The sequence below is a fragment of the Podarcis bocagei genome (assembly GCF_964188305.1).
Source record: "Podarcis bocagei genome assembly, chromosome: 4".
Lineage (NCBI taxonomy): Eukaryota > Metazoa > Chordata > Lepidosauria > Squamata > Lacertidae > Podarcis > Podarcis bocagei.
In genome coordinates, this window is record NC_138128.1 from 1083889 (window position 1) to 1189500 (window position 105612).

The window sequence follows — 105612 nt, forward strand, 5'->3', positions numbered from 1 at the left end:
TGCGTGTTTGGCCAGCTCCAGGTGGCGCCTCAGCTGATCGTGGACTTCCTGCAGCTCCGACGCAAACGCATCTGCCGTCTGCGGCTCCCCCTCCCCCATTCTTTCCAGTCCCGGGAAGGTTCTGGGGTGCCTCCCGTTGTTGGCGAAGAACGGCGTGACCCCCGTGGACACGTGCTTCGTGTTGTTGTAGGCGAACTCGGCAAGCGGCAGGTAATCCACCCACGTCGCAGGCTGTTGATTCGCATAGCATCTCAGGTACTGCTGCATGATGGCATTGACCCGCTCCGCTTGCCCGTTGGTCTGCGGGTGTCTCGCCGACGCCAGGTTGATCTTGACGTTCAGGAAGCCCATCAGCTTCTGCCAGAAATTCGAGATGAACTGCCGCCCGCGGTCGGACAGAATAGACCGTGGCAGACCGTGAACCTTGAACACGTGGTCTATGAACAGTTTGGCGGTTTGCTCCGCCGTGGCCACCTTAGCACACGGAATGAAATGGGCCATCTTGGAAAACAGGTCCACCACCACCAGCACTGCCGTCTTGCCCCTCGAGCTGGGCAGATCTGTGACAAAGTCCAGAGCCACCCTTTCCCAAGGTTCGACCGGAGTTTGCAGCGGTTCCAACAGTCCGGCCGGCGGTCTGTGCACTGGTTTGGCCCTCTGGCAGGTGTCACACCTCGCCACGTAGTCTGCGACCTCCCCTCTCATTCCAGGCCACCAGAAATCCCTGGCTACTAATTCCACCGTCTTCTCCTTGCCAAAGTGCCCGGCCGTGGGCGCGTCGTGCAGCTGCTGCAGCACCTTGGCGCGAAGGTCGTCTCCCGGCACGTAGATGGCCCCTTTATGGATGAGCAATCCATCTCGTAGCTGGAAACCGTCGGCCACAGCCTTGCCCCTTTGCACCTCTGCCATCTTTGCTTGCGCGAAGGAGTCATCCTGCAACGCTCGTCGCACCGCCTCCAGGTCCACGGTGGCCGCGGCGCACGCACATACTGTTGGTGCGAAGATGTGCATGGCTGCCGCTGGCGTTGCGTCCTCCAGATACTGTGGCTTACGGGAGAGGGCGTCCGCCATGATGTTAGTGTCCCCCGGGACATACTCTATGCGGAAGTCGAAGTTCGCAAAAAACTCAGCCCAGCGTATCTGCCTCTGGTTTAGGAACTGTGCCGTGCGCCAGTGCTCCAGATTCTTGTGGTCCGTGCAAACCTGCACCGTGTGCTTGGCGCCGATCAGGAAGTGCCGCCACGCTTTGAACGCTGCATGAATGGCCAGCAACTCCCTGTCCCAGATGGTGTAGTTCTGCTCGGACTTGCTGAGCTTCCTGGAGTAAAACGCTCCCGGTCGCCACACCCCCTGCTGGTCCTTTTGCAGCAGGACCGCCCCCACGGCTCTGTCCGAGGCGTCTGTCTCCACCCTCATCGGCCTGCTGGGGTTGACGTGAAGCAGCTGCTCTTCCGACGTGAAGAGACGCTTGAGTGCCTGAAAGGACTGCTCCGCCTCCTCCGTCCAAACGAACTTCTTTTTCTTGGAGCTAAGCGTGTCTGTGATGGCCGCTGTCTGCATAGCGAAGCCCTTGATAAACTTGCGATAGAAGTTTGCAAAGCCGACAAACCTTTGGACCTCTTTCCGGTTGCGTGGGCTCTTCCAGTCCAATACCGCTCGAACCTTGGCGCTGTCCATGGCGAGCCCCTTGTCAGACAACTTGTAGCCCAGAAAATCCACCTCCGTCACGTCGAATTGGCACTTCTCCAGCTTGGCGTAGAGCCTATGTTGCTTTAGTCTGGTCAGCACTTCCTTGACGTGCCTGTCATGCTCCTGCTGCGATTCCGAAAAGATCAGGATGTCATCTAAGAAACAGACGCACGTCTTGTAGAGAAGTCCCGCCAACACGTGATGCATGAAAGCTTGAAAAACGTGGGAGCCATTTTGCAGTCCAAAAGGCATAACTCTGTATTCGTAGGTACCCAGTGGCGTGAACATGGCCGTCTTCCACTCATCCCCCTCCCGCATGCGAATGAGGTTGTACGCCCCTCGCAGGTCTAATTTGGTGAACACTTTTCCCTTCCGCACCTTCGCCAGGAGGTCGTCGATTCGGGGCATGGGGAAGTCCGACGGCTTGGTCACACTGTTTAAAATGCGATAGTCCACGACCAGTCTTTTTTGGGGCGTGTCTCGCTTTTTAACAAAGAATACAGGACTGCCCCCCGCTGCCTTGGACTCTCGGATGAAACCGCGCTCCAAATTATGATCGATGAACTCTTTGAGTTCCTGCAGCTCGTCCTCCGACATGGAATACAGTTTCCCTTTAGGCAGCGCCGCCCCCGGCAGCAGGTCAATTTTGCAGTCATATGGTCTGTGAGGGGGTAGCCTGTCCGCCTCCTTCTCGCAGAAAACTTCCAAAAATTCTGCGTACTTGTGGGGAATCGCTTGCAGCGTGCCTAGCAGCAGCTGTGACTCCTCTTCCTCTCCTTCCTGCCGGTGCACGATGCAGTGTTCAGCACAAAAGGAAGAGCCGAAGACCAGCTGCCTCTGGTACCAAGCCAGCGTTGGGCTGTGCTTGTCCAGCCAACTCATTCCCAATACAATGGGCGTATCCGATAGTTGAGTGACATTGAAGCTGATGATTTCTTTGTGATTCCCAAGTCGCATCGCCATTGGCGGTGTCTGCTTCACCACTTGCCCCCCTAGCAACTCCCTGCCATCCACCGTGACGACCTGCAGGGGCAGTGTGGCCGGCAGCAACTGTATAGCGTGCTTGTCGACAAAGTCCTGCCCTATAAAGTCCGCGTTGCTGCCCGAGTCCACTGTGATGGGCACGTCCATGGTGATTCCATTGGGCAGCTGGAGAGATGCGGTGAGCCTCACCACTGGTTTGGGCGGGAGGGGGTTCACGGGCTGTAAAATCTCTGGGGACTGCGGCACTAACACGTCTGGCTGGGCCCCAGGGCCTCTTCCTCCAGTCAGACTGCTTCGTTTCCCTGCTGTGTTCCTCCTTGCTGCGTTGCTGCAGTCACCATTGCCGAGGCTGCAGTGAGCTTGTGGAGCCTCTGGGGACACTCTTTCGCCATATGCCCTGGCTCCTCACAGACGTAACACTTCCTGTTCCCTCTAGGAGGCTTCGCTTTCACTGCTGCCGGTGCTAGGGCTCTGGTTGCTGACTGAGCCCTTGCACCTCCAACCTCCATAGGTTCGGCTCCTCCTCCTGGCGGAGGCGTGGATTGCGCCCGCGCTGCTTCTCTGGGAAGGAAGGAGGGGCCCCTGGCTGGTTCGCGCCCTCCACGCCCTTCGTCCCTGCTCCACGGGCGTTCTTCCAGCCTCACCCCCACTGCCAGTGCCCTCTGAACGACCTCCTGGGTGGTTCGGGGTCTCTCCCCCCTCGCGATCTCATCTTTAATCGAGCTGTGCAACCCCTCCCAAAAGAGGTCTCTTACAGGGGCCGAATCTCTGTCCCATTCCAGGGCACTGACCAAGGCGAAAAAGCGGGCATGGTACTGCCTGACGCTGGCCCTCCCTTGTCTTAGCCCATGCACCTCCTTCCGGGCAAGATCCACGTCAATGCTTGGTAAAAAACACCCATCCATCGCTTTAATAAAGGCATCTGCATTCTGGAGCGCCGGATCCTTATCTCTCCATAAATTGCGTAGCCATGCTTTAGCATCCCCATGCAAATGAGACATGATGAATCCCACTCTCTCTTGCTCATCTCTAAAGTCTTTATGCAGCAGTTGCAGTGCGCACAGTACGTCTGCTCTAAAGTTGGGATACTGTTGCAGGTTCCCATCGAAGTGAGAGACCAGCCCGCCTGTGCGTCTCGCCAACCCAATTCCCTCCTGCCGGGGTGTCTGCTTTGTCAGCACATCTAACCTGACCTGGAGATCCCTGCAGGCGGCAGCTGCCTCCTCCTCTCTCTTCCTGGATGCGAGAGCCTCGGCATTCAGTTGTGCCACTGCTTTTCTGAGTTCCTCTATCTGCTGCTCCGCCGTCATGTCGTCTGCCGTTCGTGAGCTCGCTGGTAGGCACCTGCTTCTCTCCCCTCCTCGAGGTTGTAGATGCCCACAATTGAGTGAGACGGAGCTTACTGTCAGAGCTGCTTGAAGATCCTAGCTCACAGAGGATCACGCTAGCCAGCGATCATTAAGTAAAAGTCTTTATTGAATTGCAGTTTCCATTCTCACGCTGCTGCGCGCAACTCTACGTCTAGTAGCTAGATCGGCGAAGCTCCGTCTGAGTCTCCGCCCCTTGTGCACCAACTTAATATCCTAGCCCTGCTCCACCTTTTCCGCCTGACTGTCCTCCTCTGGGTCCCTCTACCCCCCGGGGTTTCTTCCTTCCTGGATTCTTCTGACGCTGACCCGGACCCTCCTGCCTCCTTGCGCCGGGCTTTAGGACCTGTTTCCCTTTCCGGGCTGCTTACTGCGCCGCCTTCCTCTGCATTTGAACTTGGCGCGCGCGCCCAACCTTCCACTTTCCTCTTAACCGTTTCTTCGCTCCCCGATGGAGGTGTGGCCACTCCTGACTCATGCCCTCCCTCCTGTGGTGAGCTGCCAGCGCTTGCCCCCTGGCTCCCTTCTTCTTCCCTGCTCCCTGGCGGTGACGCTGGTCCCGATTTCCAACTGCTCTCCCCTGAGTCCCCTCTGGCTCTATCTTCCTGGGGTCCCCCCCTAGACTCCCCCCTTGCCCTGGCCACTGGTGCTCCTTTCTGTGAATCCTCTGATTCACTGGAAAGACTAGGAGATCTCGGGTCGTCGTCATCACTCATCTTTTCTTCTGCCTCCTCCCCTTCGCTCTCTGTTTCCTCCCTTGGCCTTGCCTCTGCTCCTAAATCCCTGACAGCCATGTTCAAATATATAAAAGGATGTCACATAGAGGAGGGAGAAAGGTTGTTTTCTGCTGCTCCAGAGAAGCGGACACGGAGCAATGGATCCAAACTACAAGAAAGAAGATTCCACCTAAACATTAGGAAGAACTTCCTGACAGTAAGAGCTGTTTGACAGTGGAATTTGCTGCCAAGGAGTGTGGTGGAGTCTCCTACTTTGGAGGTCTTTAAGCAGAGGCTTGACAACCATATGTCAGGAGTGCTCTGATGGGGTTTCCTGCTTGGCAGGGGGTTGGACTCGATGGCCCTTGTAGTCTCTTCCAACTCTATGATTCTATGATTCTATGATTCTAGGTTAAGAACAGACCTCCGGAACGAATTAAGTACTTAACCCGAGGTACCACTGTATTGCATGCACTGACTGCCAGCAATGGCTCTCCGGGCTTTCAGACACAGAGTCTCTCCCTACCTGCGTATGCCATTGGGGATGGAACCTGGGACCTTCTACCTGCAAAGCAAATGCTCTACCAATGAGCTACGGCCTGACACCAAACCACTATTGGTTGGAGAGACTGCAGAGTCTATGAAGTCTGGGTAGGGCAGCCCTCAAGGTAATCTTACCATTAAATTGAGAGGGGACATGTTAGCAAAGCAACCAGCTTGGCATTCACAGCCGTAACCAAGAGAGGGCAGCAGTGGACACCCCACGCCAGCCACGGAAGACTAAAAAATAGGGCTGGAAGACGTGAGGAAGAGACCTGAATCACTTGCAGCAGGTGGAAAGGTCTTGCAGGGAGCCCCATCTTGTCCACACAAATCCTCCATTTTTTGCCTTTGAGTCCAGTGTTAAATCCATCACAGTCTTTTTTAAAATTATAAATATTTTATTCATTTTCTTTTATTATAATAAATTGCAAATAACAATGATCCAATTTTACGTTTTCCAATCCACCCCCCTCCCCGGTGACTTCCCTCATCTTCCCTTTCTGATTTGTTACATTGATTGTGGTCTTCTGCATATTAATATACTTTAGATGTTACGACATTGTCTTCCTTCATATTTTACTTGAATAAAGTTGTGAATGATTATTCAAAACCCGCCAATGAGTCCATTTCTTTTTGTTGTTTCTGTAGGTAAGTTGTAAAAGGTTCCCATTCTTTTTTAAAAGTCTCTGTTGTCCTTTTCATGTAGTTTATCTGTAGAATTCTGAATAATTCACCCATTTTTCTTGCCATTGTTCCTTCGTTGGTACTTCTTCAATCTTCCAAACTTGAGTCTTATGCAACTCCACTTGTTTGGACGACACGGGTTCTGCCCACCTATGTATTCTGACAAATTCTGGCTGCCCCCTTGCCCTTCAAAGAGAGCTCTCGTAAAGGCTGGAATCATACGCACACTTAGAATTATAGACTTGTAGTGTTGGAAGGGACCTCCAGGGCTCATCTAGTCTGACCCCCTGCAATGCAGGAATCAGGGCTGAAGAATCCCCAGCCAATGTCCTCCAAGGAAGGGAGTCCATTCCACTGTCAAACAGCTGCCAAAGTTACTGGGAGGAAGTCCCACTGAGCCCCATGCGGTTTACTTCTGAGCACTGCAGAGGGGTTATTTTGTACTTGTTGGTGCAGCACTTTGGTTTTTTGGGTGCTGAGCGATAGGCCAAGCTTTTTGTAAGCTTCTGCGAAGATATTTAGGATGGTTTGGAGGTCATCCTCTGAGCGTGTGCACACTACGTTGTCATCAGCATACTGAAGCTCTATGACGGAAGTTACAGTAACCTTACTCTTTGCTTTCAGCCTGCTCAGATTGAAGAGCTTTCCATATGATTTCTACTCTGGTGGGGAGTTTTCCTTTGACAAAGTGTAGGATCATGCAGTGGCGTAGCGTGGGGGGCGCAGGGGGGGCTGGCCGCACCGGGCGCAACATCTGGGGGTTAGGGTTAGGGGGCGCAAATCCATGGGTTAGGGGGCGCAAATTACTTGCCTTTGCCCCGGGTGCTGACAATCCACGCTACGCCACTGGGATCATGGCAATGAAAATAATGAATAGAGTTGGGGCAATAACACAACCCTGTTTAACACCTGATCTCACTGTGAATGGTTCACTTAGAGAGCCATTGTTATCTGCGATTGTTGCTGTCATATTATCATGGAGGAGCCAAAGAATGTTCACAAATTTATCTGGGCAGCCAATTTTCAGAAGGACAGTCCACAGGCCATTATGATTTAAAGATTGTCTTCCATAAACACTGTTTTAACAGAGTCCATAAGTGACTGTGGAGGCCAATTCTGGATCCACACGTCCTTCCACAGTGGGGACACTGGTTTCTGGGCGGGAGTTGATCACGGTGAGGGTTTGCCAATCCCACCTTCCTCTTAGCACCTTTCTCCCTTGCGTCCTGAGTTCGAGTGTCTTCAAAGCCCAGGACACCTTTGGTCAAGGCTGTTCTCCAACTGGAGCACTCGCAGGCCAGTGTTTCCCAGTTGTTGGTGTTTATGCTACATTTTTAAAGATTTGCCTTGAGACAATCTTTAAACCTCTTTTGTTGACCACCAGCATTACACTTTCCATTTTTAAGTTCGGAATAGAGTAGTTGCTTTGGAAGACGAGGAGGGTGTCAGCTACACAGAACACTGCTATCCACACTTGACCAGGCCAAAGAGTTCTGTGTAGCTTTTCAGATTTCTCTGCCAATAAAACAAAACATATCAATTAATTTCGTTGATGAAGCAGAGGTGTATGGGACTTAATGGGAAAAGATGCATAAAATCCAGCACCAAAGGAACATTTTTGCAGTGGCCAGTGGAAGACTTGGTTGGCGGCCAAACTGTTGCCTCCGAATAAATCATGTTCATTTCAGAGCTACAGGCCAGAGTGTGTCCCGTTGGCCTTAAAGTGCACCCAGCCGCGATGAGAAGCAAATCAAAGTCGGCGCGAACCGAAACAGGCCCACCGGCGTGGCAGCTGCCTCCGGGGTCAACAGAGACCCTGAGCCACCTGAGCAGATGCCTCTTCCTCAAGGCAGAGGCGCGCCTGGACTCCCTTGCGCCCTCGCCAGAGCCGGGGAGCGCGAGTGTTGCGCCCCCCTCGGGCTGCGCCTTTGGCGGGGTCCAACCTGGCCGGCCCCTCCGTGCGCCCCGGCCTCCAGGCTTCTTCTGCGGCGGAACGGATCCTGCGCCGCCCCCAAAGCTCCTGACAACCTCTCTCCCCCCGGCGGTGGCGAGGGGTCCTGCCCCGCGGCGAGGCTTCCCGGGTGCGCTCGGGCGCGCGGCGTCGAAGCGCTCTGCGTGGCTCGGCCGCCGGCCGCCTGTGCCGAGGCTGCCCGGGCGCGCGGGGCGGCGCCGGTTGGAGCTGCCGGCGTTTCCGCGCGCGGTGTGGGCGGCGGCGGCGGCGGGGCCGGGCCCGGGAGCGTGCAAAGCAGCCTTGGCAGCGCGGCCACTGGGAGCGCCGTTGCTGGGATTCCCGGTCGGGCGTCCCGGCGGCGCTGCAGCCGCGCTCGCTCGCGCGCTCCCGGGCGCCGGGATCCGGGGCGGAGGAGGAGGAGGAGGAGGAGAAGGAGGAGCCGCCGCGGGGCGGGCAGCCGGCGAGCGCCAGGCCCGGCCCGCCTGCCTGGCTGGCTGCTGCTGCTGCTGCCTGGGCGCTGGCGGCGGCGGCGGCGACTGCTCCCGGTTGCGCGGCGCCTGGTGTCCGGCTGGCGGTCCGGGCGGCGGGCGCGGCTGCTGGGTGCGCTGCGGCTGCTGCTGCTCCTCCTGGCCGGCGCGAAGATGGCCGCTCCGCCGCTGGCCGCCAAGGCCGGCTCGGGCGCCGCGCCTGGCCCGGGCCGGGCTCCCTCCTCGGCGTCGTCGGGCGGCTCGTCGCTGTCCGCCGCGGCCGCCGCCGCCGCCTTCCCGGAGCTGGACTTCCGCTCGGGCGCCCGCGTCGAGGAGCTCAACCGGCTCATCCAGGAGTTCACGCGCCACGACCAGCGCGAGTACGACGACCAGCGCGCGCTCGAGATCCACACCGCCAAGGACTTCATCTTCTCCATGCTGGGTAAGGAGGAGAAGCAGGAGGCGGCGGCGCGCTCCCCTTCCCCGGCTGCCGGGACCAGTTGCTGCGCGCCGCTTCCCGGAGGCTCCCGCGGGCGGAGGGGCGGCCGAGCCCCCAGACGGGCGCGGCTTCGGGGGCGCCGGGCTGCCCTTCTTCGCCTGGAAGCGTCGGGGAGGTGGCGAGGGTCCTTCGGAGCCCCGATTCGGGTTAATGGGAATAGGGTGGAGGGAGAGGAAAAGGGTCAGGACCCCGACTTGGGGGGGGGGGAGTTCTGGGCGTGATCCTGCCCCCCTCCGTATGAGGCTAGGCCTGGCGGCTTGCAGGGAGTCTGGCACCTGTCGCACTGGCGGCTCTTGCCTGCAGCCCCTGAATCGGAATTACGCCCCCCACGTTTCCAATAGAGCATGCTCCCAGAAGCCAGGATGCCACCCTGCTCACCAGTCCTCCTCCCTCCCTCCCAAAGCCGTGGGTAGCTTGGCAGAAATGCCCGGGGGGGGGGAGAGAGACACTGTTGGGCAAAGCCTCGTGCGCCTCCCGGCTCCTGGTCCAGCTGCGGAGGAAGGCAGGCCGGGGGACGGAGCCGGGGGTCCCTCTTTGCCACGGGAGAGGAAGCAGGAGCGAGCGGGGAAAGCAGCCTCCCTCCCACGGCAGCCCCACTTTCCCTGCGCTGATTATTTCTGAGAACCCGCCACGTTCACCTCGGCAGCGAGGCCAGGGCTGTGGCTCCCCCCCCCCGCCCCCAGCTCGTCAGCTGAGACAAAGGGCAGAGAGGGAGAGGGGGGGCGCCTCACTCCCGCCGGTGCGCAAGAACAGCGCTCCCACCCTGGGCAAACGGGGAGCCTTCAGGCCATGGGTGCTTTCCACCCAGCTCAGCTGGCGGGATTGTGTGGGGAAGGGAGGGAGGGGGAGGGGGAGAGCCCCACCTCCCTTCGTAATTATGAAGTCTGAAATGTATTGGAATGGACATAAATCACTGCTGGAGCGTGTTGCAGGCCGAGCAGTGAGTCAAGGCGAGTCCCCTGGGATCGCCCTCCTCTCCCTGTTAGCGTGAAACTGTAAGATTTAATCCTGGCTGGAGCAAAAGACCACTTCTTTGGTTTTGCTTTTGAAGAGGGCTTTGCAAAGCCGGGTAACTAAGCCCTGCTCCTCTGGCCTAAGGTGGCTGTTGCGTTGCACAGGCCTCAATGCTGGCGGCGTTTGGTCCTAGCTCTCAGCTGTGGTTCAGCAGGTGCCCCCTTTCCCCTCCTCTGGCCTACCTGTGAGGAGGAGGTTGGAAGCTTTCCTTTCTGTCCCTGTTCTTCATTAACTGCCCTCTAGCATGCCGTCCAAACTACACAAACTTCAGGTTATTCAAAGGAACAAAGGTCACAGTGAGGCTCCGTTCCTCCACGCAAACATCCATTTCTCACTCTGCAAATGTGGAAGGATATATTCAGCAACTTTGGGAAACACACAAGGTTTAACCCCCCCTTTTTTTTTGAGGGGGTGGTCTTCCCTTTCAAACAAAATGACCACGGTTGGGCCAGTCTTTATTTTCAGCCAGTAAATAAGGCTAACCACCCTTTTCCTCCAGAAATGTTCCTGAGAGTGGAGCTAAGCTTCTGGTCACCTTGTGGCTGTGCCAGAGGAGTGTCGTGGGTGGGGGTCAGTGGGCACAGGCTAAAATGGACAGGGGGAAAGTCTGAGGCTCAGGCACGTCACGCTGAACCGTAGTTTAGTATAGCCCCTGGACCCAGCCTTTTGAGCCACAGAGTCCCAGAACAGCCACGAGCTTTGCAGTCCCAGGGAAGCCTAGTGTGGTCTGCTATGGGGCCTTTGTGAAGACTTGATAGGATTAGTGATCTCTTGGTGATGATCCTGTTGCTAAAGTGCTCATAGGATGCTTGTTTGCTGCTTCCTGTCTTTATGTAATTTTTTTTAATAATAATTTTTATTGAGTTTTCCATATTTAATTACATTTCATTACACAGATCTATAACATAAAGCATTGCTCCAACAAGAGCATTGACTTCCCTCCCTCTTTCAGACATCCCAACATCTTTTAGCAATGCTTCCTGTCTTTCTGGCCTTGCTAGGCTCCAAGTTACAGGTGCCAAGCAGTTAAAGGTAAAGGGACCCCTGACCATTAGGTCCAGTCGTGACCAACTCTGGGGTTGTGGCGCTCATCTCGCTTTATTGACCGAGGGAGCCAGCCTACAGCTTCCAGTCATGTGGCCAGCAGGACTAAGCCGCTTCTGACGAACCAGAGCAGCGCACGGAAACGCCGTTTACCTTCCCGCCGGAGCGGTACCTATTTATCTACTTGCACTTTGACGTGCTTTCAAACTGCTAGGTTGGCAGGAGCTGGGACCGAGCAACGGGAGCTCACCCCGTCGTGGGGATTCGAACCGCCGACCTTCTGATCAGCAAGTCCTAGGCCCTGTGGTTTAACCCACAGCGCCACCCGTTCCCTGTTAATTTCTGGTGTGGAGGCCCCAGACCGCTTCCCTTCTGTCACTGATCTCATTCCTGCCCTGGCTTGGCTCCTGCTGCCAGTACTGGGGGAGGGCCTTTGATCGGGAAGCAGATGCGCCTGGCCGCAGAGGGTACTTCCTGCCACCCTCACTCCGACTTGGCACACTCCCTGGCGCTCAGCCTGCAAACCAAACCACATCTCAGCTCCTGACGATGACCCCTTTCGCTCCAGCTTGGCTGTAACCGGCTGGCGGGGCAGTGAGCTGGTAGCCTGTCTGCAAGGCTGCGCCAAAGGGTTTCTGTCGCTCTGGGGTGGGAGTGCTTGAATTCCTCCCCAAGCCTTAGAAGCCAATCAAACCTTGGGGATGTTTTTGGAGCCCCGGCTGCCTCCCCCTGGCCCTTAGCAGATTCAGTGAAGGACCAGGCAGCCACACTAAATCCAGGGTTGTGGGGCAGACCCCCAAGTGCTGCTCCTTTCAGCACTGCTTGATAACATGAGAAGCCCCTGAGCAGGCAGAAGGAGTGGCCCACATTTTCATGATTTAATCAGAAACACTTATATACTGCTTAGTATTAAAAAAAGTTAATCTCCTAAGTCGTGACTTCTTATAACACTTTGGCCTGTGTCTGGGTGAACCGGGGGCAGCAGGGACCAGTCAGAAATGGCTTCTGTAGGGAAGGTTGCCGTGTTTAACTGTGACTTTCTGTGAGGAGTGGCTACCTTAGCGAAGTGGTTCCCAGGTGAGGACTTTGTCGGCTTCATTGGTAAGCTGGTAAAACTGGGAGCCCCTCTCCAGGGGTGTCCGTGTGATGTGCCGAGGAGAGACCATCTGGCTCTAAGGTCCACGAGCTTCATTGCTTGTTTGCCAGCATGTGAGAAGCAAGAGGCCTGAGAGCTAGTTTAGGGCAGGGTCTCACGCCCCTTCAAGGTGTCTCAGGTTTGGGGGTGCCTCTGGGTATTCTGCTGCTCCCTAGATGCCCAGATGGCTGTGGGGGCCTGAGGCTCCTTCTCTCACTTCAGCAGCTCTCCTGGTGCAGGATCGGCCCTTTGCCACTCATGCAATATCTGCATAACCTGTCTCCTGCAACAGGACTGCCTTTGGAAATGCTTTTGGGACAGGCATGTGGTCCAGAATGCAACCGCAAGAGATGTGCTCAGCACGCGAAGCATTACCACTCTGATATCCGATCAACTTGGCTCCAGTTTCGGGACTGGTTCAAAGGGTTGTTACTTAAAGCCTGAAATATCTGAAGGGTGGTAGGAAGCTATGCAAGGCGGGGCCTTCTCAGTAGTGGCACCGAGATGGCACAGCTTCTTACCAAGGGACATCCATCTGTCTTCCTGGCTGATGGGCTTGAGCCAACAAGTTAAAATGTTTCCATTGGGTCTTTGAGGAGGTGGACAGATAGAAATGAAAGGACTGGAAGCTGTTTTAAGATGCAGCTGTCTCTGCACAGCTTGGCTAAAGGTCATTTCCTGTGGCAGTTGTAGCAAATGGAACTTCCAACCCTGCTCAGGTGAACTTGCCTGTCATTCAGTAGCTAAGAACGTGCCCTGCGGGGGCACAAATTTTCTAGCAACAGTAGACGGGCTGGATGTTTCTGCCACACCTTCGCTGTTTGCAAAGGCTGGGCGTGTTCCCCGTAATCTTTACGTGACTCTTCTTGTCCTGGCTAGACTTGCTCCAGGAGGAAACCGCCATGGGTTGCTGGAGAAGCCTATGTTAGCAACTCTCTTCTTTAAAGGAAGACTCGCTCCCGCTTGATAGAGAACTTCGCTGGCGAGTGCCCGCAGGATTAGAACCTTATTGGGGCAACTGAACTGGCTCGCTCAGAGGAACCCCTAGATTGCAGCAGTTCAAATAGGAACCCCTTCGAAAATAAAACCCTAAGGGAGCAACCCCTCCCCCAAAGGACCCACCTGAACTGAGCATGCTCAATGGCTGCAGAACGCTGAGCTTCTGTTTGGGAGGGGGAGAGAAGCATGAGGGAAACAGAAGGGAGTAAGAGAACAGCAAATCTTCTGAATGCTGGTTGCTGGAATCTGCAAGAGGGGAAAGTGTTGTTGCGCTTACTGTGTCCTGCTTACTGGTTTCTGGCTGTAAGACAAGGGGTCCTGGCCTAGATGGGCCCCCTCTGGCCTGATCCTGCAGGCAGACTCTTGTAATGTTCTTAGGATGCCTGGCCAGTCGGCTCCAGTTCCCCCTAAACAGGAGCTCTCCGTTGGCCCACTTTCCCACTTGAAATCTAATATTCCCCAAATCATGCCTTTACAGAAAGGTCTAGGCATGTGCTTGGCAATGGCACATAATTATATATCTACAAATGGTAACTAGGATACCGTTCATGGTGGTTCTCTGTCTCTCTCCCTCTCCTCCCCACCCCCACCCCGCCCTGCGGAAAAGCCTGATAGGATTCTGCATGAGCTCACACTAGAAAGGAAGAGCCACCGTACAGCAGGCACAGTGTTCATGAACTTGAAGCACTTCCTTTTGGCAATCCAGCTGTGCATCTTTCTCATCACCGGCTTCCTCCTCCTCTCTCTCTAAATGCTGGAGCCCAGAAAAGGCAGGGAAAGTTCCACAAGGAAGGGTAACAGTTATTAGAAGCCGCCTTGTAAGATGAATGACCAAAGCCGCGTCCTGGCCCCCCGGCTGCCCGAAGGAGATTTCGGAGAGACTCCCAAGGGATTCCTAGGAGGGTCCCTTATGTCTCTTGGGAACCCACCCCCCTCTGGCCTCTCCTTTCATCAGCGACCCCAAAGGTGTCTCCCTTTCTGGTTGGTGGTACAGTGGGGTGTGCGCTTTGCGGGGGCTCTCGTCAGAGGTGGCGGCGGCTGGATGAGCCTGGAGGAAAGAGCTTATGGAAGTGACCTAGTTATTGTGTTATCTTATCGCAGATAATCTCTCTCCGCCCCCCCCCCCCGCCATGGTTTCTCTGCTCTGCCTTCGCAATTGGAGGCAGAAGCGCTCCCAAGTACCAGTTGCTGGAAATCGCAGGAAAGGAGAGTTGCTTTTCTGCTTGAATTCTGTTTGCTTGTTTCCCATCGGGGGCATCTGGGTGGCCCCTGGGAGACGGGCCGTGGGTCAGATCCAGCAGGTGGTTCTTGTTATGCCATGGAAGACAAGGCTGTTATTCGTGGAAGAGAAGGCCGCCAATGGCCTTGGCTCTGCTCTGCTGGAGGCAACAAGGCTTCTCCTGAGTGCCACTCGCTGGAAGACGCAGGAGGGCAAAGTTTGGGTCCTGCTTGCAGGTTTTCCATAATAAGCACCTGTGGGAGCAGGATGCTGGGTTGGTCCAGCTGGATTGGCCTGATCCAGCAGCGCTCTTCTGGTTTTCTTAGAGAGCATATGGATTGCCGAACAGTGGCGACGGGGGAGAAGCGATCTGGCTGCTTCCCATAGTTCCAAAGTCAGGATTTTCACCGGGAAATCCTTCCCGGATCAAATGCTCACCCTTTGTGTCTGATCCAGAGTCCTCTTTAAAAGGAGTAAGTGTCAAGTGGTCCAGTAGCGATATTGTTCTTCGTTCTGTGTTGGGGACCAGAAACTCCGCTCCACAGAGATGCTAGCTAGGGGGTTGCAATGAGCTTTGCGCTGCAACAGTTTTCTGACCTGTGGAACATCCGGCTGCAGATAAGAGTGTTTGTGCTGCTTGTAGTGGGGCTTATTGCTCGATAGCTGGCTGAGAGTGAGCAAACCATATCAAGGACACTCTCTCTCTCTCTCTCTCTCTCTCTCTCTCTCTCTCACACACACACACACACACACACACACACACACTCTCTCTCTTTCCAGTCAAGCAGGGTATAACTTCCATGAAATAATTTTTCGCTCTATAAGACGCACCAGACCACAAGATGCACCTAGTTTTTGGAGGAGGAAAACAAAAAAATATATATTCTGAATCTCAGAAGTCAGAACAACAAGAGGGATCACTGCACAGTGAAAGCAGCGATCCCTCTTGCTGTTCTGGCTTCTGGGATAGCTGCGCAGCCTGCATTCGCTCCATAAGACACACACACATTTCCCCTTACTTTTTAGGAGGGAAAAAGTGAGTCTTATAGAGTAAAAAATACAGTAATTAAAATAAAATCTATGAAGCATTTCCCTATTGCTGTCACTTCTGCAGCTGCTCATCAATTCATAGTTTTATTTATTTAAATGTTTGTAAGCACATAAGAGGAGCTGGCTGGATCAGGCCAATGTTCCTGGAGAGCCAGGAGCTCACAGCTCTTTAGATATACCCTGGTCTCTCCCAGGCCCCCATCCCCAATTCCACACTGGTGCACAGGGAGGAAGGGGGCAATTCAGGTACGGGCTACACCTATGATTTGCGGTTTGTGTTTAGGTTACTCTGCAAAATCTGAAAACTTCCCCACGAGCCTGAAATGAGTCGAAAGGGTCTCTAGCGCACAACAGAGACCCTGGGATTCCGATGTGCTTTGCCTCTGAGTAAGGGATTGTGGAATTTGGGACGCGGGTGGCACTGTGGGTTAAACCACAGAGCCTAGGACTTGCCAATCAGAAGGTCGGTGGTTCGAATCCCCATGACGGGGTGAGCTCCGATGGCTCAGTCCCAGCTCCTGCCAACCTAGCAGTTCCAAAGCACGTCAAAGTGCAAGTAGATAAATAGGTACCGCTCCAGCGGGAAGGTAAACGGTGTTTCTGTGCTCTGCTCTGGTTTGCCAGAAGCGGCTTAGTCATGCTGGCCACATGACCCAGAAGCTGTGCGCCGGCTCCCTTGGCCAATAAAGCGAAATGAGGGCCACGACCCCAGATTCGGCCACGACTGGACCTAATGGTCAGGGGTCCCTTTACCTTTAAGGGATTGTGGAAACATGGACGGCAAGTCACTTGCGTGCACGATGGAGTTCCCCCGTGCACCATGGTGAGGAAAACACCTTGCCAGATGCTTCTGAATCTCGCCGTGTGTCAATGAGCCTTTGGTCTCGTACCTCGATTGTTACGGCAGACTCTGTCGCTTGTCTGGCCTGTCTACTGGTTAAGTCATGATTTTAATCCTTTGCGACGTGCTGCTTCTGGGTGTCACAGCGCATCACTCTAATCTCCATCAGTGTGACAGGGACCCGAGCCATGGGGGAGTGTCCTGGGGGGGTCTGGCACCCGGAGACGGATGGTTTGGTACTTATTTGGACAGTCGCTACTGCCCCCTGATGAATGGAGCTGCGCAGCTCAGCCTGGCGCACTGCTGGGTCTTGTGCTCTTTCCAGCAGGCAAAGGTGGCAGGAGGGAGCTATGTGCCAGCCAGACAATAAATCAAAGTTTTGCTGGGGGGGGGGGCGGCGCCTGTTCCCACAGGTTTCCCTGGGGATTATGCAGCGCTTGAGCAAGTAGACTAGAAACTGAGCAATTGCCGCATCTTTCGCCGTGATTCCTGCATGCCCGGGGGTTGGGCTGGATGACCCCTGGGGTCCCTTAGGATGTTGCAGTGCAGTTCTGTGGATCTAGGCCTTGTGCACTGAGTCCCCCCCTCTGTGCTCATCGCATGGCAAGCGGCGCATGTAAGCTCTTGCAGGTAAGATCGCACTTCCGGTGCTTCTCAAAAGGAGGTGTGCATTTCAGCTCTACCTCTCCTTTAAATCCTGTGTGAGTGTCTGGAGGCGGTTGGAGGATGGATGGCGGCTAACAGATTGAGGTTGAATCCTGACAAGACAGAAGTACTGTTTTGGGGGAACAGGGGTCAGGCGGGTGTGGGGGACTCCCTGGTCCTGAATGGGGTAACTGTGCCCCTGAAGGACCAGGTGCGCAGCCTGGGAGTAATTTTGGACTCACGGCTGTCCATGGAGGCGCAGGTCAGTTCTGTGTCCAGGGCAACTGTCTACCAGCTCCATCTGGTGTGCTGGATGAGACCCTGCCTGCCCGCAGACTGTCTCGCCAGAGTGGTGCATGCTCTGGTTATCTCCCGCTTGGACTACTGCAATGTGCTCTACGTGGGGCTACCTTTGAAGGTGACCCGGAAACTGCAATTAATCCAGAATGCGGCAGCTAGACTGGTGACTGGGAGCGGCCGCTGAGACCACATCACACCAGTCTTGAAAGACCTACATTGGCTCCCAGTACGTTTCCGAGCACAATTCAAAGTGTTGGTGCTGAGCTTGAAAGCCCTAAACGGCCTCGGTCCAGTATACCTGAAGGAGCGTCTCCACCCCCATCGTTCAGCCCAGACACTGAGGTCCAGCGCCAAGGGCCTTCTGGCGGTTCCCTCAGTGCGAGAAGCGAGGTTACAGGGAACCAGGCAGAGGGCCGCCTTTGTGGTGGCGCCTGCCTTCTGGGATGCCCTCCTGTCAGATGTCAAGGAAATAAGCAGCTATCCTATCTTTAAAAGACATCTGAAGGCAGCCCTGTTCAGGGAAGTTTTTAATTTTTAATGCTGTATTGTTTTTAACACTTGATTGAGAGCTGCCCAGAGTGGCTGGGGAAACTCAGCCAGATGGGCGGCGTATAAATAAAAAATACTATTATAATTATTATTGTGTGGTGTAGCAGTGCGCTTGAACGTGTGCAGTGGCCCTCTGAGAAAATAATAGAGTTGCTGAGTTGGGAGGGACCCCTGAAGGACATCTAGCTCAACCCCCTGCAAGGCAGGCGTCACAGCGAAAGAATCCCTGACAGGTGGCCTCTGCTTTGAAGCCTCCAATGCAGGGGAGAGTCCACTGCCTTCTGAGGGTGTCTAAGTGAGACCAGAGGAGGTTTATGGGACCCTTGCATGGATTCACCCTATGCCTCCAGCAGAATTCTCTCCCTCACTCCTTCTTCCTTTGGACCCAGGTCCACTGGGGAGGTGCTGGCCCTGGTAAAATCTCCAGGGCCACCTTGCCTGGGTTCCAGAAAGGCACATTTTGGTTCTCAGCAACTTAAATATTTTCCCTGTTCTGCGCTTAAACAATCCTGGCTTTTTAAAGTGTTTTTGTGTGTGTGTCTGTACGTGCCCACAGGGATTGGGAGGGAGAATGCTGTGATTTTTCTCTTCTCCAAAGGAGCCCGGGGTACAGTCCCTGTTTGTCTCCCCAGGGCTTTTGTTGGGAGTGTGCTGAGACAGTACAAGGCTGTCCTTGGCAGTTAGCAAACGTTCTTTGCTCGCTAGCCTTGTCTATCCACGTGGCAGCGTCTGGCTGATTGACGGGGATTTATCCCCCCCCCCCGACTGGAGGCCAAGAATCTCTTGCACAGAGCTGACTGTTTCTTAAACTTGGGCCTGAAGGTGCTGCACATGGATAGCTCTTGGGTCTTCGGTTAAAGCCCCATTTCTTCCCGTTCTATGGATGGGTAAGTTGAGGCACAGACAACTCTTCTTCCTGTAAAACCCACTTATGGTGGCCACCTAACTGGGAACTAAGGTTGGAATTTGCAGCACTGGGTTCAGTGTTAGGAGTTTTTTATTTGGGTAGGGCGGCGATTTTGGTGTACTTTGGTCGGTAGAAGCTTAGTAACCAGTTCAGCCGTGGCGCATCTGGAAACACGTAAATGATTATTCAAAGTGCAATGCTAGTTTGCGTATGCCATGACACAATGTCAGGGTGCAGCGATGCCTTGGTGCAAGGTGACACAACGTTCTAGTCAGATAAGGTTACCGCACATGCAGGAGAATTGAGCATAGGCCAGTGGTGTGGACTGGGGCGGGTGGAGAGGAATTCAAGGAAACCATGGTAGATTATTATTTTCTAATATGATTCAGAACCTTATAAGCTCCAGATTAAGAACCCCTGCATGATCTGACATGCCAGAGTCTCGCCTTTAAGCTGTGATACAGAGGTTTTGCAGCTCTCTGCGTTGTCTGAAACTCTGCAAACTGCTGAAGAACCCCTTACAGAAGTGTCTTTCTCCATGGTGAACGCTCTTCAGTCTCAGGGTGAGCAAGGCGTTTACTGGCCATTTCAGAGACTGGAGTTCCTTTGCCACTTTGACGTTGACATTCGTGGAAGAGGGCCTACAGAGGACTACTAGACCACGATGGCTGCGCTCGGCCTCCAGTCGGAGGCAGCAACCCTTCATTAATTTATAGAGCTGTGCAATTGGAAGGGACCCTGAGGGTCATCTAGTCCAACCCCCTGCAATGCTGGACTCTCAGCGGAAGCATCCAAGACAGATGGCCAACTGACCTCTTCTTAAAAGTCTTCAAGGAAGGAGAGTCTGCCACCTTCTAAGGAAGCCCGCTCCACTCTTGAACTGCTCTTGCTGTTAGAAAGTTCTTCCTGATGTTTAGTCGGAATCTCCTTTTTGTAAGTTGAAGCCATGAGTTCGAGTCCTACCCTCCGGAGCAGGAGAAAACAAGCTTGCTCCCTCTTCCATGTGACAGCTCTTGAGATATTTGGCTCTCATATCTCCTCTCAATTGTGTCTTCTTCAGGCTAAACATACCCACCTCCTTCAAGTGCTCCTCGTAAGGTTTAGTTTCCAGACCCTTGATCCTCTTGGTTGCCCGCCTCTGCACATCTTCCAGCTTGTCAACATCCTTCTTAAATTGTGGCGCCCAGAACTGGCAGAATAGTGCTTCAGAGTACGAGTTGCTGGAAGCCACAGGAGGGGAGAGGGCTCTTGGGCCCGGATCCTGCACAATGGTTTCCCATTGGGGCATCTGCTTGGCCACTGTGAGACCAGGATAGTGGACTAGCAGGCTCTCCTGATGGCTTTACGTTCTCTGTCTGGCACAGGAATGTTGCTAATCTAATCTCTCCTCCACCAAGACCTGCATAGTTCCTGAACAGTCTGTAATTTGCAGATGTGGCATGATGCATTTGGGGTGTGGCCAGCGAGTACACCCCAATATCAGGGTTTGGGGAGCTTCTCTTGTTTTTAGGAGGTTTTGTTTTAGTCCAGGGGGGCAGGCAGACCCCCTTGGTGTGTGGTTCGGTCTGGTCTGCCAGGCTGGGTCTTCCAGCTGTGTCCTGTTCCGTCCTTCCCGACAGCACTCTAATCTCTGACAAAGTGGCGAACAGATTAAGCCCTGGAGACACTTGAGTTCAAGGGCCTCTGGGTTGGCAGTTTGGGGGTGGCTGGAGCCGGCGGGGAGGAGGGGGCTGGAGTGGAGCAAGCCTTTTCTGTAACTGAGCTGCAGTCGCAGAGTAAACACGACCTGCATTTCCATTCAGGATTTTGTTCTCTCTCACATATGGAAGGAAAGGTGGCCAACTCAGCTCAGCGACTCTTTCTCGGTTTGGCAGGGGGAAAGACCAGGCGTGCCAGGCTGAGAAGGGAGCAGGCGCCGCTGAGCCGCAAGGGGAGAGATGACAGCTCCGTAGGAGGGTCGACTGTCTGGCTCCTGTCTCTGCTCCAGAGATGATGGAGAAGCATCCCCAGGAAGGACCATGGCTGGACATCCAGGAGGGCCATGGCTCAGAAGTAGAAATTGTGCCTGGTTGATCGCTGCTCTGATTTTGTGAGCATACAGGGTGGAAAGTTGCCCTCCACTCTGGCTTTAAGAACAAAAGGACTGCGGTTTGTGAAGGGGGATGAGAATTGCAGCTCTGTGAGTGGTGAACTCCTCCTCACAGGATTTCTTGTGGGGATCCGTGACTAGATGATCCTTGAGGTCCCTTTCAACTCTGCCAGGGACTCTTGTCTCATGTTCTCATGTCTATTATCAGGCTTGTTTTCTTTGCTCCACTGATAATAATAATAATAAATTTTTATTTATACCTCGCAGCCTACAAGAGCCCCCTCCTCCTCCACGATTTCGTCTCGTTGCCTTTCTAAGTCCCCTGCCTCCAGTGGGAGTGAGTTCCATAGGTTTTAACTCACACGTTCCACCAAGATTGAGGCAGTTCCAGATGGAAATGCCCAAAGAGAAGGGCGTCTGTGATGGATGGGAGTGTCTTAAAAGTGAGATCTTGGAGGCACAACCTCAAACAGTAGGAGGCCTCTGAAGAAGCCAACAATTGTCACCCAGCCATGCTTGCAGCTGCTGCCTGCTCCCTCGGGGTCCCATCCAGCCCTCCATTTCTATGACTTTTCCCCACAACCCGGCACCTATAACCGGGAGCGAGGATAATGTGTGCATGGAGGGTTTTGTCCATTACATCTCTGTCCCTTCCCTCTCCTTTTTGTGTGACTGAGGCAGATCTGGGCTGAGGCAGACCCACACATCTGCTTTCCCCACTGTAGATGTAGATTGCGTCTGTGAAATTGTCCCCCCCTTCCTCTCATTATCACCCACTGGAACACTGTGGATCAAACCGCAGCTCTCCTTGGCATCAAGGGACCAGCTTGAGCTGACGAAGCTGAAGCCTTGCTCTTTGGCTTCTGTAAAGGTAAAGGGACCCCTGACCATTAGGTCCAGTCGTGGCCGACTCTGGGGTTGCGGCGCTCATCTCGCTTTATTGGCCGAGGGAGCTGGCATACAGCTTCCAGGTCATGTGGCCAGCATGACTAAGCCGCTTCTGGCGAACCAGAGCAGCGCACGGAAACGCCGTTTACCTTCCTGCCAGAGTGGTACCTATTTATCTACTTGCACTTTGACATGCTTTCAAACTGCTAGGTTGGCAGGAGCAGGGACCGAGCAACGGGAGCTCACCCTGTCATGGGGATTTGAACCGCCGACCTTCTGATCAGCAAGCCCTAGGCTCTGTGGTTTAACCCACAGCACCACTTGGGATCAAAGTCTCTTTCTGGGCAAGGGGGCCGGGAAACTCTCTTTCTGGGCAAGGGGGCCGGGAAACTACTTTTCCTAAGAGGTTTGCTGCTTGTGGGCGGATCTCCTCCTTTCTCCCTGGCTCAGGTGGTATGGCGCTTTGGAGATACCCTTTGTGATACCCTCTCAAGTGAATTTTTCAAGGGTGGGGGTTGCGTTCTTCCTCCCCTGTCATCTGCCTCTGATGATGAAATGGCTCTTCTTAGGAAACGGCCTCTGGGAAGGATAACCTCAGAGGGGGAGTCCCTGTGGCTGCTTCTTCCTCTTAACTTGAGACCTCAGGCAGCCGCACTGGCTTCCCTTTCCTCTCTGCAAATCTCCTTCTGCGCTCCCCCCTCCCTCTGCTGCCCTGCTGTGGTATTTTGGGAATGTGACCTTCGCCAAGTCACAGCGCCCTTTTCTTTTCCCAGAGAAAGAGGCGGGAGTGGCACATTAGGGCTTCTGTGGGCCAGTTCCTTCGCCCACCGCAGAGAAGAGCCATTGTGCCCTCTTTGCGGTGTTATTTAATTAAAGATTTATTTGCCTGGTGAAAGCCCCATTAGAGCAGCAGGAGGTGGCAGCATCAGAGCATCACTTCAGGGGCCGAGTCCTGTCAGCTCCTCCCCCTCCCCCTCCTGCCTCAACCATTTTTTGTTTCGTTTTTAGTTTTATAAAGGATTTTAGGTCTTTGAGAGAGAGAGAGATTTATTGCATTTCTGTGCTGCTTTCCTTTCAAACGAATCCCGAAGCTTCTTAGAACAACAATTGGCAATAGTGTACAAGTGTCACAGGTCTTCTTTGGCGATCCCTCGTAGCCGAATAAGATTGTCTTCCATCAGCACGGTCTTAACAATGAGTACATAAGTGACTGTGGAGGCCAATTCTGGATCCACACGTCCTTCCACAATGGGGACGTTGGTTTCTGGGTGGGAGTTGATCCTGGTGAGGGTTTGCCAAGCGTGCCTTCCTCTTAGCACATTTCTCCCTTGTGTCCTGAGTTCAAGTGTCTTCAAAGCCCATGACACCTTTGGTCAAGGCTGATCTCCAACTGGAGCGCTCGCAGGCCAGTGTTTCCCAGTTGTCGGTGTTTATACTACATTTTTAAAGATTTGCCTTGAGAGAGTCTTTCAACCTCTTTTGTTGACCACCAGCATTACGCTTTCCATTTCTAAAATCATAGAGTAGAGAATCATAGAGTCATAGAGTTGGAAGAGACCACAAGGGCCATCGAGTCCAACCCCCTGCCAAGCAGGAAACACCATCAGAGCACTCCTGACATAAAATCATAAAAGAGTAGTTGCTTTGGAAGACGATCATCAGGCATCCGCACAACATGACCAGTCCAACGAAGTTGAAGAAACTTTGCTTCAATACTGGTGATCTTTGCTTCTTCCGGGACACTGGTATTCGTTCGCCTGTGTTCCCAAGTGATGTGTAAAAAGTTTTTGGAGACACTGTTGATGGAATCTTTCGAGGAGTTGGAGATAGCGTTTATAAGTGGTCCACATTTCACAAGCAGACAGTAAAGTTGGTAGTACAATAGCTTTGTAAACAAGCATTTTGGTTTCCCCTTTGAATGTCCCGGTCCTCAAACACTCTGCACTTCAATTGGGAGAAAGCCGCACGTGCAGAGCTCAGGCGATGCTGGATTTCAGCATCAATGTTGGCCCTTGTGGAAATATAACTGCCCAGGTAGTAGAAGTGTTTAACATTTTCCAATGTTACACCAGTGTAACAGGTACAGCTCAAGCCGTATTATATAATTAACAAAACACCAGCAAGACACTTAATGATCTGTAAAGCACAGTAAACAAACCCACAAAAAAGTAAAAAGCTGAGCATCACAGTTACAACGTAAGTTAGATGATTAACTGATCATCAATAAAACATTTATAACAGGCATAGGCAAACTTGGCCCTCCAGATGTTTTGGGACTACAATTCCCATCATACCTGACCACTGGTCCTGTTAGCTAGGGCTCCTGGGAGTTGTAGTCCCAAAACATCTGGGGGGGGGGGCGAGTTCAGGGATGCCTGATTTATAATCTATAAAACAATGTTGAAAGGCAGTGATTGAAAAAGTTAGCTGAGGGCACATTCCTCTTGCAGTGGAGGCAGACGTCTCCTTGCCCCTCTGCCGGGCCAATCCTGCCTCGGTGCTCTGTGACCCTCCTTGAACATCACCCCACAATGCCCTAGTGCCAGTTCTCCACGTCCACTGCTCGTGAGAGTTGGATGAAGGTGGCTACATTAATAATAATAATTAATAATAATAATGGAGGGGAGCTGTTCATGTGCAGTGTAAGCATTTGATTCTTTCTCTTTCCCTTCCTCCCGGGTTGCTTTTGCAATGGGCTGCACTGGGAAGGGAATAAACATGGTGTAGCAGCTGAGCAGAGCTGCCTCTTGCACCCGTCTTTCCCCCGTCATCTCAACCCCATGTGTGCCCACTCGGCAGCTTCGGTTGGCGGATCTGGCACTGCGTAATCAAACAATTAAACCCCTGTGTTGTAAACAGTTACCAGTAATATCCAAGACAACACGATGACCAAGTACAACAATGCGATATCAATATAAACTCTCTATATAATCTATACGGAACATTGAATAATATGAAATATGCACTCTCTGCAAAACCAAATAAACAGAAATCTTATAAATCTCTGAAAGTCACAAAATGTGCACTCTTGATGGATTCTCTTGAAAACATAGAACCAAATAAACATAAGTCTCTGAAAGTCTTTGTAGACTATGCAAGTCTCTGAAAGAAGCAAGGGGTCAGATTCTTATCTGGTGAAAACAAGCTTTGTTTTATGATGTCCAATGCTGCCAAAGTGGTCCACAAACAGACGTCGTGGACAGTGATTCCGGATATACCCACCGTTTTGTAGAATTCTTCTTCAGCATAGCAGAAGGATACAGAAATGCTTCATAAACTGCACATCAATTATTGAAACGATGACCTGCAGGTGCCACACGATGCCCGTTCCGCGTTGGCAAGAACTCTGTTGTTTAGTGTGGCAGCAACTACACTTTGGAACTCCCTGCCTATTGATACCAAGCAGACACAAAACCCAGATGCCTAGAAATGCTGATGTGAAGTTCAGTCTGTTTTAGTCTTTTAACTTTTTGTATGTTTTAAAGCATTGTGCATTCCTCTTGAGTTTACTTTTTTATAAACCACTTTGAGGGTTTGTTTTTTCTACAGTCAAGCGGTGGATAAATTTTTCGAAACAAACAAACAAACGAGAGATGAAACGGTAATATTTGAAGGTCAGCTGCTCTGCTGCCTAATATTACTGTTCCTGCTCAGTTTTTCCTGGGGCTTATTGGTTTTCCTTCCTTCCTTGCAGCCGGCCAGCCTTCTGCCGTCTGCTCTGTGCCACACACACAAACGGGAGGCGGATTAGAGAGGGAGGAAAGCAGATTTGCTGGATTCATGTTCTGCTGCTGCTTAGGAGAAGGGGGACTCTCTCTCTCCCTCTCTCTCTCTCTCTCTCTCTCTCTCTCTCTTTCTCCCTCTCTCATAACGAGTTTCAGGGAAAGCGCATAGCAGTTGCGCCCAAGGATTCTTGAGAGAGGATATGTAGCAACGGAGGCTAAGTTTTATTTGAGCAGTGAGGGGTAAGTGGGCAGGGAGAATAAAAACTAGTATAGTGGTGCCTCAGGTTACATACGCTTCAGGTTACATACGCTTCAGATTACAGACTCCGCTAACCCAGAAATAGTGCCTCAGGTTAAGAACTTTGCTTCAGGATGAGAACAGAAATTGTGCTCTGGCGGTGCGGCAGCAGGAGGCCCCATTAGCTAAGGTTCAGGTTAAGAACAGTTTCAGGTTAAGTATGGACCTCAGGAACAAATTAAGTACTTAACCAGAGGTACCACTGTATTGTGCTTTGCCTGGAAAACAACTACAGTGGTACCTTGGTTTAAGAACACCTTCATTTATGAATAACGCTGCAAACCCGGAAGTAGGTGTTTTGGTTTGTGAACTTTGCCTTGGAAGCAGAACATGTTGAATGTGTTCCATTTGTAAATTGAGTCCCTCACCGCTATGAGAAAGCACGCCTTGGTTTAAGAACGCTTTGGTTTAAGAACGGATTTACGGAACGGATTAAGTTCGTAAACCAAGGTACTACTGTACTTGAGCTTTAACTGCTTTGCCAGGGCCTGAAGAAAGCAGGGAGGGGTGTGTTTTTTGGGGGGGGGGTCCAGAATTTTCTATGTTGGGCTTTGGAATAAGAAGAATAGTAATGTGCAAATCCAAGTTCTGTGTTGAAATGAGCAGCTTTCCATTCAGGTCTTAGAACCCTAGACTTGTTGGGCGGTTCCCCAAGGGTCATCTAGTCCAGCCCCCAGCAATGAAGGAATCTCGGCTCAAGCATCCCTGACAGGTGACCACCCAGTCTCTGCTTTCAAACCTCCAAGCAAGGAGAGTCGTCCACTTTCCCAAGGAATTTCTTCCACTGCTGAGCAGCTCTTCCTGACCCAAAGCTCTTCCTGATGCTTAGTCGGAATCTTGTAACCTGAAGCCATGGGTTCGAGTCCTACCCAGCCACAGCTGACTCTCTGGGCAAGGCCACTTTGTCTGACTGGGGACTGGGCTGTTCACCTGTCAAATGGCTCTCTCCGTCAGAAAGTTCTTTCTGTTGGGTCCCTACCCTTTTATTTAACAAAACGCATATACAGTGGTACCTCGGGTTAAGTACTTAATTCGCTCCGGAGGTCCGTTCTTAACCTGAAAATGTTCTTAACTTGAAGCACCACTTTAGCTAATGGGGCCTCCAGCTGCCGCTGCGTAATTACTGTTCTCATACTGAAGCAAAGTTCTTAACCTGAGGTACTATTTCTGGGTTAGCGGAGTCTGTAACCTGAAGCGTCTGTAACCTGAAGCGTCTGTAACCCAAGGTACCACTGTACCACTAGATCAGGGGTCTGCAACCTTTAAGACAAAAAGAGCCACTTGGACCCGTTTCCGAAGAAAAAAAAAACTGGGAGCCGCAAAACTTCTCATTATAAAAACAACTTTTTTGTCACTTTTTTATTATTTCTTTGTTTGACCCCTCAGAATTACTCCTCATAGAAATAAACGTTAAATTAACAAGTTACCTTTTGTGTGTGTGTGTGTGTGTTCTTCACTCCCCTTCAAAACAGTGACCAGCGTACATGCCCCTTACAATGTAGCAGGCGGGCGGGCAGGAAGGTGACGTCGGGACGGTGCATGACTAACGCACGCACCGCCCCATGCGACGTCACAGCCAGTACAGCGCCCGCCACAGTGGGGAGTTTCGGGGCGCACAATGCGCCTCCTCCCCTCGCTAGTATCCGCCCCAGAGCTGCGGCAAAGGTGTAAAAGAGCCACATGCGGCTCCGGAGCCACGGGTTGCAGACCCCTGCACTAGATCAAGCTCATCAGTTTTGTTGAATTAATTAAGCCACATAGTTTTAATTGGATTTTGAATAGAAGTGTGCTGTTCATTGTTACCGTTTTGAATTTTTCTGTACTGCTGCCTTCCTTTAGTGGGTTGGGCAAACTGCTGTTCTGAAAAATGCTTTTTATAGAGCAGGGGTCTCTGGGGTTGAGTTTATGGAACCAAGAGGGGCAGGGTGGCCCGGAAAAGTTTGGGGGCCAAGCAGGTTTCTGGGCGTAGTGCCCCCTCTATAGTCCTGCTGTTAACATGGGTGATTGACACAACCAGACTTTAAAGCAGTGGCACCAGATGCGCTATTACGGGATAGAGAAATATGCAGGAGAGTGTTTTTCCTCAAAGTGTGTCTGTGGAGCTTTCACAGGGCTGGTCATGTATGTTCTTTATTTTTTTAAAATAATTTTTATTAGGTTTTCCATTTAACAATCCAATCATGTCACATTAATTAATCCAAATTATACCAATACATATAATAAAATCCAAATATTTTGTCGAATTTTTTTTAAAAAAATTGTTGGGGCTACCCATGCTTCGAGCTCAGTAAGGGTCCAATCATCTCATATTTCTGCTGCTTTGATGTTCACAAGTCCCATCTTCCAATCTTCTTGTTGTTATCGTTTTTCTTCTTAATAACCTTTGAGTTGTTTCCACAAGCGAGTTGTAGCAAACATTATTATATTCCTGTGTGGATTTTCACGCCGATCCAAAAGTCCTATTCGGGCGGCAGGCGCCATTTCGGCAGTTCCCATGAAATACAGTCTAAGCGCCTGCTCATTAATTTTCCCAGACCAGTTGCTCCATAAATCAGCCTTTCCAGGGGAGTTCTTGCCAGATCAGACGTAGAATTCAAACATGATGGTCATGTATGTTCTTGCTGCCTGTGAGGCTTCGCACTGGGCTTCTTGAGGTCTCTGCTGAAAGAGCAGGTTCCGAGTTCAAATTCGGACTCATTTGTCTTATCTTGGCATTTCCCCCCATCCTCTCTAATCCACTGCCAAGCCCAGCACAGCGCAAATGTGGTCTTGGGAAATGGTGACGAAACTTAGTGACAGGAAACCAGCCTTGCATGCAGAAGGCCCCAGCTTCATTCCCCAGTGGCAGCAGCATCTCCTTGTCTGAAACCCCGGAGAACTGCTGCTGCCAGCCAGTGCAGGCAGTATATAGTCAGACAGGTTCAGTACCAGGCAGATTCCTGTTTTCCTGTGTGCTTTGCCCACAAGTGCATTTTGATGCTCTGACATTCGGACGAAGGCGACTGTGCCGCTGCCTGTGCTGGCTGGGGGGCTGGCGGGAGCTGAACTCCAAATCCCCAGAGGGCGGCAGGTTGGAGACTGCCGGGCTGCAGCCGCTTCTGTCTGCTCTGGGGACTTTCCAGCTTCTTCCCTGCAGGAGTCTTTGCTGAGCTGCAAAACTTTGCGCCATCCTGAGTAAGGCAGATGCCCACCTGGCAGCATTCTCCCTCCCCCCCCCCATGCCATCTGTTGCGGGAGAAAATCAGTAAATAAAGATTCTTATCTTGTCCTGTTTCAGTAGATGCTTCTAGCCCAAACCAGGCCTGCTCTGAGTGACCCCCCCTCCTGCCAGGAGAGCGTCTTGTTCCGATTGAGCACCGTAAGGGGTTTCCAGTTTTTTTTTTTGGGGGGGGGGCTTCCCTAGTACTACCAGTCGTTCTGCTGCTGTAAGCTGCAAATGGACGAGGGTGCAAATTGCCCCCTCCTCAACTGACAGATCAAACATTTGATGGGCTGGCAGGGAGCATTTTGTTAACTTTGCATTCTGCAGTTGACCTCCTATTTAGTTTTTTTTTTTAATGTTTAGGATAATATTCTACTTTCCTGTTAATTATGTTTGAATGGATGCTAATTGTCTTTAAAGGTATATACTTTGTCTTTAACTTTCTTCAGTAATGTTTTATTCTGGATTTCTTTTTTTTAATGTTTTAATGTAGGTTGTAATGTGCTTTGAGATCCCTCCCCATTAAAAATATAAAGCAGTATAGAAAATCAACAGCAACAACAACAAGAGGTTTTTCCTCTTGCGCCATTCTTTCTGCTGCAAACGGCTTTTCAATTTGTCCTGCTGTTTTCCCCAGGAAAACCTGCTCTTTACTGCTGAATTGGAGCAAACAGCAAAACCAGGTAGACGTTTGCTCCAATTCAGCAGCAAAGAGCAGGAAAACAGTGGGACTGGTGGGAATGGGGGTGAGCCCTTGGTGAAAGCAGGATCTCCCAGTGGGGGTCTTTACTAGCAAATGGCTTCTGGTGGGAGCCGACAACTGCCAGTCTCTCCAGCCAGATGGAATCTGCCAGATGGAATATGCCCCCTGTGGATGTTTCCACCCTCGCCACGTATTTTCCTTTGCCGCTTCTCTCAACCACCTGACACCCCCCCCCCCGGTCTTAATGCTGTAGAAAGCAGCCCTCTGGAATAGGCTGCTTTCTATATGCTGTTTGATGTGAAAAGAACCCCCCTCAGAGCTATTTACAAAGAAGGTAGCAAAATTATCAGTAAGTGAAGTTAACAACAATAACTCAAAGCTTTCAAGAAGTTAAAGTAACAATAGAAAACAGATTAAAACCTCGCACCAACTTTCAGTGGAATCTCGGTTGTGGAATGTAATCCGTTTGACTTCCGAGATGTTCGACAACCAAGGCGCAATTGCCGGTTGGCAAATTCCTTTTTGAAAATGGAGAAATGCGCCTCAGAAGCCGTTCGACTTCCCAGGCACGTTCGAAAACAGAAGCATTCCCTTCCAGGTTGTCGGCCTTCGGGTTCCCAATTGTTTGGCTTCCAAAGCATCCGACAACCCGAGGTTCCACTGTATTTGCATGGGCTTGTCTGAACGAGAAGGTGCCTGCTTGGCATCTATAGGCAGGGAGTTCCAAAGGGTAGGTTTGGAATTGATTTCTGGCAAATATGGAACAGATATCATGTGGCCCCTGTAACAGGGCCAGTTCTGCCAACTGAAGCAGTCAAGGCATAGAAGGGGGTTAGGCGATCTCATGTGTCCCAAGTTGTTAAGGGCTTTATACAGTGGATGCTCGGGTTGCGAATGTGATCTGTGCGGGAGGCACATTTGCAACCTGCAGTGCCACGTCTGTGAACGTGCGGGTTGCGATTCGGTGCTTCTCCACATACGCAAAGCATGATTTAGTGCTTCTGTGCATGTGCAATCGCCGGAACCCGGAGGTAACCCATTCCGGTTCTTTTGGGTTTTGGCGGATCTGTAACTTGGAAAAAAGGGACGTAGGTGGCGCTGTGGGTTAAACCACAGAGCCTAGGACTTGCCGATCAGAAGGTCGGTGGTTCGAATCCCCGCGACGGGGTGAGCTCCCGTTGCTCTGTCCCTGCTCCTGCCAACCTAGCAGTTCGAAAGCACGTCAAAGTGCAAGTAGATAAATAGGTACTGCTCTGGCGGGAAGGTAAACAGCGTTTCCGTGCACTGCTCTGGTTCGCCAGAAGCGGCTTAGTCATGCTGGCCACATGACCCGGAAGCTGTACGCTGGCTCCCTTGGCCAATAAAGCGAGATGAGCGCCACAACCCTAGAGTCGGCCACGACTGGACCTAATGGTCAGGGGTCCCTTTACTTTTACCTTTAACCTGAAAAAAACGCAACCTGAAGCATCTGTAACCCGAGGTATGACTGTATAGTGATAGTGCCACCTTGAGCTTTGCCCTGCGGCAAATCAGCAACCAGGCACAGCTGTTTGGTGATGACAAGGCCTTATTTACACCTGTAACCCAGCCTTCCTCTGGCAGGGGAGCTGTGGGCGCCCAACGGCCAACTCTTTCCAAAATGGTCTGACCTTTTTGTGTCTCACCACAACCGTCCAGTTTCTCTTCCCACGCTGGCTTCTGTTGGCACAGGACTCTCCTTCCAGGTTGGTGGCCATCCATCGACGCCTCCTGCAGGAGGGAGTTCCAGGGTTTAACTCTGCACAGAGAATGACTTTCTTTTTGCCTGGCCCGAATCTTCCAGCATTCAGCCTCCTGGGATGCCCATGAGTTCTAGTCTTATGAGAGAGGGAGGGGGAAGAAAACAATCTCTACCCAATTTCCCCCTGCTATAATAATAAATAATAAAAATATATTTATATCCCGCCCTCCCCAGCCGAAGCCGGGCTCAGAGCGGCTAATAACAATAAAAGTAACACAGCATTCTAAAATCAATTCATTTTAAAATCAGTTCAAAATCAAATTAATGGCAACCATGGGCTAGAGTTCTGTGAGGATTACCAAAGGATGGGGTCAGACTGTGCCCTGGCCAAAGGCCTGGCAGAACAGCTCTGTCTTGCAGGCCCTGCGGAAAGATGGCAAGTCCCGCAGGGCCCTAGTCTCTTGTGACAGAGCGTTCCACCAGATCGGGGCCACAGCCGAAAAAGCCCTGGCTCTGGTTGAGGCCAGACTAACCTCTCTGTGGCCCGGGACCTCCAAGATGTTTTTGTTTGAAGATCGTAAGTTCTTCCGTGGGACATACCAGGAGAGGCGGTCCTGTAGGTACGAGGGTCCTAGGCCATATAGGGCTTTAAAGGTTAAAACCAGCACCTTAAACATGATCCTGTACTCCACCGGGAGCCAGTGCAGCTGGTATAGCACCGGGTGAATGTGATCCCATGGCGAGGACCCCGTAAGGAGTCTCGCTGCGGCATTCTGCACCCGCTGGAGTTTCTGGGTCAGTCTCAGGGGCAGCCCCACGTAGAGCGAGTTACAATAATCCAGTCTGGAGGTGACCGTCGCGTGGATCACAGTGGCTAGTTCAGGGCGAGAGAGGTAAGGAGCCAACTGCTTAGCTTGGCGGAGATGAAAAAATGCCGCCTTTGTTATAGCTGCAATCTGCGCCTCCATGGAAAGGGAGGCGTCAAAGATTACACCCAAAATCACAATTTTATAAACATCTCTTTGCTGCCTGAAAAGTCCCAAATGCTGCAACCTTTTTCCGAGCCGGCCAGCTGTTGGACTTCAGTGGGGCTGGCCGCAGCCGTGGGGTAAGAGGCTGTGCCCCAGAAGACGTTTGGGTGCCTGTCATGTGACTCCTCCAGAGCCCTGACCTTTGGTGCCCCCGGCCCCCTCCCCCTTTGCAGCTCCAGATAATTAAATCACTTTCACCCTTTGCCACTCAGGCGACTGCCGGCCTTTGCGGTGCCTTTTCCATTTGTTGCTTCGGCCACCGCAGAATTAGCCTGTGGTTTTTCAGGAAACAAAGCTCTCTCTTCCTTTATTCTTCCTTTCCTCTCCCCTTCGGTTGCCTCGAAAATAAATGTTGACCTCCTCTGTCGGGCAGCATGCAGAGACTGTTGCTGCCGCTTCTGTGTCAACCCCCCCCGCCTCCTCTTGTGCAATTGCTGTGCAAAAGATGCTTTTCCAGGTCATGAGGCTGCAGCAGATGTGCTTCTATTATACCGGATGAGTCAGCCAAATCTGGCACAGCGTCGCATCCCAGAATATCTGTCAAGTGCTCAGAAGGAAGCGGCTTGCAGAAACCGCGGCCAGCCATCTCCGATGCGTTTGGGCCACACAGCGGCAGCTGCAAATGCCCTCCAGATGTTTTGGACAAGCAGCATGGCTGAGCTGGCTGGGGCGCCCGGGAGTTGTAGTTCATGGTGCAGACAGCCATACTTATTTTTTTAAAAAAATAATATTTATTGAGATTTTACAAACATTAAAAAGTTTCAAAATTTAGGCTTAACGAATAAGAACAAAAAATAACCCTAAAAGAAGAGAAAAGAGCTACAAAAATACAAAAACAAAACACATGAAAAATACAAAATAGAAAACAGTTAACAAAAAAGAAAAGAAAAGAAAAAGATCGATAATTTCATATCTTATACTTCATTTACTAGTTTCCTGACCTCCTCACACCTCCCTTTTTGTATTCCAGTTCAGATATTTAATTCAGCAAATCCCTACCCTCTAACATTTATCTTTACTCAGTATCTTAACCTATTATAACCATGTGCTTGTAACCATTATCAATCCATATTTACATATTCTTGATATTCTTTTTACCAATACCACTTATTTTCCATCCGACATCATTCTAACATTCTTTAATTTTACAGTATTTCTGCAGATAGTCTTTAAATTTCTTCCAATCTTCTTCCACCGACACTTCTCCCTGGTCTCGGATTCTGCCAGGCATTTCCGCCAATTCCATGTAGTCCATCAGCTTCATCTGCCATTCTTCCCGGGTGGGTAAATCTTGTGTCTTCCAATACTTTGCAATAAGTATTCTTGCTGCTGTTGTTGCATACATAAAAAAGGTTCTATCCTTCTTTGGCACCAATTGGCCGACTATGCCCCGGAGACGGCCATACTTAGACGCGATGGAAGTTTATAAAATGAGGCGTGGCGAGGAGAAAGTTGGTAGAGAAACGTTTTCCTCCCTCTCTAGTAACACTGCAACCCACAGACATCCAGGGCAGTGGCGTAGCGTGGGTTGTCAGCACCCGGGGCAAGGCAAGTAATTTGCGCCCCCTAACCCGTGGATTTGCACCCCCTAACCCGTGGATTTGCGCCCCCTAACCCTAACCCCCAGATGTTGCACCCGGTGCGGCCGGCCCCCCCTGCACCCCCCACGCTACGCCACTGAACCAGGGGAGCCGAGTGTTGGAAGATTCAAGGCACACACAAAAAGGAAGCCCTTCTTCATGCAGCACAGAGTTACCGTATTTTTCGCCCTATAGGACGCAGCGGCCCATAGGACGCACCTATTTTTTGAGGGGGGAAATCAAAGGAAAAAATTTGATTTCCCCCCAGGTTTGCGCAGCCATCCCCAAGCTAGAAGAGGGAGACGGAGCACTTCGTCTCCCTCTTCTGCCTTCAGGGACAGCCTCCCAAGCCTCTGTGGGGCAGCGCACTGCGCTGCCCTGCAGAGGCTTTGCGCAACCATCCCAAGCTAGAAGAGGGAGATGGAGTGCTCCGTCTCCCTCTTCTGCCTTCAGGGACAGCTTGGCCCGCTATCCCCCGAGCTTGTGGGGCTGGCGGGGGGAGAAGCAGGCTTGCTTCTCCGCCCGCCAGGCTCCAGATCAGGTCAGGGAATAGCGGGATGGCGGAGCGCTGCCATCCCGCTATTCCCCGACCTGATCTGGAGGTTGTGGGGATGGTGGGGGGGAGAAGCAGGCTTGCTTCTCCCACCCCCAGCCTCCAGATCAGGTCGGGGAATAGCGGGATGGCTCTGCGCCTCCCCGCTGTCCCCAGCTTTTGGGTGCAGGCTGCTGCCCGCAAGCCTTGCGAGCCCGCGGGACATCCCGCCGGGCTTGCAAGACTTGGGATAGCTTCCTGAAGCCTGGAGAGCGAGAGGGGTCGGTGCGCACGGACCCCCCTCGCTCTCCAGGCTTCATCGAAAGCCTGCATTCGCACCATAGGACGCACCCAGATTTCCCCTTCATTTTTGGAGGGGAAAAAGTGCGTCTTATAGGGCGAAAAATACGGTAAGCCATGGAACTCTCTGCCACAGGAGGCAATGATGGCATCTGACCTGGGTGGCTTTAAAAGAAGATTGGACACATGGAGGAGGAGAAGGCTTTTGATAGCTACTTGACAGGATAATAATACAGTGGACCCTTCAGTTACGTACCGATCTGGTTACATAATAATAATTTATAATAATAATTTATTATTTATACCCCGCCCATCTGGCTGAGTTTCCCCAGCCCCTCTGGGTGGCTCCCAATCGAGTGTTAAAAACAATACAGCATTAAATATTAAAAACTTCCCTAAACAGGGCTGCCTTCAGATGTCTTTTAAAAAGAAGATAGCTGCTTATTTCCTTCACATCTGCTGAGAGGGTGTTCCACAGGGCAGGTGCCACCACCGAGAAGGCCCTATGCCTGGTTCCCTGTAGCCTCACTTCTCGCAATGAGGGAACCACCAGAAGGCCCTCGGCGCTGGACGTTCAGTGTCCGGGCAGAACGCTGGGGGTGGAGATGCTCCTTCAGGTATACTGGACCGAGGCCGTTTAGGGCTTTAAAGGTCAGCACCAACACTTTGAATTGTGCTCAGAAACGTACTGGGAGCCATCAGGACCGGTGTGATGTGGTCCTGGCGGCCACTCCCAGTCACCAGTCTAGCTGCCACATTCTGGATTAATTGCAGTTTCTGGGTCACCTTCAAAGGTAGCCCCACGTACAGCGCATACATAACCTTCAGGTTACGAATGTGGCAAACCCAGAAGTGTATTCTTTCGGGTTTCGTTGCGTGTGCATGTGCAGAAGTGCTCTGTGCGCGTGCGCAGAAGCAGACCTCTGGTTACAGATTTTTCAGGGTGTGCACGGACCCCCAGAACAAATTAAGTCTGTAACCAGAGGGTACACTGTAATAATAATAATAATAATAATAATAATAATAATAATAATAATAATAATAATAATAACAACAGTATCCCACCCATTTGAATGGGTTGCCCCAGCCATTCTGGGTGGCTTCCAACAAATATAAAAGCATAATAAAATGTTACAAACGTCCCTGTTTAGGGCTGCCCCTGTCAAGGATGTCTCCGCAGTGGGAGGGAGCAATTTTTCTGAATACCAGCGGCTGGAGAGCGCAGGAGGTTTTCTTGCACACGATCCAAGAGCTCTTTTGGTTTTTAAAGGTTAAAAGCAAGCCTTTGCAGGGTGTTCAGACTGCCGTGTCTCTGCCAACGGAGGGGTCCTGAACCAGCTGAATTTCCCAGTCAGCGTTGGGTGGCAGCTCCCTGTGGAGCCGGGCGCAGTAGTCTAGCTGGCAAGAGATGCTCCTGGCATTCTGTCTGTCCGTCTCTCCCCAACCCCCTTTTAAATACATAGTCCTTTTCAATTTAATAAATAATATTAATAAATAAATAATCAATAGACATAACAAAAAAGAAAATAAACAACAACACAATAGAAAGGTGAAAAAGAAGAAGAAAAAATAACAAACTTAAAATACCTAAACAGAAAAAAGAAACTCAATTAATTAATTAAAATGCATTTTCATAAACATTTTGATTGACTTCCTCTAATCGCCTCCATCTGAATCTCCTCTTAATTTGAATGTAGCAGTTTCCAATATCATTATTTCATAAAACAATATTACAGTCGTATTCCAATTTCTTTACCTTTCTTATAATACATTTTCTTATTTATATATTTAAGTCTAATTTAATCCTAGGCCTGATTGGTTCTTTCAAGTGATTACATATCTTTAATATTAGAGTACAGTGGTGCCTCACAAGGCGAAAAGAATCCGTTCTGTGATTCTCTTCGTCTAGTGGTTTTTTCGTCTTGCAAAGCAAGCCCATTGACGGATTAGCGGATTAGCGCTATTAGCGGCTTTTAGCGGCTTATCTGCTGATCGGATCAGCTGATAAATGGCTTAGCGGCTTAGAAAAAGGGGGGGGGAGGAAAAAAACCCAGCAGGAACTCACAATACATTTTCGTCTTGCAAAGCAAGCCCATAGGAAATTCGTTTTGCGAAGCACCTCCAAAACGGAAAACTCTTTCGTCTAGCGAGTTTTCTGTCTTGCGAGGCATTCGTCTTGCGGGGCACCACTGTATTAGTTCAAATAGTCTTTAAATTTCTTCCAATCTTCTTGGTAGTCCTCTTCTTTCTGGTCGCGGATTCTCCCGGTGAGATCAGCCAGCTCCATAAATTCCATCAATATATCGTCCTTTTCAAGGCCTGAGTTTCTCTCTGGGGCTGAATGGGGACGGGACGTGTCACAGTTTAACTGGGGACTCTCCTTGCCAGCCCTGCTCTCCCTCCCCTCTCAAGGCAGCCGTGTTTCCTTTTAGCTTCTGCTCGTAAGAACTTGATTAGTGAACTCCTTTTCTTTTAATCAAATTGGAAATCTTCCAGGGGCATCTTGAATGAGCTGCTCTTAGCCTCAGTTGGGCTCTTCTGGCTGGGAGAGTGGAGGCAAGTGTGTGAATTGTGTGTGTGTGTGTGTGTGTGTGTGTGTGTGTGAGAGAGAGAGAGAGAGAGAGAGAGAGAGAGAGAGAGAGAGAGAGAGATATGAATAAGTCCACAAGAGTGGACTTTCTCCTTGGACTTAAAGGCTGCGATTGCAACTGGAGGGAACTTTCAGCCCCAGGTGAACATTTACTGGTGCCTGATCAGCCGTCCTGCATCTCTGCTTGCAGGAAGCAAGCCTGAAAGAGGCGGACAGAGGCTGTGAAAGCTCCTTTCTCTCTTGCAGATCCCTTTTCAGTGCCACAAGGCAGCTCAAAATCCAAAGGAATAATAATTAATAATATGATAATATAATAATAGTAATTTATTATTCATACGCCACCCATCTGGCCGGGCCTCCCCAGCCACTCTGGGCGGCCTCCAACACAACATTAAAATAGAGTAATGCCACAAACATTAAAAGCTTCCCTAAACAGGGCTGCCTTCAGATGTCATCTAAAAGTCTGGTAGTTGTTGTTCTCTTTGACATCTGGTGGGAGGGCGTTCCACAGGGCGGGTGCCACCACCAAGAAGGCCCTGTAACAGGTTCCCTGTAACTTGGCGTCTCGCAGGGAGGGAACCGCCAGAAGGCCCTCGGCACTGGACCTCAGTGTCTGGGTAGAACGATGGGGATGGAGACGTTCCTTCAGATATCCTGGACCGAGGCCATTTAGGGCTTTCAAGGTCAGCACCAACACTTTGAATTGTGCTCAGAAACGTACTGGGAGCCAATGTAGGTCTTTCAAGACCAGTGTTATGTGGTCCCGGCGGCCGCTCCCAGTCACCAGTCTAGCTGCCGCATTCTGGATTAGTTGTAGTTTCTGGGGCACCTTCAAGGTAGCCCCACGTAGAGCGCATTGCAGTAGTCCAAGTGGGAGATAACCAGAGCATGCACCACTCTGGCCAGACGGTCCGTGGGCAGGGAGGGTCTCATCCTGTGTACCAGATGGAGTTGGTAGACAGCTGCCCTGGATACAGAATTGACCTGCGCCTCCATGGACAGCTGTGAGTCCAAAATGAGCCCCAGGCTGCGCACCTGGTCCTTCAGGGCCACAGTTACCCCATTCAGGGTCAGGGAATCCCCCACACCCGCCCGCCCCCTGTCCCCCCAAAACGGTACTTCTGTCTTGTCTGGATTCAACCTCAATCTGTTAGCCGCCATCCATCCTCCAACCGCACATGCTTTCTTCACTACAGAAGAGAGAGAGAAACAGTGTGGGGCAGTGGTTAGAGCAGGGTTGGCCAACCTTTTTATACCCTCAGCCCACTAATGCATCTTTTTTGATGGTAAAATTTCCTTACCGCCCACCAGAGCTCGATGGGAGGAGGATTCAGCTTGTGCCGTTGAACCCCCTACTGCCCACCTAGAATCCTGAAATGCCCACTAGTGGGCGGTAGGGACCAGGATGACAACCCCTGGGTTAGAGTGTCGGACTAGGACTGGGGAGAGACAAGGGTTCGAATTCCCCACTAGGCCATGAAGCTCCCTGGGGTGACCTCGGGGGGCCACGCAAGGCCTCTCAGCCTGACCGGCCTCACAGGGTTGTTGGGGGAAAGATTAAATGAGGACCCTGTTGCCACCTTGAACTCGCTGGAGAAAAAAGGTGGGATAGGTAAAGGGACCCCTGACCATTAGGTCCAGTCGTGAACGACTCTGGGGTTGCGGCACTCACCTCGCTTTACTGACCAAGGGAGCCGGCGTACAGCTTCCGGGTCATGTGGCCAGCAGGACTAAGCCGCTTCTGGTGAACCAGAGCAGCGCACGGAAACGCAGTTTACCTTCCTGCCGGAGTAGTACCTATTTATCTACTTGCACTTTGACGTGTTTTTGAACTGCTAGGTTGGCAGGAGCAGGGACCGAGCAACGGGAGCTCACCCTGTCGCGGGGATTCGAACCACCGACCTTCTGATTGGCAAGCCCTAGGCTCTGTGATTTAGACCACAGCGCCACCAGTGTCCCTGTGGGATATAAACACCATAAATAATGATAAGTAGGTGTAGAATAACTACTACCAGCCCCTGCAGAGAAAATGTTTGCGAGGTCAGCTCTCTCCAAGCCGGATGCTGCGGTTCCTGTTTTGCACTCATTTTACAACACCGTCAGCCACGGAAAGGGAAAGTGCCTGCAAAGCCTGGCCAATTGGGGTGGGGGTGGGGCAGGGGGTCTTTCCTGTCTCCGTGCAAAGAGACGGGATCCCTATCTATATTTACCCTGCAGCGGAAGTCCAGGGAGGGCAGGATCCATCGCTGCTCCCAAATTTATCCCATCCTGCTCCCTTCTGCCAGTGGGATGTGGAAATGGCTCTGGAGATTTTTGCTGTGGCCTCTGCTGCCAGAGAACCTTCATGCAAGGGGTGTGTGTGTGTGTGTGTGTGGTTGTTAACATGCAGGAGGCTTAAGGGACAGAGCATGGAAACCAAACAGGAGACTTGCAGAAAGTGTTTTTGCTCTCCATTCACCCCGAGAAAAAAATGTTGTGCCTAGCTTATATACAGTGGTGCCCCACAAAACGAACGCCTCGCGAGACGAAAAACTCGCAAGACGAAAGGTTTTTTCGTTTTCAAGTTGCTTCGCAAGATGAATTTCCCTATGGGCTTGCTTCGCAAAATGAAGCTTGCCCCCGCACCCTGGACCTCTTTTGAAGCAAGGGGCGGCGGGGAGAAGATCGCTTCTCCCCGTTGCCAGCCCCACAATCTCCGGGGACAGAGGGGAAGGCGCGCGCATTCCCCTCTGTCCCCGAACCCCTTTTGAACCAAGGGGCGGCAACGGGGAGAAGCGATTCTCCCCGCTGCCCCTTCCCTTGCTTTAAAACAGGTCCGGGGACAGAGGGGGAGGCGCGCGGCACGCGGCGCTTCCCCTCTGTCCCTGGACGGTCTCCATAGGAACACATTGATTTTCAATGCATTCCTATGGGAAACCTTGCTTCGCAAGAAGAAAAAACTTGCGGAACGAATTAATTTCGTCTTGCGAGGCACCACTGTATAAGAGTTTGTAGCACTTTCCCCTTTTCAAAATATAGTCTGGCCCCCACAAGGTCTGAGGGACAGTGGACCGGCCCCCAGCTGAAAAAGTTTGCTGAGCCCTGGCTTACAGGGTAGGACCTGCAAAAGGGCATCTTGGTTTGGAGAAAATGGAATCCTGTTCTGGATGGTTTTTTAGACTGGCGTGATCAGGACTTCCTGGGGTGTGCATAGGGCATTGTTTGCAGTTGCCCCTGACCCCCACCCTCTGTCCATGCAAGGGGACTCTGGGGAGTTCTGTGTGTCTGTGTGTCTTTCTGCTGAAGTTGTGCAATCCCCACCCTAGTCCAGTTCCTGCACCCCTTTCCTCCAACCTCCCCCCCCCCCAAAGGAGCACAATGAGGACATCTGTTCCTTTGGAGCCTCTCCCTGCCTTCGCTGGCAATAAAACTCTGCCCAGAGAAGGAGGCTGCGCTGGCGGCTGTTGTGAAGTCGCTGTTAATCACCAGTTGTTGAGTGACAAATGCGTCCTCGGCTGCCTGTTGAAGAGGCCCCCAAGCCCAGGCCAGGTCCAGGGCTGGGGGGTGGCTGGGGGCAGGGATCCCTTGCCAAGGAGAGGGGGCTCAGGTGGCTGGGGAGGGCAGCAGAGTCACAGGTGTCCTGGCGAAGGCATGGGCTGAGCTGGAGGAAGGCTGCCTGCCTCAGAGGGATTGGCACTTTGGAGGCACCCTGGAGGAGGAAGCGAGGTGTCGAGGGCTTGCCCAGTTTTGCTTCTTTGGTCCTGAGGATTTGGGTTGCTGTGACTCAGCGGGCTGAGCACCGGCTCTGCTTGCCGAAGGACCCGGGTTCAGTCCCCTTCCGCACCTCCAGGGAGGGCTGGGAGCTTCTACTCTCACAGATGCAGGATCCCAAGACCAGTAGGGAACTCGGGGCATCATCCAGACTGACCCCTCCCCCCAAAATCATTACAGTATTTTGGAATTCATTCATGATGTTGCTAGATCGCGGGCTGTGCATGTTTGGGTGCGAGATGGCATGAAAACGATCACTTCGGATGAATTAAAGGAATTATATTGGTATCTCTTCCTTCCTCCAAGCAGCACGGCGGTTTGTGCAAAGTTCAGGCAGGGAGGGAGCCAAACTAGTCCCTGACTGAGCCGAGGGAGAGCTGGCCTTGCAAGGCCCCTCAAATCCCTCTTGCTCAGCTACTGCCCTTGATGTGTTCTTGTGACGCTGTTTGTACCAGAGGATTAAAGGGCCTTTTCATTTCTGGGAGAGCGCTGTGCCGGCCGCGGAATCTGGCAAGAGCAGGGAAATGGGCAGCTGGCACCCTTGCCCAGACCGGAGGCCCCATTTGTGGCCACGGACCCCTCTCCCTCCCTCTGCCTCCTTTTCCCTGTTCCGCTTTAAAGGTTTACTGCCTCGATCCCGGCACAAAGCCCCTCTGCTCCGTCCGTAATCCCCTTCTCCGCCTTAGTCACGGTGAAATCGGCTCTAATGGGTTTAGAGAGCCCTGCCTCTCCCTGGGTGGGTCCCTGCTTTGTGGGCCGGATCAAGCAGGTGGACCGAGAAGAGGCAGCAGCTGTGAAAGCGGCCGCATTGTGGGGCCTGCAGGTGACGAGGGCTTGGGTTTCCGCAGAGCGCTTGCACATTCCTCCATGCGCACAAACACACGTGATGGTGGGAGGTGTGGAAAGGCAGAGCCCCCCCCCCCCGGGCTGGCTGTGCAGCTAGGAAGTTTGGAAAATGCACTTATGGTGAGGGATGTTCCTCAAACCCCCCTGAGGTTCCCATGTCCAATCCTGAGCTCATGCGCAGCCCAGAGGTCATGATCCCAGAGCCCCCCAGAGCTGCTTCCGTGCACCCAAAGGCCTGAAAGGAGCTAGAAGTGGCTCTGGAAAGAAAGTCCAGAAAGGGCGGAAGGCAAGGATGGCATGAAAAGAGGAGGAGACAAATTCGTGGAGGAGGAGGAGGGGGCTAGCGGTGGCTACTAGGCAGGGTGGTTTGGCTCTTCTGCGGTCAGAGGCATCAATTCTTCTGAATCCCAGTTGCTGGAAACCGCAGGAGAGGAGAGTTGCTTTTGTGCCCGAATCCTGCATACAGGTTTCCCCTTGAGGCATCTGTTTGGCCACTGTGATTTCAGGATCCTAGACAATATGCCCCCCCCCCCACCTTTGGCCTGATCCAGCCGCCTGTCCTTCGGTCCTTATGAAAGTCGAAATAAATATTCCAGAAGGGGAGAGAACGCGGGACTATAAACCAGAGGCAAATCAGACTTGACTGCCTAGATCGTGGGTAGGCAAACTAAGGCCCGGGGGCTGGATCCGGCCCAATCGCCTTCTCAATCCAGCCCGCGGACGGTCTGGGAATCAGCGTGTTTTTACATGAGTAGAATGTGTCCTTTTATTTAAAATGCATCTCTGGGTTATTTGTGGGGCACAGGAATTCGTTCATATATATTTTTTCAAAATATAGTCCGGCCCCCCACAAGGTCTGAGGGACAGTGGACCGGCCTCCTGCTGAAAAAGTTTGCTGACCCCTGGCCTAGGGACAGGTGAGCCCAGCCCACGGGAAAAGGTTTGCCTGGCTGCTGGCTGCTCGCCTGCCCTTCTCACAGGGACGCCTCTTTGGTCCTCTCCTGTTTGGGTTCTTCCTCCTCCTCCTCTGCAGGAGATTCCAGGGTGCATCCCTTTGCAGTAGCCCCAGCAGGACTGGGGGTGGGCAGGCCCCCTTGTGACTTTGAGGCAGGCATCCTTGCAGCTGGGTAGATAGGCTGCGCTGTGTGTGGTTGGGCCAGCCAGTGACGGAGTCCTTCCCTTCCTTCCCGCTTGGCTGCTGGCCCTGTTCTTTTGGGATCCCCCCCCCCCTTGGCTGCTGGCCTTGGCGAGGAACAGCAGCTGGCCAGGCTCCCTCGCCACTGTGTCCGTCTTGTAAATCCAAGTGCGCTTGGAGTCAGCCAAGGCTTTCTGTGAATGACCACAGAGCGACAAGCCTGGCGGCCGGCCGTCTCCCGGTGGATCTGGAGCATAGAGGGTTCCCCCTTTGACCGGGGAAGGAGGGGAGCGTTCCTGGCTTTGCCCCCACACTTCCAGAAACCCACAGCCTAGGAAGCTGCTGTCACATTGCTTGCCTGTGATTCCTCAGCCTTGACACAACCACGTTCCCCTTGAAGAAGAGGCTGCACCACCAGCACAGACCTCCTGGGAGGCTTCTAGCTCCAGAATTCTACAGCATCCTTAATCTTTGCACCGTTACACATCACCCCAATCTCTGAGAGGCACCAGGGGTTCAAGGCGCTTATCAGGGTTTGGTTTCCCTGTGGTGTCATAATAATAATAATAATAATAATAATAATAATAATAATAATAATAATAATAATAATAATAATAATAATAATAATAATAATATATTATTATTATTTCTACCCCGCCCACCTGGCTGGGTTTCCCTAGCCACTCTGGTGGCTCCTAACCAAATATTAAAAATACAATACAGCATTAAACATTAAAAACTTCCCTAAACAGCGTGTCTTCAGATACAGTGGACGCTCGGGTTGTGAACGTGATCCGTGTGGGATGCAAGTTCGCAACCCGCAGCGTTTGCAACCTGTGGGTTGCGATTTGGTGCTTCTGCGCATGTGCAAAGCTTAATTTAACGCTTCTGCTCATGCACAATCACTAAAACCCAGAAGTAACCCATTCCTTACTTCTGGGTTTCGGCAGCCCACAACTCGAAAAAACGCAACCTGAAGCATCTGTAACCTGAGGTATGACTGTATATGTCTCTAGGATATATGTCTTTATTTGCACATATTTTCAACCTGAGCCTTGCAGCCTTAACACCCCACCATCTCTTGTTTCCCTGTTAGTTGCGACTTTGGATCCCGTGCGGAGCAAACAGGTCTCTGTGTCTCCAGCTTCCAGCCTGCTTCCAACTCAGCTCAAACACCAGTCAGGCTAATGTCGTCCTACCTAGCAGACAGGTGAGGGGGCTGGAGGAAAGGCCCGTCCCTTCCTTAGCCTGGAGGGCCCCCTCACTTAGTGGGAGCATTTGCAGCCTGGCTCCTCCTTTTGGGATGTGGATGGAGACACTTGAGTGGCCAGCTAAGGTTACCGTCTTACAAAGAAGCTTGTCTGACCAGTTCAACAATAGACTATTCTATCATAACCCTCACTGAGTAAAAGACCCCAAGAATTGGAAAGGACTCAGGGCATCATCCAGACTCGCTCCCCCAAACCCATAATAGTATCTTGGCTCACTTCCAAGCCTGCCAGAGCCTTGTTCTAACCTCTTAGGCAGTTCTTCCTGATGTTGGAGCCTGAAGATAAGAGCTGTTCGACAGGGGAACAGTTTCGGGAGATGGTTTTTAAGCAGAAGTTGGATGGCCATCTGTCCTGGATGCTTCAGCTGAGATTTCTGCATTGCAGGGGGTTGGACTGGATGACCCTTGGGGTCCCTTCCAACACTACAATTCTAGGAAGTGGCTGTGACTGTAAGTGGAGCATCTGTGTAGGATTCAGTGGCAGCCAAGTGGTTGTGTGGGGTTGGTGCTGTGTGCGACAACAGCAGCTAGAATTTTATTAGCTCAAAGATGGAAAAGCGAGGAAATGCCAAAGAAAGAACAGGGGCAAGAAAAATGGATGGAATGTGCCGAAAAATGGCGAAGCTGACTGAAAGACTTAAAGATAAGGACAAGAGAGACTTCAAAAAAGTCTGGGAACCTTTTACACTGGACGCTCAGGTTGCAGTTTAGCGCTTCTGCACATGTGCAACCGCCGAAACCTGGAAATAACTCGTTCCGGGTTTCGGCGGGTGTGTAACCCGATAAATCGCAAGCTGAAGTGGCTGTAACCTGAGGTCTGACAGTATGATGTATAAACAGAAACAATGTGGCGAAATGGACTCACTTGCAGGATTTGACTAAGATGCTTACAATTAACAAACATAAACAGAAAACGTAAATATGAGGTTAAAATGTTAAGAATAGAATAATGAGGTGTAATTTCAATTTTGGTATATAAGGGATATGAAATTACAAGCAGAAGAAATGAATATGTTATAAACCAGAAAGGGAAGTTTGGGGAAGTCACCTCGGGGGGGGGGGATTGAAAATGCAATTTGTGATTCTTTTTATTAGCAGTGATTATGTTAAAATTTGTTGCAAAATTTTAATAAAAATATATTTTTTAAAAAATGCAGTGTAAAAGGCACCAGCCCCTGTGCCAGAGGAGCTCAGGAATTGTGGGTGGGGTCATGAGCCACCGTTGTGGTGAAGGCATTTCTCAGCTGGGCCTGCCCTTTGTCAGAGGGTGCACATGCGCATTCAGCCCTCTGGGCATTCTGGGCAATGCAGTCTCTTCCGTAGATTTAAAAGAATGCAAAATGCAAAACCTGGTTTTAAGTGCCATTTGCAGAATTAACCATGTAAGGCCTGACTAGTTTTGCAGCTTCTTTCGTCGTTGACACTGCAAATGCTGTTTTGTAAGCATTCTATTCAACCTTTATTGTATTTAAATAATCAGTGGCTTGGTATATGAAATGCAGGGTTTAAGCACCCACTCTAGTGCAAGAACTTCCCAAGGGTTGTTCTTATATTACAGCCAACAACATTTCTCTCCTGTATTTTCTTCAATATAATTTTATAGACTCTAGGTGCAAGCCACGGTTTACCGTAGCATTTTGTCTGGACTTGGGGCTCCTGGTTTGTCTTGCTCTAGAGGGCCTATAGATATGGTTTGTTCTGGGTTTCCCACTTGTGGCTTGTGAAACAAGCTGGGTTCAGACATAATGCCAAGCCAAACCATGGTTTAACTCACAGCTGTGCAACCTGGTTGCCTCTGTGTTAGGTGCAGATCCACTCACTGGGCAACCAAAATAAGTGGTGCCTCGCAAGACGAAAAGAATCCGTTCTGTGATTCTCTTCGTCTAGCGGTTTTTTCGTCTTGCGAAGCAAGCCCATTGATGGATTAGCGGATTAGCGCTATTAGCGGCTTTTAGCGGCTTATCTGCTGATCGGATCAGCTGATAAGCAGCTTAGCGGCTTAGAAAAAGGGGGGGGAGGGAAAAAAACAGCAGGAACTCGCAAGACATTTTCGTCTTGCGAAGCAAGCCCATAGGAGATTCGTTTTGCGAAGCACCTCCAAAACGGAAAACTCTTTTGTCTAGCGAGTTTTCCGTCTTGCGAGACATTCGTCTAGCGGGGCACCACTGTAAGTGGTAGTTCCACTCTATTCTGCCTCAGTCAGGCTCACCTGGAGTCAGGGCCGGATTCAGGTTTGATGAGGCCCTCAGCTCCTGAAGGTAATGGGGCCCTTTCTATGTCCAGCTGTCCTTTGTCAACAACAAACTGTCACTGTTTTTTGTGTGTTGAATATGTGCTATATGGCAATTGATGGACCCAATAGGTATCTCAAGCCATTTGCACATAACAAAATGTGTATTTTTTCAAAGTAACTGTTGAACTGAAATACAATTAAGAAGAAGTCTATTAATAATTAAATACAATTTAGAAGTATATACCAGTCCATGCAGAATGTAGGCACCCTATATATAGAAAGGAGCAAACCAGGGATATTTGAGGGAGCAGGCTAGCAGGTGGGGCCCATGACTTACATCATAGGAGCCGACACAACACATTTGTTTTTTATCTTATATTTTGGAAATGTACATCCAAGTTTTTTCCCCTTTAAATTGTTTTGGGGGCCCCCAAGAGAGTGGGGCCCTGAGCTATAGCTTGTTTAGCTTATACGTAAATCCAGCACTGCCTGGAGTCCTATGTCCAATTCTGGGCGCCACAATTTAAGAAGGATGTTGACAAGCTGGAAGGTGGGCAGAGGAGGGTGACCAAGATGACCCAGGGTCCAGAAACAGCCTGATGAGGAGCGGTTTTGGGGATATTTAGCCTGGAGAAGAGAAAACAGAGAGGTGATCTGATAGCCACCCTCAAATACCTGAAGGTCTCCACCGGGGGAGATGGAGCCACTTGCTTTCTGCTCTTCCAGAGCTGTTTGACAGTGGAACAGACTCCCGTGGAAAGTGGTAGACTCTCCTCCGTTGGAGGCTTTTAGGAAGTTTGGGTGGCCATCTGCTAGGGATTCTTTCGCTGTACTTTCTGCATGGAAGGGGTTTGGACTAGATGACCGTTGAGGTATCCTTCTGTTACGGAAAAATCTAGGTGTGAGGCTGCTCAGTCCCCCAGCTGGTTGGGCAGAGCCCGCGGGTCCCTGCGGAATAAAGGAAGGAGTCCAGCCACCAACTGGAGCAAATAGCTGTAGACCAAAGTTTATTGCGCAATAGGTTCAAAGAGGAAATTTGAACCCCGAGGATGGGGTGACAAGGACTTTTAAAACTTTCCCACCACATCCCAGAATACAGTTCGAAGGGGAGGGGTTAACCTTGGCAAACATGTCCAGACAAGTCCTTGGTACAAGATTAGCATAAGCAGACATGGGAGGGCAAGACTCAGGTATAAGATGAGCATAGAGAAATATGTCTTACGTACCACCACCCAAAAGTACAATAGAAGTTCCTTTGCATGTCTGGAGCCTGAGGCGAGTCAGGTGATGAGATTTGGCTTCCTTTGGCTAACAATGAGCCCAGCAGTTGCCCCCTCTGGGAACTTCCTGGAGTCCTTTTTTCAAGGGGAAAATAGCTTTGGAATGGAGAAAACTGGCAAAGGAGATGATTTTATATTATTTTTAAAGCTAGGTAACTTCCCTGAGCTGTCAGGTTGAAAGGATACATTCAGGCATAATATTTGTAACATTTAACTTTAAAGATGTGCCCCCCCCCCGTAATTTCCGTAACACCTTCCAACTCTGCAATTCTATTCGCCTATGACTTGCTGCTTCAGGCCTCTTGCTTCTGAGATGTGACCTCTTGGTTTGGGATGCAGTTCCTGCAGACGTCTCTTCCTGGAGAAGCTTTGACCCTCCTTCCCTTCCCTTTCTCAGGGATCTGGCCTTCCATTAGACTTCAAAACTGCAGGCAGCTTCTCTTTTTTTATACTTTTCATTCTTTTCCGTGGCTTCTGGTGGTGTTCTTTTCTTCTTAAAAATGGATTTATAAATAAGTGTTGATGCAGACCTTTCATTTACCAGCCAGCATCTTTAGGAAATGTCAAAGCATTTTGCTTTGATTGCTGAACTTCTAAAATAAAGAACCCCGAGGGTGCAAGAGGCAAGCGCTCCCCACATGCAGAAATATACCGTACTTTTCCTTGTATAATACTAAGGGTTTTTTAACTAAAAAATAATGTTAAGGGGGGGTAGTCTTATACACGGGGGCAATCTCCCCCCATTTTCTGAATTTTGACTCTCCCAAAATAGGGGGTGTCTTATACATGGGGGCGTGTTATTCACGGAAAAATATGGTATATATTTTTATGGCAATGTTGTCTAATCCCAGGGGAGGCTTGCCCTCTAGTGGCCACCCCAAGTACTGCAGACTCCCCCCTTTTATTTTAACAGGGTTTCTATGTGGTTCTGAAACTCTTGCTAAAGTTATGCAGAGTACTGTTCCGAGTAGTTCTGCTGGAGGAGAGGAAAGTGCTCTTGAGCATCATGAACATCTGGATCGCCACTGTGAGAAGAGGCCTGGTTCATCAGGCTTTCCTTGTTCTTACACACAGATTTTTAAAAAAAAGTACGGTTAAGGTGACTGGGCAGCCTTGCTTTGTTATGGACATTATGGCACAGAATGACTGGCTGATATTGCTTCAATGGGAGCAAATTGCTGGAGACAATATGCTGGAGATCTGTTCTGAGTACATTGAATAGAGGAGCAGAGCTTTAGAAGGAGATGTACTCCCTGCCCCATTCCACTTAGGGCTTGTTGTTGTTGTTGTTTAGTCATTTAGTTGTGTCTGCCTCTTTGTGACCCCCTGGACCAGAGCACGCCAGGCACTTGTGTCTTCCACTGCCTCCCACAGTTTGGTCAAACTCATATTTGTAGCTTCCAGAACACTGTCCCACCATCTCGTCCTCTGTCATCCCCTTCTCCTTGTGCCCTCCATCTTTCCCAACATCAGGGTCTTTTCCAGGGAGTCTTCTCTTCTCAGGAGGTGGCCAAAGTCTTGGAGCCTCAGCTTCAGGATCTGTCCTTCCAGTGAGCACTCAGGGCTGATTTCCTTCAGAATGAATAAGTTTGATCTTCTTGCAGTCCATGGGACTCTCCAGAGTCTCCTCCAGCACCAGAATTCAAAAGCATCAATTCTTTGGCGATCAGCCTTCTTTATGGTCCAGCTCTCACTTCCATACATCACTACTGGGAAAACCATAGCTTTTACTATACGGACCTTTGTTGGCAAGGTGATGTCTCTGCTTTTTAAGATGCTGTCTAGGTTTGTCATCGCTTTTCTCCCAAGAAGCAGGCATCTTTTAATTTCGTGGCTGCTGTCACCATCTGCAGTGATCATGGAGCCCAAGAAAGTAAACTAGGACAGGGGTGCCTAAACTTTTTTTCAGAGGGCCAGATTTGATGAAGTGAAGATGCATGAAGTTGTTGAGCTTTTTTTGGGATTTTACCCGAGGAAATTAACAACAACAATCTTTATTACGGTCCAGAGACCCAACAAATCGTTACAAAACAATACACAATTCATACAGCTTACCTCCAGGTTAAACAAGCATTTTGTTCAGAATATAGGGATCATTGGTTCTTGCAGCCATCGATAAAAACTTTGCCACTGCTAATGTTCTAGCATTTGTCCGGTCTTCCAATAGGAACCTGACATAGTGAGCCTCTGATTTTCCCGGGAAAGGTACTAACAAGGGTAATATCAGTTCAGCTCCGGCTTGCTCATATTTTGCACAGTGCAACAAAATATGTTTTATGGAATCGATGTCTTGAGCACATGAGCAAAGTCTGTCCTGGTAGAGAACACCTCTCAACCTGGCACATTAACTGCCACAAGGGCCGGATTAAACCGACTGGCGGGCCATATTAGGCCCCCAAAACAAGACTTTGGACATGCCTGACTTAGGGTCCTTGATGTAACTTGTGCAAGTGTTCGCATACACATTGCAGAGGCAGAGAGTTGACCTTGGAGCCTTCTTCCCCCATGCCTGCATTTCTGCAGCAAAACATTTACAAATAAACCCAATGTAGTACTGCAAAATCCCACAAGCCTCCAGAACGCTCTCTTCCTCCTAAAGGGAGCCAGACCCGGGTCTTACTGTCCCAGGACCTTCCCACTACTTGGGGGCAGCACAGAAGCAGCAGCAGCCAGGGCTTGTTCACCCGTGGGTGCTGGTGGCAGCTATTGCAGCCAGGAGATGAGACTGGCCAGAAACAAGCCTTGCACACTGTTAAGTCAGGTCACTTTCCCGTTGAAAGATGCAGCTTGACAGAACCATTGGCAACTAATAACTCCTTTTGTTTTTAGAGGGAAGCACTTCAGCTCTCAGATATGTTTCTGTGCTCCTGCAGTTTCAGAAAGTGTTTCAGGTTAATACATAGATTCAGTGGCGTAGCGTGGGGGGTGCAGGGGGGGCCGGCCGCACCGGGCACAACATTGGGGGGGGCGTGCTCGCACTCGCAGCTTTCTGCCCCCTGCTAAAATCCATGGGTTAGGGGGGGCAAATTACTTGCCTTGCCCCGGGTGCTGACAACCCACGCTACGCCACTGCATAGATTATTGGTTTGGTAAAGGTAAAGTTAAAGGGACCCCTGACCATTAGGTCCAGTCGTAGCCGACTCTGGGATTGTGGCGCTCATCTCGCTTTATTGGCCGGGGGAGCCGACGTACAGCTTCTGGGTCACGTGGCCAGCACAACTAAGCCGCTTCTGGCGAACCAGAGCAGCGCACGGAAACGCCATTGACCTTCCCGCCGGAGCGGTTCCTATTTATCTACTTGCACTTTGAACTGCTAGGTTGGCAGGAGCAGGGACCGAGCAATGGGAGCTTACCCTGTCGCAGGGATTCGAACCGCTGACCTTCTGATCGGCAAGTCCTAGGCTCTGTAGCACAGCGCCACCCGCATCCCTTATTGGTTTGATATTTTAATATTAATTTCTAGCCGCCATTCTAATGCAGAGTGAGGAGCAGAAGGAGCAGCTTCATTTCAACAAGTTTTAGAAGTTCACTTATAAAATAAAAGTTCACATTGCAGGGGGATGGAGACCCTGCAATTCTGTTTTCTCTCACACACTTTTGGCTGATGCGCCTTCTAGCTCAGGCTAAGATGTCAGGAGTGGGTCTTGCTTATTTATTTATTTTATTACATACTACTACTACTACTACTACTAATAATAATAATAATATTTTATTATTATTTATACTCCGCCCATCTGGCTGAGTCTCCCCAGCCACTCTGGGCATACACTCTGGGTGTACATTTAATTATATTATAATTTTATTTATTACATTGTAAACATTGCATTTATCACAGGAGCCCGACTGCTCTCCCTCCTCTTGCAAGGGACTAGTGCCCTTTTTATTCCAGGGGGTACTCAAGGGTGTGCAGTACCGGCACCTCTTTTGTTGTTGCCCAAAAGTGTGGCCCAGAGTACCAGCACCTCTGCTCTTAACCACAGTTAATGCTAAGAGGGATTGCAAGCTTTTGGAAAACGTCCAGCTCTGCTTTCAAGTCCTGGCTAAGACAGGGAACCTCAGTCAGGAGTAACACTGGCTCAGGCCGTGCAGAAGTTTGCTCCGTAGTTAAGGCTCTTGCAGGAAGGTGATTGTGGGAAGCCGATTCCATTGCAGGCAGGATCCTGGTCAAGGGAATATTTGCCTGGCGGTCTGGACCTGCCCTAATCCCATGAATGTTTCTGCCTGGCTGGCTCTGCCACTCGCCTCTTAGGGTCTCCTGCGTTTGGGTACCGAACTGAATCCTCTCGTGTCCAATCCCTGCAGAACCTCCTTTTCCTTGGTCGGTGCAGAATGTAAATTGGACTCTTGGCACCACCATCTGGCTGAAAACGGAAGGGCGGCTGCTGATCCCTGCCTCGGACCGCACCTGGTTGCCGTGACTTGCAGGTTTCTGAAGTTTAGGGATGGCCGTTTGCGAGGCTCTAGGTTTCTGATCTGTAAGAATGCCCTTTTGTTTGGGTTTTTGCTGCGTCTCATTGAGATCAGGCATTTAACAGCTGGCTTGCTGGACGAGAGACCGGAGACAGCGGTGGCAGCAAGCATGGTTGGCATCTGTCTCAGGAGACAATGGAGGAAAGAAGGGAAACCATTGGAAGTTTGCAGCGCCTGCTGTGGCCATAGAGACCAATGCGGGAGAGACATGTTTTGTTGCAGCCGGGGCAGAGGAAGGTGTCCAGTGGGGCTTTTGCAGATGCCCCATGGCATTTCTTCTCTCTGTTCCCCTTTAATCAATGGTTTTGTTTAAAGAAGGGACTGTACACTCAGGAGGAGATTTAAGGGGACAGCCCTTTAGATATTTGAAGATGGCTCTCGTATCTCTTCTCAGTCTCTGCCTTTCCAGGCTAAATATACCCAACTCCTTCGACTGTTCCTCATCAGGCATTGTTTTCCAGGCCCTTGAGCATCTTACTTGCCCTTCTCTGCACACCTTAAAAGATAAAAGGAAGGTCTTCTTCATGCATCACATAGTTAGATGCTGGAACTCATTCCTGCAGGAGCCAGTGATGGTCTCCAATGTGGGTGGCTGAGGGCTGGATAAATTTATGGAGGATAAAAGTCTAGGAAAGGCTACTAGCCGTGCTGGCTACTCTCTGGATACAGGAATGCTGACCTAGATGGACCATTGGCCGGATCCAGCAACCTCTTCTTATCTTCTTATAGAATCACAGAATTGTAGAGTTGGAAGAGACCCAAAGAGTCACCCAGTCCAACTTCCTGCAGTGCAGAAATCATAGCCATGTTCTTTCAACATTTATTTTGGACTCAAAGCTGTCCTTGGAGGCGCAGGTTAATTCTGTGTCCAGGGCAGCTGTTTACCAGCTCTATCTGGTACGTGGACTGAAACCCCACCTTCCCGGACCCTGTCTCGCCAGAGTGGTGCATGCTCTGGTCATCTCTCACTTGGACTACTGCAATGCGCTCTACGTGGGGCTACCTTTGAAGGTGACCCGGAAACTTCAATTAATCCAGAATGCGGCAGCTAGACTGGTGACTGGGAGCAGCCACCAAGACCACTGCACTGGCTCCCAGTACGTTTCTGAGCACAATCCAAAGTGTTGGTGCTGACCTTTAAAGCCCTAAATGGCCTCGGTCCAGTATACCTGGAAGAGTGTCTCCACCCCCACCGTTCAGCCCGGACACTGAGATCCAGCGCCGAGGGCCTTCTGGCGGTTCCCTCATTGCAAGAAGCCAAGTTACAGGGAACCAGGCAGAGGGCCTTCTCGGTGGTGGCACCCACCCTGTGGAATGCTCTCCCATTAGATGTCAAGGAAATAAGCAGCAATCTTTAAAAGAAATCTGAAGGCAGCCCTGCTTAGGGAGATTTTAATGTTTGATGCTGTATTGTTTTTTACATTCGATTGGGAGCCGCCCAGTGTGGCTGGGGAAACTCAGCCAGATGGGTGGGGTATGAATAAATTGTTGTTGTTATTTAATTATTTGTATATCTATCCTGCTTTTCCTCTGAGCCTCCTTCCTTCATTTCATCATCATGTTTGCCAGGACTGGTGTGAATTGTAGATCAGCGCCTGGGGGGGTCCGGATGCTCCCCACAGCTCCTGCAGTGCAAAAACCACCCTTTGGAGCTGGGCCCCGGGGGGCCTGCAGAAGCTGCCGCCCCCCATGGCATCAGGGCCAGCCAGCCGAGCCTCCTCCTGGGCATCTTGGGGCCTTGGCACACCGTCCTTTGGTGTGGCAACGTTGCATCGGCACAGGAGACTCGTGGCTGGTTGGTGGCACCTGGTTACGGCCGAGCTTCCCTGCTGACGCTGCTGCCTCCTGTCCCCATGTGCCCTTTCCCCTCCTGTCTCTGGTTTTGAAACTTGCACAGCCCCCTTGCGCTGCTGTGAGTGGAGCAGAATGCACACCCCTTTCCTCTCCCTGGATCACGGACCGTAGGATCAGCTTGTTAATGAGGAATTTGAAGAGCCGTGCGAAATGCTCCCTGCGCACCTGTGAGCTCTCTCTGGCAGCCGGAGATAAGCTCATTGTGCTGCCTTCAGCATCTCTGAGAACGAGGCCTTTCTCAGGTTCAGCGTTTGAGCAGGTAGGCTGTCGCCCGGTGGGGTTCAGTTTCCTTGGTTAGCAGAGACCATGGTGTTTTTAGGGTATATGGCCCTATTTGCATGTATGCGCAACCTGAGGTCACAGCGTCAGCACCCCCAAAAGACCTTGCTTCACCATTCGTCAGCTCCTAATGGTCCAGCAATAAAACTGCTAGCGCATTTGCAAAGCTAAGCAGGGTCCGGTATGGTTTCAAATTGGATGGGGGACCGCATCTTGAGATTCCTGCATTGCAGGGGGTTGGACTAGATGACTCTGGGCGTCCCTTCCAACTCTGCAATTCTGTGATAGTCTCGGCTTGGGATCCAGCACAGAGAAAGGAAGTCTCTGTGTCTCCAACGCCCAGCCTGCTTCCAGCTCAGCTCATACCCAACTCTCTGGCTATTCTTCTCCTACCTAGAGGCTGGCGGGGGGAGGGGAGAAAGAGAGAGAGAAACAAAGTCTGCCCCCCCCCCCCAATTTGTTCTGTGGTGCAGAGCAACCTCTTTGGTTATGCGAAACTTGGCACTTAGCTAGTCGGCCAAAGCCATTGCCTAGACAAAGGGGCTGGCTTGGCAAATTGGCACTCCTACCTTCTACACCCCTGCCCGCCAAGATTGTTGTTGTTAAGTCGTTTAGTCATGTCCGACTCTTCGTGACCCCCTGGACCAGAGCATGCCAGACCCTCCTGTCTTCCACTGCCTCCCGCAGTTTGGTCAAACTCAGTAGCTTCAAGAACACTGTCCCAGCATCTCATCCTCTGTCGTCCCCTTCTCCTTGTGCCCTCAATCCTTCCCAACATCAGGGTCTTTTCCAGGGAGTCTTGTCTTCTCCTGAGGTGGCCAAAGTCTTGGAGCCTCAGCTTCAGGATCTGTCCTTCCAGTGAGCACTCAGGGCTGATTTCCTTCAGAATGGAGAGGTTTGATCTTCTTGCAGTCCATGGGACTCTCAAGAGTCTCCTCCAGCACCAGAATTCAAAAGCATCCATTCTTCGGCGATCAGCCTTCTTTATGGTCCAGCTCTCACTTCCATAAAGTAAAATCTCTCACTGCCTCCGCATCTTGAGATCCCTGCATTGCAGGGGGTTGGACTAGATGACTCTGGGCGTCCCTTCCAACTCTGCAATTCTGTGATAGTCTCGGCTTGGTATCCAGCACAGAGAAAGGAAGTCTTTGTGTCTCCAACGCCTGAGCTGCTTCCAGCTCAGTTCATACCCAACTATTTTCCTCCTACCTTGAGGCTGTGGGGGGGGCGGGGAGAGAAAGAGAGAGAGAAAGAATGTCTCTTTCCCCACCCTCCCCAATTTTTTCTGTGCCACAGAGCAACCTCTTTGGTTATGCGAATCTTGGCACTTAGCTAGTCAGCCAAAGCCATCGCCTAGGCCAGGGGTCTGCAACCCGCGGCTCCGGAGCCACATGTGGCTCTTTTACACCTTTGCCGCGGCTCCGGGGCGAATACTAGCGAGGGGAGGAGGCGCATTGTGCGCCCCGACACTCCCCACTGTGGTGGGCGCTGTACTGGCTGTGACGTCACATGGGGGTGGTGCGTGCGTTATTCATGCACCGTCCCAACGTCACCTTCCCGCCCACCCGCCTGCCCGCTACATTGTAAGGGGCATGTACGCTGGTCACTGCATTGAAAGGGGGCATGTACGCTGGTCACTGTTTTGAAGGGGAGTGAAGAACACACACACACAAAAAGGTAACTTGTTAATTTAACGTTTATTTCTATGAGGAGGAGTAATTCTGAGGGGTCAAACAAGGAAATAATAAAAAAGTGACAAAAAAGTTATTTTTATCATGATGAGTTTTGCGGCTCCCAGTTTTTTTTCTTCGGAAACGGGTCCAAGTGGCTCTTTTTGTCTTAAAGGTTGCAGACCCCTGTCCTAGTCCATGGGTAGGCAACCTAAGGCCCGGGGGCCAGATGTGGCCCAATTGCCTTCTAAATCCGGCCACAGACGGTCCAGGAATCAGCATGTTTTTACATGAGTAGAAAGTGTCCTTTTATTTCAAATGCATCTCTGGGTTATTTTTGGGGCATAGGAATTCATTCATCCCCCCCAAAAAAAAAATATAGTCCGGCACCCCTCAAGGTCTGAGGGACAGTAGACCGGCCCCCTGCTGAAAAAGTTTGCTGACCCCTGTCCTAGACAAAGGGGCTGGCTTGGCAAATTTGCTCTCCTACCTTCTACACCCCCACCCTACCCAAAATCGGGTAGCAATCGGAAGGGACTCAGGGCATCACCCCCCCAAAAAATAATGTTATTATCGATGACCGTGCGTTTCAGAAATGTAAACCGTACGATTATAAAGTTTGGAACAAACTCCCAAGGCAGCCAACAATAAATATTATTACAGAGTGGGGAAAGCAAAACCCTTAAAATATCACAGATTAAATTCCAGGCCCCCTCAGAATGGAAGAAAGGAGAAAAGCTGCCTCAGCAGCGGAAAGTAATAAAGCGCCAAGTAAAACTGTCTGTGCAGAAGTTTTCCACAGATAAAAAGCAGGCTGCTGTTCTTTGGCAATTTTAATAGGGCGAGTTTTGTGGAGGGGGTGGCGTTGGGCTTGTGTTGGCTGCTGGGAGGCTCCTGAAAAGAGATGGAGGCCTGCAAGGGATGGACATTCAGGATGAGACCCGGCAGTTTCCAGGCCCTGAGGCCACGTGTTTGGCCTCTGCTCCATTAAGGGCCACTGGGATTTTCTCTCTGGCTGGGACATGCCTGCTACTGGTTTTTTTTTTTAATTATTATTAGTGTTGTTGTTGTTGTTGCATTAATATCCCCCCCCCCCATCCTTTCCTCTGAGGAGCTCAAGGTGGTAACATGGCTGTTCCCCTCCTCACTTTATCCTCACAACAACCCTGTGAGGAAGGTTTGGCTGAGAGGCAGCGATTAATAATAATAATAATAATAATAATAATAATAATAATTTATTATTTATACCCCACCCATCTGGCTGCGGCTTCCAATCAGTGTTAAAAACAGTACAGCATTAAATATTAAAAACTTCCCTGAACAGGGCTGCCTTCAGATGTCTTCTAAAAGTCTGGTAGTTGTTTATTTCCTTGAAATCTGGTTGGAGGGCGTTCCACAGGGCGGGCGCCACTACCGAGAAGGCCCTCTGCCTGGTTCCCTGTAGCCTCACTTCTCGCAATGAGGGAACCGCCAGAAGGCCCTCGGTGCTGGATCTCAGTGTCCAGGCTGAACAATGGGGGTGGAGACGCTCCTTCGGGTCTACTGGGCTGAGGCCATTTAGGGCTTTCAAGGTCAGCACCAACACTTTGAATTGTGCTCAGAAACGTACTGGGAGCCAATGCAGATCTCACAGGACCGGTGTTATGTCGTCCCGGCGGCCGCTCCCAGTCACCAGTCTAGCTGCCGCATTCTGGATTAATTGCAGTTTCCGGGTCACCTTCAAAGGTAGCCCCACGTAGAGCGCATTGCAGTAGTCCAAGTGGGAGATAACCAGAGCATGCATCACTCTGGCAACACAGTCTATGGGCAGGGAGGGTCTCAGCCTGCGTATCAGATGGAGCTGGTAGACAGCTGCCCTGGACACAGAATTGACCTGCGCCTCCATGGACAGCTGTGAGTCCAAAATGACTCCCAGGCTGCGCACCTGGTCCTTCAGAGGCACAGTTACCCCATTCAGGACCAGGGAATCCCCCACACCCACCCGCCCCTGTCCCCCCAAAACAGTACTTCTGTCTTGTCAGGATTCAACCTCAATCTGTTAGCTGCCATCCATCCTCCAACCGCCTCCAGACACTCACACAGGACCTTCACTGCCTTCACTGGTTCTGATTTAAAAGAGAGGTAGAGCTGGGTGTCATCTTCCAAGATTAGCTTCCAAGGACATCCAGTGAGCTCCATGGCTGGGTGCGTATTCGAACCCTGGTTTCTCCCAGGTCCTTTCCTGACACTCGTAACTACTATTCCACACTGCCTCTTATTTATTTATTTATTTATTTATTTATTTATTTATTTATTTATCTGTCCACGCCTTTTCTTCCCCAAAGTGGTATTAAACAGCGTATTAAAACAATATCTACTGTAGAGCACAGTGAAATATCTTAAATCAGTCAGAAGGCAAAACAATTGCAGCCAGTTGGAAGCCTTCCTGAGCTTCCAGGATCACTGAGCCCCTAAATCCCTCTTGCTTTAGGGACCAGAAACCTGAGTAGACGGTGAGAAAAGCAAAGAAAGCCGACCCCCGGCAAGAAGAATTAAGGGCCTGGAGATTTTCTAGGTGTGCATAAAGGTAAAGGACCCCTGACCGTTAGGTCCAGTCGCGGACGACTCTGGGGTTGTGGCGCTCATCTCGCTTTACTGGCCGAGGGAGCCGGCGTTTGTCCGCAGACAGTTTTTCCAGGTCATGTGGCCAGCATGACTAAGCCGCTTCTGGCGAATCAGAGCAGCGCATGGAAATGCCGTTTACCTTCTCGCTGGAGTGGTACCTATTTATCTACTTGCACTTGATGTGCTTTCAATCTGCTAGGTTGGCAGGAGCAGGGACCGAGCAACGGGAGCTCACCCCGTCGCAGGGATTCGAACTGCCAACCTTCTGATCGGCAAGTCCTAGGCTCTGTGGTTTAACCCACAGCGCCACCTGCGTCCCCCATGTTTATGTTTAAATTTCTATCTAGCATATCACTTATGCAGCCCGGCCATCTGATTCTGATCACCTAGAAAGAGACACAAAAATCTTAGGAAAGTTTAAAATCTCTCTTCTCCTCCCTCCCAACCAACCCCCTTGGAGTGTTGTTCAGAGAGGAAGCCACAAGATGGCGCTGAGGGGTTTGCGAATTAAACCCCAACGAGAGATTTCTGCTTCTGTGCCGCACACTCCATAAGGAAGTGGTTTTCCTTCTATGCTTCCAAGGTGTTCGACTGCGATGCTCCCATAATGCTTGGCTTTCCCATGAATGCCTCACCTGGAAATGAGCCAGTTTGGCTTGGGGGCAGAAGTAGAAAGTAGAAAGAAGCATCTGCCATGTAATTATTATTATTATTATTACTACAGTGGTGCCCCGCAAGACGAATGCCTCGCAAGACGGAAAACTCGCTAGACGAAAGAGTTTTCCGTTTTGGAGGTGCTTCGCAAAACGAATCTCCTATGGGCTTGCTTCGCAAGACGACAATGTCTTGCGAGTTCCTGCTGGTATTTTTTCCTCTCCCCCCCCTTTTCTAAGCCGCTAAGCCGCTTATCAGCTGATCCGATCAGCAGATAAGCCGCTAAAAGCCGCTAAAAGCCGCTAATAGCGCTAATCCGCTAATCCGTCAATGGGCTTGCTTTGCAAGACGAAAAAACCGCTAGACGAAGAGAATCACAGAACGGATTCTTTTCGTCTTGCGAGGCACCACTGTATTATTTATTTGTACCCCACCCATCTGGCTGGGTTTCCCCAGCCACTCTGGCTGGCTTCCAACAAAGATTAAAAATACGTTAAAATGTCACACATTAAAAACTGAACAGGGCTGCATTAAGATGTCTCTTCTAAATGTCAGGTAGCCGATACTGGCAAGAGGGGGAAACGGGCAACTGCCTTCATTGGGAAGAGTTTTTGCGGGGTGGGTGTCAGCAGACTTTTCCAGCAGGGGGCCGGTCCACTGTCCCTCAGACCTTGTGGGGGGCCGGACTATATTTTGAAGGGGGAGAAGAAATTCCTATGGCTCACAAATCACTGGCGGAGGAAGAGGAGTGTGGGGGGAGCCCCTGGCAGCGCGATCCCAGTGGGGTACCATCGCGGCTGCCCCCCAGCCTGCACAGGGGGCCACGCAGCATGCCACACCCCCAGGACGAGTGCCAGCCCTGCCTGCTCTCCGCCACTGCCACAAATAACCCAGAGATGCATTTTAAATAAAAGGACACATTCTACAGTCATACCTTGGGCTGAAGTAGCTTCAGGTTAAGCATTTTTGGGTATCGCTCTGCGGCGACCCGGAAGTAACGGAGCACGTTACTTCTGGATTTCGCCACTCGCGCATGCACAGATGCTCAAAATGACGTCGCACGCATGCGCGGAAGCGGTGAATTGCGACCCCCGCAGACACGGGTTGCGTTCACTTCAGGATGCGAATGGGGCTCCGGAATGGATCCTGTTCGCATCCAGAGGTACCACTTGTGTAAAAACACCAAGCAGGCCCCACAAATAACCCAGAGATGCCTTTTAAATCAAAGCACACATTCTACTCATGTAAAAACACTCTGATTCCTGGACTGTTCGTGGGCCGGATTTAGAAGGTGATTGGGCCGGATCTGGCCCCCAGGCCTTAGTTTGCCTACCCATGAAGTATAAGGTCTTCCACCTTAAAGGATGTGCTCAACATAAAAGAAAAGAAAGTACGCAACATGATCAAGTATTCCAAAAGGACTGGAGCAAATTCATTCGATATTTGAAAAATCACTGTAAACAGTTAACATCAGTTTCAGGGTTGTCTGAAGACTCGCAATGAGGAGGTTTTTTTTACCTTTTTGTATTCATGTAAATTTTAACGTCCTAAGTAATGAATGAATTAGAATTGGAAAATGTATAAAATCCAATGATACAAAGGTTGAGTATGAAAGCCATGAGGCAGGAGGGGAGGGAGGAGATTGGCTCTAAGGAGCCAGAGGGACAAAGTGGATCAGAATGATGTGAATGTATATTATTAAATGGAAAAACCTATAAAAATTATTTTAAAAAGAAAAGAATAAAGTACATGTGTGCCTGGGTTGGCAGCTGGGGGGGGGGCATGAAAAATGGCTCAAGCTGTCAAGGCAAGGCCTGGATGAGGTCAGAGAGGAACACAAGCCAAGCTGGGAAGGATTTTTAAGGGATTATGGGATGTCCTGGGACTGAATCGCAAGAGGGTAATCCACGCTCACTCCTAGAGAGGAGCCACAGCCCACATGCAGAGAACACGTGAAGTGGACTCCCCTGGCCGGAAAAAAGCTCTTTCTCAACAGGAATGTCTGAGGACCAGATCTGTGGTCAAGCTGCAAATTCAGGATTCGGGGGGGGGGGGTAGGGTTGCCCCTGTGGCGTAATGGAGGGTTGGGGAGAGGGAGACCTGAGTGCTGCCCATTAGGGCGGTTCATAAATTATTATTTTTTGTTTGAAAATGCATGCTGCAAAGGTCTTATCTTACTCCAGTAGGGATTGTATAGCTGTATCTAAACTTTCATGCATATTAGTTAATATCTTGACGCTCCTCCACTGAACTGAAATTTCAGCCTTCGCGACATAGGAAAACGGCCAAGTAAACAGCTATTTTCATCACTTTATGACCGATTCAGCTTTATTTTGCAGGAATTGCATTTGTTTTAAAAAAAATAACAATAAAAGATGCAGAATACAAATTGATACAACAAAAACCAGTACTTAAAAAAAAACCTTTTAATGATGATAGTATTGATATTGAAATCAAAATGTGACTCATACGATCCTACGGCAATTCTACATTTAAGCAACTGGATAGGGGAATGTTGAATACCAACTTTTATTATGACATAACTTAATACTAATAATGACATGTAAAGTTACATTTACATTACTTCAAGAATAAAAAAATAAAATAAAGCGGTGAATGTGAACTATTTTGGGACAAAATCCTTCTTTGGTTCCTGTTTTGGGTATTTTGCCCGATTCTCCATTGATGTCTTTATAGTTACATCACGTCGCTTCATACCAACTACATTCTGACTTGCTTTTGTCACTCCTTGACAGCTCTCTCCACCATTTGTGCGCGACACTTAAATTTAGGTGCCCATGCATACATGGTGGGCTGGGTGTGCATATGAGAAATTCCCTGAAGAGAGGAGAGCTTTATGTCAGGAAGAAAAACAGGCTTGATGGTGTTCAGTTTTGTGGGAATGTTCAGGGGTGCAGGAGAGGATATATTGTTTAATCATAGCCTTTGTGTTAACAAATTCACAATTTAGCAGAGTAACATTCTATAATAACTATAATATTCTATTAGTAGATAGGTAGCCGTGTTGGTCTGCCATAGTCAAAATAAAAAAATTCCTTCCAGTAGCACCTTAAAGACCAACTAAGTTAGTTCTTGGTAAAGAACTAACTTAGTTGGTCTTTAAGGTGCTACTGGAAGGAATTTTTTTATTTTTTATAATATTCTATAATAGCCTCTATAATAACTGTTCTGGTATTTCCCCCTTATTTCCTCATAAAACATAAGACATGACACAATCTTCTATAAAAGTATAAAAAGGTTTACTCACACATCATTCTGTTCACAATAGGATCCCAGAAGGCAGACTTAGCTTAGAAAAATAACATACACCTGGAAACTATCTCATAAGGAGACAGTCCCTCTGGAAGCCAAGAGGGCATCTTTGGCTAATCAGATGTTGCTTCTTCGATGCATGTGGTCAAAGGGAGAGAGAGATGGGTGCCCTGCCCTGTGCTTTTGTCCTTACCTGCACAGGTGAAGCCACGCCCACCTCTCGTCACATGCAGAGGAAGTCTGTCCCAGCCCAGAAGGAAACAGGAAGTTGACCTGCTGGCTGGACAAACATTCCTCCCCATGTGTAAACATGTTCACTCTAGGAATGTTGTACTTGACTGCTCTTGTGTTTCACATCCCACGGGGATGTTTCCCCACCCCACCCCCTCTTGCAATGAGGGGGCGTTCAAATATGCCAAACTTCAATCTATGGCCTGAAATAGTGTCCTCCACCCAAAACAAACCCTCCTGGCTTGGTTCTGCTGCATGTCTAAAGAGCCTAGTGTAGAATTTTAGAGTTGGAGAGGGACCTCTTGGGGCCATCTAGTCCAACCTCCTGCAGTGCAGGAATCTCAGCTAAAGACTCCCTGGCAGATGGTCGTCCAACCTCTGCTTAAAGGAAGGAGAGTCCACCACCTCCCGGTTTAACTGTGGAACAGCTCTAACCGCCAGGAAGTTCTTCCTGATGTTGCATCAGAATCTTCTTTCTTTGCAACTTGAAGCCCTTGGTTTGAAAAAGATATTTATTAAAGGTTTTAAACAATGAATCACCAGACACATAAAACACCATCACCAACATAGAACAAACAAAAAAGCAAAAAGCAAAAACATTAGCACAGAATAAATAAAATACAACATAATCAAGTGTCAAAGAACCATATTTCCAAAGCCTTTTGGACTTCCTCCCATCTCCCTTTCCTGCGTTCCCAGTTATAAAGTTATAGACAGCAATTCTTCACCTTCTTTCGACTCTTATTTTGTAGTTTTCAAATATTATGTCTCCAATTTTAAATATTATTATCAGATACTTAGGTAATTAAATTTGACATAATATTAATCAAGATTTCATCATTGTTCTTATGTATCACTTATTTTCATACTTCTTTCAACTAAGTTATTGATGCCATATTGTTTTCTATCCTGCATCATCTTAACATTCATACAGTTTACAATATTTTTGCAAATAGTCCTTAAACTTTTTCCAATCCTCTTCCACTGTCTCTTCTCCCAGGTCTCGGATTCTGTCAGTCATTTCTGCCAATTCCATATAGTCTATCAGTTGCGTCTGCCATTCTTCCAGAGTGGGCAAATCTTGAGTCTTCCAATGTTTTGCGATGAGTATTCTTGCTGCTGTTGTCGCATACATAAAGAAAGTTTAGTCCTTCTTTAGCACCCTTTGGCCGTCAATGCCCAAAAGGAAGGCCTCTGGTTTCTTAGGGAAGGTATACTCAAATACCTTTTTTAGCTCATTATAGATTGAAGCCCTTGGTTTGAGTCCTACCCTCCAGAGCAGGAGAAAACAAGTCTCTTCCTTGTGACAGCCCATTAGATATTTGAAGATTGCTCTCCTATCCTCTTAGTCTCCTCTTTTCCAGGGTAAACATACCCAGCTCCTTCAAACGTTCCTCATAAGGCACCAGGCTGCAAGAGAAATATTCTGCTTGCTTTAAACTGGTCCCTGGCGTGGTTGCAAAGTATAGCGCAGCTTTCTGACCTCCAGTGCCAAGGGGAAGGTCTGGTCCTAACTCTTCCTCTTTTCCTTCAGATGCAAAAGTTGCTGTCGGTCTTTTGTCCTAAAATAACAAGCTGTCTGGGCTTGGCTTTGCATTGAGCATTCCGCTTAATGAGGCTTAATAAAGGGTTTTTTTTTTTTAAACAAAAAGGTAGACCTTGAACAGCATTTGCTATTTTAGGGAAAAAATCATTGCAAGATTGCTGACTCCCCCTGAATGGAAGAATTTGGTGGGAACAGGAGGGCTCTGTGTGTGTGTTTGGGACGGGGTTTGAGGGCTGGGAGAAGGATGCTGGCAGGATTTCCCCCCCTCTGACCCACGTGTTAGCGCTCCCTTTGTTGCATCTTGAAAATCTCTGGCAGGGAGCAGAGCGTCACATTCGTTGGGCATGTGATTTTAAAAATAGTTTCCCAAAAATAACTTCAAACCATCCCATAGGGCTCTTTTTTTTCCAGAGGCATGTTTATTTAACAGCACTTTAAAAAACAAAAAAAAACAAGGCAGCAATGTAAGAACCTCGAAAGGAGATCTTTCTGCCTGCTTTCCCCTTTTCTCCTACACTGCTCTTGTGTGAGAAATTTCGGAATGCCTTTCCCCTCCCCTTCCAAGTTCTGCTTTTCCGCAGCAGACTTCTGGTTTAGGTTTTTTTAACCTGGAAGGCTGACATTCCAGAGAAACCAACAGCCTCTCCCCCCCCCACCCCCTGTATTAATTTATTTGCACTATTTATAGTCTCTTCTTCATTGAGTGTTTTCAGTGCCAGAGCAGGGAATAAAGTCATAAAAATAAACAGAGGAAAGCAACATACAGAAAGTTCTGTTGCCATTTTTTCTTGATTTTATGGTTTTGCAAACGGCTTTGAGGTTTGTCTTTGTTACAGTCTAGCAATGTATACATTTTAAGAAATTAATAAATTGTGAAGCCATGTAGACAGGGCCAAGAAATGACCAAATGATTCTGTTACAAGACGCACAAGCAAAATTACAGCAACATCAATTAATATTTCCAATTTAATTTAAAACTGCAGTTGTCTGGCTCGCGGCTTAACACTTCCAGAATGCAGCTGGCTGTGAATTGCGGTCAGTGTCCTTGAGCCTTTTGTATTGGGATGGTTTGTGCATTGATACGCTTTCAGGATGGGGGGGGGAGAGAGAGAGGAGAGTCCTTTTGAGGAGCATACACTAATCTTTCTTTCCACTTCGAGATGGGTTAGGCCAGGGGTGCCCAAACCTTTTTCAAAGAGGGCCAGATGTGATGAAGTGAACAAGTGAACGATTTTACCCAAAGTTGTTCAGCTTTTAAAAGAATTTAATTGTTGAGCTTTTTGAGGGATTTTACCACAGGAAATAGAGATGCGAGTGGCGCTGTGGGTTAGACCACAGAGCCTAGGGCTTGCGGATCGTAAGGTCGGCAGTTCGAATCCCTGTTTCCGTGCGTTGCTCTGGTTCGCCAGAAGCGGCTTAGTCAGGCTGGTCACATGACCCGGAAGCTGTACACCGGCTCCCTCGGCCAATAAAGCGAGATGTGCGCCGCAACCCCAGAGTCGTCCACAACTGGACCTAATGGTCAGGGGTCCCTTTACCTTTAAAGGGTATTTAGGACACGGGTGGCACTGTGGTCTAAACCACAGAGCCTAGGGCTTGCCGATCAGAAGGTCGGTGGTTCAAATCCCTGCAATGGGGTGAGCTCCCGTTGTTTGGTCCCAGCGCCGTTACCTGCCAACCTAGCAGTTTGAAAGCACAAAGTGCAAGTAGATAAATAGGTACCTTCTGGCGGGAAGGTAAACGGCGTTTCCGTGCGCTGCTCTGGTTCGCCAGAAGCAGCTTAGTCATGCTGGACACATGACCCGGAAGCTGTACGCCGGCTCCCTTGGCCAGTAAAGCGAGATGAGCACCGCAACCCCAGAGTCGGCCACGACTGGACCTAATGGTCAGGGGTCCCTTTACCTTTTACCCCAGGAGATAAACTGCCATAGGGGCCGGATTAAACCGATCAGTGGGCCGCATTAGGCCCCCAAAACGGACTTTGGACATGCCTGGGTTAGGCAGAGGAGAGGGAACGCACTGGGATAGACCCAGCCCTCCATCTAAGTGGCCTGGGGAGGCTTCGATTATACCTCACCTATCAAGAGGGACTAGAAACTTGATCTGTCGCCCGACAACCCACACCTTTGTGCAGGGCTCTTCGCGTACACATAGTCTCAAAAGGCAAAAGTGCGCTGAATGTGCCCTGCTCTCATGTAGGTGCAAGGCTGACTCTCCTGAGCACCAGATTTCAGTAGTCATTTCTGAGTTCCTCTGGAGGAGGCAAAAAACAGCTCACCTAGAATCATAGAACTGCAGGGTCAGAAGGGAGAGATTTCTTCTCCCACCTCCTTCCTGCAGATACTGCCGCTGGTGGCGTTTGAACCCGGGCCTTTTCTGCCCGCCAATCTGGTGCTCTGTTGCTCTGGTTAAAAAGCCAGCAGAAGTTGTCCGAGAGGACAAAAGGGAGGGGGCAAGGTCGTGGCGCCCTGTAAGGCAATCTCCTGCAGAAAATAGTTTAGGTCAATGGGTTGGAGAGAGAGCAGGTTTTAAATACAACTGACATGTGGCCTTGGCCTCTGGAGTCGGGTGCCTGCGATCGATCGCGGAGCTCCGAGCCTGAAACCGCCCTGGTTTTGAAGATTTAATTCCCTGCAAATTGAAAAAAAGCAGGGAGGGGAAGCGTCCCAGATGATCAAAGCGCCAGCTCTGCGGGTGGATTTCTTGACAAGCTTTTCAGTCTCTCCACTTTTGATTCTCTGAGCGCATGAATGCTGTTCAGACTCCCAGCCGGGGAGGGAGGAGGGTGGCGGTGGCAGCGCCTTAGGAAGCACGCACAGCTGAGTTATCCTAACAAGGGGCCTTTGGGTCCTCTGCTGGATCAGGCCAGTTGCCCATCGAGTCCACCATCCTCTTCTCACAGGGGCCAGCCAAATGTTCCAAAGGGAAACCCGCAAACAGGATTCGGACACAAGAGCAACCCTCTCTCCTCCTGAGAAGGCCAGCTCCTGAAATTCAGAAGCATCGCTGCCTCTGACAGTGGAGGCAGAGCAGAGCCCTTATTCAGGACCTTAAGGTCCATGAATAATCATAGTTTAGAGGTCCCAGGCCCTAAGGAAGTCAGACTATCCTCCACCAGGGCCAGGGCCTTCTCAGTGGTGGCTCTGACCTGGTGGAATGCTCTGTCCCATGAGACCAGGGCCCTGCAGGATTTGACCTCCTTCCGTCGGGCCTGTAAAACAGAACTATTCCGCCTGGCCTTTAATTTGAATGCAGCCTGATCTTTTATTCCCCTTCCTTCCCTCCCTCTCCCATTTTTATGAAGAGCACCTGCCCTGAGACCCCACAGCTAATTCTCCCCTGGCCTCCTTGCTGGCCCAAGTAGGACCAATTCAGTCAGCTAGCCCTGGGAATTATCTAATTGATTTTTGATTTTTATTGTTATTCATGTTTTTATACTGTATTTTATGCTGCTTTTATAATTAATTGTTTTAAATTTGTTGTTAGCTGCCCTGAGCCCAGTTTTTGAACCGCGAAGGGTGGGGTATAAATAAAATTATCACCACCATCATCATCATCATCCTGGCTGGGAGCCCTTGGCAGCCTCCTCCTCCTCCATGAATTTCTCTAATCCTCTTTTAAAGCCATCTAGGTTGGTAGCTATCACTGCCTCCTGTGGGAGGGAGTTCCAGAGGCACTGTGTGAAGAAACAGGCAGTGATGTCCACCAGCTTGGATGGCTTTAAAAGAAGATGCGAAAAATTCATGGAGGAGAGAAAGGTTCCTAACTCTCAGGGCTGGGTTCTCACTCCCCTGTCAGAGGCAGCAAATTCTTCCGAATGTCACTTGGTAGAAACCGCACAAGGCAAGGATGTTGCTCTTGTGTTTGAAGCCTGCCTGTGAGTTTCCCATAATGGGCATCCAGTTGGCCGCTGTGAGGAGAGGGTGTGTTCCGGTCTTCTCATTGGGACTTTTCTGGGGGGTAAATGGGGCCAGAGTGCCTCCAGGATAGAGAGACAGATTGATCTAATAGATCTGATGCGTACCACCTGAACTAACGCCGAAGTGAACCACGCAAGCATCCAGACCAGCGCCATCTTTACGGCCTAACTTGACCAACAGATCAGAAGTTCCCCAATGCTGCCAATTATTTATTTGTTATATAACATTTACACACCACTGTATAAAAACGGTTTACAAAAGGGGAGAAAACAGTAAAATTATCCAGTTGACCGTGATAATTTAAGACATACTAAAGCTGCAATTCCTACATTGCAGGGGATGGACTACAATTCTGTGAATCTGTAAATAGTTTAAAAATACAAGCGATTGGAACTTGAAGCTCATATTCCCTTTAATAATGGTGACCTAGTTTTGATGACCACAGCAAGGATCTTGGCTGGATTGTAGGATTGGAATTTGCCATGAAAAAAACAGAGACATAAAAACCACCCGACTTCCCCAACTGTAGAGAACAGACAAGATCTAATATCCCTATAAAGGTTGCAGCAGACGCAGATTGTACAATTCCTGTAACTCTTTGTGCTTAACGCTTAGATTGCTAACATTTCCCATCGAGATGGGATTAGGTGAAGATGTTGCCCCTTCATGGTGGATGACAATGGGAAAAACTGTGTCCAGCAACCTTTGAGCAGCAGACATTCCCGCCCCATGTGGAGGAATGTGCCTTTAGGCAGACACCCTCTCCAGCAGAAGGGTTAACTCTCTCTCTTTTAAATTCATTTTCATTTAGACTTGAAACAATAACATTTCAAAATAAATAAATAAATACATGATTAATATTGACTCCCCTTTCCATGGTGCATTTATTACTTTCTTTCCCATTACATATTTTAATTCTCCCTACAAGTGTGAGCTCTTGAAAGGCATAAGGTCTTTCCGCTGCCATCTTATAGCAAACCAGTGAGGCTGAGGATGCCCTGCTCTCCTCTTTCTGAACTTCTCCTCCTTTCTCTTTGCAGGCATGGTGCAGAAACTTGACCAAAAGCTCCCGGTTGCCAATGAGTACTTGCTCCTCTCTGGGGGTGTCCGGGAAGGCGTGGTGGATCTGGACTTGGACGACCTGAACATCTACGCCCGCGGCACCGACTACGACATGGACTTCACCCTCCTGGTGCCGGCGCTGAAGCTCCACGACCGCAACCAGCCCGTCACCCTGGACATGCGCCACTCGGCCCTGTGCCACTCGTGGCTGAGCCTGCGGCTCTTTGACGAGGGCACCATCAGCAAGTGGAAGGACTGCTGCACCATCGTGGACCACATCAACGGGGCCACCAACTACTTCTTCTCCCCCACCAAGGTGGCCGACTGGTTCCACGACTCCATCAGCGTGGTCCTGTCCGAGATCCAGAAGAAGCCCCAGAGGGGGATGCCCAGGGTGGAGAAGGTGGAGAAGAACGGGACCATCATCTCCATCATCCTGGGGGTGGGCAGCAGCCGCATGCTCTACGACATTGTCCCTGTCGTGTCCTTCAAAGGTTGGCCGGCCGTGGCCCAGAGCTGGCTGATGGAGAACCACTTCTGGGACGGGAAGATCACCGAGGAGGAGGTCATCAGTGGGTTTTACCTGGTCCCCGCCTGCTCCTACAAAGGCCGGAAGGACAACGAGTGGAGGCTGTCTTTTGCCCGCAGCGAGGTCCAGCTGAAAAAGTGCATCTCCGGCAGCCTCATGCAGGCCTACCAGGCGTGCAAAGCCATCATCATCAAGCTGCTCTCGCGCCCCAAGGCCATCAGCCCCTACCACCTGCGCAGCATGATGCTCTGGGCCTGCGACCGGCTGCCCGCCAGCTACCTGGCGCAGGAGGACTACGCTGCCCACTTCCTCCTGGGCCTCATTGATGACCTGCAGCACTGCCTGGTGAACAAGATGTGCCCCAACTACTTCATTCCCCAGTGCAACATGCTGGAGCACCTCTCCGAGGAGACGGCCTTGCTCCACGCCCGCAAGCTCTCCTCGGTGCGCTCGGACCCGGCTGAGCACCTCCGGACTGCCATCGAGCACGTCAAGGCGGCCAACCGGCTGACGCTGGAGCTCCAGCGGAGGGGCAGCACCACCAGCATCCCCTCCCCGCAGTCGGATGGCGGAGACCCCAGCCAGCCCGACGACCGGCTGGCCAAAAAGCTCCAGCAGCTGGTCACCGAGAACCCAGGCAAGTCCATCTCCGTCTTCATCAACCCGGACGATGTCACACGGCCGCACTTCCGGATCGATGACAAGTTCTTCTGAGGGACGGCTTCTCTCCCCAACCCACCCCAGTTTCAGACTTGAGCCTTGGCTCACCACCACCCCAAGACCCTCTCCCTCCCACTCCCCTTTTTGGAATCTTTTTTTAAAAAAAACATATCCAGCTTAGATTGGATTCGCGGAGGACAAAATACAGACTTCTTCCTGGCTCTGCAGGATGGGGCAGTTTCTCACTGTTTCGTTTGCTGCTACTTTCCCCCTTTCTGGCCTGTGTGCCGCTTTTAAGGAATACCTGAAGCCACACTTCCTGGGTTTCCCCCTTTTCCTCCTTTTTTTGCAACCTTCTTTTCCGTGTCAGTCTTCTGTTGCGTTTTTCTTCCCAGAGCTCCCTCCCTTGACTCCGAGGTCATGAGTGCGAGGAGTTCCAGAAGGGGATCTTTTTTGGGGGGTGGGGGGGGTGTTGTGGCTTCCTTTCCATTGCTGGGGGGGTGGGGTCCCATTTTCATTTGCTGCATTTCTTCTTTTGCTCACCCCGAAGGACCGAGGCGGCTTTGCAAACAGTGACGAAACGTCCCAAACAATGGGGTGTTGCTTCCCACACACAGCCAGCCCCCCCCCAGTCACTTCTTCTTGAATGTAATAGCTCAGATTTGGACTTCTCGTGGCATAATGAAAGGTGCCTCAGCCCACTTCCACGCGGGGGAAAGGAAAACGGTTCTGGAATGTTAGTTTTTAGTGCGTGTAATTATTCAAAGCCTTATTTAAATGCTATTAAAGAACGTACCATTATAAATGTTCATTTGCACTAATGACATCATCTGCCGGCTTCTGGCTTCTTCTAAGGATTTTGAATCTGGGGTGGGGGGTTCCCCTCTTCCTGGTGCTTGGTCCCTGCTGCTTTCCTGGATCTACTGAGAGACGCTCCCGGCTGGCAGATGACCCCGTGGCCTGGATAGAAGGGCTTTGCAACGGAGCCCATGGATAAAGTCGCCTCCTTGCTTAGCTTCGCCTAAGGCCCCTTTCAGTTTCTTGCATCCGCGAGAGGCGGCCGTACCAACAGCTCCTGCTCTGTGGCCTCACCAGAGAATCCATGTGGGGGCCTCCCTGCTGGCGGAAGATGGGGGGCGTGCTTTGACCCAGGAGACCCGGCTCTGTGTTAGAGCCAAAGGGACTGAGTTCAGCTCCCAGCAGCATCTCTGGGGAGGGGTGGGAGAAGCTCTCTGGGGCACAGCTGCCGTCCGTGCCCACAATGCAGAGCCACGGCTTCCAGTGTCAACCAGTGTCAACTAGCATGAGGACTAGAACCTTGTGTTGCATTAAGGGGAACGGCTGTAGCTGCAGGCATGGACTTCAACCCTCACTGGGGTCTCGGAGAGAAGCCTGAAACCCTTGGAGAAGCTGCTGCCAGCCAGTGCAAACAATATTTAGCTAGATAGACACACACACACCCCTAGGCCTGGCTGGGAATAGGGCAGCAGACAGAGAGTCAGGCTATCTCTGCTCTGCTTCCACAGCTAGAGGCAGCCGTGCTTCTGAATCCCAGTTTCTGGAAACCACAGAAGGGGAGAGTATTGATCTTGTGTTCGAATTCTGCTTGGGGGTCTCCCATCAAGGCACCTGGTTGGCCACTGAGAACAGGAGGCTGGGCTGGATGGTACATTGGGAACCTCTCGTGCCGCCATTATTATAATAATAATAATAATAATAATAATAATAAATTTTATTTATATCCCGCCCTCCCCAGCCAAAGCCGGGCTCAGGGCGGCTAACAACAATCAAATAATCAGTCAAATAATCACACAATCTAAAAATATTTCATTATAAAAATTAAATCAAATTGATGGCAACCAATTAAGCAGAATTATGTGCAGGTTGCCAGAGGAGGGAGTCAGGCTGCGCCCTGACCAAAGGCCTGGCGGAACAACTCTGTCTTGCAGGCCCTGCGGAAAGATGTCAGGTCCCGCAGGGCCCTAGTCTCTTTTGACAGAGCATTCCACCAGTTTGGAGCTGCAGCCGAGAAGGCCCTGGCTCTAGTTGAGGCCAGCCTAACCTCTCTGAGGCCTGGGACCTTGAGGATGTTATTATTTGCAGACCGTAGGTTTCTCTGAGGGGCATACCAGGAGAGGCGGTCCCGTAGGTACGAGGGTCCTAGGCCGTATAGGGCTTTAAAGGTTAAAACCAGCACCTTAAACCTGATCCTGTACTCCACCGGGAGCCAGTGCAGCTGGTATAATACCGGATGAATGTGCTCTCGCAGCGAAGACCCCATAAGGAGTCTCGCCGCGGCATTCTGCACCCGCTGGAGTTTCTGGGTCAGTCTCAAGGGCAGCCCCACGTAGAGCGAGTTACAATAATCCAGTCTGGAGGTGACCGTCGCATGGATCACAGTGGCTAGGTCAGGACGAGAGAGATAAGGGGCCAACTGCTTAGCTTGGCGGAGATGAAAAAATGCCGCCTTTGTTATAGCTGTAATCTGCGCCTCCATAGAGAGGGAGGTATCGAAGATTACACCCAAACTCTTAACGGCCGGTGCTGGCACTAATTGCACCCCCGCAAGAGATGGGAGTTGCCCCCTCGATCCCATATCGTCCCGCCCCAGCCAGAGGACCTCTGTCTTCGAAGGATTTAACTTCAACCGGCTCCCACGTAACCATCCAGCCACAGCTTCCAGACATCTGGTCAGTGTGTCTGGGGCCGAGTCAGGATGGCCATCCATCAACAGATAGAGTTGGGTGTCATCAGCATACTGATGGCAACCCAGCCCAAAACTCCGGACAAGCTGGGCGAGGGGGCGCATAAAGATGTTAAAAAGCATCGGGGAGAGAATTGCACCCTGAGGCACTCCACACACCAAGGAGTGGCGTGATGACAATTCCCCCCCAAGCGCCACCCTCTGTCCCCGACCAGAGAGAAACGAGCGCAGCCATTGAAGGACTGTGCCCTGGATCCCCACGTCGGCAAGGCGGTGGTCCAGGAGTTCGTGATCGACCATGTCAAAGGCTGCTGACAGATCTAGAAGAATCAGCAGCCCTGACCCGCCTCGATCCAGCTGCCTGCGGAGATCATCTGTTAGGGCGACCAGAGCCGTCTCGGTCCCATGACCAGCGCGGAAGCCGGACTGGAATGGGTCCAGAGCAGATGTTTCATCCAGAAACCTACCAAGCTGTTCAGCAACCGCTCTCTCAATCACCTTACCCAGGAATGGAAGATTCGAGACCGGGCGGTAATTGGATAGATCTGAGGGATCTAATGATGTTTTCTTTAAGAGCGGACGCACCACCGCCTCCTTCAGTTCCCCTGGGAATATCCCGGTGCCAAGGGACAAATTGATGATATCCCCCAGGGGGGCCCGCACCTCGTCTGGACACGCTCTAATCAGCCATGACGGGCACGGGTCAAGAGGACAGGTGGTGGGCTTTCCAGCTTGGAGGAATCTGTCCACATCGGCTGGAGATATCCGGTCAAAGTGGTCCAATACTGGACCCGAGGACAGTCGAGGGGCCTCCAGTTCCTTTATTGTATCCAAATTGGCAGGGAGGTCATGGCGGAGCAACAGGACCTTCTCCGCAAAAAAGCTCGCAAATGCCTCACAGCTGTGTGTCAGATTGTTATTTAAATTTAGCTGTCCTTCAAGGGACGTTAAAGACCGGATTATACTAAATAATTGCGCCGGGCGAGAGCTAGCGGATGCAATGGAGGCCGAGAAGTAAGACTTCTTAGCAGCCTTCACTGCCATCTCATAGGTTTTCATAAAAACCCTATAAGATGTTCTTGAGGCTCCGTCACGGGCACCCCGCCATACTCACTCTAGCCGTCTGAGGTCCCGCTTCATTTTCCGAAGCTCCTCGGTAAACCAGGGAGCCCGGTTTCTGCGGGGTTGCAGAGGGCGCTTAGGTGCGATCTCATCGATGGCTGCCAGGAGCTGGGTATTCCAGCCCTCAACAAGCTCAGTCAATGAGTCGCCAGGGGGAGCAAGGTCCCGCAAGGCTTGACGGAATCTATCCGGGTCCATCAGCCTCCGCGGGCGAGCCCAAATCGGCTCGCCACCTAAGCAGGGTGGGGGTGGAAAGTCAATCCTGGCTTTCAGAGCGTAGTGATCAGACCATGGCACCTTCATCGAAGGAGACATGATCACATCTATACCGGCGCCAAAGATCAAATCCAGCGTGTGGCCTGCTTGATGTGTGGGGCCCGAAACAAACTGGGAGAGCCCTAGTGTCGCCATGGAAGACACCAGGTCCAGAGCCTGTGAGGAGGGAGTGGCATCAGCGTGGAAGTTGAAGTCTCCCAATACCAATAGGTTAGGGAACTCCAAGGCCCAGCCGGCCACCGCCTCCAGCAGGCCTGACAGGGTGGCTGCTGGTGCGCTAGGTGGCCGGTACACCAGCCAGACAGCCAAGCTCTCCTCGGAGCCCCACACTTCTTCTTATTATTATTATTATTATTATTATTATTATTATTATTATTATTATTATTATTATTGAATTTATATCCTCCCTTCTTCCTCAAGGAGCCCAGGACGGCAGATAATACCTTTTTTTTTAATTAAAAAAAAGGCAGTTCCCTGGGCGTTGCACCTTCTGGGGCCGTCCAGCCTGGAGCAGGCATTGGTGTAGTCTAGCCTGGAGGCTGCAGATTAAAAAGATGGGGAGGAGGACCACGGAGGTACCAAAGGCCATGACAGCCCCCCCTTCCCCGCTTTTCATTTATAGTGTTGATCGGCACACATTTCCAAGGAAACACCCTCGTACACTGAGCTCAGGCAAGGTGGGCTCTGTCCCAGAAGGACAAGAAATGGCAAAACGAAGTCTGCAACCCCGACAGAGACCAGAGCCCTTTTTTCAGCCTGGCTGGGGGGGGGGCTATCTTCAGGGGCCTGTTTTGTGGTGGACATGGCTGCCTGTTTGAGGTTCCCCGCTCCCATTTCACCCTGGCTCATTGAGGGGCAGAGATGGCGTCCAGTGTCCCTCCATAGAGGGGCTCCCTGTCGCTCAGTGGGGGAGCCCATGCACCAACACCCCCACTTAAAGGCATAGCTGTCAACTTACAGATTTGATAATAAGGGACCAGCAGCCTCGAAAATAAGGGATTTTCCAAGCACAGGTATGTTCGACTTCTGAGCCCCTCCGAGCCAAAGGCAGAAAGCCCAGCCAGCAGCCAAACGAAGCCTCAAGCGGTGGTTCCCACAGCGCAGCAACCCGGCAAAGGGGATGCAGCAAGGGAAACCACCGTCACCTCTCCGCTGGGAAGCGCTGAGCAAAGGCGAGTCCCCAGCAACGCGGCCGATTTGATTGGCACAAGGCATGCAAGCTCCACCCCCCAGTCATTCTTAGACTCCTTATTGGGTGAGCAACGCAGCCAAGCAACACAGATGGAGCCTCCCTCCTCCCTGGTCAGCAGGGAGGGAGGGAGAGGAGCTGCTTCCTTTGAAACCCGGGAAATTTAAGGGACATCATCAATAAGGGACAGCAGAGGGACACGGCGCTGGGATAAGGGACTTTCCCGCCAAATAAGGGACGGTTGACAGCTATGCTTAAAGGGAATCCCGTGATGGGGAGCAGCGGAGACCATTCTGGTCCCGAGAGGCTGGAGAGCTGCTGTCCATCAGAGCAGGCCAGCCTTTTACCTGGCCATGTGCCCCCTCCCCGCTGCTTTTGGACAGCCGCTCTCGTCAGCCAGCCTGGCCACGTGGAGCTGAGGCTGATGGGAGTTGTAGTCCGCAGCAGCAGCCACCAGCTGGCAATGGCTGGCAAAGACCCTTCCTTTCTGGGCCGCGTCTTTTAGATTGTGAGCCTGCGGGCAGGGGCTGTTTTTCTAAACCATATTTTGTAAGCCTCTCTTGGGAGCCTTTTTGGCTGAAGAACAGGGTCAAAATGGCTTTAAATAAACTGGTTCATAAATGAAAAGGCAGCTTTTTCTGTGCTTTGGAAAGACAAAGGGATTCACCTGCTTGATCTCCATCGTACGTGAAAGGTAGGTCACTATCCCTTCTCTCCCCCCCCCCTTTGCAAATAGGAAGGCTCAGGGAAGACTGCAGTGGTCCTCGCTGTGCAGAGATTCGAACTCTGTACTCTGCAATCCCTCATTGCACTATGCAAACGCCCCTCCTAATTCCCCCCAGGCCTCTCTGCATTCTCCAGCACACACAAGTCTGCCTCCAAACATTTTTTCTTCCTACCCCCATGCCACGCTTGCACCTTTGCCTCAGAAGGGTCAGCACCCTTTGGGTGACCTTAGTCATCAAACTGTAGAGCTGGGGTCGTATAATCTAATCCGTTGCAAGGCAGGAACCTCAGGGTAGAGGACCATGATAATCAGAAGGGACTCTCGGCATCATCCAAACTGACCCCCCCCAAGAAAAAGACACTTCACAACAATATGGCTGTGCTGTCTGCGGGAGTGTAGTCCAAAACAGTTGGGGAGCACCAGGGTTGCAAAGACTACTTTTGGGGGGATAAGATGAGTAGCCTCATTCGCATTGCAATGCTATTGGGTTTTTTTGAAGGCTTCCCCCCCCCCCAAGAAATCTGAGATCTCCAGCTTCCCTCGTTGGGGCCCTTCCATCCCACCTTCTCTCCCAGAGAATGCTCATTAATCTCTTTAAAAATAGAAAAGGGGGTGGGAGGATTGTTGGAAGTGCAAAGTCTTCTCCTTGTCTCCCACCTCTGAGGCATCTGCGCGCACCTGGAGGTCAAACGGGGACACGGAAGAACCACGGCGTCAGAAGGTCAGAGAGATCAAAGGAGAGGAAACACACACACACCGTTGCAAGGGCCTGTAGGAACAAGACTTGCTCTCCGGCCTTTTTAGCCGAGCCCCTGCTGTTGGGCCAGGAACAAAACCTCTCCCAAAAAAGGTGCTCAGAGCAGCCCCAGCAGAGCAGTTTTAACAAAGGGCTGAGCCACAGGGAGTGTGACAGCGGCAGGTCAGCCTTTGGTCGCTGTTGCTGAGCGTGCTGAAAAAGCCTGGGCAGGTGATGTTCTGTTCTCACTGGCCAAGGTGTGCTATATATAAACTCCCAGCTCCCTAAAATCTAAAGCACGAGGCCCTGGCCCAGAGCAGCTGGGAAACCAGAAACTCACTTCTCTGCTCCCCTTCTCTAGCGCTCCCTGTTTCCCCTCTTGCATTGCTTTATTCCTTTTTCTCCCTCCCTCCCTCCCATCCATTTAAAAAGCAAAACTTTGACAGTGACTGGTTTATGCAATTGTGGAAGAAGCAGCTTGCAGGTCAATTCTGTGTCCTGGGCAGCTGTTTACCAGCTGCATCTGGTATGCAGGATGAGACCCTACCTGCCCATGGATTGTCTTGCCAGAGTAGTGCATGCTCTGGTTATCTCCCGCTTGGACTACTGCAATGCGCTCTACGTGGGGCTGCCTTTGAAGGTGACCTGGAAACTACAACTAATCCAGAATGCGGCAGCTAGACTGGTGACTGGGAGCGGCTGCTGAGACCACATAACACCAGTCTTGAAAGACCTACATTGGCTCCCAGTACATTACTTAGCACAATTCAAAGTGTTGGTGCTGACCTTTCAAGCCCTAAATGGCCTCAAAGGCCCAAAGCATCTTCACCCCCATTGTTCCCCCCGGACACTGTGGTCCAGCTCCGAGGGCCTTCTGGTGGTTCCTTCACCGTGAGAAGGCAGAGGGCCTTCTTGGTGGTGGCACCCGCCCTGTGGAACGCCCTCCCATCAGATGTGAAGAAAATAAACAACTATCTGACTTTTAAAAGATCTGAAGGCAGCCCTGTTTAGGGAAGTTTTTAATGTTTGATGCTTTATTTGTTTTTAATCTGTTTGGGAGCCACCCAGAGTGGCTGGGGAAACCCAGCCGGATGGGTGGGATATTAATAATAATAATAATAATAATAATAATAATAATAATAATAATAATAATTTATTTATATCCCACCCATCTGGCGGCCTCCAACAAAATATTGAAATACAGTGGTCCGTTAAACATTCAAAGCTTCCCTAAAAAGGGCTGCCTTCAGATGTCTTCTAAAAGTCTGGTAGTTGTTGCTCTCTTTGACATCTGGTGGGAGGGCGTTCGGGGGGGGGGCTTCCAGCTATAATTCTAGGATTCCACGATCTGCCTTGGCAGCAGCTGTCTCCCTCCCTCGGCGCAAGCCCGGGGCGAGGCGGCCACGATGTCTCCCTGTCTTTGGAGAAAGCCATCGCACCCCGCTGGGCTGAATCCCCTGAGCACTGGCAGTTTGCAAGCCCCTGCACCCCTGCAGCTGTTCTGGCGCCGGCCCCTTCCTGCCATATGGAAGCACTGGCTGGGAAGGGGAGGCTGGTGGCAGAAGTCCGCCCGCGCCTGCACCACGCGGGGCTAATCGGGAGTAAAACGCCGCTGCTGAGAGGGACTCGGTAAACGTCCTGTCTCCTCTCGTTAAAGTCATGGGATGCAGCTTCCTTGCCTCGCTGCCTCTCGCCTGGCGGCTTCCAGGGCGTGGGGAATAGCAGTGACTTGGCAGAAAGGAGATTGAGGCAGAAGCAGTGGCGTAGCGTGGGTTGTCAGCACCCGGGGCAAGGCAAGTAATTTGCGCCCCCTAACCCATGGATTTTAGCAGGGGGCAGAGAGCTGCGAGTGCGAGCGTGCCCCCCCGATATTGTGCCCGGTGTGGCCGCCCCCCCTGCACCCCCACGCTACGCCACTGGGCAGAAGGGGGCTCCCCACAGAACCACGGAATTCTAGAGGTGGAAGGGACCCCCAAATGTCATCTAGTCCAACACCCTGCAATGCAGGAATCACAGGGAAAGAATCCCTGATGGCTGACCACCCAACAACCTCTTCTTAAAAAACCCCCAGTGAAGGAGATTTCCTTAGGAGGTCCTAGAATTGGAGAGTGTGAAGGAAACCGTGAGGGTCATGCAGGCCGACCTCACGCAATGCAGGAAGCAGAGCTAAGAAGCCCCTCGCAGGTGGCCATGCAACCGCTTGAATCACAGAACTGCGGCGTTGGAAGGGGGTCAGCTGCCCCTCATGTGGAACGCCCTCCCATCAGATGTCAAGGCAAGAAGCAACTACCAGACTTTTAGAAGACATCTGAAGGCAGCCCTGTTTAGGGAAGCTTTAAAGGTTTTTTGTTTTATCTTGCTGGGAGCCGCCCAGAGTGGCTGGCGAAACCCAGCCAGATAGGCAGGGTATAAATGATAAATTATTATTATTATTGTAATTACTATTATTATTATTATTACTACTATTACTATCATGTAGGAAGTGCAGTGCAAGGATCCTTCAGAGATGGCTTTAAAACAGTGGGATGTAACATCACAAAAGCAGTCAAATGCAACATTTCCTGTTTTCCCAGAGTAGACACACAGGGGACTGTTGCTCCAGCCAGGAGAACTTCCTGTCACACCTGGTCTGGAGTCTCTTCCCCTTGCATGTGACCAGGTAGATGGGCGTGACCCTTGGAGACCCCATAATGTGGGAATGTTCAGGGAGGCAGGAGAGGCTGTATTGTTTAATTATATCCTTCCCAACTTGTGTTAACAAGTTCTACAATTTAGCAGAGTAACATTCCCCTTTTAAACTTGTACAGCGGATAGTGTCTTTGCCAGGCTTGTTTAAGCCTCTGAAATAAGTTTCCTGGTAATTTCCTTTTATTCCCTCATAAAAGATTAGACACAACACAGTCTTGTATAAAAGTATAAAAGAGTTTACTCACACACATTCTGTTCACAGATGGATCCCAGAAGGCAGACTTAAGTTACAAAATATATACACCTAGAATCTATCCCATAAGATGATATTTCCATTGTCCTCTCTTGGCTGCCAAAAGAGCATCTCAGGCTAAGAAGATGTTATTTCTTCAAGGAATGGAGTCAGAGAGAGAGATGGCTGCCTCCCCTGTGCTGTTTTGTTACCTGCCCAGGTAAGGTCATGCCCACCTCAGGTCACATGCAGAGGAAGTCTGTCTCAGCCCAGGAGGAAACAGAAAGTTCCGACTGGCTGGTCCAGACATCCCCTTATTATGTCCACTCTAGGCATGTTGTATTTGACTGCTCTGTGTTTCACATCCCACACATAAAAGGGCCAGTCACACAGCCATCTTCCTCTTTTGCCTTGTTTTGCTCTTTTGCCATCTTGATGCTTTTGCTGTGTGCTGGCTCTCAGCCAGCAGCACATGGGCTCATTCCTCACAAAAGGAACTCAAAGCTAAAGCCTGCCTTCAGGATCACACTGTGGACTGAATGTATGTAAAACTTATCATTACTTTCTGAAAGAAGACTGTTGTGTCATTATTGTTTTTAAGAGGGAGCTAAAGGGGATTTAGGACATGGGTGGCGCTGTGGTGTAAACCCCTGAACCTTGGGCTTGCCGATCAGAAGGTCGGTGGTTCGAATCCCCGCGACGGGGTGAGCTCCCGTTGCTCTGTCCCAGCTCCTGCCCACCTAGCAGTTCGAAAGCATGTCAAAGTGCAAGTAGATAAATAGGTACCGCTCCGGAGGGAAGGTAAACAGCGTTTCCGTGCGCTGCTCTGGTTCGCCAGAAGCGGCTTAGTCATGCTGGCTACATGACCCGGAAGCTGTACGCCGGCTCCCTCGGCCAGTAAAGCAAGATGAGCGCCACAACCCCAGAGTTGTTCGCGACTGGACCTAACGGTCAGGGGTCTTTACCTAAAGGGGATTTACCAGGAACAACCCAATCTGGACAAGCCAGATTGGAATTGCTTAACTCAAATGGTTCTAACGAATCTATCAACTACAGTAGCTTCCTACTATGTACTACTAGAGAATGTGCTTTGCTACTAGCTCACTGGCGTGAGAGAGGAAGGATAATATTTAATGAATACATCCTCTCCTACTACCCTCAACATTCCCACAAAAACTTCCAAGGAAGGAGAGTCCATCACTTCCTGAGGGAGTCCCACTGTCCAAGGGCTCCTACTATCAGAAAGTACTTCCTGATGTTAGTTGAACTCTTCTTTCTTGTTGCCATCTGGTCAGGTAAGCCTTGCTGGCCTCTGGGCTTTGCCCATGGCTTTCAGGGCTGCCACTGTCCAGGGCCCCCCAGCAGGAAGTGGGGGTTTGTTTTTGCAGAACCTTCCTTGGGCATGTGGCATAATGGTTAGTGTGCCAGACGAGGAACCAGTAGAGACCAGGGTTCAAATCCCCAATTTTCTAGGAAGCTTACTGGATGACTTTGGGCCAGTCACTGCCTCTCAGCCTAGTTCCACCTCACAGGGTTGTTGTGAGGATGTGTGGGAATGTTCAGGGGTGCAGGAGAGGATATATTGTTTGATTATAGCCTTTCCAACTTGTGTTAACAAGTTCCACAACTTAGCAGAGTAACATTCCCCCTTTTAAACTCACAGCGGATGCGTTTGCTCAGGCTCGCTAAAGCCTCTATAATAACTGTTTTGGTATTTTCCCCTTATTTCCTCATAAAAGATAAGACACGGCACAGCCTTCTTTAAAAGTATAAAAAGAGTTTACTCATATTCTGTTCACAATTGGATCCCAGAAGGCAGACTTAGCTTAGAAAAGTAACATACACCTAGAAACTATCTCATAAGGAGACAGTCCCTTCGTCCTCTCTTGGCTGGAGGCCAAGTGAGCATCTTTGGCTAAGCAGATGTTGCTTCTTCAATGTCAAAGAGAGAGAGACGGCTGCCCTGCCCTGTGCTTTTGTTGTTACCTGCACAGGTGAGGCCACGCCCACCTCTAGTCACATGCAGAGGAAGTCTGTCCCAGCCCAGAAGGAAACAGGAAGTTGACCTGCTGGCTGGACAAACATTCCTCCCCAGGTGTAAACATGTTCATTCTAGGAATGTTGTACTTGACTGCTCTTGTGTTTCACATCCCACAGGATGGAATGCGGAGGTAGAGACCTATGCATGCCGCCTTGAGCTCCCCAGAGAAGAGGTGGGGTATAAAGGGAGTAAATAGCATAAAATGTGAAAACTGCCCTCTGGAATAGTTGCAAGCTGGGGCAATAGACCTTGGCTCAGTGCAGCAGTCCTGCGGGGAATGAGACACTGGAAGGTCTTAGGGCCACGTTAGGGTATCTTGGACCTTTGTTGATTTTTTAGGCAGGTTACTTGATTTAAAAGCCATTTGGAACCTGGATATCCATCCCTTGGCTGCCTCCTCTACGATCTTACCCAGCCACTTTGGGTTTCAGTCTTCTACAGGTCAATTGGTGCCTAAGGTCATGGGCATAGCCAGTGCTTTTTTTCTAAACAACAACAAAAGGTTTAGGGATACATTAGATTCACAAAATGCTTAGGGGTATGCGTACCCCTGTGTTCCCCCCAGGAAAAAAAGCACTGGTCATAGCCAGGATTTATGTTGGGCGGGGCAGAACTGAGCAACTTAATTGGCCAGTTAATTAAGTATTTTTTTATTTATTTACTTGATTGGAGGCAGCTGCCCCCAGCCCCTGGTTACGCCCCTGCCTAAGGTGCAGTTGGTGGGACGGGGCCTTCTTTGTGGTGGTGCCCATGCGATGGGACTCCATATCCCAGGTGATCCAGCTCATCTCCTCTCTGGCTGCAGCCTTCCCCCAGCCTGGTGCCTTCCAGAGGTTTCGGACTACAACTCCCACCAGCCCCAGGTGGGGCACTGCTGGGGGTTGGACTAGATGACCCCTGGGGGTCTCTTCCAACTCTAAAAGTCTATGAAATCTCCATCAGCATCTGCAAGGAAGGCTGGAAATGACCCCCCCCCCCGGTCTGAACCCCTTGGGTGCCTCTGCCCGTCTTTGGAGACTATATGGAGCTTGATGGCTCAGCAGCCTGGCTTGGCTTCCTATGTTGCTATGCAAATTTATGCAGCCTTAATTGATTAACAAGAGCAGCATTTTTAGAGGCCTGGTGGCTTTGGTTTCTTTATTGAGAGCTTCAAAGCAGCAGATATGAACAACGCAACTCCGGCTAGTTTCTTTCTGGCAGAAGCTGTGAGCGATGGAGCCGTCCAGGAGCCCAAGAAGAACATGGTCTCTTGAGTAGCAGCATCATCAAAGTGCCCCATAACATGCCAGGGGGTGATGGCCTGGGAATCGGATTCAGAGGCTGAACCTGAGGAATCCCAGCCTGCGCAGGATTCCCTGCCTCCAGGACCGGCTGAGCCGGGGCTGGGGCTTGAGCCTGAAGGGTCCTCACCTGTGCCAGATCCTCAGGAGCAGACACCAACTGAATCCACTCTGGCTCCGGAGCTGATGGAGGACCCATTGCCTGCAGGTGCTTTACTCCCAGCCCACTCAGGGGAAGCTGAGGTTGCCTCTGGGTCCGGTCACCCTCCAGCCTCTCCTGAGCTGCAGAGGCTCAGGGCAGAGAGGCAGAGGGAACTAAGTTCTCGCAGGAGGAGTGCTCGCCTCCAGGCCAGGAGAGGCGAGTCACCTGTGGACCGTGGCCACCCTATGCCTCGGGGAAGATAAAAGCCAGCCAGCCCAGTCCCAGGTTGGGGGAGCAACATTGTTGGTAGCCTGTTCCTGCCGGCACCCTGACCTGCTCTTCTGCCAGAGTTCCTGACCTCACCTGACTCCCTGTCTTGGACCTCGCTTCAGCCTTGACAGCCTCCATACCACACCCTCGACCTCGGACTGGACTTGGACCATGCCGCACGGTAACCCCCCAGGACCAGCACACAGTGTGTGTTTTGGGGACATGATCCCTCCCTCCAAAACAACCCAACCCAAAACAAAAACTTGGCTGTGATTCCCCAGCCTAATTGCAACGCTTCCTCAAAAGGAGGTCCCTGAATGAAGTTTCTGTACTTCCCACCTGTAAGAGATGCGATTGTTGTTTTAATTAGTGGCAATGCAGGGGGGCGGCAGTTTAATATAGATTAAAATATGGATAAAACTCAGAAGTCTTAACACCCAGTCCCAGGGATCCTTGTAGAGATCTTCCACGAAAGATCCAGTCTGATGGTACGGTTACAGAGGAGCCTTTCCTGCAATCCAGCTTCTGGCGAAGGCAAGTTCTAAACCACGCTTTGCATTTCTTTATATAACTAATAGGATCTATAGACCATTTGATTATTTTTTTTAAAACCCCTCAAAGGAGTTTACAAATAGAAGAAAACAATAGAATTCTCAGTAAAAACTGTGAAAGCTATCCTTTGCAAAAAAAAATTCCAAAGATAAAATAAGCAATAAAGTAAAAACAGATTAAGATTTGAACCAACTTTCGAAGTTCCTGGGTAGGCTTGTCTAATGTTTTTAGCAGGCCCCAACAAAAAATGCAGCCGCGGCACCTGCCTGGTGTCAAAGGGCAGGGAGTTCCACAGGGCAGGATCTGTGTGTGTGTGTGTGTGTGTGTGTGTGTGTGTGTATTCCAAAACCGAAAAAGAACCACAAAGATCAAATTCAAAAACCATATTCGTTTTGTAACATAAGCCTATTACATAGTTGTCTAGATTAAAATATATCTAATTGCTATAGACTTCCCTTTGCTATATATAAATGCAACTCAATTAGAAATATTATATTAGAAACTTTTATAAATTCCCCTATACACCCCCACTCCCCTTCACCCATGTGTGATCTCAATATTTGTTTTTTTACTTCTTCCATCTTGTAGTGTTGTTGTAGTTTAATAATTATTCAGTTGATTCTTTTATTATTTCCTTGCTTACCCCTGCATGTTTTACATGAAAAAATATGGTTCCGGAACTGGAATATTAATAGATAATGTATAAATAGACCGAGTTCTTTTTGTGGCACCTGCGCCAGCGTCCGCTCGGCATTGGTGTCCCTCCTCCCATGTAAAGGAGGCTGAATGAGAACGGCGACCTTGGAAGGTGGTTGACAAAGGCAGCCCAATTAAGGGATTTGATGCTTTTGAATTCTGGTGCTGGAGGAGACCACCTCATGAGAAGAGAAGACTCCCTGGAAAAGACCCTGGTGTTGGGAAAGATGGAGGGGACAAGGAGAAGGGGACGACGGAGGATGAGATGGTTGGACAGTGTTCTTGAAGCTACCAACATAAAGGAGGCAGTGGAAGACAGGAGTGCCTGGCATGCTCTGGTCCAGGGGGTCACAAAGAGTTGGAAACAACTAAATGACTCAACAACAATAAAGGAGTTGGTGGAGTCCGTAACCCTCCGTCTGCCTGGGGGACTCCAGCACCACCAGCACATCCACGGAGATGGCAGGAGGGAGTCACACAAATGTCTCCCACTCACTCCAGGGCTTGACACGGCAAAGTTTCTTGGTGGCTGGGAGGGGTGTCTTCTCTTCTTGGAGGAGCCCCTCACTAGTTGGGGGGTTTTTTTGTAAATAATTTTTATTAAGTTTCACATTTTTATCATGTTGTTGTTTAGTCCCTTAGTCATGTCCGCCTCTTCGCGACCCCCTGGACCAGAGCACGCCAGGCACTCCTGTCTTCCATTGCCTCCCGCAGTTTGGTCAAACTCATGCTGGTAGCTTCCAGAACACTGTCCCACCATCTCGTCCTCTGTCGTCCCCTTCTCCTTGTGCCCTCCATCTTTACCAACATCAGGGTCTTCTCTTCTCATGAGGTGGCCAAAGTCTTGGAGCCTCAGCTTCAGGATCTCTCCTTCCAGTGAGCACTCAGGGCTGATTTCCTTCAGAATGGAGAGGTTTGATCTTCTCAAGAGTCTCCTCCTGCACCATAATTCAAAAGCATCCATTCTTCGGCAATCAGCCTTCTTTATGGTCCAGCTCTCACTTCCATACATCACTACTGGGAAAACCATAGCTTGAACTCTACGGACCTTTGTTGGCAAGGTGATGTCTCTGTTTTTTAAGATGCTGTCTAGGTTTGTCATTGCTTTTCTCCCAAGGAGCAGGCGTCTTTTAATTTTGTGGCTGCTGTCACCATCTGTAGTGATCATGGAGCCCAAGAAAGCAAAATCTCTCACTGCCTCCATTTCTTCCCCTTCTATTTGTCAGGAGGTGATGGGACCAGTGGCCATGATCTTCGTTTTTTTGATGTTGAGCTTCAGACCATATTTTGCATTCTCCTCTTTAACCCTCATTAAAAGGTTCTTTAATTCCTCCTCACTTTTTATCATAATAACATCAAATAACAAAACATACAATTCCCAAATTCTCCCCTCCCCCCCCAACTTCCCTCAACTTCCTCTTCTGGTTTCTTAACACACAACTTCCCCCTGCTTCTTGTTGTTGTTAAATATTAATATTAAATTCCTTATCTGTTACTATCCTCTTATCATTCTAACATTAGGTTGTATTTTCTATATTTATTTTGTCCATTCTAAGTGTTTACTCAAAACCTGCGAGTGAGTCCATTTCTTTACATTGTTTCTGTAAATACAACATACAGTACAGTGGTACCTCGGGATGCGAACGGGATCCATTCTGGAGCCCTGTTTGCATAGTGAATAGAACGTAAGATGTGACGGCACATCTGTGTGTGCGTGGGTTGTGTTTTGCCACTTCCGCGCATGCGCGTGATGGCATTTTGAGTGTCTGCGCATGCGCGAGCGGCAAATCCTGGAAGTAACGCGCTCCGTTACTTCCGGGTTGCCACCAAACGCAACCTGAAAGTGCTCAACCTGAAGCACATTCAACCCGAGGTATGACTGTATATAGTTCCCCATCTTTTTAAAATTTTCTATTTTCTTAGTCTTTCAGTTAGCTTTGCCATTTCAGCATATCCCACCAGTTTTTCTTGCCATTCTTCTTTAGTTGGTAACCTCACCAGTTAACCATATTCACCTTCCTTGAGGGTCTCTTCCAACTTTAAGATTCTACAATTCCACAATTCATGTATTTTTATTTTTTGGTGTGTGTGTTTAGTGCTGCTTTGGCCCAGCAGAGGGAGCTGAATCCAGCAGCCAAAACAAGTTCACCGTGTGCAGTCTTCCACAACACACACACCCTATAGGGGAAGACTGCGCCACTATTGTACGTGTGTGAGTTATTGATTGATTGCATTAATACCCCACCTTTCCCCCCAGTGAATGTGCGGTGCTGTCAATGTTTTTATCCATCTCCCCATTTAATCCCCACAAGCCTGAGAGGGAGGCCCTGGGGCAACCACACCCACCCAGTGCTTGGTCCTTCCACACTGAGCAAAACCAGGCAAAGCACCGAGGAGGAGGAGGAGGAGGAGGAGGAGGAGAGAGGGCTGTGGGGCGAAGGCCAGGGAGACCCAGGATCAAATCCCACCCAGCCGCGGAGCGCAATGACCTTGGGCCGGCTGCTATCTCCCACACTGACCTACTTTATGGGGTTGTTGTGCGGTTAAAAGCAGGGCAGAGCCATGAATATTCCTCCGCGCTCCTTGGAGAATTGAAATCAAGTAACTGAAAGGTGACTTTGTCAAGAGAAGGCACCGCCCGGGTGCCCATCAAAATACTCTCCACAAGAATTCATTTTGGAGCAAGCCAATCAGGCAAGCCTTCGATTCAGGCGTGTTGTAAACAAAAATTGCCCTTTTCCCTTATGGGGTATCCAAGAGCCCATATAGAGTCCTTACATAGGTTCCCTATTGGTAGGAGAAGATAACAGAGACCAACCAGAGAATATTGAGAAGCAAGGCAGCTAGTAAGCCTGATCTTTGTGATCTGTTGCAACAGGGTGCTCCCCTCACCCGCAGGAGAGAGGAGGAACCCAGAACAATGGCACGCAAGGCCTTATAAAGACTTTTGAAATTGCCACCCTGTAGATCAAGACCACCCCCAGGAACATCATACATACTGGTACATCACAGAAGGGGTGTAACCTAAGACCACCCCTCAGATACATCATACCTACATCACAGAAAAGGCGGTCTTAAAACAGAAATTTGAATGTTGCTTTTTTCCTGTCCTGCAGGTTACTTGATTGGATTTCCTGGGGAGCCTGGCCAGTCTTTTGTAATGATAAATACCGTATTTTTTGCTCTATAAGACTCACCTTTTCCCTCCCAAAAAGTAAGGGGAAATGTGTGTGCGTCTTATGGAGCGAATGCAGGCTGCGCAGCTTTCCCAGAAGCCAGAACAGCAAGAGGGATTGCTTCTTTCACTGCGCAGCGATCCCTCTTGCTGTTCTGGCTTCTGAGATTCAGAATATTTTTTTTCTTGTTTTCCTCCTCCAAAAACTAGGTGTGTCTTGTGGTCTGGTGCGTCTTATAGAGCGAAAAATACGGTACTTAGTTCCTGGGCCAGGTCACAGGCTCACACCCTATTTGTATCTTAAATGTGCCCTTAAGACAGGATTTGTGAGGAAAGAGACAATGGGGAGGTTTCCCACTTTGACCTTGCAGAGAAAACATTTGCTCAGTTTAGGAATCAAAATGATTCCAGGTTGGCCTTCCTGTGCTGATCTATGTATGTGCTTGGTTGGTACACTTATGAACATTACCATATATCTAAGACCTCAAAATTCCTATCACAGGTGGTTGGTGGAGGTCAGTGGCGTAGCGTGGGTTGTCAGCACCCGGGGCAAGGCAAGTAATTTGCGCCCCCTAACCCGTGGATTTGCACCCCCTAACCCGTGGATTTGCGCCCCCTAACCCTAACCCCCAAATGTTGCGCCCGGTGTGGCCGGCCCCCCCCCTGCACCCCCCATGCTACGCCACTGGTGGAGGTGAGCATTAAGGTCTTCTGGCAAACCTGGGCACTCTCTCTATGCTTGCCTGGGCACTCGCCCCCCCCCCCCAGCCACTAATATGCTTAGGAGGGTGTCCAAGAGTGTGCTAATGGCCTCTGCTTGATTTTAATTTTTTTAAAAATTTTGCAAGCTCTAGTGTCTCTAGTGTGGGGGGTAAATTCCCTTTGGGAGTTGAAGTACAGAGACCCACACCAAACTCCCAGTCAGTCAGACTTTCTTCAGTAATGCATCACTGGACAGAGTCCAGAGTGAGAGCGTTTCCATTAGCACACACCCGATACAGTCATACCTTGGGTTGAATGCGCTTCGGGTTGAGCACGTTCCAGTTGCACTCCGCGGCAACCCAGAAGTAACGGAGCGCGTCAGCATTAAAAAGGTAAAGGGACCCCTGACCATTAGGTCCACTTCCGCAGTTTTTCCGGGTCATGTGGCCAGCATGACTAAGCTGCTCCTGGTGAACCAGAGCAGCGCACGGAAACGCCGTTTACCTTCCCGCCAGAGTGGTACCTATTTATCTCCTTGCACTTTGATGTGCTTTTGAACTGCTAGGTGGGCAGGAGCAGGGACTGAGCAACGGGAGCTCACCCCGTCGCGGGGATTTGAACCACCGACCTCCTCCTCCTCCTTCTTTTCTTTAAATATTTTGTATTGGTTTTTCTGTATAGACATCCTCTAACAATATTTATTTATTTACAATAACAGTTTTCCATATTTTCCTACCCCCTCCCCTGGACTTCCCTCATACTCCCATTTTGTTTTATTTCCATATTGTTCACCCTGCATATTGAGTCCCCAAAATTTCCCCAATACATATCTTATTTTAAAAATTATTATTATATACAATTGTGATCCGCCGACCTTCTGATCCGCAAGCTCTGTGGTTTAGATGATAGCGCTACCCACGCTGTTAGCATCAGGCTCCTCCTCAACTGGTGCTTACCAGTTTTGTGGTCAGGCTGTACTGCTGCAGAGTGATGCTTACCTCATTGATAATGGTTTTTTGCAGAATTTCTACCCCACCCGCCCCCCAAAGCCTGTTTCCATGGCACACAGTGACCCTCTCCAAACTCAGTGGGCCTTCCTCCCATCCAAGCGAGTACGTTTGGATTGAGGCCCCTGCTCGGATCCCCCAAGTGCCCTTCAAGCGACGTGGTGGAAGGGAATAAGGCTTCCTCTCTGCTGCTTTGCATCCTCTGGCTGGCTGCAAGGCATTGACGGATGGCCGATGGGGCAGTGCTACATATCATTACCCAGTTTGTACATTTCCATTCCCGTCTCTTTGTCCAGCTCACCCTTGTGGGCTTTGGAGATAAGCCCCAGACATCTCCATTGTTCAAAATGCGAGCTGGGCCTTGATCCCTTCTCTGAAGGACACACACACACACACCGGGCAGTGTTGCCAGAGAGGTTGCCAGCACCGAAAACTTGAGCTATTGATAGCCTCCGGCCGGGAGGACCCAGGGACCAGGAGGGGGGCAACCTGATCGCACCCTTCAGCGCAGATTTGCTCAAGGAGAACAACTCGCCTTTGCTTCTGAGTGAATTTGGGAGGAGGAGGGAGAGGGGGGAATCAAGGGGGAAAGCGGGGAGGGTGGAAAACTACAAACAAAGTCCTTTTTATGACTCACTTTTGGAACAGAGCAGGAGGAGCAGAGCGGAGGGAGACTCCCTCCCTCTTTAAATCCCAGGCAGGTCAGCTCCTCCTCTCTGCAAGGTGCCGTGCCACAGACTCCCAGTGAAGGGATCCTGAGAACCTGGGGGCACGGGAGTAGATCCTGCTCTGCCCTGGAGTCTCCCACCACCGAGCTGCTCCAAAATATGACTTTATTCTCTTCCCTAAGTTGCAAGAAGGACATCTTCCTAATTTCTAGCTGGACCTATGAAGGCATTTCTGGGCATTGGCTGACTGGTTGTTGTAGTCCAATATTTCCTACTCTGACTTCTGACTTTATTGATTCCTGCTTTTCAGGGGGTCGGGCTAGATGACCCTCAGGGTCCCTTCCAACTGTGCAATTCTATGGTTCTGTGATTAATATCCAAGGAGCTCAAGGCGGTATATATACATAGGTAAAGGTAAAGGGACCCCTGACCGTTAGGTCCAGTCGTGGATGACTCTGGGGTTGCGGCGCTCATCTGGCTCTATAGGCCGAGGGAGCCAGCTTTTGTCCGCAGACAGTTTTGCCAGGTCATGTTGCCAGCATAGAATCATAGAATAGAATCATAGAGTTGGAATAGACCACAAGGGCCATCGAGTCCAACCCCCTGCCAAGCAGGAAACACCATCAGAGCACTCCTGACATATGGTTGTCAAGCCTCTGCTTAAAGACCTCCAAAGTAGGAGACTCCACCACACTCCTTGGCAGCAAATTCCACTGTCAAACAGCTCTTACTGTCAGGAAGTTCTTCCTAATGTTTAGGTGGAATCTTCTTTCTTGTAGTTTGGATCCATTGCTCCGTGTCCGCTTCTCTGGAGCAGCAGAAAACAACCTTTCTCCCTCCTCTGTGTGACATCCTTTTCTATATTTGAACATGGCTATCATATCACCCCTTAACCTCCTCTTCTCCAGGCTAAACATGCCCAGCTCCCTTAGCCGTTCCTCATAAGGCATCGTTTCCAGGCCTTTGACCATTTTGGTTGCCCTCCTCTGGACACGTTCCAGTTTGTCAGTGTCCTTCTTGAAGTGTGGTGCCCAGAACTGGACACAGTACTCCAGGTGAGGTCTGACCAGAGCAGAATACAGTGGCACTATTACTTCCCTTGATCTAGATGCTATACTCCTTTTGATGCAGCCCAGAATTGCATTGGTGTGTTTAGAGGAGGGCGACTGAGATGATTCAAGGTCTGGAAACCAAGCCTAATGAGGAATGGTTGAACGAGCTGCGAATCTTGAGCCTGGAAAAGAGGAGACTGACAGGGGACATGATCGCCATCTTCAAATACCTGAAGGGCTGTCCCATGGAGGAGGGAGCAAGCTGGTTTTCTCCTGCCCCAGAGGGCAGACCCAATGTACCATATTCAAGCTGCAAAAAAAGGAGATTCCAACCAAACCTTAGGAAGAAGATACTGATGGCAAGAGCTGTTTGACAGTGGAGCGGACTCCCTCTGAAGTTGGTGGACACCCTTTTGAGGTTTTAGAAAAGAGGTTGGATGGCCATCTGCCAAGGATTCTTGAGATGCGACCTCAGCATTGCAGGGGGCTGGACTAGATGCCACTTGGGTGTCCCTTCCAACCCGACAATTCTGAGCAATCTCTGATGAATGCTCAGGGCTTGCTTGCATTCCTCCTCGCATGCCGACTGCGATTTCCCTTATGTGCCCAGACTCGGTGCCAGAGTCAAATCCTGTGTTGCGTGGCCCGCTAATGTGGGTTTATCCAGATAAAACATGGCATCTGGTTATTCATCTTGCTGATAATCCGCACCCTGGCCCAGTAATTTAATCAGCGCAGGGATGGAGAGGCTGGGATTAGGCAGCAATAATGGACCACTGCCCCCTTGTACATCTGGCGCCTTGGGAAGGGGGGCTTCCAGAAGCAGCTTCTTTCTGGCCCTGTGGAGTGAGGTGCCAAAGGGGGAGGAGACTGCCAGGGCCTGACCCTCAGCTCTGAGGTTCTCTACATTGGAAAAGCACCCATTTCGTCTGTGATTTGAGCAAGTGAGGGGTTCTGGGCATCATATCTCCTGCTTGGACTACTGCAATGTGCTCTACGTGGGGCTACCTTTGAAGGTGACCTGGAAACTGCAATTAATCCAGAATGCGGCAGCTAGACTGGTGACTGGGACTGGCTGCCGGGACCACATAACACCGGTCTTGAAAGACCTACATTGGCTCCCAGTACGTTTCCGAGCACAATTCAAAGTGTTGGTGCTGACCTTTAAAACCCTAAATGACCTCGGCCCAGTAGACCTAAAGGAGCATCTCTGCCCCCATCGTTCTGCCCAGACACTGAGGTCCAGCTCTGAGGGCCTTCTGGCAGTTCCCTCCCTGTGACAAGTGTGGTTAAGGGAACCAGGCAGAGGGCCTTCTTGGTGGTGGTGCCCGCCCTGTGGAACACCCTCCCATCAAATGGGAGCTATCAAATAAGCATCTATCCTATCTTTAAAAGACGTCTGAAGGCAGCCCTGTTCAGGGAAGTTTTTAATATTTAATGCTGTATTGTTTTTAACACTCGATTGGGAGCCGCCCAGAGTGGCTGGGGAAACTCAGCCAGATGGGCGGGGTATAAATAATAAATTATTATTATTATTATTATTATTATTATTATTATTATTATTATTATTATTATTATCATCATCATCATCCATCATCATCATCATTATTATTATAGGACTGCAGAATGCTTTCCTTCTGAAATCATGTACCTGCAAATGCTTTGCCACTCATCTTCTCTTTTGAATGTAATCAAAGCCTGCAGGATCAGGCCAATGACCCATCTGGCCCGGCATCCTCTTCTCACAGTGGCCAACCACACGCCTGCAGGAAATTGGCAAGCAGAGTTTGAATACGAGAGCAGCACTCTCGCCTCCTGTGGTTTCCAGAAATTGGCATTCAGAAGTATTACTGTCTCCAACTGCAGAGACAGGGCACGGCCATCCTGGCTGGTAGCTATAGATATCTTTCTCCTCCATGAATTTGTCCAATGGCTCCTTTAGAGCCATCTAGGTTCATCATCATCATCATAGTAATAATAATAATTTTTATTTATACCCCACCCTCCCCAGCCAAGACCGGGGTCAGGGCGGCTATCACCCGATATAAAAACAAATTGATTGAAATACAGCTTAAAAACAAGATTAAAATACAACATCAAAAGATTAAAATACAGCCTCATTTCAATGGAAACTCAAATCAAAAACTTCTTTGGGGGATGAAAACGTCAAGTCTTCACCAAGACTGGACCTACATGGGCCAGAAAAAAGCCAGGGAAGTCCCCAAATAGGAGTTCCATCACAGGAGGAGAAAGGAAAAAAGAAAGAGAGGGAGGGAATCTTCTCTGCCTCTTGCCCGTCTTGGAGTGGCAAGAAGCACCAACCGCCTCCTTTGACATCATAGCAGCCTCTTAAATATTTCAAGACTGCTCTTATCCACTTTTTATTGGCTCGGTTCTCAGCCGCTGCTGACACCAGGAGCAAGACATGACAGCCTCTTCATCCTTTATCACTTTTGTGGAGCATCATATTTTTAAGATCTCCTTTTTCTCTTTCTCAGATATTGGTGCAATGCCTGAATCTGGGGTGTTCTTTTCCTGCTTCATCCCAGTGCCCAGTAAACTCCTGTTGGACTTCATCTCTTTTTCTCCATTGCAGGGGGCTGGACTAAATGCCCCCTTGAGTCCCTTCTTACTCAACAATTCTATTCTCTCTCCCCCCCCCCCCCCTCACACACTGCAGTGCCGGATTTACATATAAGCTAAACAAGCTCTAGCTTAGGGCCCCACTCTCTTGGGGCCCCCCCAAAAAAATAAAGGAAAAACAACCTGGATGTACATTTCCAAAATATAAGATAAAAAACAAATACAAAAAAACCTATCTTCAGCAACAGTGTTGTGTTGTGTAGGCTCCTATGATGTAAGTCATGGGCCCCGCCTGCTAGCCTGCTCCTTAAAATATCACTGGTTTGCTCCTTTCTATATATAGGGTGCCTACATTCTGCATGTGCAAATGGCTTTAGATACCTATTAGGTCCATCAATTACCATATAGCATATATTCCACTCACAAAAAAGCAGCAATTTGTTGTTGACAAAGAACAGCTGAACATATAAAGGGCCCCATTACCTTCAGGAGCTGAGGGCCTCATCAAACCTAAATCTGGCCCTACGCACGCACACACACAAATAATAATAATAATAATAATAATAATAATAATAATAATAATAATAATAATAATAATAATAAATAAATAAATAAATTATTTATACCCCACCCATCTGGGTGGGTTTCCCCAACAAAATATTATAGTCTGGGCAGCTTCCAACAAAATATTAAAATACAGTAGTCCGTCAAACATTAAAAGCTTCCCTAAACAGGGCTGCCTTCAGATGTCGTCTAAAAGTCTGGTAGTTGTTTATTTCCTTGAGATCTGGTGGGAGGGAGTTCCACAGGGCGGGCGCCACTACCATTAAGGTGTCCCTGACTCAGATATCTCCATGAAATCATAACTTCAGTGGGACAGGCCTGAGAACTTTTACTCCCAGTTCTTGGGGTCCCACTGTCCTGGTGCCAAGGAAGTCTGTCCAGAATCCTAGGGAGATTTGGCCCCTGCTAGAAGAGGGCGCTATGCTAGAAGGGCTGTTGGCCTGACCGTCTTACGTTCCTCTGGAAGCGAAATGGTCATTGTGCCATGGTAGGCATCCATTTAATATCTTCTCAAGCAGAGGGATGGGAAAGGGCTTGCCTGTTTGGCTTCTACACACTGCTGTTAAAGGTGCAGGAGCTCTTCCTTTAGAAAAAGGTGGCAACCCCAAGCAGGTCTCACTGACTTGAAGGAGAGAGCAGCTTTCCCTTGTGGGAATGTCCAGGGATGCAGGAGAGGATATATTGTTTGATTATCTCCATTTCCAACTTGTGTTAACAAGTTCCACAATTTAGCAGAGTAACATTCCCCTTTTTAAACTCACAGCGGATGCGTTTGCTCAGGCTCGCTAAAGCCTCTATAATAACTGTTCTGGTATTTTCCCCTTATTCCCTCATAAAAGATAAGACACAACACAGTCTTCTATAAAAGTATAAAAAGGTTTACTCACACATCATTCTGTTCACAATAGGATCCCAGAAGGCAGACTTAGATTCGAAAAATAACATACACCTGGAAACTATCTCATAAGGAGACAGTCCCTTTGTCCTCTCTTGGCTGGAGGCCAAGAGAGCATCTTTGGCTAAGCAGATGTTGCTTCTTCGATGCATGTAGTCAAAAAGAGAGAGAGATGGGTGCCCTGCCCTGTGCTTTTGTCCTTACCTGCACAGGTGAGGCCACGCTCACCTCTAGTCACATGCAGAGGAAGTCTGTCCCAGCTCAGAAGGAAACAGGAAGTTGACCTGCTGGCTGGACAAACATTCATCCCCAGGTGTAAGCATGTTCACTCTAGGAATGTTGTACTTGACTGCTCTTGTGTTTCACATCCCACATCCCTGGCCTCCGCTGTGACACTGGACCGTCTGAGGACTGGAGAACACTGACTATTTATTTAATATTTTTACCCTTCCTTTCCTCCAAGGAGCACACGGTGGAATACCTTGTTCTCCTCCCCATCTTATCCCCCTAACAGCCTTGTGAGGTAGACCATTCTCAGAGTGAGTGACTAGCCCAAGGTCATCCAGGGAGATTCACGAGCGAATGGGGACTTGAACCCTGGTCTGCCAGTTCCTAGTCTGATGCTCTAGCCACTACCCCACTACTGCCTCTGTTCAACATACAGGTCCACCCTCCAACCTCTTGCTGCTGCTCCCCATCCACCAGCTTTTGCCGCCTGAAGCAGCAGCCTCCTTCTGCCTGACGGCAGAGCCAAGCCTGCCTGCTGTGGCGTTGTGGCTCTGAAAAGGGCCACCTGCCCGCTCTGCGCAATCTTGTGCTGTTTTCTGAACTGCACCCATAAATACAACTCTTCCATCGTAGGCTCACTCGCTGCCAGGAGAGGTCAGAAGGACAGGGGCACCTGGCAGCTGCTGAGAACACCTGTTCCTGCGTTATGCCAAGAGCTAGGATCTCCCTGGCACTGCTCTGCCTTTGTCTCTGCCTGACGAAATTGGAGCTGGTGGAACTAAAAGCACCCCTGCCTGAATGGAAGGTGGACAGTTACAGGTAGGAGATTTGATACAAAACTGGATAATAATGGGGCAGCTGGATCGAGGCGGGTCGGGGCTGCTGATTCTTCTAGACCTGTCAGCAGCCTTTGACATGGTCGACCACGAACTCCTGGACCACTGCCTTGCCGACATGGGGATCCAGGGCCCAGTCCTTGAATGGCTGCGCTCGTTTCTCTCTGGTCGGGGACAGAGGGTGGCGCTTGGGGGGGAATTGTCATCGCGCCACTCCTTGGTGTGTGGAGTGCCTCAGGGTGCGATTCTCTCCCCGATGCTTTTCAACATCTTTATGCGCCCCCTCGCCCAGCTTGTCCGGAGTTTTGGGCTGGGTTGCCATCAGTATGCCGATGACACCCAACTCTATCTGTTGATGGATGGCCATCCTGACTCGGCCCCAGACACACTGACCAGATGTCTGGAAGCTGTGGCTGGATGGTTACGTGGAAGCTGGTTGAAGTTAAATCCTTCGAAGACAGAGGTCCTCTGGCTGGGACGGGACGATATGGGATTGGGGGGGCAACTCCCATCTCTTGCGGGGGTGCAATTAGTGCCAGCACCGTCCGTTAAGAGTTTGGGTGTAATCTTCGATACCTCCCTCTCTATGGAGGCGCAGATTACAGCTATAACAAAGGCGGCATTTTTTCATCTCCGCCAAGCTAAGCAGTTGGCCCCTTATCTCTCTCGCCCTGACCTAGCCACTGTGATCCACGCGACAGTCACCTCCAGACTGGATTATTGTAACTCGCTCTACGTGGGGCTGCCCTTGAGACTGACCCAGAAACTCCAGCGGGTGCAGAATGCCGCGGCGAGACTCCTTATGGGGTCCTCGCTACGAGATCACATTCACCCGGTGCTATACCAGCTACACTGGCTCCCGGTGGAGTACAGGATCAGGTTTAAGGTGCTGGTTTTAACCTTTAAAGCCCTATATGACCTAGGACCCTCGTACCTACGGGACCGCCTCTCCTGGTATGCCCCACAGAGAAACCTACGGTCTGCAAATAATAACATCCTCAAGGTCCCAGGCCTCAGAGAGGTTAGGCTGGCCTCAACTAGAGCCAGGGCCTTCTCGGCTGCGGCTCCAAACTGGTGGAATGCTCTGTCCCAAGAGACTAGGGCCCTGCGGGACCTGACATCTTTCCGCAGGGCCTGCAAGACAGAGTTGTTCCACTAGGCCTTTGGTCAGGGCGCAGCCTGACCCCCTCCTCTGGCAACCTGCACAGAATTTTCATAGAATCATAGAATCATAGAATCATAGAATCATAGAGTTGGAAGAGACCACAAGGGCCATCGAGTCCAACCCCCTGCCAAGCAGGAAACACCATCAGAGCACTCCTGACATATGGTTGTCAAGCCTCTGCTTAAAGACCTCCAAAGTAGGAGACTCCACCACACTCCTTGGCAGCAAATTCCACTGTCGAACAGCTCTTACTGTCAGGAAGTTCTTCCTAATGTTTAGGTGGAATCTTCTTTCTTGTAGTTTGGATCCATTGCTCCGTGTCCGCTTCTCTGGAGCAGCAGAAAACAACCTTTCTCCCTCCTCTATGTGACATCCTTTTATATATTTGAACATGGCTATCATATCACCCCTTAACCTCCTCTTCTCCAGGCTAAACATGCCCAGCTCCCTTAGCCGTTCCTCATAAGGCATCGTTTCCAGGCCTTTGACCATTTTGGTTGCCCTCCTCTGGACACGTTCCAGTTTGTCAGTGTCCTTCTTGAACTGTGGTGCCCAGAACTGGACACAGTACTCCAGGTGAGGTCTGACCAGAGCAGAATACAGTGGCACTATTACTTCCCTTGATCTAGATGCTATACTCCTATTGATGAGGCCCAGAATTGCATTGGCTTTTTTAGCTGCCGCGTCACACTGTTGGCTCATGTCAAGTTTGTGGTCAACCAAGACTCCTAGATCCTTTTCACATGTACTGCTCTCAAGCCAGGTGTCCCCCATCTTGTATTTGTGCCTCTCATTTTTTTTGCCCAAGTGCAAAAAAACCATTTTGCTTAATGGTTGCCATTAATTTGATTTTAATTAATTTTTATAATGAAATGTTTTTAGAATGGTGGATTATTTGATTGTTTGATTATTTGATTGTTGTTGGCCGCCCTGAGCCCAGCTTCGGCTGGGGAGGGCGGGATATAAATAAAATTTATTATTATTATTATTATTATTATTATTATTATTAGAAAACCTCAGAGTCTTACAGGGATCAAGGGGTGTTGGAGAATGGGTGGCTCAGGCACTTCCTGCCCGATGGGGGTTATAATAATAGAATTGCAGAGTTGGAAGGGACCCTGAGGGTCATCTAGTCCAACCCCCTGCAATGCAGGAAGATAATAGGGTTCCTGTTTTTTTGTGGTTTTTTTTAAGTCATGGGATATAGTTGGAATAGCACCAGGGAGCAGAGGCCACAGTCTGACTGTGGTGGCTATTTGGTTGTCTTTGGCCGCTCACATTCTGTCTGTCTGTCTGTCTGTCTGTCTGTCTGTCTGTCTGTCTCTCTCTGACCCACCTCATGAGGGAGTGAGGGAGAACTACGGATGCTGTCTTGAGCTCTGGTAGAAGCTGAAAAAATGTGCTGCTGCTGCTGCTCTCTTGGGGCCTTGGGGAATTAAAAGCAAACAAACCAACCCAGTAAACTTGGTAATTTTCCTGCAATGAATTATATCCTGCTGCTGGCACACACAAGTCAAAGAGGTGAAAAAGTTTGTCCATCGTTTTATCTGGAGAGGATGCTCTGGCCAGATGTTTGGAAGGGATCTCAATGGATGGGTCGGAGGGCACCACCTGACATTTCAACTTGCCTTGAGCTCATCTTTCCCTCTCTCCAAGCAGCTTAGAGCAACTTTGCCCTGGGAGGTGATCAGCAAGCTCAGCTCTCGTGGGTTTTACAAGGAATGGTGGTTGCCCAACGCCTCTCCGGCAGCGTTCCAAAGTATGCAGAATGGACGGGATCCAGCTGCAATTACAGCAGATGCACAGCCTTCCATTGAGTTTAATGGAGGCTGGCTGATGACTTGACTTTTAAGCCAGTTGCATAATGCATTGCACAGGTATTTGCAGCAAGCATCAACAAGGGTGTGGCAAGCAATAGTGCCTTCCTGTCGTAGTTTCGGAGATGGAAGCCTTGTATCGCTTCCCTCCCTGCTGCTTTCATGTGCTTTTAATGTGTGGCTCCCTGGAATTGATTCTTGATGCACCTTGTCCATTGCTGTTCCTGCAAAAGTGGCCCTGTTCTTCCAATCCATTAAGAGAACATCTTAGCAATGGAACAAAGCTGGCTTTGCTTTCTCTCCACCTTGAGCATTCTCAAGAAAAAAGACTGGACAAGCCTCTCATGGAGACTGCTAGATATTTTATAAAGGTTGCGTTCTCAAAGTTGTTTCTAAGGAAAACTGGAGCCATCTTGCATTTCTGTTCCTCCAGGCAGGGAGCTGGGGTGATGGTTTGAAGATCTTTTTCTCCCAACAGAATGTTAAAAATGCAATAAAACTTCAAACATTAAAAACTTCCTGATACAGGGCTGCTTTCAGATGTTTTCTAAAAGTCAGGTAGTTGCTTCTTTCCTTGACATCTGATGGAAGGGGGTTCCACGGGGCGGGCGCCACCACCGAGAAGGCCCTCTGCCTGGTTCCCTGTAACCTCACTTCTCACAGGGAGGGAACTGCCAGAAGGCCCTCAGAGCTGGACCTCAGTGTCTGGGCTGAACGATGGGGATGGAGACGCTCCTTCAGGTCTACTGGGCTGAGGCCGTTTAAGGCTTTCAAGGTCAGCACCAACACTTTGAATTGTGCTCGGAAATACAATAACCATTAAAAGAAACCCCAAAGGCTGCAACCATTCCTCATAGGGCAATCCTAGAATTGGAGGGACCTGGAATAGCTTCATCATTTGGGTGATCCCTTCCGTCATCTCCATTGCTCTTTCCCCTACCTCCCCAAACCTTTTTGTGTCTTGCCTTTTGGTCAGATTTGGCTCCCATTGATTGGCATTCCCTCTTTTCTCCAGCATTATTTGATTCATTGTGCTGTTGAATCAATTACTGCTTTTACGACATCCATTACGTGCTGGCTGCATCCTCCTTCTGGCTTGGCTCTATAGAGAACATGCTGGCTTCTTCTGCCTTTGCTGACTTCCCTCACCCTAGAAGCAGAGGGACCCCAAGGGTCATCTAGTCCAACCCCTGGCAACTACAGCTAACCCCTTCCCTGTGATAGTTTTCAATGGGTGTGAAAATGTGGAACAGTTTTTGCGCCGTCCTATTTGAAAAGCTGGGTGAACTTTGAATTTCAAAAGGTTATTTCTTCTCACCCCAAAATCTTACTCCAGTTCAGGTGAATTCTCACCAACTGTGCCTCCTTAATGTATTTTTAAAAAATTAGTATTTTTTTAAAATAGTATTTTAAAAAAAATAATTTTTCTAAATTACATTTACAAATATTCATTTAAACAACCTTAAGACAATGACTTCCCTTCTTCTCCTTCCATCATTCATTTTACATAAAATGTTTACTGAATATATAGGTGAAAGTTGTGTTTATTTAAAAACGCTGGTAGCATTAAGATATATATTCAACAGTGTAAATAAGTTTTGATGGATGTAACAATGGATTGCAGAATGGTTTAATTCATGTAAAATATGCAGGGATGTACAGAAAGTTAAGAAATTCTAATGAACCAGAACAGAAGCCACATGTTTATTTATTTCATAAAATGTATACACCGCTTGATTGTAAAAAACAAAACAAAAAACTACCTCAAAGTGGTATACAAAAGATAAGATATTATACTTTAAAAACATATAAAAGTTAGAATACTAAAACAGATGAAATTTATTTCAACTTTCTAAGCATCTGGGTTGTTGTTGTTTAGTTGTTCAGTTGTGTCTGCCTCTTCGTGACCCCCTGGACCAGAGCACGCCAGGCACTCCTGTCCTCCACTGCCTCCCGCAGTTTGGTCAAACTCATGTTCGTAGCTTTGAGAACACTGTCCAACCATCTTGTCCTCTGTTGTCCCCTTCTCCTTGCGCCCTCCATCTTTCCCAACATCAGGGTCTTTTCCAGGGAGTCTTCTCTTTTCATGAGGTGGCCAAAGTCTTGGAGCCTCCGCTTCAGGATCTGTCCTTCCAGTGAGCACTCAGGGCTGATTTCCTTCAGAATGGAGAGGTTTGATCTTCTTGCAGTCCATGGGACTCTCCAGAGTCTAGCACCATAATTCAAAAGCATCCATTCTTCGGCGACCAGCCTTCTTTATGGTCCAGCTCTCATTTCCATACATCCATAGCATCTGGGTAGGCTTGTCTAAAGAGGATATTTTAATGGCTTGACTCTTTGCTTGGGAGGGTGCTGGAGACATCTGCAAATATCAGCTGGCTTTCAGAGGGAAAACTCCTCTGTTAACATTTCTATTTGCTTGTTTGTTTAAAGTGGGGGCAGGTAAGAGACCCATGTAAGAGACCCAGGCCCTGAGTCTAACGATGCCCCTGTCTATTCACCGCGTGGCTCTCTGGAGGCCTCTTCAAGTGCTGGTTCATTGTAGGTGTCCTCTGCAACACGTTCTTTACACAATAAAAGTGCATTAGTGTGGGGATTTTCAGGGTGGCAGGAGAGGATACATTGTTTATTAATATCCTTCCTAACATGCATTAGCAAGTTCCTTTACTTAGCAGAGTGCATTCCCCTTTTCACAGCACAGCAGATAGGTTGTAGCAGGCTTGTGTTAGCCACTCACTATCATACAATTCAGTATTGAATTGTACGAATCCCTCTTAAAAAGAATAAAGACGCCACAATCTTATTCAAAGTCAATAAAATAAGTTTACTTACATCAGTTCACAGTTGGATCCCTGAAGGCAGACTTAGTTACAAATATGTACATTTGGAGCTACCCCATATGGGGGAATAATCGCAGTGACTGCAGGCTAGCAGTCCTGCAGTTCACACGACGAAAGGAAGATGGAGAAGAGTTGAAAAGAAGGAAGTGTGCTGCGTGCCTTGCCCTTTTGTTACCTGGACAGGTAAGGTCACGCCCACCTTCTATCACATGCAAAAGGAAGGATGCTCCAGCCCAGGAGGAAACAGGAAGTTTCGACTGGCTGGACCAAACCTTTCCCTGCATGTCTTCTCAAGGAAAACAAGGATTGTTGTACTTGACTGCTACTTATGTATCACATCCCACAATTAGTCTAGGCAGATTGATTCTGCTTTATTAGTTTTTCTGTGGCACTACCACATCATTGCTCTCAGGAGGAACTAATTGCAGTAGGAAAAGCAACAGGATTTCAGCAGGAAGCTACAGGATGCATGTGGGGATGTTCAGGGAGGCCGGAGAGGATATATCGTTTATTAATATCTTTCCTAACTTGTGCTAGCAAGTTCCTTTACTTAGCAGAATTTTACATCCCCCTTTTAAACACACAGAGGATAACTGGTTGCAGACTCTCACAATTAGGTTCCTGGTAAGTTCCCTTATATCCCCCGTAAAAGAATAAACACACTATAATCTTGTTTAAAGTATATAAAAGACGTTTACTCACATCATCGGTTCACAGTTGGATCCCTGAAGGCAGACTTAATTACAAAGTATATATATATGAGGATCCATCCCATATGGGTCCAACAGAGAATCCAACAGAGAATTTCTAGCTAAAAAGCTGCTGGTCCAACGATGGAAGAAGTCAAAGAGAGAGAGAGAGAGCTGTGTGCCTTGTGCTGTTGTTACCTGGACAGGTAAGGTCACACCCACCTCACATCACATGCTAAAGGAAGTATGTCCCAGTCAGGAGGAAACAGGAAGTTTTCAACTGACTTGGACCAAACATGTCCCCACATGTCCACTCTAGGAAAACAAGGAATGTTGTACTTGACTGCTACTTATGTATCACATCCCACAATGCTCACTGTTGGGAAATGGACCAGGCTGTCCACCATGAAACTTCTGCAAGAGCAAACGGTATTGAAAGCTAGATTGCATACATCTGCCCTAACAACATCCTGAGCCCAAATCCTCACGAAGGCACAAATTAAAAGATGTTTGGAGGTGCCCTGACGCCATGGACCTTGTAATGAGATTGTCTCCCTTCCTGCCTTGGTTCTATGGCTTTTAGGCTGTGCTGAGGAGAAGAGGACTCTTGTGTGTTCCTTCATGAGCCAGCTGTGATTCTTGCCTTGCAGGGGGTTGGGCTGGATGACCCTCAGGGGTCCCCTCAAACTCTACAGTTCTGTGATTCTACGACAGGTTTGGGAACTGTGCCAAAGTTACCCATCTCGCTTTCATCAAGGCAGGTTTGGGGAGGGCTTTTTTTAAGAAGGGAGGAGGGGGAAGAGCATGGGAATGTGATCTCATCCAGCACCGTGTTCAATCAATGCCAAATCTAAAAGGGGAGAAAATCGGAAGCATCGAGTCACAGCGTGGTGTCATTTGACACTGACGAGTGCCGCTGAAGGTGACCCTGCGCTTCCAAGTGCCAGGAGACTCTGTGGATCACGGAGAGCGACACACACACCGCCCTACATAAATATGTATAATTGCAAATGTTTTATGACCATTATGGCAGGTCGAGTGGCCTGTTCTAGCTTTCCTCAACCTGGTCCCTCACGGGGGTTTTGGACTACAAGTCCCATCAGCTCCCAGGGTGCAGGGCAATGCTATGCTGGGGCTAGCAGGAGCTGTGTGCCAAAAGTGGTGCTGTGCCAAATAGTTGCCCTGCCTTCCCTGCTCCACAAAACGTTCTCCGCCATTAATGGAGAAAATAAATGGCATTCAAAAATTATCAAAGGGGAGAGAGAACTTTGGTGAAGTTCTCACGGGTGTGGCACAGAGTCTTTGCTGTACTTGCCTTCCTTTTTAGGTGGTTAAATCATAGAATCATAGAATTGTAAGGTTGGAAGGTGTGGAGTGTAATTCACTGGGAGCAGTCAAATACAACATTCATTGTTTTCCTAGAGTGGACATGCAAGGGTATGTCTAGCCAGTCAAAACTTATTGTTTCCACCTGGGCTGGAGCATCCTTCCTTTTGCATGTGATAGAAGGTGAGCGTGACCTTACCTGTCCAGGTAACAAAAGGACGTGTCACACAGCACACCTCTCTCTTTTTGATTTCCTTCTTCGTTTGACCAGCTTTTAGCTAGGACTGCTCTGCTAGCTCTCAGCTAGCAGAAGCACTGGGATTATTCCCCCATATGGGGTAGATCCACATGTACATATTTGTAACTAAGTCTTCCTTCAGGCATCCAACTGTGAACTGATGTAAGTAAGCTTCTTTTATTGATTTTGAATAAGATTGTGGCCTCTTCATTCTTTTAAGAGGGGTTCAAGGGAACTTACCAGGAACGTACAACTCAATCTGAGACAGACTGAATTGTATAATAGTGAGAGGCTCACACGAGCCTGCAACCAGCTATCTGCTGTGCATGTAAAAAGGGGAATGGAACTCTGCCAAGTAAAGGAACTTGCTAGCTCAAGTTAGGAAGGATATTAATTAACAATATATCCTCTCCTGCCACCCTGATCATTCCCACAGAAGCGACCCCTCAAGGGTCTAGTCCTGGTGCAATTTGGGAATCACAGTGAAGGAATCCCTGACAGGTGCCCATCCGATCTCTGCTTAAAAACCACCAGTGAAGAAGAGAGCCCACAACTTTCTGTTCCTAGATACAAGAAGCTGGCGTAAAGCAAGGGGTGGGGGGGGGAGTTGTGAGTGTCCCTTCCTCCATTCTGCACCTCATCCCC

The 105612-nt window shown here is 49.9% G+C and overlaps 1 protein-coding gene across 1 annotated transcript; it reads left to right on the forward strand.

The window, feature by feature from the left end:
- Positions 1–8560: 8560 nt before the first annotated feature.
- Positions 8561–71336, forward strand: MB21D2 (Mab-21 domain containing 2). Its single transcript, XM_081190375.1, has 2 exons — positions 8561–8843; positions 69317–71336. The coding sequence occupies exons 1-2, from the start codon at positions 8576–8578 to the stop codon at positions 70579–70581; spliced, it is 1533 nt and encodes a 510-aa protein (XP_081046501.1). The 5' UTR covers positions 8561–8575; the 3' UTR covers positions 70582–71336.
- The last annotated feature ends 34276 nt before the right edge of the window (positions 71337–105612 follow it).

Bases quoted from the DNA above. Each gene is read 5' to 3' on its own strand.
- MB21D2 (XM_081190375.1), top strand. From the start codon at position 8,576: ATGGCCGCTCCGCCGCTGGCCGCCAAGGCCGGCTCGGGCGCCGCGCCT. The intron at 8,844-69,316 runs GTAAGGAGGAGA...TTCTCTTTGCAG, and splicing joins CTTCATCTTCTCCATGCTGG to GCATGGTGCAGAAACTTGAC.